This window comes from Haliaeetus leucocephalus, unplaced genomic scaffold (genome assembly GCF_000737465.1).
Source record: "Haliaeetus leucocephalus isolate CR32 unplaced genomic scaffold, Haliaeetus_leucocephalus-4.0 Scaffold439, whole genome shotgun sequence".
Classification (NCBI taxonomy): Eukaryota; Metazoa; Chordata; class Aves; order Accipitriformes; family Accipitridae; genus Haliaeetus; species Haliaeetus leucocephalus.
The window spans coordinates 2,069,966-2,214,144 of NW_010972875.1; positions in this window are offsets into that span (position 1 = coordinate 2,069,966).

Genomic DNA, 144,179 nt, shown 5'->3' on the forward strand with positions numbered 1-144,179 from the left:
TTATATAAAATTTAAATATTAATCTAAACCTAAAAGTTATTAACCTAAACTTCATTAGTATTTAGACTATCCCTGTATGTCTTGCTGACAAATCTTAATCATGATACATATTGCTAGTCTGGATTTTTATTTCGGAGGTCATGCAACGTTTCCAAATCACTGCCATAAATGAGAAAATTGCATTGCAAAAGAAAAGATAAAGAGGAATAGTATTCATTAGTTTGATTCATCTAGTCGGTAACATCTCATCCTGTAGGATTATCAGTTTTTAATTGTAAAACAGAATATATGAGGAATTTAACCCTTTCACTGTGACATAACCATCTTTTCTTTCTTAACTTTTTCTACAAAGGTGTTTTCTAAATGTAAACTGGCTTCTTTATCACACTTTTCTCAGTGCCCTAACACATTTTGGCATCAGATCTTTTGCCATCAGTGCCTTCTCTTTAGGAATTAAAAATCTGCAGCAGAATCAGCAGATATTGTCAGAATATACGTATATTATGATTATGCTTCAATGTCTGATGGTACTACAAATAATACTGGAAATATTGCAATAAATTGGACTTCATTTTTCCATCTATTAATAGAGGTATTTTAATACAACTACCAACATTCTGCCACAAGATGGCCTCTGTGTCTAACAAAACCATAACACGAGTATTTCACATGCTGAAAAATATGTGAATAAAACACTGCTAAAAACTAAAAGCCATCCATAAAGACCTGGATACTCCACTGTACAGTATCATTAACATTAGTGCAAAGCAGCAAGAACTGTGGGCATTTCAGTAGCATCTATACAATGGGAGCAACTGCATTCAGCCTCCTTTTCATAGGAATTTGAGATTATTTTTTACATTAATTGAATGGTCAAATTATATTAAAATTGCTCATGTTAAAAACTCATTTTTTATTAGTAGCAAACACTAATCAAGTGACTAAATAAACCATATATTTTATTAAAGATTGCAAAAAGACTAATAAGGTAGATTAAAAAATTAACAACAATTTTTAATATAACAATTCATGTTCTTCTTTGAGGAGGTAACATTTAGGCCTGCTAGTTACTTTACTCTTCTTACGGTAACTCTCACTTAGAGTGTGAAACTTGTAACCAGTCTTGCTGTGGCCCAGGAAAGCTGAGCTGGCTGGTGATATGCGGCGACTGAATTAAGCGCTCAAGCTCTCTGTGCAAGATTCCCTTCATTTCACAAAAGAATCCAACTCATATATGTTTCAACAAAGATCTAGAAAGAACTAACGGCATACAGCCAATACTACTGACACAGGAGGGCATATCTGGCTCAGCTGGGATGTTTGCCAGTCCTCAGAACAGTTAAAGACAAAAACATTCCATACACATACTCATGACTGTCTTCAGCCACATCTTCCCAGGCCTACACAAGGCCATCCTCCAACCTGACCTTGTAAAACTAGTTCTTCAAGGCTTGGCAAACATGCAGCACAACAAATTCTAATGGTCACTCTTGAAAACAAATGCCAGGTGTTCCGAGCTGCTCCCACTGTGATGTGCTTTTCCTCTGTTCCTCCTCATCTCTCCCACCAGTTCTGCCTTGCGCTGGGGCTTTCCCTGCTAGCTGCTCCAGGTAACCATCACAGCTTTTGTTCCCGCTTTTTTGTTATTTCATCTCATGGAAGAGCATGGGTAGCATTGAGCACACACTTTCTCAGCTCACAAAATTATTTTAACAGAAAAGCATATTTAAAATGCACACTTTAACAAAAAAATATATAAACAACATATGCAAAACAAACATGCTTATGCCTGCCCACTTTGTTTCTTTGCTTCACCAGAGCTTCTGTCCACAGAAGAACCCTCCTTGTCTAGATCTCCCTGAACACACGGACTCCTGGCAGGAGGAGGGAATATGGGGGGTTTCACTTCATGTTAGGTCTCAACCAATGGGTTTATATACAGATACAATTTTTATTCCAATTTTTTTGTCAGAGAAGAGATTCTCCCCCTCTAAAGTTTGTAGGCTGTAAACAAAACCTCCAAACAAAACAGGTTTCAGACCAAAATGTGGCCTTCTGTGCAACAGAACAATGACATCAGCAGCAATGAGACCCCAAAAGTAGCTCTTTATGGCTAAAGTAAATTAAAATCAAACTGTAGCAGAATCCAAAGAGACCTTGTCAAAAAGGGAGGAGCAGTAGGACGTCAACTGAGGTGGCTGTAAGCCTTATGGAAAGAAGAATATCTGACTACTCTGCTTCTTTCCAAATAGCAAATGCCAGTCAGAGGCCGATATGACTGAACTATTGCTGTGGAAAATCCAATTTATTATCTAGCATCAAACCTGTCATTTGCTTTCCATTCAATCAGATATTGTCTCCTAAGTTAAAGGGTTGCCTCAGTGAGATTTAGACTTATTGAACTGCAATCAGGATGTAGGAAAGAATGCAGTCTACATGGGACAAATCTGCTTCTGTGCTATGTGTTTTTACTGGCTGTAAAAAACATGCAAGACTGAGCAAAATCTCGCCTTTTTTGCTTAGAATGGGTATGTTTTCTACCCGTAAATAAAAGGTGATGCTGCATGCTTCTGCTAAACAGTGAAGGCAACTGAACAGAAAAGGAGCTAAAATAGGAAGCCAGTTGCTCATAAAGAAATCACCTAGACAACTATAATTTGGCTGACTGAATACAGAAGTTAATTAGGTAAATACTGAACAGTTAAGCAGAAAAGAAAGCAAGAAACGTGTATTCCTTTTGCAGCATTGTTACAGGATGGATTACCAACTGTATCTGAGACTGATGAAGTGCAAAGGTATAAAGCAGACTTTGCGTATTCACATGTAAAATACAAATTCTCTTTACTTAGCGAAACATGCTTAATAAGCAGGATCAGTAAGCTGTTGAGTACAACAGATGGGTTTAATTTTAAAAAGTTAAGATGGCATATAATCAATATCCCATCCAAGCCCCTTGCAAAAATGATTTACTTTATCCTTTCAATAGTCCTGGGAGAAGTACAGTTTCATAGAAATAACTACTTGCGGAAAAGTCATCTTCAAGCATGAGAGTCTTAGCTTAAAACCTGCTCCAAGTGAAGTGGGAGGGAGCTCACATGCAGAGCTCTTTGGCAGGGGAGCCTCAGTAGAGGCTCCTTCCATCTCCCCTCAATAACTCATTTCAGTGAGCTGGTCTTAAGTGCAGTGAGATAAAGCCCTGAAAGGGCAGGGGCACTCAGGAACCTGGCACAAAATAGCCCAGTTGAAACCACTCCTTTATTTCCATGTAATCTTTACTCTAAGACACAACAAAAAGTCCTTGAGCATCTCTGATGCATCTCAGAAATATTGTCAACCAAAGAAACGCATTATCTGCAATTCCTCTGATTCTAAGCAGTAGAGGAGCTTGAACATATGTCTGAATAGTGAATACCAGGTACCAGCCTGTTCCGAGACTCCTTCAAAGTCTCCTTTTTCATGAGTATTCTAGAATATTTTCTCTAATGACTCTGCCTATCCATTAATTATGCAATCATTATTAATATATCAGTAAAAACAAGGTCTTTGCATGATGCTCTGAAAATATACTTAGGAGGTCTCCTAATAATTCTAGATAGAATAGACATTTGGAAAAGCACAAACACACCTATTTCAGCTGATCTGAAATTGAGTTGAATCATATTGTACACAATGAATGTTGTGGAGCTGAAAGAATTTAATGGTAAATTTTCTTGTGAATAGACATACTTTTTTCTTCAGAAAAGAAGAATCATTAATATGAATTACTAGATAAATTCTAAACAGAAAATGCAACTTTAAGGTTGATTCCTCATATTGTATTTCACAATCAACAGTCTTTCTCGGTCGTCACAACACATAATGCACAGAAAAAAAAAAAAATCCCACACCCCCTCCAATACCCAACTCAGTTTTTGCAACAGCCTGCATCATTACAAGATCCTGATAAACTGAAAAACATTGCCTTAGTACTTCTATTACTTTATTAATGTCTTATTTTAATAAAAATTCACTTATAATCTTGCAATTTGAAGAGCTCCCATTGTTAATACAGACTTATATGAAAACAATTTTCTCATTTACTATTAGAGGTTAACAAAAGGCTTGTTATGAATTAGTAATCTACTATAATATTGTAATAAATCATACTAAAGCTCTCAAGAATAGAAAAGCAGACTCCATGTTTCATCCTTTTGCCCTGAACAATGAAAGTATCATAAATATAAGAAAAAATATTCTATAATACAATATGCAAGAGTAAGACTTTGTCCTTCTCTAAGTGAAAGACAACCCTTTGTCATTACTATTGTAACCCTATTCTTAGTCTTTAAAAAAAAAAATTATATGCTTTTGAACTCACCATTACATATATAAATTCTTTATGTCACAGGGGGTATGTATCCTTGACAGAAGATTTTCCCGAGCCACATATGGGGTTTTACATGGCTAGATCTCACTGACCTTTTTTGTCCATTGAGCACCTACCACATCAGTGTTCCCATTAAGACCTTTTGTGCTGTAGCTTCCCAAATGAAAAAAATAGTGGCTTCTCAACTTGTTATGATACTCTATACATAATCTTTATCATCATTGCACTCTATTTAGGAGTCCAATTTTGATAGTATGACTTCCAGAAATGTTATCACCCGTTTTAATTTTGGCCTTTGGTCAGATTATGGCCAAAGCAGACTAATTACATATCAGAAGCTGAAAGAGTTTAGTAGAACTGGAAGGATTCCAGCCAGGATTATGACGATTACATGCCAGTTTAAAACTGCAATTGCCAATGTAACCAGCAGATGTCGGAGAAGAGCTTCTACAAAGTCACTATTGCTACTATTTTCGAACCTGAGATCAACACGTTAAAAGTCACTTCAATAAGATAATGGAAGAGAAATTCCTGAAAGACTGTGCATTATTCACTTGTCTCTCAGTGAGTTACCCCCTTTTAGAGTCTTTTGAAGTGAAGGGATGCAAATCATTTCAGATGCAGGTATTATGCAAACAGAAAGAGGAATGCTTTCTTTCTAAGTGTTAACAGTAATATTTCGCTAAGATCCATGTCCATGCCTGAGGCATTAAGGAAAGCAATAAGAAAAGATTTAAGTGGTATAGAATCCAATGTGTAAAAATATTTTGGAGCCTTTTATTCCTAAGAACAAGGAGGAAATTATTCTGTACTGAAGAAACTCAGTATCAGAAGAGTTTATTGTTTCATATACTTCCAAACATTTTAAAAACCTAGCAAACTTTTGGGGGTAAATGAGTAATTACTAAGGGAGATAGCCAATTTATGCCCTCTGGGTTTTTTTATTATGAAGTTTTGATGCAATGTCATTCCTTAGAGAAAACAAGATGCTACACAAATCTGTAAGTTTTTCTGAGAACATCTGTCAAGCATTAAATTAAGCTGATACAATAACAGATTTTACGGTACTTATAAAAGTAAATCCAAATGGTTTCAAGAATATTTTAGCTCATCTCTCTGTTTACGCACACAGAAACTCCTAAAAGTCTTAAGATTTTTGTTAGTCTGCAAGTAAAACAGTGACAGCCTTACGCTATTTTTTTTAACTATGTGGACATTTTCTGAAATCTTCCAGAAATAAATGCTACCAAGAGCTGTGCATAGGGCTGAATGGTTTAGAACAAAACAAGGAGAGACACAAGGAAAAACTACATTGACTCAGCATGCAAAGTCAGCAAAGCTACTGTGGGTTTACTGAACCATTTCTGCTCAATTTATTCTGCCCTTAGGCTTTCCTTGGGAGTCTTTTTGATTCATTCATTACATACTGTATAAGTACTGTGAGTTTTACTCAAGAGCTTCACATTTTTCTCATCATTACCATGCCACATGTAAATATAATCCCAGTATATACTGCGAAAATCTTTCTAAGAGGGGCAGCAATCTGTCAATGCCAGTTTAGAAGAGGTTGAGGAAACCTCCTCTGCAGCATGATGCATAGTTCTGCTCACATATGTTCAAAAGGAATGAACTTAAAGTGCTGAATCTCTTTGCTGAGCCCTTCTGAAAAAAAGGAATAGTTAAAAGGTGATGGAAAAGGAGAAGGTATCTTGAAAGGAAACTAAAAAAATGCTTGTCTAGCCAGAAAAAAGGAAAATTTGAAAAATTATTTTCAGTTAGATAAACACAGTACTGGTTCCTGAATATAAACATAAATATAGATTGGGAATTAGAAGTACTTTCCTAACCGTCACAACCTTCCAGCAGGATTAATAGGAGAAAATACCCAAAGTATTTTAAAATGCAGTTTATAAATTTCATGAAAGGTTTTATAACAACAGTCTTCAACAGTGGAGAACTGAAGTCACAAAGAGCAGAATTCTCTGTCCTTTTTGTGTTCCTAGATTATACAGATAGATACAGACTGGACAAGAATTATCAACATATCCTTTATAGTAGTTGCTCAATCCACCTCATGTTGCAAGCAGGCTTCTGCCACTTCTTGTTACATTACACACTGTGTACACACACAGATACACATACACACCTAAACTTGACAGGAAACTAATAGCCTCAGTTCATGTCTAAAAAGGTATAAAATTAATCTGATTTATGGTTTCCTGGCTGACAATAACCTGCTGTCAAGCCTTTGTCTCCTTTTTTTTTTTCAGTGACTGGTAACCATGGCTACAAAATGTAATAAAGTTAGGTGATCCACAGTGCACACCATAGATACAGGGTGTGTTTATTGTAACTGATTTTGTTATGAAATCCCAAGAAGATAAAACTAGTAATTCAGGGTGAAATGGAAATTAGCTGCTAGTTAAAATTTTGCTTGTATTTTAATAAAAAATGCATGCTTTGTTGAATGGCATGATTTCTTTTCCTGAATAATTTATAACAGCAGGTCTGTCCCGTTGAAATATTCATATTAATTTTAATGAGCTTGTCAAAGCTATTCTAGCCATTTTATGTTTAATAGATTTAGCTGGGGTAATACTTTAACCCCTTGCTGCTTTTAACCGACATAAAAATCTGTTTTATACAAAATTGCTTCTTCATTTTTTAATTTATAGATTAGCATCTGTACTTCATTCAAATAGTAGTAACATCACGATTCTCTATACTACAGTTTGTATTTCCATATAATTTTAAAGTTTACCTCTGCAGGAAAAATGAATAAAAAATTGGAAAAAAGGTAGACTTTTAGTTAATTGCGTAGGGTGGGGCGGGGGGGGGCACTGAGAGGGGAAGTCAAGTTTTTGGAGAAAGCATTTGCATTTACATTAATGTTTTTTCCCATAGTTTAAATTCAAGGTAGATAAACATTTTCACTTTGTTCTGAACAACCTGGGACACATGTGATGTGCATATTTTTGTTCTGTAGCTGTTCATGCTTCCATCCAATAATTCTCTACTTTCAATTGCTTTTCATCACTAAAATTAATTTGATCAACAAGCAATATAGAAACTGATGGTATAGATACCAATTTCACCTTTTCCTTGAATGCCTTCTTCACTGCATTCATGCTGGGCCTCTTGGAACATCAGTATTTACCTGCAAACCTTTTGTTATCTCTACTTACCTGGGTCAGGGCCAGGACCAAACTCTGGTGTAAAAGATATGAAAACTCTGATTAAGAACTAACCATACCAGCTTTGTGTAGAAATGTAAGGAGCAGAAAAGAAAAATATTATCACTTGTACATCCAAAGGAACAGGAACATGCATCCTCTGGCTGAAACTTGATCCAGTTTGGATTAGATGAGTCAGGTTTTTTCCCTGAGAATTGATCCATTTCTGTCAACTATTTCTGAACTACAGAAATAGTCAGGGAGAGTAGAGATTACATGTAACAGATGGAAATGCCTTAAGAACATGCTTTCATGAGATGCTTCAAATATGCATATGTTGTTATAATGATTTTAAAATAAAAAAAGAATGATAGCATATAAGTAAGTGGATGGGAAGTATTTATTTTCTTCCTCTTTGCCATGATACTATTACACTGCAATAAGGAGTTTAAAAATCTTGTGCCTCCACAGGCCTCTAAATCCATCCCTGAGCTACAGGAGGGTTTCTTATTATAAAATGTAGCACAAGAGGAAAAAACATAGATGTACAATAAGTTGCCACAGAAGTCTGTATTATATGAAAGAAAGTGAGTTTATCTTCCACAAGAACTTTAAACTTTGAATCAAGAAAAAAATAAATCAATTAAAGCATGCAGTTCTCCCCTTTTCTCTGAAAAATTCAATTTACATCTAAGAATGTAACCTCTAAGACAAAAAAGTTCAAGTGAAGTCTTTCAAATGAGCTTGTAAATCAAAGCAGAAGGCTTATTCTGGCAATTTTTAGACTTGCAATATTTTTTGTAGTCTGCCAAATTATAATCCTGACTTATTTTTTGTGCTCATAATTGATGCTGTTGGGACTTCAAAATCTATTGCAGTCTTCCTTCTTTTACTATACTCAAAACTGTGATGGAATTGCAGCCAACTTTATTTTCTGCAGTGGGTTTCTCTTTGTCAGCTGCATTTGCAACTTAACCGCCAGCATTTGATGGATCTCAAATACTACAAAACCTCTGGGCCCCTCACTACTAGAAAGACACTGAGGTGCTGGAGCGTGTCCAGAGAAGGGCAACCGAGTTGGTGAGGGGCCTGGAGCACAAGTCTTATGAGGAGCAGCTGAGGGAGCTGGGGCTGTTTAGTCTGGAGAAGAGGAGGCTGAGGGGAGACCTTATCGCTCTCTACAACTACCTGAAAGGGGGTTGTAGTGAGGTGGGTGCTGGTCTCTTCTGTCAGCTGGCTGGAGATAGGACGAGAGGAAACGGCCTCAAGTTGAGGCAAGGGAGATTTAGGTTAGATATTAGGAAAAATTTCTTTACTGAGAGGGTTGTCAGACATTGGAATAGGCTGCCCAGGGAAGTGGTTGAGTCACCATCCCTGGAGGTATTCAAAAAGCGAGTAGATAGGGTACTTCAGGACATGGTTTAGTGGGCATGGTTGATGGTTGGACTTGATGATCTTGAAGGTCTTTTCCAACCTGAATGATTCTATGATTCTATGATTCTCTTTAAGTTTTACTAGAAAGCCAGAATTACAGCAACTCTGAAGCTGTAAAACAAGAGAGTGGTTTTGTGACTTGCCTTAAAAACAAAACAAAACAAAACCCCAAATACACTATCATCTGAGAAAACTGAGATTTAGAGATTCTGGAATTTGATTTTCCAATGCACTGAAGACACTTGGTACTTGGAGACCAAGTGCTCATTTCTGGTCACTGTCCATCCAAGCCTAATGTTCACAGAAGAGTGGTAATACTGTGGAGCATGTATACAGATCTCAATCTGTAACAGTAACTGGGACCCTGGGCAAACTGCATGTGCCTGTGCAAGTTGGAATCATATTTGTTTGCACTCCCATGATGTTGCTTAGAAGCTTGAAAAATTTAGTGTCTGCAAGAAGTAAACCAGCATTTTTATTTCTTTTAAGTACTCATGACACTAGAGATAGTAAGAAGGGAGCATATTAGGACAGACTTTTTTTGTTAAGGGGAAGATGGGAAAAAAAACCAAAACCAAACCCTAAACTATAATTGCCATACTAAGACTCTGCTAGAGACAACTGTGAAGCTCTACAGGCCTAAGATGTCCACATGAATAAGAACATCATCCAGAGTTACTTTAGGGTAAAATCAAATAGCCTACAACATAGCTAGGCCATGCTTCAGAGCACAAACTGTACCACTAACAGCTTTGCATTAGGAAAATATGTCATCACAGCATGCCATAGCAATTCTTTCCCAGAGCAACAGATTATGGCCATTGTCAAATTAGACCAGAGGGACATTGGTCCTATGTTGCATGTCTGACATTCCTGAGTTCCAAAAAAATCTTAGCAAACGTGTAGGTTCAAACACTCTAAAAACAAAGCTGAACTACACTGTATTTTGTACATCCTCTTACGCAGCCAGGCAAATACTATCATTCAATTCAATATTTCCCTCAGGAAAGTGGGATACTACTCATGGAATAAACTGATGCATAATATCTGCCATGCCATCAGATCTGTCCTTTAGCACTTGGTCCATAACATCTGCACTGAACTTTTTTTTTCCTGAACATTTTGCCTGCATTGCACTTCAAAGAACCAGTATAAAAACAAGAGTATGGTTTTGCACATCAGGATTGCATAATACTGGATATGTTTTAAAACAACAGAGTAAAGGCTGACAGTAAAACCTTAGCTTTGTCATCTTCTGGCTTGAATGCTTGTCACGAAATGCTAAATATACCATATAAAAAAATAACTGTAATTAAAGAAAGTGGAGCAAGAAGCATCCACTGTAAGGTGTTAATGTAAAGCTATCCAGTTAGTAAATGTTTAGGAGGGCTCAGAAAAAGAGGAGAGTCCCCAGGAGAAAAGGAACTGTCTAAGGGGTACTAATCGACATGGAAAAAATCCCTAAGGCAAGAAGGAAACTAAAGGAGCATAAATACCAATGAAGATGACAAAACAAATGGATTGTGACAGGGAGCAAGAAGAGAAAACACTCAAGGATCAATTTCTACTAAACGCTTTCATTAATGCTGTAAAATACATAATAAAGTATACACTCTAAAAATAGTATGACACCAAGACAGGAAAGGTTATAAGCACAGCATCAGAATAAAAAAAATTACCTTAGAAAAAGTATGATGGAATTCAATGCACAAGTGTTAGATTTGGGAAAAAGAAATAAAATGCAAAACTTTAAGAATGGGGTAATAGCTGCTTAGGCGTAAGAAATTTTTTTTTTTATTGCTATTTTAATTTTTGAATGTTGAAAGGAAGCCTTTCAAATTTCAAATCTTATCTAGAGCAAGCAATTCTATTGCATTTTTATCCGGAACAACTTAAAAAAGTCTTCTCTTTTGAGAGAAATGAACAAAGCACTTAGGGTAATAAGTTTCCTTGTTCATGCAGAAGAGAACCTGCTTTATGGAAAATTCCATGAGCAAGGCTAATTCTGCCTCTTTCTGATGGTAACAATGAATTCAGTCTTATTTTACATATGTTCAAATTGTCTTGTTCAAGCCAGACCTGGGAACTAGCTGAAAGCTTCATTTAAACATACATGTTTACATGGTGGACAATTGTAAGCACGTCATCATATGACACTGCTGTAGATTACAAATGTTGTGCATCTGAAACAAATTCCTTCTTCCTGGAATGTTCCCTCTGAAAACTCAGCATCTTTGCTGAAAATTGCAGTGAAAAAGGCTTCTCCAGATGGCAGTCCCATCCATGTACAATGTCTCTTCCTACAGTGTTGCTTTTAACTTCCTACTGCTGATATTTGAGGGTATCAACTAAACCTTGTGTCTAGAGAACTGATTACCCACTGTTCTGCAGTATAAACACAGAATATTTCCATTTTGAACACTCCTAATCTCCCAGCACTGTCCCAATTATCCTGAATGCCAAGATTCACATTGGAAAATATCCACTGAGCAGCTCATCCTTCTGCTACTTCCTAAGAGTAAGTGATATGCCTTAGAAGCACCTACTTCTATACATAGGAAAGTTTAACATCATCGTTGACATACAGGTATTTTTCCTTGGCATGAGGCTGTCACTTGGCCAGTCCAACTCACTTTTTGCTCTGGTTGAATTTAGTAAGATGCATGAACAACTATGACTCAGCAGCAGTTGCCTTGCATCTTTATACAGTGTTCAAACACTTGGTGAGGGAATGAATCCTCCCTGTACACCAAATTCTGCCACCCTACTAAAGAGATGTTTAAGGTACATATGAAAGATGATTCAAGATGCTTCATGGGTTATTCAATGACATACAGTTCAGCTTGAACTGAAGTTTGGGATTTTAACAGCCATTTCAAAAGTTCAGTAAATATTTTCTTTCTTTCTACTAGTCATTTTCCCTTCAGATGTTTTGCAGGGAAAAAATAAGAAAAATAATGTGTTAACTACTACATAGCAATTTTTCTATACAAAACACTCTAGCAGGCATAGACTTTTTTATTTTCCCTTTTGGAAACATCCCAGATAGATGTGCTACTCTGGATTTGGAATTTAGAAAGATTAACACTCCTCCCCACCATCTTCGGAAAACAATTACATGAAAAATAAAAACTTTCCAAATAATAATTAAGAGAATATAAAACCACTCAGTTATCAGATTTATAAATAGGGTTTTTTATCTAGGACCATGTCCCTACCTGTTATTAATCACTGTGCTCCACTAGTAGCTAAGGATCTAACTCACAGCTCTTTTTCTTTTTATTATGGTCTACATTTTGCTTCCTACATATAATTGTAGCTCTTTTGCATCTACAACCAGACAGGAGTTCTGCCTTTGCATGTGAGAAACTTAGCTACCAACTTAATTTCTTATGACACCAAACCACTAAAGATCAAGAAAGATTAACCATTAAAACATGAATACATGTCATTCTCAGTTCAAAATCATTAACCACCATTATCTTAGAGCACTCACATATTTGGCACCCCAAGCTCCTGTTCACATGTATCTCTCAAAGATTTCACTGAAATACAGAATGCTAAAAAATGTTCTTTCTCGGTGAATACAAAGGTGATATAAAATATTACATTTATTTCTTACAGATAAAAATCCAGCAAATCATGCCTCAGATAGCAGTATCAAAACCCCACTTATTTTCTTCATTTGAGAAAATCATTATCATTAAAAGAGTAGCAGCTTGGCCAAGTGAAAACCATAAGACAGAAGTATGGATGTCCTTCATTTCTTTAATCACATACTTAAGACCTACCTCAGAAAAAACATCAGTTTTCAAGAGAATCTTCCAAAGGAAAGAAACTACTTAGAAAAGGATATTAAATATTCACTGAACTTTAAACAAAAGACTTGAAACGAAGTTTTTGTTCAGAAAAAGAAACAAGTATTCCAGAAACAGCAGCAAAGTTCCTGATAAACTGATATACATTCAAGTAAATTCAGATACTCTTTTCAAAAACTCAGGGGAGATCAATCTATAGTCTCAGTGTAAAGTGTTTTACATTTATTTTGGCCTTTCAGATCTTATAAATCATGTATAAAATCCAGTATCACTTCAGGAAAGAGATGTATTCTATTCAATCTTCTAATTAGAGCCTCTGAACTTTGCAAAGACTTTCATTTATCCTATAGACGCTGATTTTCCACTGTGTTCAAAGGCTTCTTACTATTAAAGATGCTATGACTTCATTAATTAAAATTAATGAAGCAATGTGATAAACAAAGCAAAATTGTTCATATTGTATTATTAAAATAAAATCATAGCAAAACCAAATCAGAAGGAGAAGTATAAATTCACCTGAATATCAGTTCTTCAGTCATCTGAGGACCTAGGCTATTGCAAACTGTTTTACTAATTGGAAACAAAACAATACAATTGTTGGACCAAATTAATCCCAGTAAGCACATGAAGGATAAAAAATGTCCAGTTGACTTTGTTCTTTAATTTATGAATTCTTTCTTCGTTGTGTTATTTACACAGGTGTGCCTTTGGTATTCTGAATGCCAGAAATTAATGTCTCCTTACAAAAAGATACAGAAAAATATTTTCTGTTTACTGTAGGTGTGAAAATATAGATAATTCTTGATTTTAAATGTATAGTTGATGCAGCTATGTTCACTGAACTGTATTTTGTAGGCAAAACACACCTGGGACCTGACACATTTTAGACAAATAAAATGAAATTTTCAAAGTATGTTCTAGCTACTGAATGCATGAAGATATTAAACTATGTATGAAGTCCAATAGTGAAAGTATAATAAACCTTAAATTCTTAGGAAAAAAGATAGAAGGAGATGATAGGTAACTAAGATTCCCTCTATCCCCCATCCTTCCCTTACCACCCTGCTTTAAGGCCAATTGCTTTTTCTGGGAGGTGCATCTGAAAAACATTCATGATGGGTCAGTTTGAATTGTAGTCCTTGCAGTAAGTAGGGCTCTTTTGTTTTTTATGTAATATATGCTTGCATAAAAGCTACGTAAAATCTAGTCATCGACTTCTTCAAATTGTAACTTCAGATACAACAATGCAAGAATCCTCAGGAATAAAGAATAAGGCCTGGAATGTATTCCTTTGTTAGGAAAAAAATGTTAATGTACTGAAATCTTGTAAAAAGATTTTTGACTATGAAAAGCCCCAAGTTTCCAGGGAAGCGACAACTCAGACTGAAGCAATCCTGAATGTTCTGGTCAAATCTTTCACCAAATAAAACATGAAACAGGGTGTTATTCGTTATTATGTTCGCACTGTCGCACTATCATAACATTTTAGTGAATGGGATAAATAGATATTTAAGCATCTATCTGGAATATTTAGAGGAAAAAAACCACCTTGCATTATCATGGGGAAGATAACCTAAGCGTCATCAGTGAAAGGTCTCATGCTGGCAGTATTAAGAGATTGTTGTAATTATGTAAAGCCTGATATGGGATTCAAGTAATAAGCAACTAAAGGAGGATAATGTAATTACTGCTAATCAACACTGGTACATGGAAAATAGATCTTGTCAAATTAAGTTGGTATAATTTTTTTGAAATTATAAATTCAGTTGATAAAAATCTTCAAGGCATATACTAATGGGATTAACAGCTGAGTAACAAATAGATCTCAACATGCAATGTAAACAGGGAATATCACCAAGTGGCTATTTTTCTTTCATCATACTTTTCTGGTACTGATTTTATATTTATTTATGTTTTTACAGAGCTGAGGACAAAAATAATTCAGCCAATGCTGATAAATTTAGTTGTTGACTCAATGAGTGATCAAGGAAGGCAGGTTCAATCAATGAAGGAAAAATTCAATATGGTAATATGTGCATTCAGGAGCAGAGGATGGGGGCCATTCTTACAGTATGAAAGACAGAATTTGAGGTTCCCCAGGCAGGACTCAGGCAAAGGAGGCACAACTCAGTCTCTTCTTTGCTATCTGCCTGAACATCTGAATATTTCCCCAGAGATCTCGACACATCGGGCATGAGAGCAGTTCACCGAAACACCTGGACCCTAGTCCCAATGATCATAACAGAAGGGGGTGCAAAGGTGACTGCCAAGGAAAAGAGGTGACCCACCAGTGCTGTGGGGTAGTTCGATGGGGCTGAGAGGCTGGAAACATGCAATTGTAATGCTCCCATATCCCGTGGGAGAAGCTGCTATAGTACTAAGCTGAGCTCAAAGCCCTGATTCTAAGGAAATTACAGTGATAAGGACGACGGATGAATGAAGCACTAAAAGAATTACTCATAGCAGTAGGAGACATAAAATTTGTTATAGAAAAAACCCTCAAGAATCTCTGTCAGTTTATCTTAAAGGATGGAGACAAGTTGAGCAGCTAGAAGAGTGCTTATACAGCTCTTCAGTTTAATTCACTACAGATGAACACAGAGAAATTCAGAGCAAAAAACCAAATGTCTTTGCAAGTGAGGATGGTTAACCACTGGAACAACTACTGGGAGAACACTGCAGGAGAGTATCATGGTGGGTTCTGAATGTTGCATATACACAGAAAACTCTGATTTAACTTCAAGTTAACTACTTTACCTGAAGGAATATGTTCTGGAATCCTTATTCCAACATTACATAGAAAGTCACGAAGCCACAGTCTCTTCTGACTAGAAGCCCTTTTGAGCCAAAAGAGCCTTTTTGTCAGCCGAAGAAATACCTTGCTCTGTATGCATTTTTAGGTATATTTGTCATATTCTAGATCAGAAAATATCCTATCCTCTCCATTCTATCCCAGCTCATTTATGTGAGGTGATCCCCATCCTAAATTGTCAGAACCTACTTTAACCTTCAGGCATGAGAATTAATAGAATAATACTTATGTCCACAAAAACAACCATTTCATTACAAGTCACTGCAACACAATCTGAACGTATTGTGTTAGACTACATAAAATGTGTTTGCTTCAGCGTATAATATAGCCTCAATATGATTCCAGACTTTCCAAGTTCTTGGGAATAGTCAGCTATAAAAACATTTTTTGTCTTATTTTTCTATGTATATTGTAGAGCTACTTGTGACAGAAATAACAAACAACTCGGAGAAACTTACAGGTAGAGTATTTCCAGATTACAAAGTAATGCCAGATCCTAGGAGGCAAATGCCTCACTATTAATTAAAAATGGAGTTTTAAAAGAACTTTTTCAATATTACATTTTCAGTTTTATATAGTTACCTTCCCTTGACTTTAAAAGGGAGTAAAATTTCCTGAAGACAATAGGACTGGAAGGGACCTTCTGAAGGTGTGACGTGCATCCTGTTGCTTGCAAGCACTCCTAAAGGGCTGAAACATCTCAGTAGAAAAGAGGTAGTTTGCAGTTCTACATCCGCATCCATATTTTTGAGGAATTGGAGATGGAAACATATGGTAGAACTTCACTTCTTCAAGAAAGGTAATATTAATTTTCTTTTGTAGAAGAGGCAGTTTTAAAATTCTGTGCGAAACTACTGTTCCCTTTTTAAAAAGGAAACAATAGTTTCATAGATAATTTTCTCTGTATGACTGAATTTTACTTCCCCTTTCTGTTTCACCACATCTCAGTCCCTAGAACAGAGCAGAGCTAACAGTTTATTTTTCTCTGTAATGGCACTTCCCAGACATTCTTCCTCCTGTGGGAGATGTCCTTGAGGATGTCCACAAGCTGTACCCACGAATACAATCTGGATCTATTTTTAAGGGGAAGTAGGAAAATACACTCTTTTATACAAACACTTTGGCTTTTCTTAAACCGTTAGAATTATTATTTGTGAATTAGGAGATATAATCACAGTACAAGGCAACATGCAGAGTGGAAGACAACAACACTGAAAGATGAATGTACTAGCATAAGATCTGTGGAATTTTCCAGCCATATGAATACTACAGAAACAACTTTATCAAAAGCATGGAAATGTGCTAGGAAGTGAACCTATCAGCAGGCTGAGGTTGAGCCATGAGCTGATAAAACTGAAGCTGTACAGCTTTGGGAGAGGTTCGGCAATATATCCCAACAATAATTTTGCAGCAGTGAGTTAATCTGTTATTATTATTGAAATTGATGTAATAGAAATACCTAAAGGAATTGGAGCAAAAACTTATTTTTCGAGGGTGCTTGGAAAGCACAGCTTGCTTAGTATGAAATACCATAATGTGATTTCAGAACTGTGAAGAAAAATAGGAACTGCAAAGGGTTTTATAATCACTGAGATTTTGGGTGTCCACAGTATTAAAGGCTTTTCTGGAAAATGACAAACACCCCTCTCACCCCACACTTTCCCCCAAAGATGCACGCGCATACATGGAGCAGCACTGACAGGGCAGGGTCTTGCCAGCCAGGGCCTGTCCCACCGCCCCCCCCACCGTGAGGGAGCAGGGCTGGGGCAGGCAGCCCACAGCCCCTGTCATCAGGGATGCTTGTGGTGACAGAGCAGGGCCAAGCTCCAGCTGGGACATCAAGTCAGTGGGTCAGGATCTGGATCAACAGGGCACAGGCGCAACATGGCTGGAGCATAGCTCAGGCAGGGATCAACCACAAGAACCTCAGCAGCCCCAAGCGAAGGAAAAGGGAGCCCCAGATCAGTCGTCCTAGCAGAGCTGCTTGGAGCAAGCCTCCAAGGACGCATCTGCTTGCTCTTTCTTTCAAGGCCTTCAGCTGTACTATTTCTAAATTGGGCCTGAGCTCAGGCAGCGGAACCCCCAGGAAGGTCAGGGGAAAAATCACTCACGGCCCTGACACTGATCTCCTAAAGTGACTCATGACCCAGCACAAATGTTGTCTTAGGCTTTACAAAGGGGTGAGCAGCTATACTGCCATTTTACAAGCTTTACCTTAGGCATCTTGCCCGAGTAAGGATTCTGTGGGAATTGCAGCATGCAGCTGTACCTGTCTCCTGTGAAGGATTTTCATTAATTTTCTTAACTCCTACCTTTTTATCTTATTTTCTGGGCAATAGTATTTTTCTGAGGTCATGAGACTGATGACAGCCATAAGATAATGAAAGTTTAGGGCCACACACAGGGGGCTCAGTTCATTTATCAGCTGTCATTTGCTTGTCATCAAAGGGCTTAGTTTAGAAAGTGTTTCCATTAGCAGGTGAGATCTAAATACTAGAGGTAACATTGAATAGTTACAGTTTGGACCGATAACACTGTTTGTCATTAAGATTCTCCTAGGTCTCTTCATTGTAAGAGCTCATCTTCTCAGCTGCCAAGTTTCAAATATCAGTGTGAGCTGACATTTTGCTTGTTAGATTTCTGCTACTGACTAGTACTATTTGAACGTATTCTATTTTGTCTGGCCAAGTTACTCGAGAGGATTTTTTGTTATTGCAAAAATAACTGTAATTTTGAAGAATTTAGATAATAAAACAAATTGTGATGACCTTTTCTTTGAAGTCTGGAATCACTATGCTTTGGAGAAGAGAAATCAAATGTTTGGTGTTCTGTCTTGGACACAAAAAAAGTAAATTTCTGTTCCAACAAAAATGGTAATGTGGTATGAAATTGCATGTGATATAAAATGTGTGAGAAATGAAATCACAAAGGGAAACGCATGTAGTTAACTGGCAGCTAGAATCAATGTTTAAAGCTGTGGGGAACCCAAGAGCAGGTCCAAATTACCCAGTTTAGCTGAGTGTGCTTCGCTGTGAGGAAGACACTGTCTACTGTTGCTTAGTGGTTCTTAGCTGATATAGTAATGTCACATTAAAACTTAGAGTGGAATTGTGAACAGCAACCCAGTGAGAGAAGTTGTCAAAGTTGTTTGGGAGCAGGAATAGGCTGCAGCCTAGACTAGAGTTTTTCTGGCAATGAAGTAAATTTTTTTTTTTTTTCAGTATTAGGTATAGGGGAACCCCTATGAGGTGGGAGTTTGCTGGAAAAGAACAATAAACCCATTGGTTAAAATGTTTTACTGGCAGTTTTGGAATCTGTTTGCATCTGAGAGTGGTTCTTACATGATACCAGGCAGTTTATTTACACTAGACTGTTCTAGGTTGTGTTCATTCTATGTTGCCTGAATAACACCCATAGTTCAGTTTGCAGGATTGCTCAAAAGCCAGAAATCCACCTGAAGCCAAAGAGATTTCCATTTCAGACTCACAGAATACACATACTCTGTAAAAAAAAAGTTACATCCTAGACATCTCAAGTTAATTATTCCTTCACCAAGTAAATTTGACAATAATACCTTTGTGTCTTTGATCCAGAGCCATAAAATACCTTCTTCCTTTACCACTGTATGTGATCATTCAAGAAATGAACATTTTCTAGTGAAGTCATTCATAGAAAAGGAAGCTAACAATAGCCATGTTAGAGGCAGATGTTGAATAATGTATGATAAATAACACATGGGCTCATGGGCTGTAGAATGAATAAGCTGAACTATAGAATAGTTGCTTGTTAAGAGACAACTGAACTATGAACAAGTACAGTGCAAAAATAGCAAGCATTATTTTAAAACAATATTGTAATGTACACTTTCAATGTTGGCTTGTGCTAAGGCCTTGATGCTGGAACTTGCCAATTTTGGCAGGGCTTTATTTTGCAACCTCCTCTTCTAACAGCTATTTGAACAAGATGCAGCACACTTACAGCTTTATTCTAGCTGTTTTGATTATTTTAATTAAGTTAATACACTTGGGGAGGAGGAAATGAAGCAATCAGTGGATTTTGATCACGTTTCTGTTTGTTTTGACAGACAGCTCAGCTGCTGACAGCTCTGTTGACTCGGGCTCAATAGTCCAATGTTACTTAAGGCAGCAGATCTCACTATTGAGCCAGGTTAATGCCAAACAGGATATGCTCAAGTACAATAATTAGGAAATTACAAGGAACTTAGAGATTAAGATACAGAGAAGTTACTACCAAGCACCATACAAATTCCTTCTCTGTTTAGCTGGATATTACCAGTGATTTATAGCTGGATTTTGAGTTTCACAGTACTCTTTCCTCCTCCCTACCCCATTTTACAGGGATTAAAATTAAACTACCCACACGTGCGCATTTACCAAGATTATTTTTTTTTTAAAAGGTCTTTATGATACTCTTGTCTAAAAATCAGATTTGAAAAAGAATTGTTTATAAATGCTCTGAACAGCACCCTGGGGAAGAACTTTTACAGCAGTGTGCATGCTGTTTTATATAGCAGCCAAAACCTCCAAGAGCAAAAGCACAAAGTAGAAAGTGCCTTGCAACAAAAGAAGTTGAATACATTTAATCGAAACTTTCCAATGTTCTTTTCTCTCAAGTGACTGACCATGTTCTTTTGAAGTTGCTGGAAATCATGCAGAAGATGAACCCCAGACTGATCTACTGGTATCTTGAGCTTCAAACCTACATGTATACCAGCTGCATGAACCACATACAGAGATAGAGAATTTTTCCCAGGAGCAAGTACAAAAGTGATATTTAAAGACTATTTTTAACGCTAATCTTATAGCGGAACAACATATAACAGCACACCTCTAAGGGTCTAAACAAGCATCTGCTATGCTCTATGAACAAACAGTACACAAAATGCTGGAAATCACCTGGGAGGCATGATTCACAGTTGATAAACTAAAATAGAAATCAGCCCATAGAGAAAAATAGAAAAGTGTGCTTTTTTCCAGAGAAACCTCTTAGAAACTACAGTGAAAACAGTTTTTCTTCTGAGCCCCAAAGAGCACTGATGCCTAACTCAAGATTATCAGTTTCTTTAAGATGGAATATCTAGTTACTTCTGTTCAAGAAGAGAAAATACAGTTTCTCTGACAAACTGTTGAAGGACTTCCAAAGCCACATTTGTTACCTGGACTAGAAAATAACCAAGAGATACTTGATTCAGTTGTCTAGTAAACCTGTTAGCCTAACACAAAAAGTAGCTAGATTGCCATAACTTGTACCTGAAAAGTAACATGGATCTGTTACCTATAAAATTCTTAAAGCTTATAAATTTTGGCTATTTTGTTGTTTTTGAACAGCTAGAATCCAAACACGATCCCTCTTTCTTCTATCCAACTACAACCACACTCACTTTTAAAGAGGACATGACTTCTCCAGGCTTTGATACGTTTCCCAACCTGCAAAGATTCTCATGGATATCCTCTAACTGCATTAAGAGCACTTCATCTATTCTCTAAGCATCCTGCAGTAAATTTTATCAGGCCTAGACTATTTAAAATTGTCTGACTTTAATTAGATTTTTCCTGGCACTGCTAAATACTTCACCTGTTTGAAATGTCTAAGCTTTCTTTTTTGCAGCTGCATCTCAGCAGTAGTCACTCCATGACTAATTAGTGCACAGAGATGCTTCCGGCTGCTGTGCTTAGCTGGGAGGTTTTGATGGCAAGGCTGCTCCTCACTGATCTGCCAGTACACCACCTTGTACTTTGAAACTCTATACTAATTTCCGCAATTGTATCATTTCTGTCCTCTCCAGTTCTTGACAGTGTTATTAGCGGTATTAGGCCACTTCTAATTTTTCTGTTCTATTCTGGAGCCATCAGTAGAAATGTTAAGATCATTATTCAGAAGAGATACTGGTGACTGCTCTTGTGATGGTGACAGAATAGTGTAAGCAGTGCCTGCGTTCTCAGGAATTTACATTTGTTTGATTTGTGTGTGTGTGTGTGTGTGTATGTATGTATGTGTCTCTATGTTAGCCTTTGCTATTATCCACAGCACAACCAGTCTATTCAGTTTCCTGCCTGCCAGCTGCCCAGCTGGCCAGGCTTGATGTGAGATAGTCACTGAATCAGTCAAATGCTTAAAGTCAATACAAGATATGCCCTAAGACCTACCTTATGACAGTGCTATGTCACTATTTACTTACTGACCTTCAAAGAGGTCCAGTTTGCTGCTGCTTTGCTGCTTTGCTCTCATGGCAGCATCCACTACAGGTTCTTGTAAATTATGCCATTTACTCGATTTCTTTGTTTTCCTGAAGGTCAGAGAAGTCTTTCTGAAATGGACTGGGAGTTCAGATAAGCAAAGGTCAGTAGCAGGTGTGCAGACTATTTCTTTTGTGGATGTGCTGGCTCTCCTATAAATGTGTAGCTGGATTTTTTTCTTTGAAAAATTGATTTGAGGCACTAAGTCTCTTCACTGGAGAAAGAGAAGATGGTAACAGCCTTGAACCCTATCCTATATGCCAGATTTTACAACTTCACAATGAGGTTGATGGTCTACTATCCCCAGCTGTTAGGAAGTTGACTTGACTTATTTGGTTTTGTCCTACACAACACCTGCCAGTTTTGACACTCCTTGGGTAGCAAGAATAGGACTCTTGGCACTGGCTGTGAACAGCTTATATTTATTTTAATATAAAATAGAAAAGCCTTTTTTACTTTATGTTAGTATCTTGGCAGGATGTAATTCTCCTTGAATCTTGGCAATTTTCATATTACCCATACATATGACCTCTGAGAGTTAATATTTTTTCTCTGTTCACACGATTTTTCTGTTCCATGTAGGTTATCAGCTTGTTTGGCACTTCACAGAAGATAATTCATCAGGTTAGACCGCAATTGTATGTGTTCTCTCCGCAACACTTTTGCTTGAGGTGCTGACTATTCATAGTTTTATCAATTTTTATAATCTACTACAGCTTCTTTAACTAGTTGATTCTACTAATTAGTTCCCTCTATGAATGAAAGGTTGCCTTTTGAAATTGAAACCTCATGTAGTGGATATACAAATAAGTATAAATTATGCACTGAAATCTAGCATGTCAGCTGCTCCACAGTAACCACCTGTACTAACCTCATGATTGCCTAATCCCTCACTGAAAGAAGAGCTGATCTGACTTGACAGTGTGACCATACATACAATTGACTACTTTGCAAGTTTTCACTTCATTGCACCATAATTCGTATGTCACATTTAAAGATCTTTTCATTTACTGTTTCACTGTAATTTGTATCAACTCATAATCATATTCATATCACCCTGTGACATCTGCTTATTGAATTAAGTGATATTTAATGTTGAATTTTGCTAGAACAGTCATCAGTATGTATACCTCCTGTCATGGTTTAACCCCAGCCAGTAACTAAGCACCAAGCAGCCGCTCGCTCACTCCCCCCCTGCCAATGGGACAGGGGAGAGAATCGGGGAAAAAAAGGTAAAACTCATGGGTTGAGATAAGAACAGTTTAATGGAACAGAAACGAAGAAATTAATGATGATAATAACAAAAATAAAATGACAATACTAATAAAAGGATTGGAATACACAAAACAAGTGATGCACAGTGCAATTGCTCACCACTTGCCGACTGATGCCCAGTTTGTTCCTGAGCAGCAATCCACTCCCCAGGCCAACTCCCCCCAGTTTATATACTGGGCATGATGTCACACGGTATGGAATACCCCTTTGGCCAGTTTGGGTCAGCTGCCCTGGCTGTCTCCCCTCCCAACTTCTTGTGCCCCTCCAGCCTTCTTGCTGGCTGGGCATGAGAAGCTGAAAAATCCTTGTCTTTAGACTAAACACTACTTAGCAACAACTGAAAATATCAGCGTGTTATCAACATTATTCTAACACTGAACGTAAAACATAACACTACAGCAGCTACTAGAAAGAAAATGAGAAACCAGGACACCTACTATAGTGTTACTAATTCTACTATCTATGCAATGCTGCAACATAAAAATGCCTGATAATATTTCTCAAATAGAACTACAGAATCCTTTTTTATAACCAAATGTGGCACTGGAATACCACAAGAAATCCTCAGGTTTAAGTAAAATTTTTGTCTATCCTTTCCTAAAATTATATTAAGCTTAGAAGATCTTTCTTTACCCCTTTCTGTCTTGTTTCTGCAGGAGGTTGTTACAGTGTTCTTAACTCAACATCACCTTTATTTTTCATCTTTCCTACCAGTGGAACAAAGGCTTTAAAAGTAAGCATGACAATTATCATTCCATCACATTTTAGTTACTCCCTTCATAAATTTCTTGATGTCATGCAATATTTTAAATTCTTCCATGTTGTTTCCCAGGTGAGCCATTTCATTAAGATGGAATCCATTCAACTACTGCTGTCACTAATATTCATATGTTTTTGGCTGATATCTGGCCACCTACTGCAGGAAATTAATCCATTTGTTAAATTTTTTTTACCAACTTTTTTTCTCATACTAGCCTTCAACTTCTTTAATCTCTGAGCCTAATGAGGAGAAGGCAGCTGGAATATGCTGCTTCATTCATACCTCTCATAATTTATACAGTGAATATACATCCAATGGTAAATATTATCTCAACATATCATTTAAGCACACTGCTAAGATTGAAGGGAATAAGAAAAACTTTACTTCAAACTTACATGGTCACTCCTGCCAACATGCAATGTTAATGGAATAGCTGGGACTTGGCAGAGGCTATTCTAATTGCAGGGCCCTGCAGGACCAAGAGGGGTAGGCTGTGAGCTGCTGCCAAGTGAGGGGATGATGGTTTATATATAGGTTTATCTGTAGTAAGCATCAGTATTGCTAAAGCTGGACTGAAAGCTAGGATGAGAAGAAGGCTGAAGAATTAGATTTCTTACTAAATAAGGTTACTAAATAAGTTATGACCATGTTTTGTAGGAGAAGAAGGAGATGACTCATATCAGGATTAAAGATCTCATCAGTTCAGGCTCAGCACTGTTGCAGCTGTAATGATCAAGCTGTGATCCCTTGCTAGGAGAGCATCTTTAAACATGCAATAGTTTGGCTACCCGGCTACGCCTTTTCCCAACATCATTTAAGACCACTGAACTATCCTTTTAGCCGCTGCAATGACTGTGCATAGACAAAAAAGGGAAGGTGGCACACACATAGATATCATTGTATAGCCCCTGGGTGTATGGCAGATGTAGTTACATGATCTGTGCTCTGTATTGCCTTTCAGGGGCATATTTGTGCACATGGTATCTATATAGGGAAGATGCAATTAATCTGATTCCCAGGTTTTCTGTGCTTTCTGTGTTCATCTAAATCAGGAGCAGGTGTAACATTCAGCTGAACCTGAGGAGCAGTGTTTAAGTCCACTTAGTACTGTAAAGATGTAAAATTATTACAAAAGCACCAGAGCAAGGTTAAAAAAAGGAAAAAAAAAAAAAAGTCAAAGTGAAGACTGTTTAATTTTTTTAAATTAAGGCACTTTGAATCCAAAATAGTATTAATATGATGCCTAATGAGTATCTTCCAGAGTGAAAGATTACTGGCCAAATCCGCGATTCAATTATAACATTATTCTATTTGTATACATAGAAAAGGCAGTTTAAAACCCTTTCGGCCGTTAACGAATACTGGAGCAATATTCTTTATTACCACAAGGTGTCACCTTTATAACTCTTGGATGAACAGCAAATGTAACAGTAAGTTTAAAAGGAAACTATTAGCTAGCATCATTCCCTACTTTTTCCTGAACTTTCTACGTTAATTTCTCTAGTTAATTTATTTACTTTGGTATGAAAATTGAATTAGCTACATATTAGATCTGAGCAGACATCTCATAAAGAATAACCTATTTAGTTTAGCTGCTGTTTCCGCTTTTGAAATTTTAGGAGCAAACTACAACTTCCTTCAATTTGCTAGTTATTTACATTTATACAACATATCTCATATAAACATTGTGAATAATTACAATTAGTCCAAATTTAAATATTGCACACTGGATACTGGCTAGGTAATACTGCTAATATTTCTGCTCTTTGGCTAAGCAGTTGTGCATTTATAGAAACATAACTCAGAATGTTTTCAGACATAGCTTTGAATATTGTTCTTTTTAATAAAAATTTCAGCAGTAATCTTTTTTTCAATACACTTACTATACAAATTCATAGACCCACATGCTCAGACTCACTGTGAGCTGGACCAGGGAACACAGAGCTACAGCAGGCTCACCCCTGTAAGGCTACCAACTTCGGCAACCCCTAACAATTACAATACCACAAAAACTTTGCTAACTGAAGTCCTAAGCCAGTGCAGGTCAGTAGAAACATTCCTATGAGCTTCAGTAGATTTCAACTAAATGTATCTGAAGGACTAAATAATTTAATTTTATTTAAGATCATGGAAGAGCCTAAGTAATTTCTTAAGAAAACCTACCTAAATAGATGCATACTTTGAAAGTTGAAATTTTAGTCTAAACCATAAAGATAAGTATAAGTAATCACTATTGTTGGTTTTGTTACAAAATTGTTAAAGGAAATGTGAAATATGCAGAATCATTTTCAGGGAAGGCCTTGATCTTAAGTGGTCCTGTTACTACAACTTTAGTGAAAAAAAACAGTTTAATTGTAAGTTCTTCCCTGTGATTTCTCACTCAAAAAAATGCCAGCAAGAAATGTTATGAAGAATTTAATGTTTCTGGTTTTACTATAAGCATAACTTGTTAATTTTCTCACTGCATACTTTGTAAAATTATCAGCTACAGTGATACTTTTAACAGATTGCGTATAGGTATAACATTTCTCATCAATTTTAATAAGCTGGTGTGATTTTATAATTGCCTTGTAATCACTGATGTGGTAAATATCACTGCTGCAGTGCATTTCTACCTGGTAAATGAAGTTCAATTACTTATGAAAACATTTACTGAGACTTCCTCTTTTCTAAACCAGAAAGGATTATCCTTTCACATATATAGAAGTAAAACCAGTTCATTACAATAGAATGTTTAGCTTTACAAAATCCCATCATCATTTGTCTCAGAAGGTGCCACTTCATAAAAATTTGCCCCCAAATTTGACTGAAGTCTCTGGGGGAAAATGCAGACTAAACAGTACCTATCATAAAATAGTTACGCATTAATAGTTCATATTGTTAAGTAAAACAAGTCAAGGAACAACTCTCAAACAAAAAGAGGCAACAGGGACTGTGAAAGAGGAAACTAGTCAAGTTTGTTTTGTTAATCATGTCTTCAATACATTTTAGCATATTTTTAAACAACTACTTCAAAATACTCAATTACAAGCTCTTCTTAATTATTCGTGTACCTTGGGTAACACTCCAGGGTGACTGAGATTCTTAAAGGCACTGACAAAGACTTTGGGGAAATTAAATGAAACTGACAGTTTTCCTTAAGTGATAATCTAAATTTAACCACAAAGGTCATTTAGCAATATGCATATTTGCATAGTGATACATAGCCTCAGACAACAGGCAGCTAATTCATAGATTAGTACCCAGGTTCAAAATTTGGCTGACAAAGTAACTATTTCTAATTGATAAAGCTATGCCTTCTAGAAGAAAAATAACTGCTCTTATTCCGATATTGTTATTTCTCTGCTGTTTAATAGAAGAGTTAAAAACTCAGTGCACAGGAAGACCCTTTTTTTAAAGCATGATGGTTTGTGTGGTGGTGCTGCTGGTGAGAAACTGCTAGTAAGTCTTAGACTACACTGTGTGAAACTCTGTCTTTGAAAGGACACAACCTTTTAATTTTTCCCCAATACATATGCACTGTGTTCCTATAGGCTTCAGTGTACACGGCTAATATGTTATATGTTACCAATCAATGCAAAAGAGCAAATAGGTGGATTAGAACAGCATGTGCTGAAGTTCCTCACATTTGTATTTTACATATTTCCCAGGGTTATTTTGAAATAGATACAGTCTGGTTCTTGGACCAAATGTCTCTACCACAGTCATGGTTTGAAAATTTCAGAAGCCACAGACCTTGATTTTGTGACTGCAGGCCACTGGAGCTGGACATTCCCTGTCCTTTTCTCCATCTCACACATTATTGTCCACATCTGTGCATCCCCCATGACTCATATGAAGCCTCACAGATGAAGACTGTCATACAGTGATTTCGGTTCCAATAGCTGATACATTTTAACCATAGGTCAACACATCACACTGATGTCTCTTTGGGGCTTAAAATCTCAATTATCCTCCATTCCCTGTCCTCACAACTGAGCATGGGACTCAGTTGCAAACCAGAGATTAAGATCTTTTATGGATTAACTAAGGGAAGATGTAAATAAAAGTTTTCTATTTAGCAAAATTTCTTTGAATTAATAGAAAATGTTATTTTTTTTCACATCACACATTGACTGAAAAGGTAGAAAAGTTTTGTTGGGCTTTTTCATTACATTGTGAATGATTAACATGGATTTAGACTACAAGTAACGGCAGTAGCAACTGATGAACTCACATTTTTAGTCAGACAAAATATTTCTGCCACCATATACAGTACTTGTTGGGGTAGGCGAGTTGTTTTTTTTAATCCTAAGCTTTGTATTAGAGAGCTAACAGATAGAGCAGTCAGAGGAATGACTCTGTCACTGAGATATTCATTTGGGAATCTTTTATCTTTTCCAATCCTCTGTGACATGCATCTGCATTCAGCAAAGTGCTTACATACATGTGTAAGTGTATTCTCAAATCCCACTATAGTCGATGAGACTTCAGTGTGCAATTGCAAATGCCTACTTGATAAGGGCTACCAGGTTCATTGTCCCCTTGAAAGACATAGAAGTCTCTGTACTGATGTCAATTAGACTTTGTCAACATCTGCTCCTGCTAGCAACTTTATTTATATTTCACAGAGATATTATGAGCATAAACTTGTTGCTGTTTGTGAGGAATTCATATAGAATGGTGATAAACACATCAGAAGAGCCTCTGGAAAAAGAATTCCTATTTAAAGAGAAAAAATATGGTCACCTTATGGTAGTTATATCTAATCTACCATGAGATAGTAATAGATAAAAATGGATTTTTGAATGCTATGCTCTCATGAGTCTACTATGCATGTGGATAGGAAAACAAATATGATGGGCAACTAGAACACCAAATTGTGTCTGTATGTACTCAACTCTAGTAGTGTGTGCTTTCTGTTGCCTGTGCGTTATTAACCGCAATGAGCACCTTTGCTCTGAAAATGTGTGTGCGTGTTTGCATTTATTTTGTTCTACTCCATCAGGCTTTCCTTCTGCAAAAAAAGATTTTCTTCTCCATGGGGGTAGGGAAGGGAGAGGGATGGGAGGAGAGACAGAAGGACTGAGTTAAACGGTTGTGGTCACACCATATCTGTCAACATTTTTTTTTATTTTGTAAATTGTTTCATTGTATAATTTCTTCTAATCTCAGTGATACTGTTAAAATAGATTTTTGTACCAATTTGGTCATCTGACTGCAGGAGATTCCACTTATTAGGCTGAGGATGAGATTAATCTCTCAGAATTAAACTCTGGATATTCTAAAATTGATGGAAAGAGCCAGGCACACTCAGGAGATTTACGACAATTATGCTGGCCATTGGAAGATGGTTAGTTGTTCTTTGGGACCACTGAGTTCTGTCCACTGACTACAGAAGGAGCTTCATCCAGATATCTAATATACCTATTTAAAAGATAGGTGAAATTAAACTGATTGGATAAAACCTTCTGCATTTTCCCTTAATTATCTGATCTTTGAAAAAATATTATGGAAATAATACAGACAAAATAGGTAGATTTTCCATGCAGTATATGTTCACTGTTAAGTAAGGTATATTTTTCTTTTCACTTGCTGGCAAAATCAGGTCCTCTTACCTTCAAAGATGACACATAATGTCATAATTCTAGAACTATGAAGCCACTAGGCATTAAGGTACCAAGCACTGATGAAATTATCACAAATTGTCTTAGCTTATTAAAATTTGGAAAATTTGCTGGTTGTATCTTAGCTTTGATGAAGCTTAGTAGAGAAATATAGGATGTATGCATTAAAATTCAAGGATGCCTGCCAACTTATCACAGGCTGAAACTGTTCAGATCCTTGGTTGTAATTCAGACCCATTTACATAATCAATAACAGACAGTTGTCAGGCAAGGAAGAGATAACTGAACGCTCTCATGTAAAATATTTGTGTATTAAATTTTCCAAATGAAATTTTTATTATTGTGTTCCACATTTGTGAATAGAACTGTCCAATTAAGCTTTTTTTTCTTTTAAATGAAAGAAAAAAAAAAAGCAACAACCTTCTCTCAATGGGTAGCAGTGGAAATTGCTATTGTATAAAAAAAATTTCACAGAAGACTTTGGATTCATTTGTTTCTGTATGGTTTACTAAGTGTCAACATGAATAGGACTATATAATTCAGATTGTCATTTTTAAATTTTGATAGCAAACAAAATAAAATCAGAACATCTTGGAAGGATATTGGATCACAAAATACATACCAACTTCTTTCCAATGTGAAGAAAGGAGAGCCTATATTTGAATACTGAAGTTTTCCATAGCTTTACATCAAATGTGTATATGTGGGGAAAAAGGGGGCAGGGCATCTCACTAACTCTAAATTGTGGAGGGATTTCAGGAAAAAGAGGAAAACCATTAAAGGGCTGGAAGCTTTGATTTGGATATTTAAGAACAAACAATAAGCATGTGTGTCTTTGCTTAACAATTACAGGGGATGAGGTAGGAAGGACTGCGTTTAATATCTTCAAAGCTCAGGACCTAAAGAAGTTTTATTATTACTTTCAGTATATCACCAGGTTTAGATATAATAGCTCAAAACTTCACAGCTAAGTTTTGATTTACTAGATATGTAAAAATAATCTGTCAATAAAATATCCAATAAATCACTTTTTAGGCCCAAGTATCCACTGGCAGCTAAGACTTGCTTATATTTCCCAGTGAACACCATATCCATTATCCAAGACATATTTAAACCATTATTTGCTCCTGACACTGGGAGCTATACCTTAGGGCAGTCTTTTGCCCTTCAAAGGATGAACTCAAGCCAGTCCTCTTTAGCACTTACTTTTAATATTTGTTAAGCCTATCCTTTTTCCTTTCTTAGGATAAGTTCTATCCATGCTATTGCCAGCAAAGATTAAAAGGAGTCCATAGTGGTCTGTTACATTCTCAAGCAAATGTGTCCATCCATTAAAGCTCTCTGCATCTGTACTCCTGTTGACCAGTGGAATTAGATAGAAGCCAAGTACAGGCTGATGGTTCACACCTACTCCTCTACTACTTTGTCTAAATAGCAACCCAATACTACCGTCCACTGCTTCTCTTCCTTCCTTCATGCACAGAAACCACTCAGGCTTTGCTGTCCTTCAGGGACAAAGGACAGAGTAAATTTTTTTTTTCACTGTAATACCTATAAATTAAAATAGTCTCCTTAAAATCCATCCATGAATTTAGCTGCATTTCTTCTTAAATAATTCTTGAAACTGGGGTTACAACTCCAATGAATCCATGTTAGCAGTCAAAGCATGCCAGGGTTTCTAACGTACAGAACAGTCACTCATGTACAGCTCCCCACTGTAAGGGTAAGGTTCTTTTACATTCAGACACACAAGCTATACAGACCCTATGCAGGGAAGCATACAGAAGGAGGCACAATGTTTAAATCTGTATCAAGATGATTTACCCGCTATGGCTTCAGGTTACCTTTTTCCCTTCAAATGTAAACTTAGATCTTCACCCTCTCCCATAATTTGTTTCTTGCAACAAGCATCAAATAGGTTTTACAAGTGTTGCAAATACAAAATATTATCCACTAAACCACAATGATTGCTCATCTGTAGGACATAAACACTTCCAGCTAAATGATGAATTCAGCCTCAAGATCTTTCCTTGCTCATCCAACAAATGATTTACACAGGGTTTTACACACTAGTCTGGGGCTTTATGGGCACTGCTGAAATAACGCGCTTCTAAAAGTTGTTATACTGGCATGTAAACACTGCAAACAGGGATCTGCTGATTGAAAAATGCATAAATTAGAAAGACCTGAGAGCATTTTTTCATGAGTCTTTTATTTTCTCAGTAATTATTATTTTAGAATAGGTTCGAATAAGATGAACACTTTTCTTGAAATTAGGATGGTAGCAGGTGCTTTCCTTTCAGGCTTGTTGAGTCTCACAGCACAGAGACAGATTCCTGCTTATGAGCAAACTGGGACATCTGAACTTGAGCAAGAGAAACACTTTTATGTAACAAATCTCTTGATTCCATCAAATGTAGAAATAATTTTAGTGTACACTAAAAATAAAATGACAAAATCTAAATGTTGATTTTACTCCATTAAATTCTAGAAAGCTAGACCTATATGCATTTAATCTTATGTAGGCAGAATGAAAAAATAAACATGAGCTTTAAAAGGAAAGATAAGGCTTTCACAGTTAGTTAATCTCTTAAAGCATTTTAAAGGCATCCAGGTATTTGTATTGCAAAAAGCCTTTAATATCACAAGATAAGAAAATGCTCTTTTGAAATACAATAAAAAGCTATTATAAGAATGTAGTATATGAATATGCAGGCAGGAAACTCTACCTTGAAAAATATAGGTCAAAATATATATTATGGGCTAAATTATATCTGTTTAATCCTAAAAAGCAAGCAAGAGATTTTTCCAGCCTCCTACCTAATTTTTTAAAAACAATTTAGGCAAAACTATTTTATATCATCCCAAAATTCTTTTGTATGTTTGAATACAGAAAACATTTCATGGTAGTATTATGAGACTAAATTCACTGATGATGTATTCATAATGTAAAATATGCACTTATATTGTGTAATGTGGCATTCAGTGATAAGTGAATGCAATAGCAGCAATGAGAAGAATGCAGAGGAGTATAATGCCACTTGTTCCATTTCAAATGCCATTAAGTGTGCATTGCACTCACTGAAGTCAACAGCAATGCTCCGATATTTATTTGTAACTCATAGTATCTCTGAATTTGACTGTTATCTTGCTTCCTTGTGTTGTGATTCTGCCATCAGCTAAATTAAACTTGTGAAGTTTTCATGTTTTCATGATAAATATTTCTGTTAATCTTCTGCTTCACTCTTGAAGGTAACATTTCCATCTGCCTCTTTCTAGAGGCAACAGAAAAAAAACATCTTTTTTCCACAGATGGTCAAGAAGAAAAGCAATTTGTATCTTAAATCCTGCAATTCTGCATCTTCATAACTTCATATTGTCTTTAAATCCCTCATTAGCTTAGAAAGCTGCGGTTTCCTCCCCCATTATTTAATTTCCAGCCGAGCGTCCTATCACCAGTGGTGCTGCTACTTCAAGGCTCCTGTCCAGCTTAGAACATGGCTTTGGTCCCCCAGTCTTGTTGAGACCGTGGATATTTTTGAGCTTTGATCCATCTGATAAACTAATTGCACTCAATAATTTGTCATCTAGTACCCTTTTTGGCCAGCTGATCATCTGAATCATCTTGTTCACAGGTATTCAAACCACGTTATTGAACTCAGAGGAGCTTTTAGATTCCCAATAGCAAGACCGAATTAACTCTTTTCTTATAGCTTTGGCATCTGTTTCAATCTAAAGTAACCATGGCTGATTTATAATAGCTGAAGATTTGTCCTGTAGCATCTATTAAAAGCTGTGCAGAAATTCAGACTCCTTACAGTCTGCTGTTTTTATGACTATTGAATTCATAAACTTTGATGTCTTCCATTTCACATTCAAGTCTCAGATACCAACTGATTACTGGAATTACGTCCCCCAGCATTCACACCCAAACCCCCTGTCCTGGGTTCAGCTGGGATAGAGTTAATTTTTTTTTTACAGGAACCTGGGAGGTGGGGGGCATAGCCGGGGCAGCTGACCTGAACTGGCCAAGGAGCTATTCCATACCATGTGACATCATGCTCAGTATATAAAGGGGGAGCGGGCCGGGGGGTGGGCTCTTCTTTTCGGTGGGGGAAGTGGCAGAGCGTCGGGTCCCGGGTGGTGAGCAGTTGCACTGTGCATCACTCTTTTTGTATACTTTTTCATTAGTACCGTTGTTGTTGTTGCAATTTCTTTGTGTTGTTCCAGTAAACTGCCTTTATCTCAACCCTCGAGGTTCCAGGTTTGTTTTTTTCCCTCTCCTCCGTCTTCCCCCCATCCCACCGGAGGGGGGCGGGAGGAGTGAGCGAGCGGCCGCGTGGTCCTTTGTTACCGGCTGGGCTGAAACCACGACACCCCCAAAATCCCAGACTCACAGAAATTATTTCACTTTGGTATTTGGTCTTTTAGGTCTTAGATTTTCTGGTCTCTTTGCAAAGAAGAAAATCTTTACAAACTGATGACCAATTATTTCAAGTGAATAATATGAGTAACTGCAAGATAGGTAACAGAGATATTTATGCTATTTACAATAAGCAATATTTAGATAAGATGTAGAAACAGTCCTTGGAAGACTGATTTCAGATCATACACTTGAAGTTAGGAGTGACCTATCCATTAGGCTACCAGCTGGAGCTCTCATTTGGGCCCCATTTCTTTGCTGCACCATGTTATATTGACTGCCACAGGCCTGTCACCACTGTACTTCAAGCAAGAAACAAGTCCACTATTTGCAATTCCAACACAGACGGAATATTTAACAAAAGAAAGTGTAAAAGTATACCTTGTCCTCCATCTCCAGCTGGAGCCTCCACCATCCTTTTTTCATACTAATGTTTCCCTAAGTTTTAGACATTTCGGGGCGGGGGGGGGGGGGGTAGTTTAAGAAAACAGTAAAACCACATCTGTTTCCCATAGACAGACTGTTCCCACTTTCAAAGGATGAATGAATAGTAAAATGAACAAAGTAAATTAAAAAAAACATAAGCCAGAGCTCCTACAAATAGTTTTGCATTTCTCTTTTACAGTAACTTCAGTTACATGTCTTTCATGTTTAACAGTGCAGACATTTTTGTTTTAATCCTCTACAGATAGAATTCTTACTGCATATTTAGAACGTATCACTTTGCATTTAAGCCAATGTTCTCTTCTGTCTCTGATTCTACAAAAGACTTAGAATTTGTCATTTTTTTTTAAATCTCTTCCATCACTCTATCTGTTATCACTGTCTCTTCAATTTATTTTCTTCCTGCTCGTTTAGCTGTATTTTACAGCAGGGAACTTATGTTAGTTATTTTAAATTGAAATTATTTACTGTGGCTGGTGTAGGATATCAACCACTTCCACACTTTGTGGCTGTGATTCTGCATCCATTGAACTTCCAACCCTCTGTAAGTGCAACAGGAATGAACATGTCTGAAGTCAAATTACAGGACCTATAACTCTTTCATTTTTTGCTCAGATATAGAAACTGAAACATTCTGGATGAAAAGTAGACAATGTGTAGTGAATACTTGGGAGCTGAGGCAGGAGAGAGAGAGGAACTTGAAATTGTGTGCGAAAAAGCAGCAAAATGACAAGGAGAAGAGAAATCAAGAAAAAGTCTTCCGGAAAGAAGGAAAATTTAAATGTTTCCTACATACCAATCAGTGTAGATGTTTCTGATCCCTCACTGAAAGACTGCCGGCAAACAGTTCAAAGAAGCCAGAACATCTTTTTCTGTGTGGAGTCCTCAATAAGTATTGAAAAGAAGACTCCAAACCGCAGCTATGAAGCAAAACCAAAATTGCTCACAACACTGAGAACCATGTAGATGCAGAGAAAAAGCCTGAGAAAAAGGGACAGTAGATTATCCTGGTTTACATTGCTTTCACAAATAACTTAAGTTCACATAATCAAAAATGAAAGTTGTATTCAAAGATGTTGTTTGTTGATTAAAAGCCATTTTTTCTGTAAGTATATTGAGATTATTTGTGACAAGATTGATTAAGAGAACAGTTCAACATAGTGACTTATGGAAGATTAGATGGGACCATTATGATAATCTAATCTCATTTTATGTAAAATAAACCAAAGAATGTCTACCTATTAGTGAGTATATTAATGATTAGTCAGATAGCTTTTGACCAAGAAGAATTAATTACTGTTATCGTTGGAGAACTTTTTCCATTGACCAGTTTATTAAGTAACTTCCACTTTTCATCTGTTCAAATTACTAAAAGGGAAACTCACTTCTGAAGTTGATATCTTGCAATCAGCCTTGGAAACCTAGTTTACCATTATTTCAGACTACGTTAATGCTTGTTTATGAACTGTAACACCAACTTTAACAAATTCTGTGCTAATACCCTCTGCAGGTAGAACTGGACATGAACACAGCAATTCCTCCAGCCTGAGACTCGGAAAGATTCCAAAAGCAGGAGGAAGGGGAAAGTACTGCCTAAATGTGCAAGAAACTTTGAAATGCATTATACATTTCATATCACAATCTGCTTCTATCAGTGTAAATTTATTAATGACAATAGATTTATGCTGTATTGAAACAGAACTGGAGTTTCAGCAATATCTCTCATTTGAAGAGATAACATACTTGGAACTAAACTGTGTCATCTATTCTACTGAAAACACTGAAGCAGTACCAGTATTAGTGATTAAATACAATCTCACATATGAGATGCTTAAAACCTCCAATAGAGACCAGAAACTGTGTGTTTCAGATGTGTGGGGAATCTGAAAATTATTCCAATGCTGCATTTCCTGAGACCTGACTAAAACCCAATTGAAGTCAATGGCAAAATGTGACATTTCTGGATATTCCCAGAGCTACTTTTAGAAGTTTTTCAGTACTTTTTTCTTGCAGAAAACATGAGCACCTAACAGAAGAAACACTTTCCCAGACCTTACTACATGGCTGTATCAGCCCTCATACCTGATTGTCTAAAGCACTGTTAGTTAGAAGACCAGCATTTTAATCTCTAAGGCACAGCTTCCATGGGGTGCCTGAGCTGGATTCATCTATGGAGAAACCTTCAAGTGACCAATTCAAGATCTACCTTTCCCTCAGCTACAGCTAAGATTAGCAGCTGTCCATAGAAAAGATATATTTAGTGGCATTCAAAGGCTAGCATTCAGGCTAAGCACTGTTTTTCTGCTAAGTTTTCCAAATAGAAAAACACAATATGATTTAACTCAAGTAGAGCCTTTCACTGGAGACCTGTCCCAGAAATCAGCATCAGGGATTCAGCATTTCAGGACAGATAGAGACCTCAGCTATGCTGCAAATTCTGAATCTGGTATTTTTTCCCAAGGCACATGTCAGCTTTCAGATCCCATGACCTAATTTCTGTGGATCAGTTCTGCCATACCCACTACCTGTTCCTAAGTGACTTTCATCTCTTCCCAATCCTGCTTCTTTGTCTTCAGTGCTGGGACCACCATGCACATGTCCTTGATGTCTTTGTCTGCATCTAGGTGTTATTCATGCTTAAAGGTGTTTCACATCTAATTAGTGGTGGGTAGTCAAACATCTTTGATGGGTGCCACTGATGGACACACCTTGTATTCTTACTCATTTTTCTTTGTTGGGCCTGCTTGTCATCAAAGCAAATGAACCCAATATAAAGCTCTTAAATACCACAAATGTATTCTATTAAACTTATAATTCCTATTGTGTTACTGGGTCTCTAGAGATACTACACACAGGCTGTATTGCTCATAAAGATACGAAGCTCTGAAATTTTCTATGCCTACATCTGAAATAAGATGCTGAACCAATCTAATAGCTTGCTGCTAGCCAAAAGGACATTGTACTCCTTCCTCTTTGCCAGGTCACCTGCTGGTGCTCATCCAGCCCCAAGCTGATGTGATGCTGTTACCTACTGTTTTATCTAGGTGTCTGAAAACTGCCCCCAACACAAAGAAATAGGTCCAGGCAGTTGACAGAGGGACAGGAGGAGATTAGTGTGAGCTTGCTCTTTTGGTGTCAGTGGACTCTTAGATCAGCTTGGCCAATCTTAACTACTGACAAGAAAATAAGTTCCTTTTTCAGCCTCTTCCTGGCTCTTGTATTTCAATCTGTGCCCATTGCCTCTTGTCCTGTCACTGGGCACCACTGAGATTTACATCTTCCCATTAGGCATTTATACACATTATAGGATCCAGTCTGTTGATTACAAGGTCTGTCTTGCTCACATCAGCCTGCACACTTTTCTTGCCAACCCAGTCCACCTCTGTTTCTTTTTACTCTTAAATTTTAATTCTCAAAAGTCTTACCCCTAAAAATCACTATTTCATTTTAATCTGAAAAAAATTATAATGGCTTTGTATTCTTGCTTCTTAAATGCTTGTTCATAATGGGTATCAGTAAAAGGCTTGTGCGTTTGGGGACTAAATAACACTGTTGTCAAAGGTATAGGCCATTTGAGTTTGATAGAAATACCTTACAGGTTTGAATAAAACAAATTCTCTTTTGCATACTTGATTTGACACCTTCTTTACAGGTTATTCTCCCATGTGTTCCCATTATAGACAGCTGTTTATCAAAACTTTCTATAACTTTGTTTTGTCCTATGACTGCTTTTCTAGTATGAAGTATTTTATTTTCATAATAATTGAATTTGATCAGAAGATGGTTTTGGTTATACCACATTTTGTCTGAACTATGTATGTGACTGCATCTGTACTTCATGAGATGTTCGCTCTGTACAAGAGGCCATATGCTTATTTTCCTACTATACATTGAAGATAGACTGAACATAGACAGACAGACAAATACACAATTTGACAACTGTATGAATGCTGCTCATATACTATAACATTCTGTAACAGAACAGAAAATGAAAAGGTCTTCAGAATAACTGTGAAAACCTGTTGAAGGGGCAGTTTTAGGCTGAGAAGAATTGGGGCAGATGCCAGACATGAAAATATTGCTATAAATTACACAGAGGCATGGGGTTTTCAGCTGCCTGGATCTCACACTCAAAAGAGATCAGTCCCCTACACAAATTCAGCTTCTCCTATGTGTATTTACAATGGAAAATTGAAGTTTTTGCACTGATGCATCTGCATCAGCAAAAAAAAAAAAAAAAAAACCTGTAATAACAGCACTTGGTCAGCTTAACCACATAGACACTGAGCAATTTGTTTTGTTTACTGTGTATCTTTGATCATTGCTCTTCACTGGCACAGCTCCCTAGCAAAATGTTTGATCTTCAGATGACACTCTGAAGTCCAAAGCCATGAACTGACAGAACCTGTAGCAGTAACAGAAGGCAGTGATAACATAGCAAAGGGTTAGATAATAATGGAAAATAATCTAAGGTACCATCTAATTGTAATTCCTTCTCCTTGGAGTTACAGAAGCAATGTATTAGCCAGAAAGGCAGTATCAAGTATTTGCATACAAAAGGATAAGAGCAAAATAATTTATAAATTAATGGAATCCCTGAACCTAACCCCTAAAAGGATTACTGGTCATATATGATCTTAGATTCTTGCGATTTTAATTACCCATATAAGTGATGATCTCATTTTGGCCGAGTAGAGGGAGATTCAAGTTCAATCACTCTTCTTTCCTCTTTCTTCTTAACGTACACTTTGGTTTACAGTTCTGAACTATCACCTTTCTTCTCCTCTTACAATAACACAGCTGCCACCCAAGACAAAGGGTATTTGTATGGAATACATAAAAGAAACACTGTCTCAACCTGTTGGTTGAGATAATGAATATGAATGCACAACTAGCAATGATTATATTAATTAAAAAAATCTAATACAACCCACACCTTGCACTTTGCATATTACCCCAGCGATATCAGGAATTAAAATATTTTGTACTTATCAACAAAGATATTAAGAACAAATTGAAGCATATTCTTTTATCCAGTGACATTTATATCCCAAAGATATCCTAGTTTTAGATTTTAATTAGCAGAATTTCTTCTCATAGCTGTAGTTTTCCCAAGCTCAACCTAAAATATGATTTTCATTTTACCCATTCTATGCAAGTGTAGCCAAAATTTTTCCTGCTAGGAGGGAAAACAAGGTGTGGAAGCCAGCTTCTTTGAAAAGCGGTGTAAATACCAATGTTTGAACCCAAAGATCTGTTTTCTAGGCTTTTCCCAGACAATGCAGTGGCACTAATATATAATGTATCAAGAATACCTTATATTTTTAGCTGTGTGCAAAGTTGTGCTCTTCGTGCAAACATACATACACAACTCTTGCAAAGCAATAATAAACCTCTTCAGCTAGAATGCTCAAACATCTGAACAACTTTACATTTCAGGATCTTTACTGAATTAATGAAATCAATTAATGTGTCATATACACACTATCAACTGTTCAGTTTCTAATAAATCTTACTGTGGCTTGTAGAACTGGTTAGAAAGCCACCCACAGATGTGACAAACACATATGCGCCACCCAATATGCTAAAGTAAAGAGATGATATCAAATAACCTCGGGACTCCCAGTGCATAACAACGCAAGTACAATTTAAGACAGGCCAGACAGAAGCTTTGTTAGCTGTGATCATAGTGAGAAACCATTCGGGCAGGGTTCCCCCTTCTGCTGCCTTGTTCTCTGCCAAGTGGTTGCAGAGACCCCACTTATATACTGGTTCAAAGAAAGGAAAGAGGTGAGGAATGTCATTCTAATGTTCACAAAGCCAGATGTGCATTCATGGGAAGAATGGACTCAATTGACAATTGTATGTTAATAAGGCCAAGTACCCATGCCTGGGAGGTGTGGACTCCTTAGAGAGCTTGTTAACCACCACAATTGACAGGATGGAGAGATGGCTCTTGGTGGAGCCTGTGGGAGTGGCACATCCAGCACTATCTTAGCTCAGAAGTGCGGGTTGGAAACCACCACAGACTGCTAGCTTTCAGACGAAAGGAATTTTCCTTTTGTTAGGATAAACTTAGCCAGATCTCTCAAAAAAATACTAATAGTTTTTCACCGCACGTGTAAAGTTACTTTTTATTGGAAGATTCCTGACAAAATGCGAGAATGATTTTACCATGAAAAAGAGATAGATGTAATGAGAAAGATATCTTATTGCATTTAAAAAGGTTTACAAAGTTTGAATCCACTGGTCTTATTAGCTCTTCCTGAACAGCATATCAAGTGAAAATTAATTTTTAAAAATCTTGTGTATTTTATCTTGTTTGAAAAAAAGTATTTAAATGTGAAATGAATTTGGTTGTAAGTATTGAAGCTTGGAAATTTTTGTATTTGGTTTTTGTATTATGCTGACTGTGGAATAAATCTTGATACTGCAATAACTAATATTCATATCAACTGATCCTGAGAGATCAACTGCAGCTTCCATTTCATGAATGATGCCAATCTTCATTAGCAGATTGTTTCATTTTTAAACACAGTTCCTTGCTCTCTCTACAGTTGTTTTAGGTAATTAGAATGAAGAGATGAAAAAGTGAAGCATTTAAAACAATCCCCTAGGATAATTCTGTCATTGAATGCGCATACAAGGAGGCAGAATTAAGTCTCTTTTAACTTTACTTCTAAACAATCCATGCAGTTGTGCTAACAATTTTACATATGTTTGCTCTAGCGGGAATATATATGAAGAGTTCATTGGCATATTTGTGCACTAAGCTTTATAGGACTGCATCTGAGAAGTAAGCATGGCATGATGGTGATTTTTTTTTTTTTTTTTTTTCATTAGTGACAGAATAACTGCTTCTAACTGTGTTTTGTAAAACCAGGCTCAGGGCTATTAGTAGAATATATATGTGTATACAAACATCTGCCCTTCAAGCCTTTTATTATTGTTATTTGGTCTATTGGAACATGTATTAATAATACTTTCAAAAATTTATTTATTGAGACAGATATCAACCTGTATGAACAATCTGGTGGCTTTTTGCTTAAAAATGAACAGATTTAGTTTGTTCTGCATTATGGTACTAGAATAGATCCCATTTGAAAACCAGTGTGGCAGTCTGCCCAGGCTGAGGTAGAATTAGTTGGAGTTTAGAGATTACTCAGTCAGAACATTTTATTTAAAGTTTAGCTATAAATTTACTAATGTAATTTTCTGCGTAGTTTCACATACACATTTTGACTGTTTCAAACACAAGATTTGGACTACTTTGAAACCCCAAGTGCAAGCTGATGAATGCTTAGTTACTGTTATACTCCAGTCAATATTCCAAGACATACAGACTGAAATATATGAATATACTTTTCAGTTCCTTTCTGTGAGTGTGACAAGAACTCTTTCATAAATTCCTATGAAATACAATATTCCTACCTCATTATCCTCATGAAAGTGTTCACAAAATGTTCTCACAGTTGAGGGGGAATCATCGTCTGCAAATGACATATTTTGGATTTTGGAGGTCTTCTTCCCTGCCTCACTTTCAGCCTTTATTATGATTGTAGGAGTTATGAGGCTTTTCATTTTTTTTTCACCTGTAGGTTGGAGCCTACAGATCTATTGATATTCCTGTGTTCAAAACAAGCAGCTGCAGTGATTTTTATTTGTTATTCATTATAGTCTTCTCCAAAGAAGTTTCACCTGTGACACAGAGCTATAAAGCAACTACAACTTCTGTCCTGCACAAGATTTTTACTTATATCATAATGACTTAATTAAGGGGGTGAAGAGAGAGAAAAGCAGTGTCTGGGAAAATAGAAAAATTCCTTAGAATTTCCTTAGAAAAATTCCTTTCAAAATTGACATTAAAAAGATTTGGAAAAGGAATCTGTTGCCAGAACAAGGTTGGGAATTTGATCAAGAGGGACTGTTGGGAGCTATCACAGATGACTGGTCTGACTGGTCCGAGAGAACCAAATACCCTGAATCAGATCTTCTTATTAGAGGGTGGAATTTATACTATCTGATTTCTGTGAGAACACAGAAAAAACCTCCTGTATTCAAATATGATTGTCCTGCAAGAGGCTAAGGCTGCAATTGCATTAGTGTTTTAGTTTGCATCAGCAGTGGACTTCTGAACGTACTAACCACCCCCACTTACTATGTTTCAAGGTTACATTGTGGAGCAGTCTTGGAGCAAATAAATGCTTCTCTTTCAGTTCAAACTGGAGAAGATATGATCCAGGAGCTTACTTACTGCAGTCCAGAATAAACCATTTTAATCTGAATGTGAGGCCCTCAGCACCAACTATTTCACTCTGCAAATCTTCTCTTGTAGGCAGAATTATTGTTAATATAGACATAACTAAGGTGCAAAAGGTCAGCTCAACTTTGCAACAAATTCTCCAAAAAGCTTTGTCAGTCCCATGTACTTTTGGAAAAAAGCAATTCCAAATCTAATGGCCTTTTAAAATTGTTATTGAATCTGAGATGAGCAGTTAATAATATTCTATTTTACATGTTTGGAAACTGGAGCTCAGTAAGTTAACTGGCTCATCAACATCGTATAGGCATTTCTGTGGCTGAGCTGAGAATTAACCTACTTCTTCCAATCCCACTTCTATAGTCAAGGAAAAAGTTGTAGGTGGCTTTACCAAAACATTAGAGAATTGAATCTCTGGTATGCAAAACATACTCTTTTGGATTAGTAAGGCAAACACATTTCTGCTCCACATACAAAAGGCAGAAAGATATAATAGATGTTCTGCCTCAATACACATAGAGACCTCAAAAAATTAGAAAAAAGACCACTAGGTATCATGACATAGTCATATTTTAATACTGCAGGAAGGGAGCAAGACACAAGTGGAGCTCTTACTTTTGCAGCCCCAGAGACATTTGGCTTCTGCTAAGGAGTCTGATTCAGATTAGTTTAATATAGATCCAAAATATTAGCTTCTGTCCCAAGTAGTGAAGAAGTATGGAAGGGAGAAGGAATGAGAAAAGCATTATAGCCTTAAAAGATCCACAAAGCCAGTCAAATTAGTCCACCTGGACAGATTTTAACCTGTTAGAAATCATCTTTTTACAGACTGAATATTTAAATGTACTGTATTCTATGCAATAGAATTGTCAGCAGCTTTCAGTTCCTGAAAATAAGCATAAATGAGAGCAGCAACTGCTATGCTACAATTAAAAAATCTTTGATTCACCTGTAACACCAAAGTTGATGCTATTATAACTTTAGCTAGGAGGGTATCAAGTGAAGAAGGATTTGCTCTGAGAAAGACTGCAGTGATCATACATACCTGAATATATCTTTCAGTCAGTGAACAGGTATTTTAACATTTCAACTAATGTTGAAAATTCCTACTCAGAACACAGGCTAATAGTTTACCTAGAAATAATGACCCATTATAAAAAGGCCCATGATAAATGTTCTTAAAGAATAAGTCATTTCCCCCCCCCTAAAAATGCAAAGAATGCCCATTTCATAAATTGTACCATAAAGTACTGACTAAATATAGGAGGGCAGCATGAAAGGTCAGCAATACTCAAAGCAAGATAAGCTACAATATTTGTGTTTGTAACCTAGAGATATATAATAGACAATCATATCTGGAAATAATTAGATCTACTGACACTGTGCACAGTGACAGAAAGAGTCATTTGTTAAGGAAGATGATTTTTCAGGGAGCATCTGTCCTAGAGACCATGTGATGCACAGTTGTAGAACATTCACACCTTGGACATTTCCTTGCTTTTGTGCTGTTAACCCCCCAAAAAATGTAATTAATGCTGTGCACATCTTCCCTGTATTCTGTCTGTAGCATATTTGCAATAGGTCCAACATGTCTGATAAGAAAGGGCTGCCACAACCTGAAAAATACCAAGGACACAGAGAAATTCCTCAGTCTACACATATAAGATTTGAGAAAAAACGCAAGCACACAAATTGCTCAAGTTCTACCCAAGTAAGACTGTCTACCCAAGATTTGAGACTGAATAAAGGTGATATACAAGGAGAAAAACAAGTGACACTACAGGAATTACTAGATAGGAAAGTCCCATACGAGGTTCTTTAAGCAATCTTCAGAGTTCCCTTTGGCTCAGCTGGTTGTCTGAAAAATTCAGAGTGGCAAAAATAGCAAACAGAAAGTCAGTAGCTACATATGAAAATAATTTCACAGCAGAGACGAAGACAGACTCCAGTTCTGTGGGCAACTCATAGCCTTCTTCATTCTGACGTGCTTCTTCCTCTTTGTCTCTACCTTTCCAAGTTTTCTAAATATCTTTCAGGATCTATAGTTAGTAAAGCAATAGGAAGAACCTCCCCCATTACCACTCCCCAAGACCATTTCTTCCTGCATTTAAACCTGCTTTGAGCAGCAGACAGTAAGTGAGGATTAGGGACTTAGGCTAACAGCGTAGTAAATCAGAAGGCTGAAAAGCATCTCAGTGAGAGAGCACCATCTGTCCCATACATTGAAAAAGGGATCCTGTCAAAGAAAAGTTACGATATCATATAACAAAGGATCCATATATCCGTATGATGGGAGCTCAGACCACACAAGAGAGGAAAGAACTGTTGCATCCCCTCCTCACTGAGGGTATTAAGGAACAGGTAAGTGCACAGAGAGCACTCAGAAGGGAGTAGCAATCTAGAAGATGAGGGAAAACTGCTTGAAAATAGTCTGTAAGAAAGGAAAGGAGAAGCGTCAGGAATCTGGGAGAGTGAACGTGATTTTGTCACTATCAGAGGTTGTAGGAGCAAGCCTAGTATCTGGGGTAAATGTAATCGAGGCTCAGCACACCTGAAGGAGTACTTGGATCATTTCCATCCACATTCATAAAGCTGCTTCTCCTTCTACACCAGCTTACTGGCTAAAAGCAAGAGTCAGGTATTCCCTTGTAATTTACTTCATTGCAGAACAACTGATACTTGATCACAAAGGATTAAATGAAGGTCATATCATCTTTATGATATGACTTTGAAATCATACTAACATTCTTTTCAAAAAGAGGAAAAAAATTCATTCATTTTCTTTTTCAAGCATTCTGTATTTAAGTATGTGGAACTTGATTTTAGCTATTCATTCCATGGCATTCAAATAGTTTATAGTTATTTCAGTGCATTGCAGAAGTTCCTGATTTTTCCTGTTCAGGTCTCCCATTCAAAGAAACAGAGGAATCTATCTGGTAGGCATCCACTCCATTTCCATACTCCCAGACACTTTTGTATTTGTATTAATGTTATAAAGAAAACAAAATTGAATTCCTGAGATTGCATTTGAAACTACTTTCTAATAACTCTTTTTTACATACACTTAACCAAATACTGTGATGTTCAGCCTTGAGTCCAACCCTAAAATCAATTTCACAAGTACCTGATGAAGACCTTCAATGTACTACTAACCCTCCTCTCTGCTCTTCAATTTAATGCCAGGTCAACAGACTGCTTAATGAGTACAAGGGGTCTGCACAATTAGTTATGGCTGAGTCAACTATGTGGAGGAGGGAGAGATAAGTGACTTGTGAGTTTTTCAACCAGCTCTTGTTTGTTAAAAAGAAAGGTGATTTTCCTTGTCTTTTGTTACATAGCCAGCACTTTACTATCAATTTTATATAAAGGTCATTTCAAGTTTAAGGAGATTACTTTTTTAGTGCTTTTATAGACATTTGAAAGTGTGTGAGAAGATGGACAAGTACTGGAAGATTGGAAACTCTTTGTTACCCTGTAAATGAGTTTGGTAGGAAATAGGAGACAATTCACAGCAAAAATAGCTAGAAACTATCTGAGAACAAAAGCACCTAGATTAAATAGCCCTTGGACTAGCTTGTTCATTATCATTTGTGTTGCTGCAGGACCCGTCTGAATTTGGATGGGTTGGCGGTTTTCAGGGCTTATATTGAGAGATGCTCAAACTTAGGCTTCAGTTGTAAGTTGTGAAAAGCAATAGCTTAAAGCTTGAACACAGGTTCAGTCTGAGGTTTGACATGCAAATATAAACCCTAAGTCTTTTTACAGTGTTTAGTCAATTCAGCACCTCCTGTTTAAATTGTTGATTTTACTTGCTTCATTTAGTATCCTGGTCTCTGCTGCTAGCTCTTATATTCTAGAACATCTTTTATCTCTGATGTTTTCCAGAAGTGTTACGTATTTCTTGCTAGTTATAACTTCAACAGCCAAATACCACCGAAATATATTTTAGCACACAGATCGAGTTCCAATATATACTGCTTTTAGTTAACATTCAACAGTTATCAGAGAGGAGAAATACAAGAATGCAGGAAATATCTTTTCTTCTTCTAAATCCTGACCTTTCATTTTTTCTTCTCCCTCAGCACCTAACAAGTAAGTACAATGTAAAAAGCAGCTGCAGTCACTAACTTTCCAGAAAATTAAAGCACTACCTTGTAGTGCCTAAATTCTAGCCAAGCCTTTCCTTCAGGATTTTCAGGAATCAGACCAGTTGCATTTTCAGCTCTACTTTATGTGTTGAAATGATGACAAAAGGAATTGAAATAGCAATTACCCACTGGGAATTTACTCTCTTTTGTTATAATACAGAAAAACTGACATCATGGCTTCACATGTAAACAAGAAACTTGTTTCACTTACAATTGATGTCAGAGATGAAATAAAAATTACCCAAGGCAATGAGGTACTACAATTTACTGACTTATTATCTCCACTAGCATTCAGAAGCCATGACAGTCTTCACAAAATATAGCATTTTTCTTCTGTACTAAAAGATTATTTATATAAATGTCTATTCACTAGTTTACAGACTTATTTGAATGTGCTGCATTATAAGATCTGCTAGTATGATGTTGGGGTATCAATATTTCATTCGAGTCACTTCTTCACATTTCTTTAAGAAATTATTAGAAAGGAAAACCTGGTTGTTAAAATTCCCTAGTATTTCCAAAGAGTCACAGAATATAAGATCTTCAACAGCACAAAATGAAGTTCAGAAGTAGAGAAAAGAGTCTTCAATTTCTGTGAATCTCTGAATATGATTTTCATCATTATAATTAAGGTAAACTAGATATATATTTTCTAGCTTAGCACACTGACATTGGTATAATGAGGCCAGACAAGATGACATTAGAAAAGAAAGTGATCTTTTTCATATTGGAACAAAGAGGAATAAAATCTCAACAGCAGCTCTAGGTACAGTATAGCACAGACGTTAGAGACACGTATTTTATACAGCAGAGGAACCTCACTTCACAGTTTTTGAACTTAATTAATTTACGAATTTGGTTTAGAACTTGCTTTTTAGATAGTGTCAAACAGATGTAATGAATGAAATGACCTCTCTGAAGTACATCTGGTTTGCACTAAGATCAGGTCTACTCGATTCTATTTTATCTTTTAAAATTTCCTTTAAAGTTACAACTTAGGTCATTAACTGTTTAAAATAAAGAATATAACATAAGTCTACTCCACTTACATCATCTACTGTGCCAAAACACCAGTGCTCTGCACTCCTCATCTTCATACTATAATATCTAACATATGAAAATACTCCATTAAAAATATATACATGTTAAAAAACCCCAAAATTAAATCTTATTTACAATGTCAAATTATATATAAAATCAGTCACAAACAGCTTAAGTGTAAATTTGTAGCTACCTGAAAACATTAATTTGTGTATTCCTACTGTGCCATATAGTTGTGTACACTTATGTGTCTATAGTCATACTTATTACATGCAGTACCAGGGCAATTCAGACATAATTGAGTGCTATTATCCACAGATTTTTCTACTTGTCAGATACTATCTAAATAAGCACATACAAATCTTCCTTATTTTTTAAGAACATATTTTGAATAGCATTTAACTATAGAATTATAGAGGATAGGGCTAGAAAGGACCTTAGGCAATCGTAAAGTGTGCTCCAAAGAGAAATAACTACACACAGACTCTTAAAAATCACCAGTGATATTCTCTAATTCATCTCATTCCCTGTAATTATTGTAGCAGCTATCAACTTGATTTTGAATTTTAATGTATGTATATGAGAAGAGTGTAAACATGCATATGTGCCAGTGCACAGCTGGTGGGGAAAGATTCTTAGGGAAATGCTCTTGATTTAATAAAGAGTTCCCAGTTCCTCTATCTATTGGAGAAAGAATCCTCTTTCCCAGTCCACGGGATGATGGTTTGAGTTCCCTGTGAGGATTCTGTCAGGATTCATTCATATGAAATTTATTGCACAAATACAGATGCATCCTATCATACCTCACTTGTCCTATTTGCTTCTTTCAGGTGTTGCTCAGTTATATCAGTTAAATCTGGAAACAAGTGACCAGGATTTAAAAATTAAGGAAACCTCTTCTTGTATGTGTGTGCTTTAATATCTTTCTCCAAACAAAATCAAAAGGATGAAAACTAGCTACATTGATCAGCTATATAAGCTGTTATGTAATTTTTGCATAGCTCACTTGAGAGTCATAAGCAGGTAATTACTTGTCAGCAGGACTGAAGACAATTCAGGTTGTTTTGGTATTTAACACTTTGTCATTTCATAAAAGAATTCCAACACCCTAAGAGGTACTTGGTACCCTTCAGGATTGAAATCCAGCATTTCTGTATTCAGTGACCTAGACAGAATATCCAAGCAAAAGAACTGTTTTGTTTTATTTTATTTTATTTTATTTTATTTTATTTTTTAACATTAAAGTTCCCCAGGAGTCCAAAGTTATATTTCTGTATCTCCCCAGGTCTACCTCAGTCATCACAGGCATTTACAGAATCATAGAACATTTAGATGCACAAGGCTCTCTTAGGCCAATCTAACACGTTCTCTGAACATGAACCCTACAAAAATAGCACCAGGTTGCTTTTTTTTAATTAAGTGGTGATAGTGCAGCTCCCTTTATGTGATAGTCACTAACAAGATTTTAATAAGCTAAATACTATTTCCTTCCTGCCCAGAGGTATACCAACCCACAACTCTCACATCTCAAAAAAATGCAAGGGTAATGTTCTGGTACTTTTCTGTACTTGACAGAAAAGACATTGAAAAATCTGACCATTTATTTTTGGTGCCTAAATAACAGACCTGTTTTAATAGCTTGACTGAGCTTATTTTAACCTGCTTTTATAAATTTGGTTTTAGATCCACAAGCCTAGAGAAAGAATTGTGCATTTAAGTTTCAGGGTTTAGTCAGTATAGGCATTTCATTCCCCAGAAGAAATTCCACGTTCCCTGGAAGAAACCTTCCTGAGTGAATGTACATTATTTCAGCACTACATAATACTTCATGGCAGGATTTCGTGGACTTGTCTCTAAAAGTTATGTTTCATCCTCAAAACTCATTGTTTACACAGAAATCTTATGAAAAATATTTCATTCATAGTAGGTCAGCTAATGATTTTTAAAGCATGAGGAAGTTCAAAACAACTACATCCTGAAGGAATTTCTTATCATTGTTAAATTTTGCTTAACAACAACAGCAAAAAATAATTTTGCCTATTAAAAAAAATAGAATTATTGAGTAGTTTGTATAGGATTTTCTACAAAGAGACAGGCTTCTAGTCTCAAACGCCTAAAACGTATCTGAGTTAAAAGCATAATCATTAACGTCTTCCAGTGTGTTAATGGAAAGAGAGAAGCGTTTCTGGGTCACCTTCATTTGGTGATACAGAATTTATGGAACCTAAAGTGTTTGTGCTCTTAACTCTGAATCCTAATTTAGTGAAGTGAGTTTGGCCTCTGGCTCCTCAAGTGCACTCCATAACCCTAAGTGCCCTGTGCATATACCTTAAAATACATCATATATCAGCTGAGGCAGCCAATATCGATGCTGAGGACACATGTCTTAAATCTTGCCGTTTTCTGGGCATGTCTTCATTACGTCTCTCTCTGTGTAGGTCTTAAAGCCATTCTTCCCAGCTAAATAAAAAGCAAAAGCCAGATTTTTCAGAATAGAGTCTCACAGAAATCAACATCAGTGTGGCTAGAGCATTCACCTAAGATGAAGATCATCCAACTTCAACTCCTTACAAGAAATGGTTTCAGAGAATGAAACATATTTCCAGCCTTCCTGCAAGGTTTTCTAAGTATCTTGGTTCAACCTCAATAGGAAACTGCAGATTTGGGGGGTGAAGCAGGAGAAGGTTTAAACACAGTCTGCATAAACAGCAGCCGACACGAAAAGTAAAATCCAGCCTCTCAGCCCAAGATCCAGGGCAGCTCTTACCGTGGGGCCAACACAACAGAACTGTTCAAACCTCTCTGATATTTTTGTCATTTTGTGCTATTAGTGTCATGAACAACACAGCAGAGGTAACTTGTAATATGACTGTAAGAAGTAGAAGTGGGAGCAAAGTGCTATATGTAGTGACTTACTGCATGTAACAGGTTTCCATACCTTTCTTTCCATTAATGCTCACATTAATACAGCTTTCACTAATGCATTACAGAGCTCCTGTGTAGTGTAAATCTTAGTGGGAATTTCCCTGGCAATACAGGCTAAACAACAAAAGGCAAGAGGACATTTTGGAAAAAATTTACAAGGACTTTCAGTTTTCCAAAGTATAGCAAGATTTTTTTGATTACTTAGTACTGTCTTGATAGCAAATACCCTAAACTGTTCATAATTTCTATTATATTGTTCTCCTAAATCTCCAGTGTATTATACACAGACATGCATAAACACCAGCTTACTGCAAAGTCCTTCATGGAGAAGCTCAGAAACTAAGCAGCATTAGAGCTGCTACTGATTTAGTCGCTGGATGGAGCAGGGAATTTGACTAATGGCTCAGCCTGCAGTTAGATGGTGAAAGAAAGAAAAAATCCCCAGCTACAGATGTAAAATACCCAGAGAGGGGCTGTGAGACGAAAATGAAGTACACAAGAACGACTCTTCTCTATGAGGAAGTGAGGAAGACAAAGGGTGTCTTGTCTAAGTCTCATCTTAGGGTTGAGAGAAAGGGAAAGCCCAGAGCTACAAAGGAAATAATGAGAGAGAGGAGCTGTCAAAGGAAATTGGGGATTTTTAAATAACTAGCGTTTTGTTTCTGGATCAATCAAAGGGCCCTGGCTCCCTATGGCTCAGCCTAGGGTGAGAATAAGATTAAAGAGAGAGAATGCTTGGAGCTACATATATGGCTGGGGACTGGGAAGAATTATGTACAAACAGCCATGGGCTGATGCTAAAACTCTCCAGTGCAGCATATTCGGTTCCTGGAGAGAGAAGGATTCCCTGAGGTATGATAAACTACATATGGTTAGAGATGGGGTTCAGAGCAAGAGCGAGCACACAGCTACAGCTAAAGGGACTCTGGAAAGGGACTGCCAGAGGAGACAGAAAGCTGCCAGAAGAAATATCCCTGAGGAATTTTTAGCCTTAGGAAGGGCAAAGGTACCTTGCTGAAGGCTCAGCATACCATTTGGGTTGAGGGAAAGAGTAAGCCCAGAGCTACATTTGCAGGGGGGTGGTAGAGTGCCTTTCAATGTAAACTAAGGGTTGATTCTCATATTCTTTTGTGACTATATCTTCTCTAGACAACATATCAAGGACATATTGATGCTGTGTTACTGGGGCAAGGGAGCTGCCACGAATGTCTGAGAACTTTCATAATAGCAGATGATGTACATCCTACTGAGATCAGAGATGAAATTGAGGAGGCAGATTTTGCATTTAATAACTTTAGGAGAATGCTATTCCAGTTGAAAGTAGAGTTAACATTAACAGAAAAAAAAATCACATATATAATTGCTGCTTCTTTTCTCCTGGTTAAACTGTTGGACTGTCAAGTCTCCAGCAGATGTTTCAGGTCCTTCAAATTCTGCTTCTATAGAAATACAGTAAGATTGGGAAGGAAGAAAACAAAGCAACAAAATAATGTCAGTAACTGAAGAACTCCTTGTTAATATAGTGGCCTGAAAGAAAGAGCCATTTTATAGTCACATCATGGCAGGATCTTACATGCTTATTCTGCTACCCCTGGCAGTAAGATAGTTGCAGACATATTTAAAGGAAGGAGAAATGAAACAGGCTTCGTCCATGGTAGAATGGGAGTGGTGAAAATAGCACAGTGGATTTGACTGTTACCTGATTAATCTACAACCATTCCTGAGAAATGAGAAACTGTTTAGGTAACCATACGTTTTGTCAATGAAGAGACTATTTTACCTTAACTAAATAGTACACTGTGTCTGGGGTTGATCCAATTTAAGTTTCTTCTTGAACCATAGTATTATTAGTAATACTACAGATGGATCAACATTTTCAATCTTTTCTCCGTAGTGATTTTAGATAAAACACATGAAAATTGCAAGTGTTTTCCCCACTATTAATATAACTTCTTCCTATATATTGCATTACTTCAAAGAGCTTTGCTATTGTCATCTGAACATCACTGGATTTCTAATTAATATTCTTCTGTCTTTTAAAAGTGTTTTGCTACCTAAAGACAGTGATAAATTTTAGACCATGATTGCTAGGATTTTAGGAAATTACTTTATTGGTAGCAACTTGGCAGCCCCAATCCCTGAATCAATAGTGAAGTGACTCATGCGTCTCAACTTCCTCTTTGAAAAGGCAGTGCAGACTATAAATTCATTGGTGCTGCAAGTTGTGGGCACTCATGCATATGGAAAGGACACTCAGGCACACATGAGCAGATTATAGTCCTTCTGAAAGCATAACACTTTAGCTTTATTCAGAGCATAGAAATGATCTGAATTAAATTTAGCACATAAAAACATCTATATATTCTTTTAATAGTAAATAAGCCAATAAATGAGTAGGAAGGACTAGTCTTTCCATACCTGAATTAAAAAAGCTACAAAATGCATTAAGTTTGTGCATTGTTTTGACTTCCAGTTCAACTGAAAAATGGAAATTTATGAGAAAAAATTTTAAGCATTTTTCTGTTTCTTACCAGAAGTACCAGCTGAGTATTAGTATTCAGAAATGGGCGGAGGAAAAATGTAATCCTTTGTAGTCTCAAAATGGCTACAGCTTAACTTTTCCTACAATTTAAGAAGTAATTACCATTATCTTTTGGATTTTACTTCAGTGGTTTGGGGTTAAAAATACAATGTTTTATTATATGCATTTTTGATACACTTTGACTACTAAAAGCAGTTGCGTATCTCCAATTCTGGAAGGCAACAACACATGTAGGTAAATAAAATTACATAAATCAAATACATGAATCTTAGCATCTATTATACTCATTGACTTATAAATTATCTACACTTTCAACAATTTTAATGAAAATGGGGCAGTTTCTGAAATTTTACCATTGAAGTCAAAGCAGATTCAAGCAGATACAGGAAATTCTGCTTCAGGATCAAGCTATGTACTAGAAAAATACTAAATTAGACTATAGATTCTTAGGTGAATTAGATCATTCACCTCTGTGGAATCTATTTTTTCAATTTTGATAATATCGTAGACCTACAATTGATATTTTCTAAAAGGATGAAGATCTGTCTGTAATTCAATGAAAGAACTCTCTTCAGACTGAAGAGTGAGAAGAGAGAAACAAACTAATCTGCTCTCATTCATTACATTTTTACTTTTCTCCTAGAAGAATATTTCTAAAAGCTTTTAAATCTGCATCTTTTGGTTTCAAACTGAATTTTCTTTGGGTCATGAATGTGAAGGTTGGTAGAATTTTGTTATGTACTTGCACACCTTCCAATTTGATGAAAGTGCAGAAAAACTTTGGTTAGAATAATCTACAGATAGCAAGTATTTTTCAAACACAATCAAAGTGACAGTGGAAGACCAAGTAGGGAAAAATTGATCTAAGTAAAAAAAAAGTACCTGATAACTTTAGTTGGATGATTAATCGGGCATCACAGAACTTGAACAACAGACATTTATTAATGATGAGAGAAATGGAATGCCAAAGAGAAAAGTGAAAGGAATACTAACTCTTGAAAGTAGAGCTGTGCCAGGAGACAGGGGGGACATAAGGGAGCTCTGCCAGGAGAGAGGAAGGACATATGGAGGCTGCTGAAGTAGTGGCACATCTGTCATAGAGGACATTTGGAGTTATGGGTAAGGAGAGATTAATGTTCAGAACAGAAAAAGTTGTTGGACTAATGTAAGACAGGGCAATCTGGGAGCTGTGTATTCAGAGGAGTTTGGCCCATGGAACTATAACAAAAACACATTCAAAGACAGAAATGCCCTTGGGCTGGATCCTGCATTTCATTTCTCAATCAGTAAGGTCTAAGGTAATCCACTTAGAGACGCTCTAAGTAGGGCCAAACTTAAGTTAGGCAAAGGCTGAGAGAAAGAACAGTCTTCCCTCATTTTTTGGACTTGAAGAGCTGTTCTCTCCATAGTGTTTTCCTCTCTTGTTGCAACTCATCTTAATCACTGACTGGAAGGAATAAATAAGGTTCACTAAAAGATACAAACCTATAAAAGTGCAAGATTCACTCAGGTTACACCCTGGTTCCTGGCAGTACAGGGCAGAACTGCAGGATTCCAAGAGGAAAGCTGTGTCCAAAAGGCTCATCCACACAGCTCCAAAATTCACCTTGGGTGGCTGAAAGCTGGGATTGACACAGGACTTACTACCATAGCTTTCCAGGCATAGCATGTATCCAGCGCAGCACTGAGGCTGAACAGACACATCACCCAAGGCCACTAAACACCGACCCCCTACAATTTCTAAATCTTCTGTCAGTGTTCAGTATCCTCAACTTTGATGGCAGAAGTATTATAAAAAGTTCTGCTAGGCAGGAAGTAACACTCATTGTATGTATAGCTTTCATAAAATTTTAGGGACTTTTTGCATGTTGTGTCCTTCATGTTTGGGACATCCAGTCTGAAGTCAGTGGGTTGACTTTGTTGGTTAGTAATTGGTTTGTGCAGACCATTGCCCTTTCTTCATGGTTCATAAGGAAAGTACTGCAGTCCCATCCCTGGAGACAACTTGAACTATTACTACCAATTGAAAACAGGCCAATGTCTACACAACCAAGACTAACAGAGTCTGCTGGCTCACCATACACTAAGTCCCATATTAAATTTTGGCCTTCATGTCACTGTTTCTTTGTTTTTGTGAAAGACTTCTTTTCCCCCCTTACAATTTTGTGATTTGTTTAAACCTGAAATTACACAGGAGATCAGCAAGCACCTATGCCTCTCCAGTTCCAGTTATCTACTAATGTATTAATAGCTTAGGTAATGTAGTCATCTAACAGACTGCCTCGGCACACCTGCATGCAGAAATGAGATAAATCTGTATTCACCTGCTTATCAAAGTACAAGGCAGAAGCCTTGGTCAACTTATTCACCAGAGACACTTAAGTCAATCCACTTCAGACCTCAGTCACCCTAGCTGCAATTGTCATTCATTTCAGGCAGTCTCTTCTGTGATGGAAAAAAACCCAGAATGCCATTATTTAGAGTGCTGGAATTCATATAAAAGTACCTTTTGTGTACACAACAATTTTAGACTTCAGATGGTTTGAACCCTCTCGATATTTGTAAGAATAAAGCAATCATGTAATTCTTGATAATTCTTAGCATTCTTTTACCAAAATTGGAATGGATAATTTATGATTATATATTAAATATAAAAAAGTTATTGATGACTTAAACTGCTTCAAAAAAAGGAGCAACAGACTAATATTCTTTAGCATTGCTTCACAGAGTTTTAATCTAAGCAGGTAAAATATACACAGGTGAGGGATGACGACACAAGAATTTTTCAGATATAATGGAGGCATATGCAATGTTAGTTTCACAGGGCAAAAAGAAAAGAAAATACAGTATAACTATGCCAAAAAAGATCAAAAAAATGAGTATGTGAACTGAAAAACCATAACAAAAGATATTGGAATAACTTATGAGATGTAGCTGAAATTCTGCTTATAGATGACAACATTTGGGTTCATAACCCAACACTTGTGTAAGAGCTTGATTTGGAACAGACAGAACTGAAAAGTCTCCTTCTAAGAAGGGTCGTTTATAGAATTTTGTCCAATAATCTGATGAACAATCTGATATCAATTTCTGACTTTTAAGATTAAAGTTCAAGGTGATTTGCTTTGTATTAGAACATAAATGATCTGTTCTTGCTCCCTCAACAGTTCTTTCTTCAGGTCTCTCATCCTGATTACCCTGAGGAAAGGTTTGTGTCTTTTTTATGTGTCTGACTCCTAGAATAATTTTGATTGATTAACAAACACACAAATAATCAAAAGAAAAGGGAAACTACTATTTGGACTAGTAATTATGATGCAAAGGATGTGTCAAATGACTCTCAGTACAGAATAGAAAATTTAAGAGAAAGGAATAAATAAACTACTGATGTGAGCTGGAAGGTGAGACCTTTGTCTGCAGGATGTTTTGGTTACTAGAGCTAAATAATCCTACATCTAAAGAACAGGCCCAGATGGGAACAATGGCACCTGGAAGCATGCTGTGATGGCCAGAGGCAGACACTAACCAGCTTCTTCTTAGATCCAACTGCCTTAGAAGCACCTTGGGTCCAGGATTCAGGTTTCATTCCAAAAATCATGTGGGCAATAACATAAAGAACAGGTCTGGAAGAGCTCTTCTACAAAAGCTGACGTACCAAAATGCTGTGCAGTACCGTTGGGTCATTAGAGTGGTTCAAATCCACCTATTAGAACTATGAAATCCCATATGATTGAACATCAAGGTTTCTCTGCCTTTTTTCCCCCTTCTTAAGAGTAAAAGTTATTAAAATGTTTTTATTTACTGAGCATCCCAACAGATGAGTTTATTTAAGTAATAGCACATAATAAGACCTTGAGCTGAAGGTTTCTGTTTGACCTCTCGCATTACGGAATTTATAACTTGTTTTCTAGCACGGATGTTGCTGTAGTCTTCACTGATACATATAATTGAAATGAGCTTTGGGGAGCTTTTTAATCCTGACAGAAGCTAGAGCTGGGTATACTAAAGCTCACTGCAGCTGTAAATATCAAAGAGGATAAAAAGATCCTTAAAAATTACTAAAATGTTAGAATTTTCTTAGTGTCACCATCAATATGTAAGTCCATAGTAAATTCTCTAAGAGCTAAATCGTATCAGCTAAGATCTACTAGTGTTTTTATAATACATTGCCAATTTAACATTTACATTTCCAGCAATCTGTGTGTACAGTATTTTATGCACTAATGTTAGATCAATCCTGCAGTCCTTCTATCAGAGGTGCTGTGTGAATCCTTGGTGTAGGAGATGGTTCTTTGCTGATATTATTTTGTGGAAATGCTAACAGCAAGAAAGTGCTCTTAATAGATACACACCTGAAGCCTTCAGGGATAGCAATTCTGTTGTAATCACAATTCAAATACTATACTATTCAATTAGAAAATAGTAAGAAAAATTGTCCCAGTGTAATTGTTTTTCCTTCAGGAGAGAACTACTGATGACATTTTTTTTTTTTTCTTGGTGACTCTTTAGTACAAATACTGACATTTCAGTGTTCTTGGCATTTCAAACTACAGCTCATACCACTTGCACTGATTAAAGATCCCATTACCCTTTCATAACAGAACATTTTTTTGCCTAAGAGACTGCTTGCCAATGATAGAGTCTTTCCAGGTCTCATATATAAGCTTGGGTATGATCCAAGGCCAGCTGAAGCTGACCAAATATTTTCTTTTCTCAATGGATTTTAATTTGGATCCTACGTTTCTCAGTGTCTCAGTTCTGCTTTTGCATAATAAAGTTAATCATACTACCATATCTCAATGGTACTGTGAAGTTAAATCCATTAATGTCCAGTGAAGCACTCAGATGTTACAAAGCAGGAGAAACAAATGATGCATATGACTGAATGGCCCTAGCTAAAACTTAAAGTGGATAATTGCACTTTATCTACCTGAAAAAATCACACTGGAATTTGCATTTGATGCAATACACTACAGTATCTACCTCAAACATATTGACAGAGTTACTCCAGGTGGATAAGCATCCTATTTCACTATAAAGAAGCTACATATCAATGGAGTGAAAGTATATGATTTGTAAAGTAGTTTGCAAATTTTCTAGATGGAGAGAACTAGAGTCATGACAAATTCTGCTCTTTTTCTTTCTGATTAATGTTTTAATTGTGGACACAAATAAAACAAGTATATATAACAAGAAAAGGATAGTCAATTGTTTTACATTGTTATTACCCAATTTTTCAAAGTAAAGGCCAGTATCCTTACAAAGAGTTTGTAGGGGGAGTTTTGTTGGCTTCCTATCACTCCATTTTCTATATTATTTCTATGGATTGTATGTCATAATCACAACTAATGATACTAATGCCTATTAGGCTGTAAATAAAGTAAGAGAATAATGTAAATTCAGTGATTTTTTTTGGTGTGAATGTGAGAATATATAATACTGAATATTTTATCAAGTTTCTTTCTCAAGGATACACCATGCCATTATGTAGTGCCAGTCATTTTTATAGAGATAGCCTCCCAGACCCTTTGACTTACTTTTTCTTTGACTAGGAAACAGTCTTACTATGCAGTATGAAGAAAAGTAGCAGTATGACACCAGAAATACCTTGTTAATGAGAAATGCACTACCTGTCAGGTTCACAGTTGCAGAAATAAAGAGTTCGAACAATTAATTCAGAAGACCATGATGGCCAGAAGAAAAAGAAAGGAAATCTCCTGCTTCATTCAGGAGACTAGGCAGGTTTGAATATGAGGTTTGACAGGCTCATGCAAATGTGGTGATTTTATGCAGGCTAATATAATACCATACTGAAACAGAGTTTGCCTTTAATTAGAGCTGGCAAGCTGGAAGGAAAGCCCATTAAGCCTGCAAGCTTGTAAGGTTCATGGTGTATTAGACCACCCCAGAGAGAATTAAATTTTCAAAGACTTTCTACTCTTCTAGGAGGATTCCCACATCAAGAACAAAATTGCTCAATTATCAACTATTTAGAATCTAATTGAAAAAAAATTCACTTTGTATCATAATTGATTAATCCTCCGGAAAAGAGCATAATCTTTCATTGTCATTCATTGTCCCTGGCTATCCACAGCAAAAAAGTGTGCCCCACAGAGCTCTGCTTAAGTTACCCATCAGTAGCCTTCAGGTCTGCGGGAATGAATATCAAATCAGACCACAAAGGTAATCAGCAACAATTTAGAAAGGAATAGCACAAACTTATAGACAGGCTGCTCCTTCACAGCAGAACTACACAAATGCAAGTGAATCTCATCTGAAAGTCATTCCTGGGAAGACTGAGAATTTGAAGGCAAATCTTAGAAATCTGTGCTTAACTCCTTTATACTAAGTATTGAAAATGGAAAAACTGTGAAAAATAAATGGAACAGATGGTTAAAGAGCAGATAGCATATCTCTCCAAAGATAAGGGGGTAGATAGTGTTTCCATTAAGCTTAGCAGTTTTCAATTCAGAAACTGGAAAAGGAAGGAGGAATATAGACGCTCTCTGTAGCCTAGCTAGACTATTTTGCTGTTCAGCAAACAGAAGGAAGACTATTTTAACACTCAAACCTCAGCTGTCCAGCAAAGCACAGCCCTCCAGCAATGCTAGAAACTGTATGCAATTTATGTGTTTGAGAAGAACTTAGATATCCCCAAGCATCCATAGGTGACTCATGTAAATAGCCACAGATTTTCTGTCATGGCATCACTTTAAAAATGACCTTGGTTTGCTCCACATGGAAAACAAACTGAAATGTGGTAAGTCATTTTTCTGGCAAGACTGCTGCTTTATGTGGCTTTGTGTCCATAACAAATTGCTTACGGATGTGGTTTACTGAGAGACTTCTCTGATTCTCCTTCCCCCCATGCCTGCCTGAAGTCACAGGCTCTGGACATCACACAGACCCCCTCCCCTACACCCCAAGGTTATACTGCAGCCATTGTTCAAGCACTGGTACACCTCTCAGTCCATAGACAGGGATGGGACTGGTAGAGTGAATAAAGAGCTGGAAGTTCAGCAAGGGAAATGATAGCTTCAACTTACCGCAAGCAGAGAGGAACAAGACAAGGACTGGTGAGTAGGCACAGGGCAGGCTCCATAGGGATGGTTAGCAGATCAGCCATGGTCGGATGTCAGGGATCCCATTACCAGCATCTCCCACAGCTGCTTAGTACTTCAAGCTCCTACTATTACACTGCCAAGCAGAAGCAAAGCCATTCCAGTTGGGAGCTGTAAGCAAATGTCATTGTTTTGGCTTGTGTGGTAGGGTTTTTTGGTAGCAGGGGAGGGGCTGCGGGGACGGCTCCTATGAGAAGCTGCTAGAAGCTTCTCCGCTCCAAGTCAGACCCACCTCTGGCCCAGGCCTAGCCCATCAGCGATGGTGGTAGCACCTCTGGGAGAACAGATTTAAGAAGGGGAACCTGCAGCGGGGGAGGAGATTGGGATGTGAGAGGAACCCCTCTGCAGACACCGAGGTCAGTGAGGAAGGCAGGGGAGGAGGTGCGCCGGAGGAGGGGATGCCCCTGCAGCCCTGGTGAGGCGGCAGGCTGTCCCCCCCATGAGCTTTTTTTATTGTATTTTCTCCTCCCCCTCCCACCAGGACTGTGGGGGGAGGAGTGAGCAAGTGGCTTCGTGGTGCTTTGTTACTGGCTGGGCTGAAACCATGACAGTCCTGTACAAAATGCACTCTGGGCAGTCCTGGAGATGTCAAACCGACAGTCTCTATTCACCATTATACACCTACAGTCCATGATGTAAATCTACTCTTGGGCCTGACCAGCCAAGAGCATGGCCTAAGGTAGTTGTACTGCAAAATTAGCTAGCATAGACTCAATGATTATTCCCCTTTTCCTGAAACACCCAGAGTCTCTAAATCCACTTGCAACTTACAGGACACTGATAGAAAGACCAGGCCAGCTCCACTGTACATCCTTCTGTAGTCTGATGTACAAAATTCAGAAGTGCACAAACCACTACAGCCTAACTCAGAGCCTTCATATGATTCCCTAAACTTCTGAAGAGTTCCCATTACCAGCCAGTCAACTTTCCTCAGGCAATGCTTCCGAGATACTGTCTATTAAAGAATTACCCTGGCCTCGTTATCTATACTCAAGGTTACTGTTTAGGACTCAGGAGTCTCAGTATGATCAAAGAAGAAAAGACTAGAAGAGGTATGTGACTAGAAGCTCCACTGGTTCTTGGGGGACTCATGTTAGCAACAGATAAAGTGAAGAACTGAGTCTCACTGTTTTACTTAATATCTTGTTTCTGTCCTTCATATCCTCATGACAATTTTATTCCTCTCCTCATGTTCACTTTCTACTGACACTATTTGGCATAGCCAGGTTTCATAAGATGATGGCTGTTTCTTGCCTTGGGGATGTGATTCCTTGAAGGAGGTGTGTTGCCCTATACACTTGAGTCCAACCCATCCTACATGTATATAACCCATTTTGCTATGAGGATGTGGAGAGAGCAGGAACAAGCAGCCTTGCTCACCAGAAAGTATGTGCTTTTCCCTCGGGGCAGATCAGGCAACAATACGTTTTGTTTAGCTACCAGTAGTTGAAAATGGCCTGTAGCAGGCCTCCTGGTCACAGATCTCATCTGAATCATTGGCAACAGCAACAGCAGCAACAGGCAGCACAAATGGTGCGCACACTCAGAATGGAGATTGTGAGTGAAGGGTGCCCCTTTTATAGAAGGCAGTGGGTGCATAAGGCACTCTTCCCCTTTTCATAAAAAAAGGCTTGATTTGCTGAGGTGAAAGCGTACCTGATATAGTATAAGGCACCAAATACATTCTGGATATAACTATTGCACTTGCTTCATGGAGAATCTGAACCTGAGCACACCACCTGGGTAGGAGTTCAGCCAGCACGGGGACCTGGCACCACAGACATTCCCTACTGGTACATCCTCAGATCAGCCAATCCCTCTGTTATCTCTTGAACAAGTAAATGCATATTCACATATGCAAATGTCAACCAGTTATTAATCAATTCTAATGAATCACAAAGCATTCAAAACCAATATCATAGCATCAATCAACTACAGAATTTACATTTAAATATACCTGTTTGGGGAGATAATTTTCCATGCACCTTGAGAAATTAAACCAGTGTATTGGCTTTGTGTGGCAAGGTTATGGTAGCGGGGGGGGGCGGTTACAGGGGTGGCTTCTGTAAGAAGCTGGTGGAAGATTCCCCTGTGTTTGAGAGAGAGCCCATACCAGCAGGCTCTAAGACAGACCCGCCGCCGGCCAAGGCCGAGCCAATCAGCGATAGTGGTAACGCCTCTGGGATAACATTTTTTAGAAGGAAAAAAAAAGTTAGGACAGATGGAAACGTCAGCCGGAGGAGTGAGAACATGTAAGAGAAACAACCCTGCGAACACCAAGGTCAGTGAAGAAGGAGGGGGAGGAGATGCTTCAGGCGCCAGAGCGGAGTTTCCCCTGCAGCCTGTGGTGAAGAGCATGGTGAGGCAGGCTGTCCCCCTGCAGCTCATGGAGGTCCCGAGTGGAGCAGATATCCACCTGCAGCCCGTGGAGGACCCCACGCCAGAGCAGGTGGGTTCCTGAAGGAGGCTGGGACCCCGTGGGAAGCCTGCGCTGGAGCAGGCTCCTGGCAGGACCTGCGGATCTGTGGAGAGAGGAGCCCACGGAGCAGGTTTTCTGGCAGGACTTGTGACCCCATGGGGGACCCACGCTGGAGCAGTGTGCTCCTGAAGGACTGCACACCATGGAAGGGACCGACGCTGGAGCAGTTCATGAAGAACTGCAGCCCGTGGGAAGGACCCACGTTGGAGAAGTTTGTGGAGGACTGTCTCCCGTGGGTGGGACCCCACGCTGGAGCAGGGGAAGAGTGTGATGAGTCCTCCCCCTGAGGAGGATGAAGCGGCAGAAAATAACGTGTGACGAAATGACCGTAAACCCCATCCCCATCCCCATCCCCCTGTGCCACTGGGGGGGTTGGTAGAGAATCCGGGAGTGAAGTTGTGCCCGGGAAGAAACGAGCGGTGGAGGGAAGGTGTTCTGAGATTTGGTTTTATTTCTCATTACCCTACTCTGGTTGATTGGTAATAAATTAAGTTAATTTTCCCCAAGTCGAGTCTGTTTTGACCCTGATGGTAATTGGTGAGTGATCTCCCCTGTCCTTATCTCGACCCACAAGCTCTTTGTTATATTTTGTCTCCCCTATCCAGTTGAGGAGGGGGAGTGATAGCACTGCTTTGGTGGGCACCTGGCATCCAGCTAGGGTTAACCCATCACAACCAGCAACCAAACATTTTCCTATTCAAAGAAAGGCAATATCAAATAACATAGTTGCACTGTAAAAAGTAACTGTTTTCTTCAATGACACACACATCAATATCACTGTGTCATTATTTTCATCCAACATTAATTAACACTTTCAATTTTATGTCTTGCACCACCGTACACAGTTTCAGGGCATCATAGGAGATGCAGAGAAGATATCTATGACACTATACATTTATATTATATATATATTTATACAGATATATGTGTATTTATGCACAACACAGTATATTATACATATACTCCAACTACCAAAAGAAATAAAATAAAATCACTTATATGAAATATTAGAGGAACAATTGTGAAACTGTGAAAATAGAATCTAGTGTCAGATTATTTATTCGGTGGGAAAAAATTCAAAGTAAAACTTTAATGAAAACTAGCATGAAAATATAAATGTAGAAACATTTGCAAGGAATATCATGTGTCCAAAGTCCTTGCAAGGCTTATTACCTGGTTCATGGCAGAGTGTGTTCATCAATGCGCGAAAAAAACCTAAATCCCTGGGAATTTATGCTCTTATGTGAACATCAAGAAATTCACTATTTGAAAATTATGGCAATTAAATGCGGGCGGGGGGGGGGAATCAGCTGTGATTTTTGCTTGAGAAAAAAAGCAAATTTAATCCCTCTCCATCATATGGCTGGCTAAATGTTTAGATTTAAAGAATGTAACCCCTCATCTAGTTAATATAAGGCCCCACAAAAGTTTTGGTTAATAGGAGAAAATATTCAAAAACTGAATTTACAGAAAATTAAAATTTGTAAACAGCTTTCTTATCTGAGTGAGTTACCTTGTAAGTCCCAGAATGCATAATTTCAGAGAGAGCTTTCTGTATTCATCTCAGACTACAAAATGCTAATTTGTTAGGAAGGGAAAACATAAAGAATTTATTTAAGTCAAGAAATGCTTAAAATATTTTAAATGGATTCTGGTTTAGACAGAATTATTTTTTAATCCATCTGGCTGGCCTTCCTCATGTTAAGGTCTTACTAAATGGAAATTGTTACTAATTTTGTATGTGAAAATTTGCAGGCATATGGCCCTCTGCCAACAATAATTTTGGTTAAATAGACTGGGTCATATAACAGAGAGATGGCTAGTATTCCTTATGTTTTCATTTATGAAAAGGGTACAAAATGTTTATTAAAACATAAAAAAATTCTCATTTGGGCCTGAAGAAACTTAGTAATTCACATCATGTTCATGGAGAATATGATTATTTTATAGCTAAGGTACTAAGTAATTAATATGCTCCAGAACATTTACCTAAATTAGATTAACCAGAGTCAATTACACAAAGTAACTAATGGACAATTTACATGTGAGAAACCAGTAGCTGCCAAAACAGAAGCTGGGAAGGTTGGGACTCAGAAGTTCTACAGACATTTAGAAGAGAACAAATCTGGGCTTTCACCTTCTCTTTCAAAAACTAGCTTAACCTGTCTGTTTGGGTTCAATTCTTCTGTGGCTGGGATCCCTAGAAAACTAATATCCCTAAGTCACTTTGAAAATATTCCTTAAGAACACTGTGGTGGCTGGATTACATTTGCTTGTTTTCAGTGTATCATAAGCTGCATGCTTTGTTTAAAAAGGCGTAGATGAGGTCCTTTGTCCTGCCTGTTTTGCCCTGGGTCAGGTGAGACTCTCTAGAAGAAGAGTTTCTCCTCCTGGAAGAAAGCATGCATGCTTGTTGGGAGCAGCTTCAATAATACAATAAATTGGGACAGGACAGAGAAAAGTTGAGTAGGGAGAAAAATATAGTCTGATTAGACAGGGGAAAAAGTAATAATAATAAGCAGTAACTTAGAGGAGAGCAGGTTGCAACGGTGGGAAGCTCATTCACGGCAAGGTGCAGATCCAAAACCAGGCCTCAGAAGTGATGGAAAAGATGACTTTCAAATGGATCCCAGTAAGACCATGTGGAGTTTGTGCAGCTAGGAAAGCCTTTTGAAATTTGACTTGAAAGAAACAGATGAAGAAGATGCTGCCCTAGAAAAGACAGAGGTGGCAAGTGGAAAGATAAGTTTTCAGGCCTTTTTTTACTGTTTGCCTTTCTCACCTTTTTGTCGCATTCGAATGAGTACAACGTTAGGCCCTGAGCCACCTGATCTAATTTTGTAGTTGGTCCTGCCTTGGAGCAAGGACTAGAGGATCCCTAAAGGTCCATTCCAGCCTAACTTATTCTACAGTCCTATGACCTTTGAGGGAAGGTTTTGTATTTTTGTTGATAGCATGAATGTAGCACAACAAATTGTAGTGGAAATAAACAAATAAGCACTATGAATTTGATATGTGGAAGCTTTTTAATGGATACGAAGAACACAGGACTCTGCTTATCGGCCCACGGCTGATGCCTACCATCTCCTACCACTTGCCTCTATCAGCATGGATCTTGTAACACCTACAAATGTAAGTTACATTCTCTATCACTGAATGGACAAACAGACTCAATCTTCTTCACAGAATAATGTTGGAAAAAATCCCACTCAAACCTTTGAAAAATGTATTATATTGGTATACTACAACCTTTTGTGCAAATACTTTGTGTCCGCAGATGAAATCTTTCTTTTAAAGTCATTGGAACAAAAAAAAGGAAAGCAAGAATCTGTCAGACAGATTTCCCCAATTAATTTCATTAAAAATGCCTGTGAAATTTTGCATACTGAATATATGCTTATATTATCAGAAATATAATTGAGACATTCAAGGCTCTCTATTTTTAATCTGCAAAACAGTCATGCCCTGAAATCTATTACAGAAAAGTTTCTCAGAAAACCATTAGGTCAACAGGAAGAACAGACAAATTAATGAAAATTGTTACACAAACTATCAATGCAGTGACGGAATGTTTTGCCTAGAATCATTTTAAGTGACTGAAGATACAGAGATTTTTTTGCTTTCCATTAAAAGACTATTCTAACCTGCTTGATCTGACTGTAGGGACTTTTTTCCTGGTGCCAAGTTAAATTCAGGTTGTTTCTTCCCATGTCAGAAGTTACATCATTGAAGTAATCAGGTAGAAGTATTGGAATAGCAAGCAGTGAAACATTTACTTCTCAAGGAAGCATAGGTGTTTTGACAAAAATTAGAAAGGAAAGCTTGTGAAGCTTTAATAATATGCATGTGAAATAAGCATAGCTTTGTTCGAGGTTTACTTCTCTATATTTTTCCTCAGAGAAGAACAATCTTACTAGCTAGCTCTCAGGAACATACTCGAAGGGTAGGTTGAAGTCCATTTCGGGGACCAATTATTTCCAGAGTCAGTCTATGGTCTTGGTAAACGCTCACCTGTAGGGAGCTGAGAAGTCCCGCTGAAATGTCTACACATAGAAGCAATATCTTACATGGAAAGTAAAGCATTTAAAACAAGCCACCAACTGTGGACTGTGAGTTGTATTCATAAAACTCAGTGACACTGACAGTGTTGAGTACATATTGCCTGAGCTCCTAGATGCCTGGCCTCCACAGTAAATTCCAGATCTCAGGGCCAAGTACATTGGCTCCCTACTTTGTTTATGTAGCTAAGAGTCTCAGAGAGGGAAACATAACAAGTATGTTCAGTGACGACTTGCCAAGATTCAGACATAGAACAGAAAAACAATCTGAGCAGGAGTATTATATCTTAAGTCTGCCTTATTGTAAAGCTTTCTGACTTACTGATTCAGAACAAAAATAAGCATAAGTTTATTGTATTGAGCAACACTTGTAGCACTGGGCCAGGCAATTCTGCAGAGTAACAAGTGTTTAAAACCTCTTTCTGTCTTCAGTTTTTCACCGATCAATGTATCCTGTCCTTGAAACACAAACAGGAACATAGAATTCCCCCAAACACTCAATAAAGTCAGGATTTTTTTCATTTCCCATGCTGCTGAAGTTGAAGTACTTCAAAAGGGAGGCATTGAAAGTAAGTACTGTTCAAGAGTAGTGTATGATCTGGAAGTTACAGCATCATCTAAGGAGGTAGAGATGTGGGTTTGAAGCTTTTCAGGGGCAAATGGTATTCTACCCAGGTCTCCTGCAAGCTAAGGGGCTATTTGGAGTAAAAGGATAATAGTCTGCAATCTCCGTTTTTTAAGAAGGGAAATGCCTATGTAGACTTACTGAGTTTGCTTGCTTTTCTTAGTTAGCTTTTGCAGATATCTGAAGGGTGTATAAATAGGCAAGAGGCACTTTGTCTACCTGGACTTGAAGTCAGATGCCTGCAGTGTATCATGAGCCCAGGTCAGAGATTGTAGAATAGCTATTTTCAGACCATCTTTGCTTGTGTGAGTCTTTCAAGAAAGAGAGATCGAGAACTACTCAGTTTTTAGATTCAGATTTGTCTTCAAGGAGGCAAAACGATATTCAGTCATGTGGAGTCTGACAAAGTTGTCACAGCATTTATGTTCCTCACATAGTTGTGCACTGTCTGAGAAGCAAGGTAAACTGCCTGCACAAAATCCCTTATTCTGCAACTACTTTGCCAGTGGTGATTTAGACGAGCTTTAACTCACAGCTTGCTCATGTATCTCTCTACCACCCTGCAGTTACTTGTATGCCTGTGCTGTTGATGCCTGTACAGCTGCGTAGCTTTGCAGCACATGCAGATGAGGATCTTACAGTTCTTCAGAAACTCTCCTGTGTGATCCTCAAGAGCCCTATGGTGTTTACACGTCTGCAGGATTTGGCAGCTATTAATCAGGATTTTCAGGCTCTTCACTTGGGATTGAGAGATCTCGATTCTGTTATTTAACCTTTAACAAGGTCCTTTTTGGGGATCTGGCTCTGTGTAATACTGAAGCTGCATAAATGTCAGATATTCTCAGTGACTCATAGAATAATAGAAATTTTTAATAATAGAGTTGAAAGGGAGTGGGAAAGATCATACAGTCCATCCCATTCTTTCAAACCAGGACCAAGTCTAAATACATCATTCCAAACATCTGTCATGTGTGAGTTTAAAGTACATCTGTTGCTGAAATTCCACAACATTTCTATGCAGTCCTAATTCAGTGCTTGGCTGTTCTCACCATAAGAAAATGTTCATTATGCTAAATGAAAATCCTTAATGCCACTAAAGACCACACCAGATAAATTATATAATTCATATACTTTTTCATGCAGATAACTGTTTTTTTCAGAATAAGTTTTGTTTCTTTAAAAAATCTTCAATTACTTTAATTTTTGTGTGTTTCCGTCATAAAGGCTTTTTTGATGTGATCCAGATTATTTCTTCCAGAAAGTTGCTTTAAAGATTTATTTGCTACTACATCATTTTGTCACTGAAAAGTTCTCAATAAAAATTACTATTTTATGCCAGTCTATTCTCATAATGCCCAGTGTGAGTTTGCATGAGAAAAATAACAATCCTTGTCCTAAAATAGATAGACAAATGCTTAGCAGGGGTCTCAGGAATGTTCTGGTGTATTTCTGAAAGCCTGATTTAAAATTTCCATTTCTTTTAGGATTAGCTGTTATCTAATAGCTGTCACAGGGGATCAAAACTCTTTGTGCCATTGTGCCATCTTTTACAGTAGCAGGTGAAAAACATATTTTTCCTATATCATCGATGGCATTACACATGTGTACGACTTTCACTCCCATCATCTCACTTTCAAGTTGACGGAACCTAGACCTGTAATCTCTCTGTATGAAAACTGCTTAAGTTTGGACAGACACTTCTAGTTTCTTATTTCCCAGGTAGTCCAACAACTGTAATGATAGGTCCAAACATTCCCATGTCTTGTGTATGAAGGAAGACAGTAGTGAATATTTGCGAGTATGTGAAATAGGAAAAAGACAGAAAGATTTTTTCACCTCTGTGTCCTTCCAGGTTCCAGAAAGAAGACTATGGCTGTGCCTGGCCTGCCCTAATTAATTAATTTGCTTAATCCCTCTCCTATTCCTATTTATTCTTTTAACCACTACAGCTTTACAAACAAATTCCACCATATAAGTATACATTTTGCAAAAACAGTTTCTATTGTTTACTTAAAATCTTCTGCCTGGCACTATCCTTGATCACAACTACCTCTTCCATTTTAAGAAGCAATAAATAAATATTCTGTGTAAACCCTTCTCTAGAACATGTTTTTATTTCAGAGTCCTTTATTATATCTCCTCTTAATCATCTCTTTCCAAGCTGAAGTGCCTTAGTCCTTGTATTACAACAATTACTAATTAGAAGACCTAATTAGCAGAATGCCTGGATGGATGATTTCACTTTGGGCATGTATCTTACTTATCATCTTGTTATTGTAGTGTCCTTTTCGTAGTGTCACAGTTTGTCAAAGTGAATTCATACTTGCTTCTTCTAATTTTGTTATGATGGGGGGTTCTTTTAGGTCTTTTTTTTTTTTTTTTTTAATTTGGAATCAAAATAAGTAAAGGGATAAATAATTTCTGCCTTTGCTGTGCTAATGAAAATTTTGTAAATGAAAGTATTTGGCAATGTTTCTAGTTTTTTGCCATTTTAAAAAAATGCTATTGCAATAACCGATTGAAAACTGTAAATGTGAAAACTGATCCTGTAGCAAAAGGATAATACGCATACTGTGGCTGGTATTTGCATTAGCTGAACTACAAAGTTATTTCCTTGAAAAAAGAATTGCACGGCTTGGCAAAATAACAAGTTTCAACAAAGACATCAGGTTTTAGTCATTTGAAAAACACCTATTTTCCTATTATCTATAACTTTTTTATAGTTATAACTGTAACTATAACTTACCTATTAGCTATAACTACATTTAAAATGTTACCCACATTGAATAAACTCAATTTCCTACAGAGTCAAGAAAATTTGAAAATGCCCGTCTCCTGTACTGAATCCTAAGGAGAATGGATTTGGTATTCTCATGAGTTTGTTTTAAAAGTGTATGCTTAACTTCCTTTGAAAAAGCCTGTAGCAGTGCATGGTTAAGCCATTGGACCTACGTCCAATCAAGTGTATATTGGTTTGTGTGTGTGAATATATGCAAGTGAGATACACTTTCAGGCAGAAGCTCCAATGAATTCATAAATCATTCTAATTCTGACCATATGAGGACACTTTAACTGGGCACCAGAGAAAACCTCACACCAGAGAGAGTACCAATGCCTTTGACTCCAGCAGCGTGCACTTTTCACAGTTTTGGAGAAGGGCAAGAAACACTGAACCATAGAGGGCACTTCTTTTTTCAGGAAAGGTTATTCCTGAGTTAACAAAAATCACTTTTACAGTATTTGTTATTACACAATATGTCCTTCCCAGCTACTTTCTTTCATATGAGAGTGTGGTACAGGCCTTCAGAGGACTTTCTAAGCTCTTGCAGTAATTTAGATAACCAGATTAGATGCCTACATTTAAATGGCTAAACTTAGCAGAAACAAATCTGGGCCATTTGGATGCAATATAGCAACAAGAAAAATAAGTCAGTCGCTGATCATTTCATACAGAATAAAATCTAGTTGATGGTTAGGAAGCTCCTGCGAGAGAAACCGAGATGTTCAGTCCATTTTACCTAAAATACTGATGGTTTGTTGCCTAATGTAAAGCTGAAACTTGGCTTCAGAAATCCTCCAACAGCCTCCAGATTCTGTTTCTCCCATTCCTCTCATTTCACTCTTCACTTGGCTTCAATCCAGACATACAGGAAATCTTGTACAATCAGAGTTTATAGTATCTGTGTCTTAAATGGCACAAGAAACTAATTCAGAACAGTGTATCTCTTCCAAAGAAACGTTTCTCACTACTTATATATCAAAAAGACAAGTGTCTGTCTCAGTGGGGGTGTAGTTTGTCTAGTCAGGTCTTGCAGCAAATTTGGAAGACTGAGTATAAATTAACTCCACAGAATTATTTTTGTAAGTGCCAGGATATGTATTTGATGTTAGGAAATCTGCTACTGTATAATAAATTCAGATACTGGTCCATTTTAATCTTGATTTATAATGGAATGTTTATGTATAGGGATCTATTTTTAAAAAATAATGCTTCAGAGGATATGATAATCTGTTGAAGGCTTAATTTTAACAATCTCAAAAAGGAAAAGGTTTTTTTCTAAGACTACACAAGCAGAAAAATGTGAATTCTGCATTTTTTATCTCAATAAATCTTTTTCCTAAATCTAACTCAAAATACAGGATGCATTAGACATGTTCAAAGAAAACAGCTCTCTAAAGGCAGCAGGTAATGAGGGGATTCCATCTACATTTTCTACTGTTCACAGTTTGTTGAATATGCTGAAAAAATTCTCTCATCAAATTTGGGGAGGTGTATTAGATTTTAGTGGCTTCTTTTTAGAACAGTCATGAAATAATAGAAACTTTTCTTACTAAATATTTGCACAATGGACTAAATTACCAGAGTTCCTCCGGTCAATTATTTTGCATTCTGCTATCCACAAAACAGTAAGTAATTTTAAGAAATAGAGTATATATTAAAGTTTTCATGGGAAATTGATAAAAAGTATTTTTAGAATTTTTTTCTAGGCTAATTAATCTGGTTTCAGCAATCTACTTACATAAGTAGGAGGCAGCTAATCATCTTTCTAAAGCAGAAAGCGAAAGTCTGGTTATAGACATCCACTTGTCAAAAGCAACCACTTACCTTTGAAACAGGGCCTTATTTTTAAAGCTGACTAGGTGGAGAGCCCTGAGCCCTCTAAGTGAAATACATGAAACTGAAAATAAATCCAAACATAGTTCACCTAAATAAAGTGTCCAAATCTCTGGAACCACACTCCCATCACTTTCTACATCTCTACTACTCTGAAAACTTCCAATTTAAGGAGAGCAAACCAGAAATATTTGCTGTGTTAGTAAGGAATCGAAATGTTTGTAGCTTATTGCCTAATTTATCATGTAACAGGATTAATGTATCTTTTTGTACTGCATAATGTTGACATAGACAAAAAATAGTACATAGATGTGTTTACTAGGATTTGATGGAATTCTCTGAAAATACCAATGGCATCTGCCTTCAAGGGGTGGGTGGATTATATTCCCAAAAATTACATATGTTCAAATAAATAAATAAAAATCAGGTTTCACATAAGCTTCTGACTTAAAAGTTTTGCTTTTTTAGCTTTCCTGCATTTCTGTACAAAATCCTATTATCGCTATGAAAAGAAACACTGACACTATCTTTATTCAGAAGGTTTCATGTCTCCTATGTAAGGATGGTGAACACATACATGCCTCCAACAAGGCAAGCATTTAAGATAATGTGCAATTGGCCAAACAGATATAAAAAGTAGTATGAATTTTAGAATCTGAAAAGCAGAAAGAAATTATCAGCTACCATACACTTTTAAATGCAATCTCCTATATTACAGATATGATTTATTGTTTATCAAATAATTTATCCATAACTACGGCTGAAATGTAAGAAAGATTAGGGTATTGAAGTTTTGAGAAGGAATATTAAAACATGAACCCATGTATCTGACCTCTCAGCTACCTACAACTTACACTGCAGTACCTCTTGGAAACTTAAAATAATAGAAAAGAGTAATAACTCAAAACCCAAGTGTGGGGGTAAAGACAGTGTCTGCCATTTTACACAGATTAAATGACAGAGAAGAAAGAAGATTGAAAATAGTGACTAGAACAGCTAATTCACAATCCTATTAGAGTTTTGCAAATACTGAATAATGAAGATTATTTCTGTAGTGACAACATGGCACATTTCCTATCCATTTTTAGAACAATTTCAGGGGTACTGTATACCACAATCCCTGCAGCCACACAGTGCTAAACAATAGCAAGAGAGATTTTTATCTAAACAGATGGCTTACGCTGTTTTCCTTAGTGGCCATATCTGATGACTCCACTGGTATATGTCTTAAACTACTTAATTTCAGTCATCTTAACACCATAGAATTGTTCAGGCACTAAAGAGTGATATTCAAAACATGAGGCAAGCTTAGTCATACAATTACTAATAAACTCCAGGCACTGCCTGGAAAATTTCCTAAAGAAGCCTACAAATTATTTGTCCTTGATTTTATTGGTTTTATTCTTCTTTGGTTTTGACATGGTTTGTGTATAAATCATTTTTACACTCTCACAAAACACCTCATTTTCTTTAGACTGAATTTGTTTCTGTGAATTTGAACAAGTTATGCATACCAATCTTAAACTTCAATCTTCTTTGTTATGATGATTGCAGATTAAATTTTGAGGTTTTGGGGATAAGTAGCAACTAATTAACTAGTATAAGTATTGTATTTGGGTGCACTGCAAAGTAATATCTGCAATGACAGGCTTCGATTTGTTGGTCCCGTGATAGCATATTTTGCATTAATAAAACTTTCAGCAAAATAAAGTCCCAACGTGTTCCAGAAATACAATTTAGTGAGAATATATATTTTCAAAATGAATCAATCATAAATTCATTTCTTCAACAAATGTTGAATGTCTAAAATTTCTCTTCCCAGTGAAATCACTGTATGACGTTTATGCCTTTGTTGCTATTTTTAATTTAGTAATGCCGGAGGCCTCTTTATTATAAAAATAATAAATTATTGAACTTTGAGAACTAGCAAAATCTGATATCAATATTGCAGTGTAGAAAGGCAATCATGCTGACACAAATGCAGGTGGGATATAGTGAAATGATATTATGGAAAAAGGGGCAAGAGAGCTCAAACATCAGAAGAATATTTCAGACAACTCTACTCTGAGTCTCATATAATGAGGGTTTTTTTAGTTAAATAATACAGGATTAAATAACAATCTGTGTAAAGATTTCTGTTCCTAAGTTATGGGAAAAAAATCACCTAAAACAAAATCTAAAAATTTCTTCCCTCTTTCTTTTAAACATGAGTAAAGACACTTTCCTAAAACTATAAAGAAATATATAGTTGAATGAAGAACAATGAAATTCTGATAGGTTCCCCACTTGAGTCATAGCTGTCTGTGACTAAAATATCAGTAAGAATTTTTCCCAAAGGGGACATATGGGTTAATTTTATGAAATTTGCATTTGTCCCCAAAAAAACCCAGAATATCTATCAGGAGAAAAAAATAAAATCCTTTTGGAAGAATTAAAGGCAATCTGATATGACTTGTTAATGCAAACCAAAGAACTCTTTCATGCAATACAACTTTTACCTCTGTGTTCTGCCAGAGTGAGTTTCATTCCCATGTGCTGCACCACAGCCTGAAACCCTATTACCATATATCCTGTACTGGATGCTTAATGCTGGAGCAGGTACAACACCCAGAGATACCATGTACAACACCCAGTGACATAATTTTCTTCTGCCCCTTTCCCAGCAGAAAGGATAGTGCTCACTTATCTTGTAGCTGCTTTTATTTATCAGAAATGGCTGCTTATGCAATTACATTTTCCCAGTGTATTTTTCCTAGAAGCAGCACGAGATATGATCTATGTAAGCAAACAGCCATTATATTAACTAATCATAGTAGCTAGGACATTTTTCCTTACTGCAACGTAAACCATCCAGACTGAAGTTTCATTAACCTCCAAATGCCACCAAGCTAAGCTACAATGTTTTTGTGTGCTGTTTCCATAAGGCAAGTTCTATCCCACTGTCTTCTAAATAAGCAGGGATGCATGGCCCACAGAGATTTTCAATTTATTATTGCCTATTTCTAGTGTCTTGATTCTAGCACACTGTTGACCAATGGTCATGTCATTTCCCCACCATATATGGCAAATGTTTTCAGTTTTTCCACTGAAAGAAATTGTTAGGTAGTTCATTTTATAGACTGATAGGAAAGATATTTGATTACTTAGGCTTAGTTGTGAACAAAAATATTTCACTGATATCATGAAACGGGATCATAATCGGAATAAACCACAGTAGAATTTTAGGGGAGAAATGTCTACACAGGCAGAGAAGTAAGCATGATTAATCTTTTTTCAATTTATGAGATCAGTGCATGACATGATATTGAAAGAAGAATAAATAGTTATTCCTTATTACAGACAATCAAACCGCAGATTAGAGACTAACTGCAGACTCTCACAATTGCCTTCTTCAACAGCTAATAGTAATGGCTAAAGTAAAAATTTAAAAGAACCTGATAGAAATCAGTCTTCTTTATGTTTTACTTTCAAACAAGAAGTTTAATCAATACAACCTATGTATCAAGGTTGGACTATGGTTTTACTAACATAAGGAAGACTGAAACAGTTGTTCTTCTGTCTCAATCAATGGACAGCAGTAGTGTCAAAACCAAGTTATTTAAGCATCAGAAAGTACTAATAAACTAAATTCAACGTATAGCAAAGAGATCAAATGTATGTTAATGTCCAGCTGTCCCTTTTTCTCTCCTTGTCTAGTTAACCGAAGAAAGAGAAAACTTTCTATTGCATCTATCTACACTAATGAAATAGGGATACTAGCAAGGAAGGTGGATGGTCATAGTCCAAAGAAAAGGTCTTTTCTTTTCAGCAGACTAAAAAGTAAGCATCTATGATGCTTTGCAACTTACAAAGGCAAACTTACCTAAGAAATAAATCTTGTGTTTTCATGCAAAAGCTCCATGACCTTCCCTACACAGAAAGGTACTAAACTAGAAAGTCTCACCTGTCTATTGAAGCTAATTCCAGACCATTGACTTAATTTTTTCATTCCCAAGAGCTGTTCTTCAAACACTGCTGTAAAGCAAAACAAGGTATATAAAAGATTATTAGATAACCAAGTGGTCTAACTTTAAAAAATAGTATTTTCTGAAGTAAAGGCACATTGACCAATTATGCAGTTTAATGAATCTGCCACCTTGCATCAGCAGTATTTTCTAAATGAAGTCATATTCAGTATAAAAGCTTTATTATTATTCAGAACACTTCTCAGCTACAGCTGTAAGATTTGATTAAATCAGTATGTGCCTACTAGGAACAGACTGTTGAAGGAAAGCAGTGTGAAAATACATGCAATGTTCACAGTGCAAGAGGAACAAAATGCCAGGCTAAATACCACTGATAAAGTCAGAGTGTGTATTAAACTCTACCTTTCTAAGACTTTGCCTCTATTACAGCAAAGTTTTTCATGACTATAAACTGCTAAAGCTAGAAAAATTAATCTAAATATTTGACATTACTGTGCATATAGTCCTGCAATAGTCTCTATGGCTGTTTTTGCTTCTTGCATACCAAAGCATGTAAGGTGATACAAAATTAAAACAACATGATACGCAACAAATCAGAGGTCATAGAATCACAGAATGGTTGAGGTTGGAAGATAGCTCTGGAGGTCATCTTGCCCATAACCTCTGCTCAGGCAGGGCCGTTTGGAACAGGTTGCCCAGGACCACATCCAGACAGCTCTTGAATACCTCCATGGATGGGAGACTCCACAACCTGGCTGGGCAACCTCTGCCAGTGCTCAGTCACCCTCACAGTGAAAAAGCATTTCCTGATGTTCAGAGGGAACCTCCTGTGTTTCAGTTTGTGCCCATTGCCTCTGGTCCTGTCACTGGGCACCCCTGAAAAGTGCCTGACTCTGTCCTCTTTACACCCTCCCTTCAGATACTTGTACATATTGATGAGACTCCCCCCAGGCCTTCTCTAGGCTAAACAGTCCCAGCTCTCTCAGCCTTTCCTCCTAAGAGAGATGCTCCAGGCCATTCATTATCTTAGTGGCCCTTTGCTGGATTCTCTCCAGTACGTCCATGTCTCTTTTGTACTGGAGAGCCCAGAACTGGACACAGCACTGCAGGTGTGGCCTCCCCAGTGCTGAGGAGAGAGGAAGGATCACCTCCTCGACCTGCTGGCAACATTCCTCCTAATGCAGCCCTGAATACCATTAGCCTTCCCTGTCACAAAGGCAGATTGGTGTCTCAGATTCAACGTGGCATCCACCAGGACACCCAGGTCCTTTTCTGCAAAGCTACTTCCCAGCTGGTGGGCCCCCAGTGTGCGGGGGTGCCTGGGGTTGTTCCTCCCCAGGTGTAGAACTTTGCACTTCCCCTTGTTGAACTTCATGAGGTCCCTGACAGCTGATTTCTCCAGCCTGTCAAGGTCCTTCTGGATGGCAGCACGTCCCTCTGGTGTATCAGACACTCCACCCTATTTTGTGTCATCTGCAAAAGGTCAGTGCTCATTCATGGCAGTAAAAGGACACAAAATGAGCATGAATTTAGTATGAAGAGGCAACAGTTTCAATAAGCACTGTTAGAATTTTATTCTGATCTGCAGAATTTTTCTTAGCATTTATGTCACTCATGTTGGGAAGGCACAGTTTTTGACATTTACTGTACAAAATAGACCTTCAGGAACAGCCACTAGGAATGAAAAATACCTACTACTAGGTGCAGGTCAACAGGAACTACAACATGTATTCCTAAAAGATCAGCATCTACAAAATGGAAGAGTTATGATTTTGCTAAGAATGGTTTATCGAAGCACTACTCTAATATGCCTTAGAATCTCTTCCAAAATGTGTATGTATTTTTCCAATCATTATGCAGGTGTTGTTATGAAACTGAAGTATATTCTTTTCATTTTCAGTATGCAGGATCCAAAGTTTTGTACACCACTTTGTTGACTCCCCTATTTTACTGCTAAGTTGCCTTACCCACTAGAAATTAGTCAAACACAAAAGAAATGTGGGATGGACATTACAAATGTCAGATGATAAAGGGCCATCAGATTAGCTATAACGTTGAAAGAAAGGCCATATATGTAGATAAGTATGTATCTGGAAAAATATTTTTGTGCAGATTGAAAGATTAAAAAAAAAGAAATATAAAGGAAACTGGCATGATTAGTATTTCCAAAGACCCCGTGAAATCCAAGAGGGATCACAACAAATGGTTTATAGCGTTTCTAATGAGCAGAGGTTGCTGAGTTCTAGGAAGTTACCCACATTAACAGTACAAGTATTAATGAGACAGATGCTTATCGCTTTCCTGCCCCAGCACTAGAGCAAGAGGGTTCTGCCTCAGGAAAAGGAGGTCTTTGGAAATCTGTTCATGACGCAGAATGACACTTTGGCATGGCCTGCTGATACAATGGGAGGAGCAGAGCTGCTCAGATGCACTACACATACTGTTTTACGTCATGGTTCTATAAAAGCTTCAACTTGTTCCTCGGGACATATTATCTGGAGCATTATAAATTCCATAAAGTCAATTAATGTGAACTATTTCTAGGTAGACTGCTCTTAAAAATCATGGATTTAAGCCTCACATGAACTAATGTCTACTTTTCCAGATCATGATCTCTTTTGCATCAGAGATAAATAACAGAATCTGACGCAAACCAGGGAGTTAGTATTCTATTTTTAAATTCAAGTCTAATTTAAAAAATATAACCTCCAGCAACTCTACTGTCACTACAACCAATGAAAGTGATAGCCTTGGAACTGCAAACCATCTCCTCAGTCACATCTGCTACTGCTATATTTATGAATTGCTTTCCTGATCATAATAATTCAACTGCTACTGTTATTACAGAGACAATAGGGCAAGAGCATGTCTAATACCAGTTATCATAACTAATACACAAATTGTTAATCAAATCCACTGTACACATATGAAAACTATAGTGATCATAAGTAATCAGTCTCAAAAAAACCCAGCTATTATCAAAACATTTTAATTGCTCTTGAATTATAAAACATATGGGCTATTTTTAAAGTATAGTACCACAGTAGATTAAACACACACACATACATGCACGTATACAATGCTAACACACATATATATATTTCTTCTATCAGCTAAAGGTCCATGCCATTTTCAAGCTAAAAACCCTCCACAGTCCTCTAATTATGGAGGATATGTGCAATGTTGTCTCCCCATTTTACATGTTAGAACAGATGAGAAGGAAAGCAATGCTCTGTGACACAAACACATTTGTATTAACTCCACAACACCATCCAGCAGTTAGGGCTGCCTTCCAGGAAGGACTCAATTGCCTCCAAGCCCAGGGATGCAAATCCTAAATGCTTCATGTCTGGTCCTTGGAGGGTGTTTCAAAGCCTGAACAAAGCCTCCCTCTAAAATGCACAAACAGGCCACAAGGACTGGGACCCACCTACATCTGGCCAGCAGGAAACACACAGGGCTGCTCCCAGGCTTTGTGCTTGCATACATGCCTGACAAGCTGTAAACTAAAGATATGACCAGAAGACATTCTGAGCTCAGAATCCACTTCTGGGATAAGCACTTGAAAGCTCAGATGTTTTGCAGCATAGTTTTGAGCCTAGTCATGTAAGTTCTATCTAGGTTTAATCTTAGATATATCCCTTTTTATGTCTTGAATCTGTCCACCATTTATTTGCAGGTCCCAGAAGAAAACTGGCAGAAATCCCACACTGATCTCAGAGCCATTCATAATTTCCAGTGAGTATAATTTGCATTATTTATAAGCCATTTGTGGAAGTATTTACATGCAGTCAGCTGAATAAGAAATTCACCAGAGCTGCCTCCTGCATCTGCTTGTTGGATGTTATTATTTAAACTTACATAAGCAAAACAAAGACTAATCTATAGCTTAGGCTTCAATGGAGTAGTAAATCATGATTAATTCTCAGTGTCATTGCAGTTGTTGGATATCCAGAAAAAACAGACAAAGAATGGGGATTGCAGCTCTCCTGTGATTGATTTCACCTTTGTCAGACTTTTGTAAAATGTTACATCGGGATCCTATACCTGGATTGGACGTGGTTATAAGTTCTCTCAAGATAGTACAGGCTTCAGGCATCATTTTTTTCCTTTTTTAATGTACTCTAATTTCTTTGGAATTGCTTATAGCTACACAGACAGCTTGACTAAAATCCAAAAGGGTCAGTCAAATGGCTTGGATCCATACATAAATGTTTATGGCTCTCTAAAAGTTTGATTCCAGTGCTTTAGCACTAGCCTAACACAAGCAATAGTGTTGTGTGAATTCAAACAACAGCCGGGATGTGACTCCAAAACTGGAGTGCCATCCGAATTATGCTCTGTTCACATGAAAATCATACAGGCAGAGAAACAAGGCTCCCTGTCAGATTGGCTGCTGCACCTGAAGTTTAAACTTGAAAGCCTACATTTAAGTAGGCTGCAACAGTTCCACTCTTCCTTCTGGGGCTAAGCATATTTAGACACTGATGACTGTCCCTTTGAGAGCAGCCCCTGAAGTACCAGTCTTTTTTCATTTGCCGTAAGTAATATGATATGTAGTATGATACATAAATACCACCCTGGTATAATCATTTAGTTATTAAAGTTGATTTTATTATCTGCCTGTACATAAGCAAGACCCCTCTGCCCCAACTCCATATGCTCTTGCTTATTTCCAATAGATGTTGAAAAGATGGCAGCTTTAGAATCTTATTAGTGCACTGTTGATGGAGCCTGAAGGAAGCTGTCTGACAGATTGACCAGATCATTTCCCTCCCAAGACCTTGTTGAACACAGGAGAAAAGCAGTCCAGTTTTTGAAACTATACAATTTACAGTTCAACCAACACGGTAGCTCCTACTTTGCTTTTATAAACTAGAGAATATTATCTAGCCTAGTCTTGCTTCATAAAAAATCATAGGCAGTCATAAGCAGTAAATTATCTCCTTGCTTTCTTGAAGTAGGGAATACCAGCTTACAGTTATTACAAAAATTAAGTTATGAAATCAGAATGATCTATTTTATCAACAACATCAAGTGCACAAGGAATTATCTCATATAATTATACCTTTAACATGGACTTGTAAGTTATTTTGTCTAGTCTTTGGCAACAACAAAAGGAAGTTGGTATGTTTTAAAATTTGCTTCTGGAAAATTATTTACTGCTTTTTGAAAGAAATAGAAAAGCATTAAATGTTATTGCTGGAGAACAACTACTTCTTTATGTAACGTAGCATTCAAGACAGGCTGGGATTTTTAAAAAAAGCTAGGGGAGTTAACTGCACAAATTCCCTTGGAGCTTGTATTGCCATGAATTTTCTACAGCTTAAATGCTTAACACATTTCATATTAGTCAGTGTTTCCCATGTGAGACATTTAGATCTTTATCGGAAAATACATTTTTCCCTACATTTTATTTGTTATTGACTTTAAAGGTAATAACAGAAAGGTCCTCTGACTGATCTGTGTTCTTTCCAGAATCCTATGATCAGAGAGTATGTGGTTTAAAGTCAAAGTTATATAAATAAGCCTGGACATGATTCAAATCCTGCTGTAGTTTAAAGACCTCTCTCGATTTCTTTATGCCAGCTGCAACAATCTGATCTCTACCTGATATTCTACTTGCTGGTTTGGAATGGCAGGATTCTGTGAAATTTTCTACAATATTTCAATTTCACATTTTCTTACGTTCCTCTATTTCAAGAACATTTGTATGGTACCTGCACAAAATGATCAAAATTGATCATTAAACTTCTGGAAGAAAAGTATACATTTTAAGTGCTCAGTGCTGTAAAGCCAACATTGACTTTTCACTACCAAGTACTTACCTATACTAGTCATTATAGTGATGGCAGTATTTATGAGAAGATATAATTTTCTAATTTGTAAAGAGAGGTAAGCTTCCTGGAAAGCTTTGGAAATCTGCTCTTCCTATACTGTGTAGTCATACCACATTGCAGAGAGAACAAAGAAAAAGAACCCTTTTCTCCTCACTTCTGCTCCAGTGCTCCACAAGTCTATTTGCTGTAAACTCATAACAACAACCTTTTGTTCAACTCATTTGACAGAACATTTGTTATCGCTGTTGTTAAGTTTCAGCCCTTGAAGAAAGTGGTGCCCTAAGTCTATTTTGAAAAAATCCCAAAGGAACGTTAAGTATAATTTGGGGGAAGAAAACTAACAATTGTTATAAACAGAAACATCATTGACAGTATCACTTATGTATCCAACCTTTAAACACTTTTATTATCAGAATTTCCAGTGAAGTAACTAGCTGTTCTGCCCAAGACTGAACTAGTTATTTGTTCCTTTGATATTTCATGATTATGTTAATCAATTGTGCTTAAGGAAAAGGAGTATTGTTTACATACCTGCCATTTTGCATGTGCTCAGTTTGATTATGATTTGGCAAAGCACTTCAGCACTTGCTTGTGAACATATCCTTATAGTTCAAGATGATCTTTGGCATTGCATCAAATATCTCTTATTTTTAATCATATTCTGGAAAACAGTTATGAAGTGACACTTGACGGAGTGGCTATTCTAACTAATTGTAAATTTTTTTGGTAGTAATAGTAAGCTAAAATTAATTTCCTACATACTTTCAAAAAGGTTAAATTCAGAATTCTTGTATTTCTAGCTCTCAGCTGTTTTGTCCATCTTGAAGTATAAATGTTTCGGAAGCCCCAAAACCATAAGTGACCATGCTGGATTTACTAATGGATTTCCCATACTGCTAAATATGGTATAACAAAGCCAGTAAAATGCAATGGGTCATCTAAAATTCATGCTGAACCTAGAAAATAAATCACCAATGCAAAGACCTCAAGATTTTACTTTCTGTCATGAATGCCTCAAGGGGGGGCAGGGGGAGGATTGTTTTACAAAAGAAAGCAGTTATTTGTGTTACACAAAGATAGAAAAATACCTGAAACAACCAGTGTGGGACTCAAGGAAAAAAATAAAATTTAGTTCCATTTCTATTTTCTGTTTCATCACATTTACAGTTCTTACATTCAATTGTTTTTCCTCAGTGTGCAGGTATCTAACACCACTGCTGTCTTGGAGGACACTTTGACATGCTGTTCTGAGTGTTGTCTTCTCAGTATCGCAGCCCACTGAAAGAAGCAATTCTAGCTTCAGAAAAAGAAATATAATTTTTTGTATGCATAGGTAAAAGCAGAAAGGTTTTGTACTTCATTCTTACTCTTTACTGTTTGTTATGTACAAATAAATAGACACTTGCAAGGAAACAAAACAGAAATATGGAAGAATGAAATATATGCCTTCTTGCTTTTATTGTGCAGCTTCTCTCTCTTTGCAGTGTGGAATATCATATACATGTGCACATACACACATGTAAAAGAAGGAACAAAGAATTACAGTGAAATCAGGAAGTTTCAGTTCTGCCAAGGAGAGACAAGATATTCTGTGGCACTAGAGGATTTCTGAACCTACATCCTTCAAGTCTTTTTTATCAGTATTCCCAGAAAATTTACTGCTAGAAAAGGTAACACAATACAGACTTAGAGTTGAATCCAAAGATACTTTTCCTTCTTTCAATGTTTATAGGGCACCTAACAAAACACAGATACGTTCGGGTCCACCAGATGCTGCCATAATATTAAACAGAAACAACTGTTTGTACTGTACAATGCAACACCTACTAACAGACAATCTGTGAAACAATTTAGAAAATTATGCAGTGCTATTCCCACCTGACATTTATTTTTTTTAAAGGAAACTTAAGAAAACACTGACATTTTCTAATAATCTTTATCTAGCCATAATTTTGAGTTCCCTTTGTATAGCAACTCTTAAAATGGGAATGCTAAATTTTCAGCTTTAGGCTATTCCATCTGACTTCAAATACAGATATATACATGCCTGAAAAAAAACTGAGTCATTGTGCTAAATTTGTCTATGTGACTTCCCCCTGGGTTCAGAGTTCCCAAAACTTGAGAGCGCTCCCTCTCAGCAATAACTAAATTTAAATTAATTTAATTCTAAGAGAGATGAAAATTATGAAACATGGAGGTTATTCTTAGGTTTTCAGCCTTTTAAAATTTTTCCTTACTGTGAAAGACTAGTTTGAATGTCCATTATAGAATTTACAGTGATAAAAGATGATCTCAGTCTTGGAAAAGCTGTGGTCATTTTGCCTTCCTCATTGTCCCACTTTCTGCCAAAACTTGTTGGCAGTAACATGTGGGACACTTTCTGGATCTTCCAGAATTAACCTATAGAGTCAGTACACTGAACCTGCATCATACGTCCTTCAATTGTGAGATGCCTTTTCCACCAATGTAAAAGCTTGCATATACCATCAGCAAATTAAGACTTGTTTACCTACCAAGCATAAGACAATTTTCAGTCCCACTTCATGTACCAGTACTTACATATTCAGTACTACCTGTCATAACAAGACACAGATATATGAATGGGATACCTGTGAGTTACAGCTTTTTGCACAAATAAATATATCTTTTTCTGCTTTCAATGTCAGACTGCTTAAAGAAGTATCAAAATTTATTCCTGGTAAATAAATGAGTGAAGTTAATAGACAATAGTAATAAAATGTAATCGAACACAGGAAAAGACACCTTCTTTAGCATAAGGACATTTAATTGGAAATCACACATATTGGAAAATAAAGGTGTCAAGTCAATTATAATTGTAATAATTTGAAAATTATTATTAACTATCAATTCTTGACTGACAATAAGTACAGAATAGAAAAATCAGTATCTAGTATATTATTTAAAACATATATCACACATTATTGTGTGGATTCTTAATGAAATTTAATAAAAATTTTCATGACTTTTCATGAAAATTTGTGATTCTTCAGTGCAATTAATACTAAAAATGAAATCACTTATATTTATTTACTTTTTGTACTCTAATTAAAAAACATAAACGTGAAAATATTTCCTTCCTGAATTATGGCATACAAAACATGTATTAGCCTGGTAAGAACCCTATTTGGACAGTTCACTAACTGCATTTGAAATAAAACCAGGTTGTGTTGGTTACCAAAGAAGTTAGACTTTAAATTGTGGTTTGGCTATTCAAATGCCAAAATTACATTACTTTTTGAAAGGTATAGGGGAAAAATTAATCAGTCATGGTAGGTAGACAATTAATCTCAGCAGCAGATTCTTCTTCAGTTACTAAATTCTGTCATAAATCACTGGAAAGAATTTCCCTTTCTTCCCAGAAAACTGAGAAACTATGACTACATCTAAGACTTAGGGTATGCTTGTCTTTTCAGAAAACTATCAAACTGCTTTATTTGCCTTACAATCTGAAGTGAAGCAGGAGGGATTTGTATCTTCTCCTAGCTATAAAACGTTTCTACGTACTACTGTGCCACAGGCTTTGCCCCAGGGGAAATAAACAAAAACGTCAAAGAAATCCCGGTGATGAAACACCTGCTTAACCAAATAAATCACTGAATGCTTTTTTAACCTTTAACAGCATTACTAACTTTTACAGAGACTACTCCTGAGTAGCCCAGATCCATCATTTGGCCTCCAGTGGGTGATAGGAACAGAAATGCTAGAGTTTAGCTAAACAAATGTGGAGTTGATTGGTAATCGAGATGGGTGGTTAGATTGATTTATGAGAAGATGGAATGTTTGAGGCACCACAAAGAAATTTTTTCTGCAAGAAATCTCCAAGAGGCTTACAGAACTGTGAATACTGGGAGGTTTATTCCTACTGTATCATACAATGGACTTTACAGGCATTTTACTTGAAATAGGGAATGTATGGAGCTGGAGCAGAATCCAGTAAAGAAGGATGCTTTGGAAATGGCCCATATGAGGGTTTTTAAAGCTCTTTTCCTTGTTTTCATATCTACACCATTAAAAATTATCTGTTCAAAACTATACTTTCAGGAAAACTATACAACCACTTCCCCTATCTCAACAGTTCCTTTATCTATTGCCATCTATTCTTTATTCAGCTCCTTAATCATTTAATCATCTTTCAGCTAGTTCCCACTTTCTCCAGCTTCAGAGTAATTTCCTCCTATGTCATTACGGTATATATTTTACTACTCAGACATAGTACTACATACCACATAAACTCTGCCTAGCTGTCCTTATCAAAGAAAAACATTATATATTCTATCATATCCCATTTTCCAGTTCCCCATTTCTTTAAGTATTTTTCTTCCAAAGTTAGTTATACCATCTGTCAAGCTGGCCTTTCAACCTCTCGAACAAATACTTGGGAATAGCTCCTTCCAACACAACAAGATCAATGAACTACAGAAAGAAGTGATTTGTTTTAAAACCCACCCTTGTGTTTTCTTCATTTTCCTGCATTCCCAGTTAATGGCTACAGCAACTGTAGAGCGGGGACACTGCTAAGTAAGTAGAATTATGCTGTGGTTCTTGACTGTCCTAACAGAGCAGACGGTCCTCTGTACCTCTACCTTTGGCCACCGTACAATTCCTATGTCTGATCTAGCCTTGAAGGATTTCACTGGAAACAAGTGGAGAGGGAAGATAATAAAAACTAAGCAAAGGTAGTATAAAGGCAAAAATAAAAATCTAACACAAATTTTTTCTTGCATATCACGTTCTTATTTTACCTAGCCTAGCTGAAATACAATTTCACATATAAATTTGAGGTGTGAAAATATGTTCTTATAACCCTTGCCTGTAGTTATGCAGTTAGTTTTTTGGAAGGGTTTTTTTCTCCTTATTTTATGTCTAAGGGTTTGATGTATCTCCTTTTACCTGTTTGACATTATTTTAGTTGGCTGTGTGAAGTTAAATGAGAGCGAGCTGCTAGCCATAAAAAGCAGAAAACAAAGTAATGTCATCATTAGGATCTCTTCAGTCAGAATACTAGAGTTCCTCAGGAGGAAATAATTGGTGAACCAGTCAGTAAGAAATATCTTTCACCAGCCCATTTCTCAAGGTTAGAAAGACCACTGAACTGTTAAGGACCTTGGCCTGGAGGAAAATAGAGGGGAATGTGCAGCTGAAAGAGTCACAGTATTTGGGAGGAGGAAAGTCTGTCTCTGCCAAGTTAGACAGAAGCTGTTGCAATGCTGTGGTACGGAGCTAAGGTCATTTCCCAAGACTTCAAATCTCAACTAAGTGTTGCAATAGGTGAGCCCCAGGCTGTATGCATCCTATATACTTTTGCATGAATAAACAGTACATCAATTTAAAACACATTATTCTGTGTCTCTGTAATTAGTCACATGCCCAGGGCTCTTGAAGAACAGTGTCTTCTTACATTAACTGCATTGCATTCTCTTGCAGTCAGAGCATTTCAAACACATGAAAGAGCTCCATATTGAGACTGAGAGATTTGTGAGGATCCACAGAAAGATTTGAATATAGTATGGACTGATACCTATAGATTGCTACTTCTCTTAACAAACCACGAAGAAGGAGTACAAAGCCCTTTTCACCCCTAATCAGTCTGTGAGGACAAGCAGTGTTATCACCAAATCATCTACCTGGGTTAGAAAGCTAACCCTAATAAGAGAACCCACAGGACGGAGTCTAGGAGGGAGGTCACAGGTACAATTTACCCATAAGCAGTCAAAAGGAAAAAGAGTGAAAAATGAATGATTTGACATGACAACACTGAAATGAAATAAAAAGGTAAAACAATTTATTTTGACACATTCCTGTCAAGAACGGTGTTAGAAATGATGCAGTCCCACAAGATGGTTCAGCTTTCTTTAGAAAAATGCAGTTTTGTCAAAATTGTTCAGTGTGATACTTTTCAACCAGATTTACAGCTGTGGCAGTAACTCCCTCTTGTTATTAATATCATTCTTCCATAGCATCTATCAATCTCAAGATGCTTCACTACAATAGTGAATATTATCACTAAATATCATCATTGCCCTTGTTTTACAGATGGAAAAGAGATACATAAGTGGGGACACAGGAAATCTTACACCAGGGTGCTTCGTCAGTGGAAACAGGTACAGAAACAAAAGGTATGTATCATACCTGGAGGACTAGACCATGGAGGACTGCCACAGCTGCGCCATGGGCAAGCCACCTGCACCACAGAGGCTGTTTACTTTGCATGCACCTGTGCATGCATACCTCTGCACACTACTGTGGCTTCCATACTCACCAGGAACTTAAGGACCTTTGGGTGCAAACCTTGTTGCACCAGCCAGCTATGCCCTCGCTCCTTAGGTGAGGGTGCAAATGTAAACTATTAGTAAGTTTTGTTTTACAAAATAAACAACTGTTTTCACAAGGAGGAAAAGGAGGGAAACATCCTTACCAATAACAGCAATGGTGATCTGGAGCCATATATCATTCCCCTTGGTCCTGTAAATTAAACACAGCGAGGAAGTATTGTTGGGATACATAAAACACAGCATCTTCTACTAGCCATCTTCCCATCCCTCCAACCCTACAATACCTCAAAGGTCAAAGCTCCCAGTTACACTTGAGGAGTCCATGCAAGTGCTGGTGGTCAGAGGCTGGGACCACGCTAAGGCCAGGACCACGTTAAATTTTTAACAATTTAACTCTGTGGAAAGCCATATAGCAGACCCAGGTGACATCTCCTGGCACTATTTGCTAGTGCAGAGTACAAGCAGCATGAGTTTATTTCCATACTTATTTTCTGCAACAGAAACTCTCCAAAGTCCTTACTTTTCTAAAACAGTTTATTTGTGGACTTGCCTCAGCTTTCCATGCTGAAATCCAAAGATGGGCATAACATATCTCTGCTTTTATTTCACATTTTTCTGTTTAGACTGAGCCACGATATGCACTTATATGATGCATTGAGCCATGCAACCCCACCTTCAGCAAAGCCAACAGACTTACTTATAATACTATTAGCTATTACTTTGATGATATTGTGTCTTAACTGACTATATTAAATGAGAGATTTCATTTTTTCTATAAAAAAATTATTTTTGTGAGCTTTCTCCCAAGGCCCAAGAGATACCTTTATCTATTCCACAAAATTTTATGTGTACCGGCCAAACTAGATCAAGATAATGCCTTTAGCAACTCCAAATTTGTTTTCCTCATAATACCATTGTTTGGTTGACCTGTAAATAAATGTTCTAGCACAGCTCTTCTCTTTGGAAGAAAACAAGCTAAAGTTTAAACCATATCAGAAGTTTAAAAATTTAAAATTAAGAGTATCACATTACAGTACCTGAGAGTTCTGTTAAAATCAAGAACATGTTACAAATTGTTCTAGAATATACAATTTTACAATTTCACTTCTCACTGAGAAAAGGCTGATATGCCATTACTGGAGACAGCGGGAAGTACCAGATACTGCATAGTAAAAAATGTGAAATAGCAAGCCTTCAAATAGCACAGGGCAAACATGTATAGAAGTGTCAAATGAAACCCCAGGGAACACTATATTGAATTCTGAGTTCTTTAATAGCATACTACCTATAAGACAACATAAATAAAATGGGAAACTTAGACAACCTAAAACCTTCTGGGAGTAAGGGAATAAGAAAGATCAGCCACTAAGATATGTTTGACTACTCTTTTCATCTTCTTGATAATATTCATATCTGACAGCCTTGTAATTCTTTTTGGTTTATGCAGTTGTAAATAAAATCTGTTGCAGTAATCATCTTCAGTGAGGACTCTGAATCGTTGTCTTTTTGGATGGTGCCATTAGTGTTGGTCTCACTTGTGTCTAGAAATGTTTAGGTTGCTAAGGAATACAATGCATTAATTAGAAATTCCACTCCAATTACAATTGGAAAAGATCTGGTCTCTACTACAATAATTCACGAAAGAACTTGGCAAAAAAAAAAAAAAACACAAAAAAACCAGAAAGCAATTAAAAATGAAGAACAATCCTGCATTTCTCCAATTGCAGTTCCTTAGGATCTGCTTTACTAAGTTGACTGATTTATTTTGAAAGGCCTTTCTAGAAGGGCTCAATGACACATACAGAAGGGAGGTGGTGCCAGTTCAGTCAGCATGCCATCGTCAGCTTCTTCCTTGCCTGGGTATGCTACAGGCAGGGCAGAAAATGCACAAAAGCCAACCTTTGCATCAGGGGTACTGGAAGGTCACCCATCACATCTAGGTATCTAAAAAGAGGTTTAGCTTCTTGAAGCATAGTTTCAGCAGAAGGCTCTTAAACAGAAGCTGTGATCTGAAAGCCCCCGTTCATGAATGTCACCAATGCTTAGCATGCTGTCATAGCAGAGATCAGACACTGTTTCCCTCGTGTGACCTCAGTCAGAGAAGGCACTGAATATTCATCTTCCACACCTTGTGGCAATTATGGGGCTAAAAGCAAAAAGTGAGCTCTGGTCAGTTATTTGAGAAATTAGTGAAGGCCTCAATCTGCAACCCTGAGTCATGTATCTGAGAACAAAAGCAAGATCTGGGACCCATCAAAATAGGCAGCCTGTCTCACTGGCTACTCATGTCTACTTGCTACTCACCTGTCCTGGTTTTGGCTGGGATAGAATTAACTTTCTTCTTAGCTGGTACAGTGCTGTGTTTTGGATTTAGTGTGAGGATAATGTTGAAAACACACTGATGTTTTAGTTGTTGCTAAGTAGTGCTTATCCTAGGTTAAGGACTTTTCAGCTTCCCGTGTTCTGCCAGCAAGCAGATGTACAAGAAGCTGGGAAGGACCATGGCCAGGACAGCTGACCCAAACTAGGCAAAGGGATATTCCATACCATAGAATGTCATGCTCAGTGTATAAACTGGGGGGAGTTGGCCAGGAGGGGCAGATCGCTGCTCGGGCATCAGTCAGCAGGTGGTGAGCAATTGCATTGTGCATCACTTTTTTTATTTATTTTATTTTATTATATTCATTTTCATTACAATTATTGTTATTGTTGTTATTATTATTATTATATTGTATCATTATTACCATTAGGATTACATTTATTTTACTTCAGTTATTAAATCATTCTTATCTCAACCCACAAGTTTTACTTTTTCTCTGATTCTCCTCCCCATCCCACTGCGGGGAGGGGGAGTGAGCGAGTGGCTGCACGGCGCCTAGTTGCTGCCTGGGCTTAAACCACACCACCATCCTAGTACTAACTCCACCAGGTCCTCTTCTGAGAAGCCTCAGAATCTGCCTACATGGGTGGATGAAAGGGAGCTTTTGCTGCACCCTGGGGTCCACAGACATTGCTCAATTCATTAAAGCTGCATTATTCCAGTGCTGTGGTGTGTTTACATTACTAAGGCTGAACCAGGACACAGATCAATCACTGAAAGGTTTCAGCAGAGCTGGACTCAAAGCTAGTGTGTCCTTTCTTCAGCTCTTACCATTGTGTGTAAACTCAAGGCACAATCAGACCATCTAGTGGTAGGCACATTAGAGGAAGTTACCTTTCCATTTAATTAAAGAAATGGAGGGATATATTGCAGTCAGGCTTACTAATCAGTCACTGTAAAAATATCCTGGCCAAAGTCCCATTCCTTAACAATGGTAATTGCCTTGCTTTCTACATAGCTTCTAGGTTAATTAACAAAGCAAATCTAATAATTTTATTAAAGAAAAAGAATAATACTTTGTTGAAAATAGTAACTAAAAAGTTATCATGGCTGCCATTTCACAGATAACGGAAATATTTTTTTTTCACCATCTTCTTAAGGAAGCAAGGTTTCTATTTCATCCCTGTGCATATGCACAAGCAAGTGGGAATATTTATCTGTTTGTTGTTCCCCTCATGAACTCTTTCTAACCTGTTGGAAATCTTAACCGAACTTAGCAGACTGAACAGGCATTGGAATTTTTCAATCAGCAACACAGTGGAAGAGAGTGAGCCTTGGGGGGATAAGCACAGCATGAAATCACCTTCTCTTACATCACATAACATCTGTACAGGGGGAGACATTCTGAGCTTCCTAAACACAAGGAGAGCTTTGATCAACTGTAACAGACTGCTAGAAGTCTGGCTGCAAGACACACATCTGCCAAACTACACCTTTTTTGTTCCATTGCTCATGAAGGCACAGGCAGACATGAAGACGTACACTGCCTTCTCACGGAATACAACTGCTCAAAATGGACTATGAAACAACCCCAGTCTTAACTGAGAAATAATTGCCATTTCAAAGTTAACCACCGATGTTGTAACCAGCAACTGTAGAACATAAACAAAAAAAGCAGTGTTTCAAAGACCATTTATGGTCAAGTATAAGATCATCCTTACTTAAAGAAAAATCCTAAAAGATGAAAGTGACTTCACGCTCACATCTGCATTGTATAGCTTGAGGATATCTGATCAATTTTTCCAGCAGGGCAACTACTTCTGTCATCTCATCTATTAGACCTGAATGTCCTCTGTGTTCTTAATGGAACTCTTTGTCTTCAGTAGGTAGGTATTCAATGTCATCCCATTTGCACAAATCTTTCTCTGAAATTTGTGGGGATTTGGCTACAGTTTCACCAAAATAATAACTAGGCAAAACAAAGTTTAACCATTCCATTATTCCCTTCCTCCTCTCACTTGATGTTTTCTCCCAGTCTAACCTATTTCTCTGCACATTCTGCATCATTGATTCCTGTGCAAATTTTTTAATAAACTTGCTCTGGGTCACATCCAACTCTGCCTGCATCTTAATAATATCCTGGACATCTCCCTCTTTGGCTGCTGTTCAAAACCAAATGTCATTAACGATTCTAGCTCTATTAGGTACAGGCCTAGGCTGCGTAGTCTATAGCAGGAAGTTCTGCACGGTTTGGTCCAGGAAGGTAGTAGCTCTCTGTATTTGAGGATTAGTTAATTTTTATTATCTTACACTCCAGGAAGACTCTCTAAATTAATAAGTCCCTCTCAGCAGCAATGAAATACTCCTCCAAGGCATCTTCTAAACATGTTTCTTTCATTTCCTATGTCCTAAGAGGTAGCTGGGCTTATTAGAGATGACATGAGACATTTCAGTTTAGCTGAGGTAACAGCCTGCTGCCTCTGAAAGAGGAGGTTCTGCTGCTCTCCCTTCAGCCTCCTCACATACTCTTGCTTCCAGATCAGTTTCAGGAAAATGGTAGAAAACTGACAAACTAACCTGATAGTTAAAAACAGAAATGGAATAGCTTAGCTGATTTACCATGCAATCAGCACAAGAGAAGCAGGGGAATTTGTTCCTGGAAGTGGGAGGGGAAGAGGAGACAGGAAGGGAAAGAAGACTGACAAGTCTCTTGAGCTGTTAACTCAGCCTATGCCATGAAGTTACATTGTGCAACTTTGTCCTAAACCAGCAAATGTTATTTTACTTGGACCATATTGAATGAGGTACAGTGGGCAGTTGCTGCTCTTTTTCCTGAAAGTCTGAATTAATCTGTCCTAGCTTTCATAACATTCCATTTAGAAAGGCAGTAGAGAAGACCATAGAATGGCATGAACTCACAATCTGATCAACTTACAGGTCCCTTGTATCAGAAAAAGAACTCTAGCAAAAGCCACAAAAACTTCATAAACATGTAACTTCTTCCCTCCATTTCACTTTAAATTTTCAAAAATTTATATTTGCAGTGATCAAGGCAATGTATATTGCAAAATATAGCTGCATTTTCACAATTCTAAATCAAAGTGAGTGAACCTTGAAATAGCAGAATCCTTTTATGATCTCTCAAAGAATCAGATAAAACCCAAATTCACCAGTGACACTGTTACTGTTCTCTGATATCTCCTGAGATTGATTTTCAGAATGATAAATGTTTATCTGGAATTTATTTCTGCTTGTAAACAATGCTCTGTCAGAAAGCCTGCACAGTAAAAAATGCATAAGCAGCAAAGACTCATGAATTAAACAACACATTTTAATTTCTAAAGTCTGAGAAAAGAGTGTTATATTGCACACTTTCTCACTCTGAAAACTCTACGTCATTTTCCTGTAACCTGGATGTTAAGTATATCAGCATATATATGAAAGAAAAGCATAGATTGATGGTACCATGGCTAAAAAGCAGAATAATGCATGACAGAAAAAAGACTTGGAAACTCCTATGCACCAAATCACATCCACTGAATGCAGTAAAATATGGATATCGAGCTTTAGCAAAACACTGCCGTGCATTTGGAATAACTGGTCTCCTTTAATTAACACCTGTGTTTACCTTTGTTGCTTTCACAAGCAACGTACACCTTAGTAGTTTCCATGGGCTGCTTAGATGCAAGAACAGAACACCCCGGTTTTGAAGACAAAACTTGACTAAAAAGGACGGTAGAGCCAGTTAAAATTTCAGCAATGTATTGTTTCACTCCACGTCCAATTATACTTCAGCTGAATTTCAGCAAAGATGCCACTTGTTGCCGTGACAACAGCTGAGGCAAGATGTATCGACAAAGGAGAATTCTGCATTCCACATAAAGAACAAGTTATGTGTTAGCACAGACAAAAGAGTAGTAAACGGCCTCTGTCTTCTGAGCTTCCTGAATACAAACACCTCAGAACCAGACTAGAAAGGATAGTTCTTCTGTTCAGAAAAGAGAACAATATAACAAGTCTTTGACATTGCAGATCTCCTGTTCTTGAATAGCTCACCCCTCACATTGGATCTATAAACACCATCTGCGTACACTGAAGAAACATTTCCAGAAATAAATGAGTCATATCATATACCAGATCTCTTGTCAGTAACACAGCAGACAGATTTGTAGCAAATGATAAATAAACCAACAATAACCTAATATGCTAGAATTTATCGCAAGACTTATAAAGTAATTGCTTACATAAAATGGATAAGACACATTACAAGTTTATTTCCATGCTGACAAACAGTACATCTAGGTCTTTAATATGCCCTTCTTGTTTCTTACTTTACTACTGACCACAGTTAAATTGACAATTTTCAACATACGCCGTTCTTGGATTTCACTCTAAGTCTCATCATTTGAATATATATTAGAAGACTTGAAAGTTACTTATTAATAAATGATCTGGCATGGCTTTCAAACTGAACAGAGGAAGGAGAAGCAGGACAGGGAACACCCACTAAACCACAGAGATTAGAGATTTTTCTAGTTTGCATAGGTGTCGTAGTTTCAGCGCAGACGGTAACAATACACCATGCTCGCTCACTCCTCCCCACGGCCACGGTGGGATGAGGAGAAAATATAAAGGCAGGCTCGTGTGTCGAGACAAGGACAGGGAGGGATCACTCACCACTTATGGTCACAGGCAAAAGACAGGCTCAACTTGGGGAAGAAACAAAATCAATTTGATTTACTACAAATCAAATCAGAACAGGGATACTGAGAAGTAAACCCAAACCTCAGAACACCTTCCCCCACCCCTCCCTCCTTCCCGGCTCAGCTCCACTCCGGGTTCTCTCTCCCTCCTGCCCCGGACGGCGCAGGGGAACAGGGGATGGGGGTTGGGGTCAGCTGCACACACCTTGTCTCTGCCGCTCCTTCCTCCTCAGGGGGAGGAGGACTCCTCACCCCTCCCCTGCTACACCGTGGGGTCCCTCCCACAGGAGACAGTCCTTCACGAACTTCTCTGGCGTGGGTCCTTTCCACGGGCTCATCTTCAGCCACACGCTGCTCCAGCGTGGGCTTTCCCATGGAGTCACGGCCATCCTGGGGGGCTCCAGCGTGGGCTCCTCTCTCCCCGGGCTGCAGGTGGGCATCTGCTCCCCCGCTCCCCTCCATGGGCTGGGGACACACAGCCTGCCGTCCCACCAGGGCTGCAGGGGCATCCCCTCCTCCGGCGCACCTCCTCCCCTCCTTCCTCACTGACCTCGGTGTCTGCAGAGGGGTTCCTCTCGCATTCCAATCCCCCTACTCACTGCAGGTTCCCCCTCTTAAATCTCTTCTCCCAGAGGCGCTACCACCATCACTGATGGGCTCGGCCTGGGCCAGAGGTGGGTCTGACTTGGAGCCGGGGAAGCTTCTAGCAGCTTCTCACAGGAGCCGTCCCTGCAGCCCCCTCCCCCGCTACCAAAAAAACCACACCACACAAACCTATAAGAATAGGTCAAGAGGTTTCAGGATCTAGCAAACATGACTGACTTCCATGAGTACATATAGTTCTTACAGCTCATGGTATCTCCTATGACAAAATCAGCTAAGATAGAAACAGCATTGGCAAAGCCCTGCACACGCACATACTACAGGACAAACGCTGTCCAAAAGACCTTACGAAGGCATAAACGAGACAGATAAAAGGTGGCATGACAAAGAGACCCAGAGGAGTAATTTGCCTGACTGAACCCATCATTCCTTAAACAGGTCAATCACTTCCTAGCCCCTAAGTAAATGATCGAATGCTCAAAGGACCTTTCTGCAAGGAAGCAGTTAGGAGCCCTGTGTCCTGGCTAAATCTCAGGTGACGCATTCTTTCACACCCTGAATTTGCTGAGCTGAGGTCAGTTGAAATCTGAGCTTAATATATTTATATTGTTTTGCTCATTTCCTTTAATTGTTTTGTTTGCATAAGATTTTTTTTTCCTAAAATATTTCCATGAATAACTGACATGCAAGGAATTACATATCATGAATAGAATGCTGCTTGCCATGGGACAGAGTGTAATGGCTACTGAAGACTATGCTACACGTTTAGAGTGTACTTTCCAAATATTAAAGTAAGGTCAGCTTCTGTCTCTAAACAGCATGTATCCTGAATAAGAGAGCTGGAGAAAAGAGTGCAAGTTGATCAAAGAGTACGAGAGTTGATCTCTATTTCTGAGAGTTATAGATGTGTTGTAAAATTCCTGAATAGGGAGTGGCCTTATGAATCAACTCAGAAAAAGGTTTTGAAACATGGAGAGAGAAGAATGCATGGAGATGACAGTATCAGGAATGAAGCATGAATTGATGAGGAAGACATCTTTTGCAAATGATGTACAGTAACAATATGAAGAAAAAGAGCTAAGTAGAAAATTAAAGGTGCAAAGTTATGCAATACTGTTGGGAGGAAAGATTAACAAAGGATAGCATTTTCTGCAGTATGAGAAAGGGGAAGGGAAGGTACAGGGGAAAAATATATATATATAGTCAATCAGGTGACATGGGGAGATGATCCATGAATATTTGTGTGAATAAATGCCAATCAACATGAATACAATCTGCAAAAACAACTGTCCTTCACATGAAGGATTCAACCCACCTTTCACTCCCAAGGACAATGTCCTACTTTCCAGCTTAAAGGCTACTGTAAGATGAGTAAAACTGGGGAGAGAACTGAGATTCTGTTTGCTTTATTAGCAGAATTGACCTGGAATCAGAAAGTTTTGACTTTGGGATGTGAAGGGAAGTGAAGTCAGAGAGAGAGAACTGAATTCAGGGAGAAAAAAGTATTGGCAATAATCACGATGGCAAGAGCAAAGTGATCAGCAGAAGCAAGTAAAACAAATTTAGATGTGGTTTGAACAGCACAGAAGTAGAGAAGATAGACATCTGGAATGTAAGTCACAGTCTCAAGTGAATGAGAAAGGCTTCTTATGTTGCCTATTCTGAAATAAGTCACGATAAAGGGTTCAAGACGGAAATAGGGAATTCCATTTTATAAAGATAAGATTTTATAAATCATTTTATAAAGGTTTATAGGGTGTGAGGTAAGAATATTACCTGACAAACCATGAGCAGAACTAAATAAATGACCCAAGAGTGAAAATATGTTCCTCCACAAGGTACAAAAACACCCTTGGCAATCACAAGCTACTTTTAAAGACCAGACTTCAGTATCCAAGTCAAACACTGCCCTCGTCAAATTCAAAAGCTTATCTTCATCAAACAGAAAGTACTATATTCAGAAAGTACAACATCAGAGTGAGAAACAGTATTCTGTAACTTTACAATATAAGGTTTCATTAATGCAATCTCTTTCACTCTGTTCATAATTACATCTTTCATTAGCTTGTATGATGTTGAGCTTTCAGACCCTGCTTTTACTATTTTTAGCTTTGATCTAGAAATATTATTTTCTGTGTTTCAATTTTATTTTTGTCATTTTTATTACCAGCCTATTGAAATGGAGTGTTCACATTGTTCTGACTGAGCACTTAAAAGGAAACCCATTAGCAAGATGTTGAATTTGTATTTATTCTTCCTGTGGAAAACAGAGATCCAAAATATTACCCTTGTCTTCCAGTTTTATCCTTTAGCAACAACAACCCTTCTACTTTTGAAAGTTCAACAACCAAAAATGGGAAAAATGGGAAAAAACTAAGTTTTCAAATTATAATACACAATTTGCTTGATATGGAAGACTCTTTAATTCTAGTATTTTCTCTCTCAAATGATCACTTAACACTTTAATTTCTTACTCGGTCCTTTCCTAGTATCCTTCATCCTTTTTTATCTCCATTTATTTTTGTATCACTGGAAAGCTTAATTTGACTTCTGCAAGACTGTGAAATATATAGCACCATTAGAAGCTGTTATAGAGACCACATGTGAATGAATGTTTTGTGGTGCCTATAACATTTGTGGAAATAATCATAATTATCTTCCCGCTTTCTGGATTCAAACATGTCTCATTTTGATAGGACTGCTCTAATCAACAAGCCCGAGGCTAGTCTAAGGGGGCTTGTCAAACTGTTTTATTAAAAAATGGAAAAAAAAATATTAATGAGTCACAACTGTTAGTCCCTCTTCATATAATTGTTTATATTTTAATTAATGGCTTGCTAATATCAATTACAAAAAATACATAAATTATGAAAATATCTTGCAAGGTCTGAAGCCTAAGCTTTGTTTAATCAGGTGGATATTCTCAGCACTTTGCCTTACTCTTTCTCCTTGGCATGAAAAGTGTTTCAGCATTTGATAGTAAATGTCACCCTGAAGGTGAAAGATATGGGTCTGAGTCCCCCTCAGGGAAAGGGATTCAGTCTTCTATACCTCCCTCTGAAATTCTTGATAAGAAATAAGATACCCTCCCTCCTGTAGCTGTGTTTTGTGGGACTCTGATCTACTGGGCCCTATGCAGAAAATATTTTGGTTTGGATCCCAAGATAGGTTAGATGTGAAGCAGGTGTTTAACCCTGTCAAAATGGAGTTGTTTCTTGACACGTCCAGAAAAACAATCCACTTCATTTACTAAGGAACTCTACACTGAAACTGAGCACCTGCAGACTAGGTAGTAACTAACTGGTAAGGGTGATCCTGAGGGTCACAGTTTTGGATACAGACACGAGAATGATCATTGATGGAGGAGCCCTTGAAACCACTTACCACACCAGAAACATAATCTGTTCTTTAAAACAGCTGTAAAGTATATATGTATTGCAATGAAAGGTATATATGTACTGCATTTAAAAGTATATATATTTATGGCTATGAAAACTATGACTTACAAGTCTGCATTTTCTCATTTGTTTCTTAATTCAGCATATGTAGAATAGACAAAAACAATCCTGAGTGACTCTATGGCATTGCTACTCTTTGTCTAGCCAAAAGGAAACTGTTTTGGCTCACCTCATAGAAATGCTGCCGAGGAGTCATAGGGATCCTCATTCAATTCCTGATTGGTAATGTTCAGCCTGTGCACACACACCAAAGTTAAATCTCCAGATGGGAAGGCTTTACTAATTAGTTAAGTCTGCTCTCATATCAGTCCATCACTTGGCAGATGTACAGTGCTCTGCTCTAAGCTATTCTGTAGTTTCACAGCTCCTGCAGAATTTACTGATTCTGCAGTTGGCTATTTCCCAGACATGCTTCATTATCTTTACCTGGTGGATCCAGGGACATTTTCAGGCTCTATCCTCTGAGGCAATCATCACACAGATTAATTACTTTGATCAGTCACAGATCTGGAGAATTTAAGCTGACCTTAAATCAAAAAAGTATCTTGTAATTCATGTAACAAATATCAATTACATAAACCTCATTATTGCATATATCAAAGTAATTTAATCCCCTGCTATTGCAGCCAATCAGTTCACCTTCAGATCAAGACACTTATATTATCACTATCCTTTGACTTCACCTAGACAAAAAAATTGCAGCTTTATTTTGTCAAAATGAAGCAATCATTTCTTTCTTTAGTTCAACAGAAGCATTTTGTTTGTTTGGTAGTAGTGCTGTTAAGTAAAGTCAGGGTTTAAGTCTCATATATGCAGCTATCTGTAATTAAGTTTAGATTTTTCCAGTTGTTTTTTAATATCTGTAGTAAACATTTACTCAACCAGCAAGTGAGATTGCCATCACAGCACTTGAGTCTTTTCATGGTCAAAAGAGGAACAAACTGTCAGTCTTTATGCTATCCTGTCCTTATACATTTTAAGAAGGTTCAAAGTGCTTATCTGAAAAAGAAGTAAAACAATAAAGATAAAAATGCTATTTTATGTTTTCCTCTTTGGATTTGTCCATTGATAAAAAAAGCCTTTTAGAATCTGAACCTCTAGCATCACATAAACAGTTACGCTAACCTTATCAGACACTATTCCGTAGAGTATGAATTTCTATATTGCATAATCCTATTGTTCACATGATAAAATACATTGTTTAAGCTTAGAAAACAGTAGTGCCTGGAAACACTAAGACTTGTGCTGTAATTAGAGCGTGACTGGATGCAGCAATAGCCCTTACAGCTAGTATCAGCACTTGCCATAAATTATAGCACACAACAGTATATGAGATACTGCAGCTTCCCCTGTATAAACCAAAAAGTGTGAGACGTTGAGTGCCACTCTTAGCAGGCCTTGGAAAATGTCTGCTTTCATTGCTCTGAGTGCACTATTAAATACAAACACACTCTGGCTCTGAATCTTCTGCTAAAATATTCTCAGACACTGGATTCTAAAGGATACCATCCTGATTACACAAATCCCCATCCATTTAAAATAGAATTGTTTACCTCCATTATGTCTTCCTCAGTTTTTTATAAAAGCAGAAATGAATGTTGATTAAGAAGAATTTCAGCAGTTAAGTTCAATCCTCAATAAACAACCATAATTTCTACGAAATTAATCTATTCGAGCGTTCTACAGAACTGTATATATTTTTTTATTTCACTGTTATTTCATTACTTTGTTTTACTTCCAATTTTTTTTTTCAGTCTTGTCTACTCTTCAGTTACAATAAGGTTCATAGCTACAACACAGGGTAAAGCACCACTGGTGACAGATGGTTGATTAAAATCATGGACACAGATTAAGTAAGAAAAAAGTTGGAGGGCTGAAAGAGACCATTAAAATGGCAGCTTGCTCAAGAAAGCAAAAGAGAGGTCATTTTTGCCCTTAAGAAATGTATTAAGCTACGCTACAGTAATCAAGATTACCAACTGCTCAATGGTTAGTGACAGAAAATCCACTCTGTATGTGAATATTTTTCACCAAAAGCAGTTCTCAAATTTGATTCCAGATATGCACTGTTCTTTTTTTCAAACTTAGAGTAGATCAGTCAGCTCTTCCAGAAATACCATACAAGTCCTAGAGTGCTTGTTGCAGCTTTGGTGATCCATTTTAAGTACAGGGAGCATCACCAAACTTTGCCATCTTAAGCATTCACAGGACACTGTGGTGATCCTGTTTTCTATTTTATATAGAGCAAAACAGCAACTTGACGAACATCTTCAGAAGCAGCCTTGGATGGCTTCTAATGACCACATGTTGGGAATATACCAACAAAATGTCTTTGAATGTAACTTTATTTTGCCTTCTAGAAACATGAGCAATTTGAAGTCTCCACCAGAAACCAAATCATAATATATTTGGCTTGCTTACAGAAATTAGGAAAAAAAATTAGCAAGAGAAGTGCTAGGGCCAACCTAGGTACATTGCTGCTGATAGATATTCTGTCTCATTTCTTTTACTATGACATTAATTTTTACAATTATTTTCACAGAATCACAGAATTGCAGAATGGTTGAGGGTTGGAAGGCACCCCTGGAGGTCATCTGGTCCAATGCTCCTACTCAAGCAGGGCCACCTAGAGCTGGTTGCCCAGGACCATGCCCAGACGTCTCTTGAATGTCTCCAAGGATGGACACTCCACAACCTCCCTGGGCAACCTGTCCAGTGATCAGTCACCATCACAGTGAGAAAGTGTTTCCTGATGTTCAGAGGGAACCTCCTGTGTTTCACTTTGTCCCTGGTCTCATCACTGGGCACCACCAAAAAGAGCCTGGCTCTGTCCTCTTTGCACCTTCCCTTCAGATATTTGTAGATATTGATGAGATCTCCCAGAGCCTTCTCTTTTCTAGGCTCTCTTCTCTCAGCCTTTCCTCTTATGAGAGATGCTCCAGTCTCTTCAACATTTTAGTGGCCCATTGCTGGACACTCTCTCCAGTATGTCCATGTCTTTCTTGTACTGGGGAGCCCAGAACTGGATGCAGTACTCCAGGTGTGGCCTCACCAGTGCTAAGCAGAGGAGAAGGGTCATCTCCCTTGATCTGCTGGCAACTCCCCTCCTAACGCAGCCCAAGGTGCCTTCCTTGCTATAAGGGCACATTGATGGCTCATGTTCAACTTCTAGGACCTCCATGTCTTTTTTTGCAAAGCTGCTTTCCAGCCACTTGACCCCCTCGCATGTTCTGGTGCATGGGAGTTGTTCCTCCACAGGTGCAGGACTTCACACTTCCCTTAAATAAGAATCCCTTAAATAAAATACACTTCCCTTAACGTTTAAATAATTATTTTTTGTTCAGTTATAAACATAGTGTTTCTTTATTGTTCATATAGTAGGTGGCAGAGGAGTTTGTGAAACTATATAGTTTTAACTGGAAAGGTAAAGACATATACGGATTTAACTATCCACTTAAGTTGGATTCCACCATGAGCATGTTTTTCCTGAACTTAGGTGATTTGCTTACACCTTTTCTTGGCTTATCACTTCCTAAGTTTGACAGTGCAAGAGGAAAACCAACAGCTCATTTACACTTGAAGATGCAAAGTAGGATAATGGTGGGTAGAGCTGAAATCTGAATTTTACTTTTACCGTTTTACTTAATACACTGTAAAGTCCCACATATGAAAAAAAAAACCAACCAAACAAAAACAAAACAAAACAAACAAACAAACCCACCAAAAAAAAACCCAACAACACAACAAAAAAACAACCAAAAAGCATTGAAACCTGCATGGTGCTGCCAGATTGATTCAGTTAGAGTGAAGCAAAATGATAATGAGTCATTTGAGGTTAAGTATTTTTGTGGTTTAACCCCAGCCAGCAACTAAGCACCACGCGGCTGCTTGCTTACTCCTCCCTGCTCCCTGTGGGATGGGGAAGAGAACCAGGAAAAAAAAGTAAAACTCATGGGTTGAGATAAGAACAGTTTAATAACTAAACCAAAATAAAATATAATAATAACAATAATAAAATATAATAATAAAAATTGTAATGAAAAGGAATATAACAAAAAGAGAGAGAAATTAGACCCAAGAAAAGACAAGTGGTGCACACTGCAATTGCTCACCACCCGCTGACTGATGCACGAGCAGTGACCTGCCCCTCCTGACCAACTCCCCCCAGTTTATACAACGAGCATGACATTCTATGGTATGGAATATCCCTTTGCCTAGTTTGGGTCAGCTGTCCTGGCCATGGTCCTTCCCAGCTTCTTGTAGACCTGCTTGCTGGAATAGCATGGGAAACTGAAAAATCCTAAACTTGGGATAAGCGCTACTTAGCAACAACTAAAAACATCAGTGTGTTATCAACATTATTCTCACACTAAATCCAAAACACAGCACTGTACCAGTTACTAAGAAGAAAATTAACTCTATCCCAGCTGAAACCAGGACAACTATCTTCCAGAAATCTCATTCAAAAAAGTGATTTTAATTTGCATTTGGGCTAATTCAAGAAACCAGTCACTCACTTAGACCCGGTCCAGTAAACTCTTCTCATCCCACACACCTGGTTATTTCAGTATTCAATGTCCCTTGTCATTCATGTAAGTATGAAATTCTTTCCTTTCCCAGATTCTACCTCAGGACTTAAATTTAAGTCCGTATTGGATCTTCCCGAGTCCAATAAATATTCTAGCAGTACTCACATCTACAGAAAAGACGTTTTATAAACTGTGAAAAGAAACAACAAACCTGCTTTCAGGGACCAACTTCCATGCCACCAAAATCATTATTTTCAGTTTTAAGATGGGGTGTCCTTTATTTCATGGGTCTTTTTAACTTAAATATTTCACCTTTTTAACTACGTTTGTTGCACTGTGCCTGGGCTCAGGTGGAGCAAATTGACATGACCCAGTTCAAATGTGTTTCTAGTTAGAGTACAAAAATGAAACTGCTCTCCAGTGTGCATTTCCATCAACCTTTATCCCAAATATTGATTGGATAAAAGATTGCTGAAAGGCATGTGAGAACACACAGAGAAGTTCAGATGTGGTAGAAAAAAGAGTCTTCTCTACCACAAAAAAATAAGGAATAGGGAGGATAGGAAGGCTGTGAAAAACATATCAAATTCAGCCTCCTAAGCAGAAAGCTGAGATAGTATTAATCACCAATTTATTTGACAAAATTCAACAAACATTTAAACAAGCATAACACCTCACCTACAATTCATCAGTGTAAAGTGCCTTTCCCTAACAACACTCTGTGCTACACTACAGTAGCATAGCAATAGGCACTTCAGTGCAAAATGCTTTCACTCACACTTTTAACACCAGAAAAAAATCAAGACACATATGGTGGAGTTCAAATAGGATGGACCTACCCATACTCTTATCATTTGTTGCTGAGGGTTTATGTAAAGCTCTGTTTTAGGATGAATTCCAGATAAAATCGGGGCACTCCTCAAAACAGATTAAGGACAATAGAAGCTGATTATATCTGAAGTCAAGCACGTAAAGCTAGTGTGCATTCTCAGAGCTAATACAGATAGGGATCAAACTAACAGATTTGGAGACAAAACCAGCACCAACTCAAGTAACGTCATTTATTGGCATTTATTGGCAGGATCTGTTGCTATTCTTACAACACCTCATTATTAATATGCTGCCATTTGAAATTAAGTATGGGAAAAAAGCAGCCCTGTACTTCAGAAGTGAAAGCATACAGCCTTTGTGAAACACCAGCTAGATGTTATAATTAGAGATGCTGCCAAGTGTCACCTAGCAATCTGTGCACAACGTAGGCTAGCTGTCAAGATAAACACACACAACACCAGGGTTTGAATTGATCCCCGGTATCAACAGAAGACTGAATCCCCAGACATATGAAAATTTTAAGTTAGAATTTTTTTGTAGCCTGAAACAGAATAATTGTAGAGAGTGCATGAAAAAGCAGGTTCAACACTACTTGCTTAGGATCCCCCTGCCCAAAATTGATGCTGATAAAAGATATCACCCCAAAGCAGCACATGTGGGAAGGCAGGTGAAAGGCAGTGGACCCCCTCTCTTTTTAGACATGAGGGGCAGTGCTGTGTGTGTGCCCTCTGGACCTTTCATACAGCAGGAGAAACATCACAGTTTGAAACATTTCTGAAGTCTTCAACCTTCCTCTATTGCCTCTTGCTCCCTGGAATAAACCAAAGAGCGAGCAGATGCCACTACATCATGTCTGTATCTTTCACCTCTTTGCATCTTTACTGTATGTTTTAGAGCACTTCCAATAAAATCCAATGAATTTTAGAGCACTTAAAATTATTGCCTTTTAAGCAATAAGCAATATTCAATCACCATGGCAACACAGCTGCTGATGTGCTGTAAGATAGGGATGGAGAGCCTATCCGAAGTGTCCATAAGAGTGACTTTGAGGAAGGCACGCACTGTGTCTTTAACTCAGGTCTAAGAAAGGCCTTTTTAAATAATATGTTCATGAAAAAAAAAATTCCTTTAAAACTTTTGGGTTTACTTGCACACCCCTCCTCAGGTGTTACAGAAAAACCAAATTACTCAATTATTTTGCTTCATGTAAACAGCGAGGTATTTACTTGGTGATGACCAAAAAATAAACAGTCCGGTCACATGAATAACAAACTACATTCTGGAGTATGTTTTACACTTACGTGTATCTATTTGTGCACATATTTGTATTAAAAACAATATTTTTAAGTAGAAATGCATAGAAATTATTTCGCTCTGACCAACTGAAGACTGATGAAGGGAACAAGCGATAACTGAAAACAGAGAGAATTGGCTCATACAAAAACCGCAAAAGCTAGGAAAGCAAATAGAATGATACAGTTACAAAGGGTGACAAAAAAAAAATTCTTCAAAAATCTAATATCCATTAAGTTGATTTTGATCTAAGTTCAAAATTCCTCTTTGGAAACATTCATGTTATCAGAAATAAGATAGTATTAAAAAGATGACATTTTAGAGACCCTCAACTTTAGTTTCTATCTTTTGCAAATCTTGCTTTTCTGAGGCAGGATACAGCACAGAAATTATCTCGTAAGGATTTTCAGCAGAGAATTGCTGAATTTAAATTATCCAATGTAATGGCTTCCTTATTTGTTTCAAGTTAAATGTTGATATGACATTTCTTAACTTTTCAGCATCTTTATCACACATGGATTGCTCTCTGTCAATGATTCATTCATTTGCAACTGCTGTGCTGCACCACCCATTTGTATTTCATGCTAGCACTTTTTTTCTCTGTCTTTTTTCTGTGGTTAAGTTTAATGGATAATTTGTTTAGAATGGCTAAGATTTTTTCTTCAATATCTATGAAGAGGACTTGTAATTAATAACTTTTAAGATATCTGCTTTGAAGGTCTTTTTTCTCTGTGCCAATTTTTGAAAAGGTATGAATGTGCTATGTGTACATTTTTGTGTTTAAATTAACTAGCTTTTTTTTCATTAGTTTTGGTATTTTTTACTACTAAAGTTTATTAGTCTTCTTTCTCTCTCTAGCCATATGACAGTTCTAAATTCTGCAAATTGCTGAGCAATTTCTGGGAAATAAATTATGTTTAATTTCTTTTTTATTTATGGAGTATGGAATATCCATTAGGTCATTCAATGTTTTGTTCAAATTAAGTTAAAGTAAGTAGAGATCAAGTTTTTAAAGCAATGTCCAAGCTTCTGACTTCCATTACAGTTATTACTTTGGCAAACACATTGAAGGCTGCGTTCATATAAAATATGTGCTCTATCTTGCAATTAATTTTCAGTAGTGCCCCAAATGCATGAATTGGTATCCTGTAGACAGCTCCAAAGTGTGATTGATTAAACAGTATGATAGATGGTTTTAATGCATTTTGCTTTAATACTTGGTTTTAAATGATTGCAAAGGCATCAGAGTGATCAGTTTAGGTGTGCCAGCTTCTAATAAATACACTCAGAATAATGGATTGTCTGCATGACTCAGCTAATTCAGGAATTGATTATAAGATGCTAAAACAGAAATGCAAGGGTTTTTAAAAGGAATTACTTATTCTGTTTCCTTTGTGATGTTTAACAGATTTTTCTTAATGTACTGTGTCCCCTGCTTGGCTGGGACCTGTAATGTAGATCAGCTCAGTGACTGGAAGGCAGAAACTGATTCTGCCATTTTGCCCATACTAGGATCATACCACCTCCCAAGCAATCACTCTGCCGTCAGCTGTGAAGACTAGCATCAGACAACACATTTGGGTTACTCACCAAACAACAAAAGAATGATACTGTACTTTGTTTAGAAACACAAGGTGAGAAAAAATTTTCAGTGCCTTTCCTGCACTCCCCTGCAAAAAGCCAGCTATAGAACAGACTATAAAATCCCTGAAGCAGAAGCCCTGTTTCACAGACTAGCAGCTGTGAAGCAGCTAGCACATTTTGTCAGTATATCAAGAATAGATAAGAATTGTGGCCTAAATCATGGTCAAAGTTACTGTAAGTTGTGCCATGTGCTGGGGATAGGTTTGGGAAAATGAGGAAATGGCTGACCCCGGAATAAACTGTGTGGTCAGAACAGAAGCATGGTACAAGAAACCCGTTTTCCATCCGATAAGAAATGCTTCAGACATCTCACTCAGCACCACCCATATATATCTCTTGCTACACACCTGACATACTTTATTGGCAAGTCTTTCCCAACGAGACCTAATTAACCAAGGTCACCACTGAAAAATAAATTCATCCCATTTTCAGGTTGTCTGGTGTCTCTGGCAAATACCTTTGTGCTTGAAATTCCGTCCCTTTTCTATACTGTACTCACCAATGATACTGAAATACATTACAGCGTGCTTAGAAATTATTGAGCGTGCCCAAGGTGGCCCCAGGGTTGCTGTCTAGGCTATGCAAACATAACAAGCTTAAAGGACTGGTTAGGGGTTCTCACCTCATTACATCACAAGGATTATGTCCATCTCCATTTTATTCACAGTTAGAAAATGAAAGGGGAAACCAGACACTGGAATAGTTAATTTACCAATGTTTGGTTCTAGAAGTGTGGAAGTGTTGGAAAAGAATGTTGCTAGGCAGTGAGGTAAACTAAAATCTTAAGGCCAGGGCAAGGTCCAACCTAGGTGCCTCCACAGGAAACTTCCCTTAATTACAGACATTACTCTTTGTAAACATCTGCTACTTAGTCTGTGATTCCTCAAGGAAAAGAAAGACCAAGATTTGTCCACAGAAAAAAAAAGAAGAATATTTCACAAAAGCTTGAAATAACACAATAGCCCAATCAGCTTTTCTCTTTTTTTTATGGGCATAAGAATATCATACATACTCAATTGATTCCAAATTGAAAATAAGTAACAGCAATCATGTCAGATATTTTGCGGGTAAAATTGAAATAGCTGTATTTTAGTGATGAGCCATAAGCTAAAACTTGTGGCATTCTGGCTACTCAGTGATGGCATTCAACATTAGATCCTAACACATTGCAATGGACAGAACATTAAATGAGACCAAACAAATTGAGACAAAGTTTGAGCTGGAACAGTTAATACAATTCAAAGTGCAAAGTACAGTATTGAAATGGTATTGAAAATCAGTGAAGAGTTTAAAATTATATAAGGTATGAATCTAGTTTAAGTCAGACTTTCAGAAAATCCTACTTATATCTGACTTGAGTCTATTTACATCAGATCTGAATTTTTAAAATCCCTTTGTTTGCCACACAAGCAGAAGCAGCTCTATGACAAAGACAGGAAAGGATCTTAACTGTGTGAAAGTAGCCACTAGGACTTTCAGACAGTGTAATTATTGAACTCTTATAACACCAATTTAAAGTGTTTCACTGTTTATTTTGGTATGAAAAGTACCTGCCCATGTTTTCACTACCTAAACTTCCTTGCCCAAAACAAAAGCATGGAGGAGTGTTCTTACGTTAGGTCAGGAGAGCAGCCCTGAAATTGTGGGCTGTCTTGCCACAGCATTGAAACATGGTGGGACCACCTGCAAATGGTTAATATGATTGTTAGCATCCACCAGTGCAGACATGTCGATGTGCACAGCACTGTGGTACAGGAAAGGATGGGATTCCATACAATGCCAATGTATGAACAGACTTAAATAAACAGAGAATTTCAGCAATGGGGATGCAAAAGAAAATGTTAGATTCAGAAAGTAGATTTTAAAGCTTTTTTTAAAAGCTTTATATTGAATGCTCTCTCTTTGTAAACGTTTTGCTGCCTTTCAAGAGGAAGTATAGAAGAGAACCAAGAAAGGAGATCCATGCCTAAGGAAAACAATGCATGTGAGTTCTGAGATGGATATAGGGAAAAGAAATCCCCTTGGATGCATGTAAAGAAGGATTTGGGAGGAAAGATAATGGCAGAGCTGAGAAACAGGTGATGGGTGCTTGCTAAAGCAAGCAAGAAAAAAAAATATTTATTTAGGAGTCCATTTAAGATGGAGCTTTATACAACACTAGCATTTTTCCAACAGAATTTGGCACGGGACCAAAGAAAGAACAGGGAACTACCACAGCAAAAGTGATAGTACAAGCCACACAACTAAGCTAGAAACCAGTTTTCGAGAAAAAAATAATAAACTTGAATATATTATATATTATTTTATATTACATATAAGATATTCTAGAATAATAATTATTATTCTAACTATTGTTAATATTACTCTAATTATAATATTCTAATTCTAATATAGAATATTATATTCTATTTGATTCTAATAGGATCTTAACTCATATCCTTTTCTGAATAATCATTTATCCCTTTAAATTAATTTTAAAGCATTTAGAATAATTATTAGGTTGAATGAAAATTCTTTCTGATGTTTTCTTTGTTCAGACTTAGACCACTTTTCACTTACGACGCACCTGTTTCTTTTCGGTCCTCAAAGTCTGTATGGCATCTTTGGATTTCAGTGAAGAGATTTAAATTTACTTCAGTAAAGAATTAGTGAATAGAAAGATTTATAAAAGAATGAAAGTGGGTTTCCTTCTTCCTACAATTCTGAATCTCCTGAGAAAGAGCACTGTGCTATAAAAATGAATAAATAAGGACACCTAATATTTCCTAACTATTTTCAGTACTTGACAATAAAAGATAAAATTGTCTATAGAGAAATTTGTAAAAACTCTGTCGAGCTTCAGACTTGTAAATGTGTTTACCTGGTAAACTTCAGTTTGTTATTTTATTACTGGGAGTAGAAAGTGTTCCTGGTTTATAGCTCTATTGAAGGTTCAGAAATTTAAACAAATTGTATTTTTTTCCCTTCTACAACCATATAATTTATCAAGCCAGGGCTTTGCTCCGTTTATTACATTATTTTTCCATGCATGAAAATCCATTTGCTGCTCTGCTTCTTATTGAAAATGGTAATTTCCTGGGTGAATGCACATCTGTTATCATTTTGGAGTCCAGTGTGATGAGCCTGAGAGCAAAAGAGTAACACACCCACCTCCTTTCAATGACACCAGAGCAACGGTAATACTCTCATTATTTATTTCTAGTTTAATGAAACAAAACCAAGAAAATAAAAAAAATAATAAAACCTTTCAACACTAGATGACATTGAGAATAATTTCCACTCTTTTCATGTCCTTAATTTTCTTTTCTAGGTCATAGAATCATGGAATCATTTAGGTTGGAAAGGACCTTTAAGATAGAGTCCAATCATAAATAAACCCAACACTGCCAAGTCCACCACTAAGTCATGTCCCTAAGTGCCACATCTACACTTCCACTACTCAATCACTTCCCTAGGCAGCCCATTGCAATGCTTGACAACCCTTTTGGTGAAGAAACTCCTCCTAATCCCCAATCTACACCTCCCCTGGCACAACCTGAGGCTATTTCCTCTCATCCTATCACTAGTTACTTGATAGAAGAGACCAGTACCCACCTCACTACAACCTCCTTTCAGGTAGTTGTAGGGAGCGATAATGTCTCCCCTGAGCCTATAGTCCTATAGATTTCAAAAGTTATTCCTACCACTATATAGGAAAATACCTGATTGTTAACATAATATATAACATAGTTAACATAACTATGTTGTTAACAGAGTAGAAACACTGTGGGGAATAGATTCTGCTTGGCTAATAGAATCACAGAGTAATTTATGTTGGAAAGGACCTCTGGAGATCATCCTGTCCAACCTCCTGCTCAAAGAGAACCAACTCCAGCATGCTGCCCAGGGCCTTCTCCTGTCGAGTTTTGAACATCTCCAAGAACAGAGATTTCACAATCTCTTCTGGCAACCTTTTGCCATGTCTAGCAAAATCATTAAAGAAGACCCATAGTGCACTTAAGAAGAAAGTCCTAAATATCTAAAGAAAATAAAAATGGCAACACTTAGAGAAAGTTTCATTTCTCCTAAGTGAGAACCAACCATCTAAAAGAAACCGAGTGTACTCTGATAGTTGTCTAGACTATCTTAATAATAAAGGAAGGGAAAGGAGAGTGGTATTGAGTAGATATTTCATCCTGCCTACATTTTAACTGGATTCAAGGACAGTATGGCATAAAGAGTGTTTGTGTCCATATTCCTTACAATGATTCCTATCACCTCGCTTATCAGGTAAAAGAAGAAAACTGCCCTTCTTTCTCTCTGCCATCATAACACACTGTCACAATACTGTTTCAGATTCATCACAGATCCTTTAACAGGGAGGGCTCTATGAACAGGAATCTAGTATCTCAAACATGGAAAAAAGAAATTAATGAGTCAGATATATACACGCTACATAGCAGGATAATACACCAACAGAATAACAGAAGCTCAATCATAATTTTGCTGTTGACTTCACAGGCAGAAATTCCCTAGCACCAAGGAGAACATGAAAAATAAAATGGAGCTCTTTTTATATTAAAAATTTGTGTCTGCACATATGTCTTGGGTGGACAAGGTCAAAAAGAAATTTTTTAAAAAAATTTGCTTTTAATGAAACATTTGTGTGGGCACCTTTAAGAACAGAAATATAATAAAAAAATGTTTATTCTTTCTGAAGTCAAGAGAGCTTCCAGATTATTGAAAATAAATGCATTTGTAGCTGTAGCACCACATGAAGTGTTAATCCAATTTAAAGTTTACTCACACAAACTTTATTATTTATTAAGAAACAATACACTCAAAAGCAAAGTCACCTTCAGTAACTTCCAGGGGATTTTTTAAAGGAGAACATTGACACCAAAAAGCATTTTCCTTCTGTTGCATTTCCTTCCATTCCTTCAGAAAGTCAGAATGACAGGAGAGCCACTTCAAGATGTTTCTGTACAAAGCCATATTTTGTACAGAACATGGAGCTCACAAGTATGTAAGAAGTCAGGGGAATGTATGAAAATGTCTAGAAAACAGAAGGTTAAATATGTCAGCTCACAATTTTGAAGCCCTGCAGTTGCTTTCAGCAACCTACCAATTAGTCTTAATAAGACAGAAAGCATCCCATGGGGAAATACAGACAAGAATAATTGACAGCATGCACCTGCTTCCATAGGGAAGAGCACAAGGAGAACATTAGAAAGCGTGCAAGCTGAAATACTATGTCCCCAGAGCCCATATGTGGGCTTTTGCAGTTTTTGTACTGTTCTTCTGTACTACCTTTAATGGATCTTTTCTGCAAATGAACATCTTTCATTTTCTGTTTGATACTGGGTAGCAGTAATTTCCTGTGTGAATGTAGAATACATTTTTTAATTACTGCAAACATTGTTCACACAAGGCTACAAAACATTAGCTTGCTAACAAGTACATTTTTGTCAATAGTTTTGAACCTAGCATATATTCTAATCCTAATCTCTTAAAACACTCAGTTTTATTCAGAATAAGATAAATTCATTCTATGTGATAATACTGTTTTTCTTCCTACAGCAGAAGTGTAGGGAATCCATAAAGACCTTGGAAAAGTTTATTTTAGACTATATTAGGAAACTATGTATAACCTTTTCCAAAGCATTCCAAGTGAATTTGCAAACCAAGTGCTTCATAGGAAACCAAGAAACATCAAGTTGTTCTGGGGATTGTAATGCTAACAAGATGCAGAACATCCTCTGTGAAGTATACTGCTTCTGGTTTGATCAAGGTTAGTATCTGAAAAGTTACTTCCAATACATATTCTGTGTCCTTTATGTGAGGTGGTCTCATGTTCTTGGACCAGATTCTTCATAAGAAATAACCCTACCAAGAGAACCACAGGACCTCTTACATCCTGTGACAATGATGTCAGTTATGCTAGAAAATTAAATTCTTCAACACAGTGTTTCCAAGTAAAGACAGAATATCATCTACTATTCAACACTTGGAAACACACAGCTTTGTTCTTTCTTTATTCTGACAGACTGAGGGGTCTTTAGCATTAGGCTGAAGAAGTGTAAAGTAAATCTCACAGCAAAAAAGTATTTTGACAGTATGCTTGAAAAGGTTTTAAACTGTGTAAGTAGCCAGGGCAATACTCTTTCTTCTTTTATTGGTGTGTATTTTCTCAATACCCTTGCAATTCACTTTCGTTTCACTACCTCTAAATATACTCCAGCAAATCCTTAGACCTTTCTATTAAAACACATGAATTCAGGTAATTTTTATGATATTTTTATTGGTATAATTGTAGCTAGAGAAGTACAGAACTTAGCACAGCTTCTTTCATCCTGTTTTTCAACACTTTGTCCTCTTCGTCAAGCAAAGTGCAGATGACAGTAGTATCTGAAGACTTTATTGAAAGATTAATGGGCCCATCTGTCAGTACATTTGTCCCTAGTCACATGTTAGCTTAAGTATTGGTATCTTCAAAGCATCTCAATACATTGAAGTTTATCTCCACTGTACATCAAAAACTGCCAGAGAAAATGAGGCAGGCTGGGGCTCCTAAAATTGCATAGGTGTAAGGAAGGGGATTCTGCCATCATTCAACCAATACATATATTAAAAAAAGTTAATTGCCAGCATTGTTTATTAAATCCAGAAGAAAATAGTAGAAGAAATCTCAGTAAATTAAAACACTGTTAAGACCTTCTCCTTCAGGAGTGTTTGGATTGCAGAAATGGAGTTTCAGGAAGAGAGAGAAGAAACTAGAAAAGCTGATGTGGTGACCTCTCTGATGCATAGGTACAGCTGAGGTCGTATGACTGCACAGCCCCTCACACCCTGCCCCATGTACAGAGGAGGTCGGCTGAGACCTGCTCCATCCCGCTCATCAGGGGCCAGAGGCAGCAGGAAGACAGCATTTTAGAAATCGGCATCTTCAAACAAACCTGAGGCTACAAACAATGAAGTATTTTCTCTGCTGCCACGTGACTGTTCTTCAGTGGTTTCCCTGCAGATCCTCTGAAAGTCAGTGGGAACTGGGAACTTAATTCCCTCTTTTGCCCTCCAAAAGCTCCCTGTCTTGGGCCATACTGTGTGATTATTACACAAAAAAATCCATTTCAGGTCTTTTGCTACAAAGAGGACAGACTAAAAAATTAGAGAAAAGTTTGGTCTCTTTTTTGCTACTAGAAATAGAAAAGAATTTTATTATGCTCTATTATACCATATTTCGGTGACTTCCTACCACACCTAATAATGAAGCCAGACAGTTTTGCACATGTTACTTGAATTTTCTTTATGGTAGGAAATATTCTAAGAAGAACCCCTTAAACAGGATTAGTCAAAAACAGTTATAATTAAAAAATAAATATCTGTACAGAGAAAACAGAAAGCTTTTAGCACAGGAAAAAACAAACTAAAAAACTGCATTAGCCGTGGTTAATACTGCTTTAGAATTTGCTGAAAAGTAAATTTTTGAGGGTCTGACCTTTCACTCTGAAAAAGCAACAGCTATAATCCCCAGTTACATATGGCCTTCCATTGCTCTTAAACCAAGCTTTTCAGATGTGACTGGATTTAGATATCTATTTTGATTTCCTTTGTTAAATCCAATATTAAGTGTCCATGATCTAAAATGCATATGCTTTAATACCTGATGCTGGATATTTAAATATCTAGCTGCATTTCTTAAAATCATAGGGCTAAAGAAAATACCAAGAGGTCAAAGTCCATTCCTCACTAGGTGGCAGGATCACAACACTCACATGAACCTACCTTAACCAATGCTTTTTAAATTTTATCTTAAAGACTATCAGCTCCCAAAATTCCTGTCTTTTGAGTCAGTCTTCTCCAGTTTTTCATAACTGGAAAAGGTGGCAGGGTGAGAAAACCTTGGAGATTTGCAAAATCTGTCTGGACAGCAACTTGAACAATTGTAATTAAACTAATCAAAGATATCCCTGTAGCTATGTAAATCATTTCAGGATAAAAGGCTATATATTTTTGTAATTATCTTCAGGCATGTATATCATGCTAATCATCTGAATGCTTCATGAGATTCAAGATGATTTTTAAATTTTTTTTATTTAGAAGATAAACACTTTTTTTCTTATGAAAAATTCTTTTAGTGATATCTCTGTGCAGGAAAGGAAGAAATTTTTAGGAAGTCCATATGAGCAGAAGACAAGAGAAATCAAGGAATTTTAGCTTCTTTAAGTGGTGCAGCATCCTGAAAAGGTAATTAACAACACTCCAATACTTAAATTCCACATAATTTCAAGACAAAAATAGTGAGAAAATAATATAGAATTATTATCAACAAGTTGTTTCTACCATTGGAGATCTCTGAATACTGATTCTGCCTTTCCAAAGTCTGATTCCATCTCATTTCTAATAGAAATATCCAGAAATTTTTATCTTTCAACATAAGATTATGATATATTAAATATTGAGTTAAAGCTGGGTGAGCATGGATACCACAATTATGTCAAAGCAAGTTTCATAAGTCAAGGAAATATTGAACTCTTTCAGTGCACTATCACAATGATAATAATAAATGTGAAGGTGCAAAGAACTTTAGTGTGTAAACACTGTAGTCTAATCCTGTGTGGTTGTTTTAGGGTTGTTTCGAGGATTCCCGAGAAGGCGAACACACACACACTGACTATAAGGGAAAAAACAAGCATTTATTAACTACAGAGATGTGTTATGCTAAGGGTATCTTGTAAAGCAGATTAACATACCAGCCCAAGGACCGTGAGGAAGATGGACCATCCGTACATTCTTGTGCCATCTTGTGCCGCAAGCTCAGCCCAGCAATCGGTAGGTGCCAGCTTTACGTGGGTGTCCCCATGGAGGCAACGGTGGTCTTGCCGTACACCAGCCCGATGCTTTTTGGGAAATCCCAGTATTTATACATTTGCGGAGGAACGGGTTTCACCACACGTGGCTAGTGGGTGCCAAAACACGCCTTGATTGTAACATAGGGAGCCTATGATGCATGCACTCGTTAGCCAGGCGCGCTGCACGAGCCATAGCCATCCTGTCTATTGGTTCATGGGCTTTGTACACGCGACTTATGGTCATAATCCAGCAGTCACACGCCGACCGTGCTCACAGCTGTGCTGTGCAACAGCCTGCTGCCCGTCCTCCCCCAGTATTGCTCAGCTCTCTTATCTCTGTGGTCAGCATTCCAAGCAACGGGCAACAAACCATCCAGTTTCTGTGCTGACTGCGTTTTTCTCAGCTATCTATTTCTCCCCCAGTGTTCATCCACAGACCAAAATTCCTTCTATTAACCCCTCCGTATGCAGTGATATTGGTGTTACAAATGCGTATACTTATATGTATACGTAATTTACAAGGTATGCATTTTATCATGCAAGCTTTGATTAGAAGAAATTATTCTTAAAAGCATTTCAGTAAGGGAAAACAAAGAGTTATTTTACATTTTCTTTAATAATACACATGCTACCCCTTGAATGTAATACCTTTAATCTCTAGTCCCTCTTCAGGCCAAGTCATTTATGATTAAAAAGACCAGACAGAGTTCTTGCTGAATCAGCAAGTCCATTGCCCAACTCCTGACACACCAGTCTGGTCAGTTCCTCTTGATCAAACAATTGCATGCAAACTGGCTACTGAGAAAGGTCAATGGCTGACTGAATTACCTGTTATGGCACAAAAAGTCTCCAGTAAATAGTATACAACACAGCTGAGACAAGGAGAAAGGTATCTATCATCCCAGTGTTCGATTTGGGCTATTAATTTAGATACTCTGTTTCCATAACTCTTCATTTATTGTCAGTGGAAAGTGGCAGGGTTCCCCAGAGACATATTCAGGGCTTGTAAGTCTGGCTGCTGCTCCAATGTGCTGCCTCGAGAAGCCTCTCTCTCTTCATTGACAGCAGAGGGAAATGAGGCAACCTAACCTCCAAGCTTGGGTACCTACAGTAGATACTGAAAAAACCTCCTCAAACCCATAAAAATGAACAATTAAGCTACTTTGGTCTCTCCCATCTGTAGATATATTTCACTCCTACTACCAGTGAACTCTCTCCCCCTTTGAACTGACTTTCTTCCAAAGTTCTACTGTCATAATTTTTTAATTTCTTTTTCCATAAAATGTCCTGCCCAGAGGAAGTTGTTTACAGGAACGTTGCCAGCAGAAGTACCTTTGCAATTTGGCTAGTAGCAGAGTATCTACTGGAAAACTATGCAGGAAAATTCCTTCATATCCACAGACATATATACAAAAAATTATCTGGGTGTAATATCTAAAGTTCTGAAATGTAGGCAGACTGATTACTTTTGTTTAGGCAGCTACAAACTGTTTAACATCTTTGCATATTCTGAGTTATAGTTCTTAGCTAATTCCAGATACCTGGATAAAAACTATGTTAACAAGAAACAACAGGCCCCCATACATTAGTTTAATTACGACCATACTTCCTTGATACAACCTATGCATGAGAAATAAATAAGGTTTTATTCACTTTTCAGATTTACGACAAATAACTGCCTGGCAGCTTATCATCAAATGAAATCCAGAAGCCTTGAGCTAGCCACTTAGCTCCCCAGAGATCATGAGAGCAACAGCAGCTAAACAGATGCTCACACGCTGATCACTTCACATGAGAAAGAGATGAAATATCAAAGAGAGACTGAGAAAGGATTGGAGCTTAAGCACCTAATCCTGGTGTGCCTGTCTGACAAGGCAGCTACACACTTCTCACTGTTCAAGACCCTCTCCTTGAGCAATATTTATTTCTTATTTAGGAATCTTAATTTGGGAGTCCCATTGGCTGGGGTCTCACGGACTCCAAAATAAGTAGTGGGAACTGAAACCAGGGTTTTCTGAGTTTCTGCAAGGCAGCTTAACAGAAGCACCTAAAAGACTTAGCTCAAAGTTTTTGGCAACAGAGGAACACCGGGTTTAGACTATTAATAGTGTTTAACTGATTCGGACACCAGAATGCTTCTGAGCAGTGGTCTCCACAATAGAGCTTGTTCCACTCTGAGATAAGGATATTCCCTTGGAATGGGGATATGGAAACTTCTCTTTTCAGTGTCTGAATAAGTAATTCAATATATCTGGTAAGTCACATACCAACATTAGCCTTGTCATACAGTAACAAAATGAAAAGAAGCAACACAGCTGTGGACCCTGTGACAGCAGCTGTATCCAGAACCCAGATTTTAAGTAAGATTTATGTTTTTCTAACAGTAGTTCCAGAATCTAAGTACAGTTGATGTCTGTCATTGAAAGAAAATGGCAGTCATGAGCAGATCTGTTGTGGCTCTTGGCTCAACCAAGATGGTACAGAAAGAACAAAAATAACCCTCATGAAGTATATCTGTAAAATCTCTGAAAAGTCATTCTAGAATCAAAAAGTAAGTTCATTGTATCATTCACATGTAACTATTGTGGTGAATTATTTTTCTTGAGGGCAAAACTCAGCATTACTATGGAATGATAAATGCCACTTAATGTACTTTAGAAAATGTTAATTAAGGGTATTCTATCAGAGAAGTAAATTTATAAAATAGCCAATTTTGAAAGAAAAGCATGTTCACGGTGTGTCTCTAAGATGACATTGTTAATCCCCAAACAGTTCAAGTTATAAACCAAAAATAACTAATTAACATAGTTCTTGTCAGGGGAAGTTACATTAAGCTATTGGACAGCTTGCAAACACCAGACCACACTAATCATGTCTTCAGCTAAAGAAGAGAAAAAGAGAAGCAGCACATATAGAGCTGCTGGAAGAGCTGCTGCACATATATACAAGAGATGTTAATAATATCACTAGTAATTAGTTCATACAGAAAAAGTCCAAGTGGTATTTATGTGAGGGTCACTTATCTTGTTACTCCGATAAGTGCGTCAGATAAAACATAACATGCCTCCATTTACCACTACGACAGTTGTGATATCTATGCAGCTAGTTTTCAACTTACAAATTTATGAACTGTAAAAAACCCAAGGCTCCAAAAAGCTTATTTTTTCATCATCATGCTTATTATACAAGCTTAAATTTCAAGGGCATATCATCACAAGCATTTAATTTTGATCATGTACTCTTGAGTGTGGTTTTCTCTTTCACTAAATTGTTTAGCAACAAAAACACAGTGGCTTTGCTAGCTGAGAATCTAATGCCAGTGAGATTTATGTAAAGCATATGTATAGAAATTAGTCCTATCAAACGATTTGCAGTTTAGACAATGAACAATTTTCAGTGAAGTACTTTGTCTTTAATGAAATTGAATTGCTTGAAATACAACTGATGTTATGCATTACTCTCCAGATTCTCAACTTTTTCTGGAATGTTTCAGTAGATTCAAGAAAGTTCATCATTTAAAAGATTTGTCATTGCTACTTTGGACCTTTTAATTTAATTTTGGGACTATGTGCTCTGGGATCCTGCATGGCATAATGCCTTTGGGTATTTATTAAGGCTGTGTTCAAGACTGTCCACGAGACTGAAGGAATTCACAGGAGTGTTATTTTCATACTGCCAGCACTTATCATTTGTCACAGAACTAGTGCAGTAGTCCACCTCTGAAAGTAGCACTCTCCTAAGTTTCACAGAAATCAAACATTTTTTCAGTATCTTACATTAAAATTTCATCAAGGATACCATTAAACCAGTTTGGAGTTTTCCAGTCAAAATCTTATGAAACCCCAGAACAGAAAGTTTGCTAATTATGTGGTATATTACTATGAAAGAAGTGAGAATTGTTGAGAATAAATTGGATCACATTTTGTTTCTCTGCTCTGTTGGAATTCTCTTGGGATTCATTAGTAGATAGTTACAGAAAGCAGACATCCCAGAGAATGTACTGGAGAACATAATTTTCCTTAATTATTCCCTTACTAGCCTGCACAGGTTGATCTTGAGGTGAAAGCAATAGACTTCCACAGACTGATATTTAAGAAGTTATTTTACTTGCTTGCATTTGTACTTATGTCCTGCTGGAACTAATAAATAAAGTGTATTACTTATAAAATGCATTTACATTTTGTAATAGCAGGCAACAGGCCCTTTCAGGCCATTCTGACATGGTCTGGAATTTAAAAATATTCCCTTTAAGCTCTGTTCATTTGCATTTCCAGGAAGGACCAAGTAATAACTTGAGAAAATTACAAAAGAAATAAGGGAGGACCTCAAACCTGCCTATCTGTTCTTCTGAGAAAGATTTTGGTCCAGCCATTATGAAAGAGCCTGAGTGTTCACATATCAAATCAACAGCAATAACAACTTTCCTAGGGGAGTACAAGGAATCCATGATACCTCTTCAAACTAGTAAAATATGTCAGTATAAGCTTTTAAGCTTACAGTTCAGCACTTGAAAAAAAAATGTAAAAAGAAAACAAAACAAGATCAAAATAATTTTTATGACTGAACTTTTTTTTTTTTTAATGAGGCAATTTTATCACATAGGAAGTGTTCTGAATATCAAAATCTGTTGAGCAAGGAAGGACCTTAGCGGTCAACAGTTGGCTCCTATGAAACGGAAAAGTTATTTAAGACTTATAAATTAAATATGGAACTGCTTTTGTTTTCACTGATGATGCTGTTCTTTTCAGTGATTATGAATGAAGCTGAAACAAGAGACCATTCTTTTGCTGCAACAACAACATCTAATTCCATAATGTCCATTATGCCAAACCAAGGGCAGCAGTATCCACTTATGCATTCAACATATGTCAAGGAACATTTTGCAAACAGTTTTTATACAGGCAACAGATGGAGAACACTTTTATTTCCTCATGGATCATCTGCCTCCTCTTTTTGACTATGAACTTACAGTTTTGAATCCGTTAGCTGGTAGTATAGCCCTTTAAAATTCAACTATTTGGCACTGTTGGTAAAAGTCTGAGAAAATTTTCATTTGGATGCAGTTCAGTATCTACCATAGGAAAATAATTTTACTTACCCTGGTGTTACCATGAAGGTAATTTTCTTAGTGTTTAGATCTTACATGGCAGCATTTTAATAGTGTGACCATAGAATTACAATTTAATAGCAAGTTCCAGTAGAAGATGGAGCTCTGTGATAGGCAGTTGCAATTCAACATGTACTATACAAGCCCTCTCCATCAGCTCTGGGTGCTGTATCCAGGTGGGGATATGTACCATGCTGCTGACTCATGGCCAGTTGGTTCCATGGGAAGCCATTCTGCATCTCAAAGTGAAGTAATGCATGTCAGGTATAATCCTGCACTAATTCAAAGTGGCTAAGGCAAAGTCACCTCCAGAGCCCCTGCGCTACTACCCTGAACTCCAGGGAACACAGTGACCAGCACAGGGCCAATTCAGTGTGGCTGGCACACAGTTAGACATACCAAACCCAGCCAAAACTAAATTCACTTCTAATGAAAAGCACTCAGTGGCCTGAGGAACAGAAAGAGCTACTAAAGAAAATTATTCTTGAGCATCCTGAATCAAATCCTCTCTTTTTCAAAGCTCCTCTGATAGGTTCAACTCCATACAAGTTACCTCAATCTTAAAGAAAGGCATTTCCAAAGTACACTTAGTCAAAATCACATGTGAAATAGAAAGGATCAATTCAGAGAACAGCTGCATAATTGACTCATCTGGATGTTTACAAAACATTGGCACAAGCGTTTAAAGCACAGCCTGTAAAGCAGGCTCTTGCTGGAAGAGGGAGGGCTGCTGTGGTGGAATGTGAAATTGCAATCCAGACTACACGCACCTGGTTTTTGCATGTCCTGCAGCACAAGAAATAGCACTAGTACTCTTCCTTCAGCAGACCTTGTGCAAGGGTGGGCTATGCTGAGTATCCTGTAGCAGCAGAAAAATTAAATGTATTGCAAAAGGATTGCCCAGAGTACCCTGGCTATTACACAGCTGCCATAGGACCAGCACAGGAGCCTGTCCTCATACAGGTCAACAGTGGAGAGTCCAACATTTACCATTTAATCTGGCAATTTCACAGACAAAAACTATTGAGCTTACATGAGTGTCCTGGAGCTGCAAAGCTTCACATTGTGGTGCAGAGGCTAATCTGCCCCTGCTCAGAGCATTCAAAATGATGCAAAATTTATTCCAAACTACAGGGAAAGTAAGTGGCTGGGAACATCTGAAAAGTTAAGAGACACAGAGTAACTCTGCAAGGGAAGGGATGCCTGTAGCCTCCTCAGCATTGCCTCCCTGCTCTTCCTCACCAGTCTCAGGTCTCCTATCCAAAACACATAGGTGGAAGAGCAGCACTGAAAAAGGCTTACACAGATGAAACTATAAACAAGAACTAAAATAGTTTTATGCTTTGTGCATAACTATTAAACAAATTGCTTTTCATAATTTTGTTCAAAAGATCAGAAGGCTATGTGCCAAAATACCAGCGCTGTTATATTATGTTTAAAGCTCAACATTTTAGCTTTCACACATTTGTATACACAATAGATGAAGACAAAGATGAAAGACCATATTATGTGCCTGACAATTATATTGCCTTACTCATGTCAAGTTACAATGATCTATTTAAATTAACATTTAGTTAAAAAAGCCCATCTATGACAGAAAAATCAGTTTCTTGCACACAGGTTTTCAGAGCTTCCTCCTCTCTGAAACCTCCCATTCAGGATCAGTCAGCCAACTTCCTCGTTTCTCTGGGCCTTCATGGCAGCACCCTCTCCTGCCATTATGCATGAGAAAGACACTAATTAGGACATGTCCATTTTGGTGTGCAGAGATTACTTTGTTTTCTGATCTGTCTCTGTAAATGGTGACATACCTGGGTGGTTACATGGATACCGGAAATAACTGATTCATCTATTGATAAGTGTTTACTTTAAAAGCAGGCAAAGAACATCTGAAGCATTAGCTGTGAAATCTTTTATTGTGAGTTAACAAAACATCTAATCATTCTGAGAACAGTAATTTTGGCATGAAGTATGATCTAACGGGCAAAACGAAACTAATAACAAATAATGACGCTCACTTCTAATGATTTAATCAATTATCCAAATGCCCTCAGAAGACGACCACAAACAAAACATCTGGAAGAGAAAAGATAAAATGGTTTTGGTAGCAAGTAAGTGTATACCCTTATTAAACAAACAAACAAACAAACAACCCCCCAAAAAAACAGAGCTGTTTTTATTTATTTAAAGAAAAAGTATGCCGGCAGAACAGAAACTGGAGAACTTCTGATATTTAGAAAAGGATCAACAGCATTTCTCAGGAGCTATGCTGTTCAGATATTACCATACCTCTTTCCACAATGTACAATGTGGACACTCCTAGTGCTGACTGTGTCCATCCTAAATAGTCCCTTCCCAGATCTCAGACAAGAATGCCATGGATGTTGCTCTCCTTAGAGGTGCCAGTACTTTTTCATTTCCTCTTCCACTGCCTTGCTACGCCCCCTGCCCCGGCCAGTCATTCCTGCATCACTCCCTCAGTAAATGCAGAGCTGCTTTATTACCACCAACAAGCAAGACACAACAGATCCAGAATTAAAATAACCACACAAAACCAGACTGAACAAACAAATTCAAAACTGCCACCAAAAAGAATATCCAGAAAACCCCAAATTTAGGTCTCTAGCAGCCCACTCTCTCTTTATCCCTTTCTGTTGTCTTTCAGTCTAGCTGTCCTCCATCAACAGGCCTTGTCTGGAAGATCATAATACAAATAAAACGAGAAGACGTTCTAATGTTGAGAGCCATCTCACTGTGTACATGAAGTCTGCAAGGTTTTCTTCCTGTGCCCACTGTGAGGTAAAACATATCACAATCTGCAGAGGAGTCTTGTCTCTAACACAAGCAGACAAGGTCTTCAGGGCAGGAGTGTTCTCTTACTCATTTTGCCACCTCTACCCTCCGGAATCAGATAGCACCAGGTTTGAAAACCCCACAAGCTGAGCATCTACCTGGCAGACCGGGCACGATAGCAAAGAACAGCATGGACATAATGCTGTGATTTTCTTTATTCTCTGAGCAACCCAAACAAAGCACCTGCCTGCTTCACAGAGCAGTTCATGGGTGAGCCTTACTCCTTTTAGGATAGTCATCAGCTCTATTTGCATTTTTTTTTCTGTAAGGATATTGAAATATTATTAAGGAGCTTATTACCACTTACTACTATTCTAAAGTGGGCTCCATTTGAGGCAATATTCTATCTTTCATGAGGACTACTTGTCGTATGGAAAGTATGCTTGAATATGCTCATTAGGATTAAAGTTACCACATTCATCAACTGGAAACAATACCCAAAGTCCCAGTGTTGGTATTACTAAGCCATGATTTGGGGTAGATAAGGATATACAAAATGTGCTCCTTGATTAATTCATAAATGAAGATGGATAACAGAAGAGAAGTTGACATTAAACAAAGCAATCTTCAAGGAACATCCTGAGCTCTTGTCTGCTCCACTGGGAAATACTCTGCAGGACTCAAAAAAGCTTGTTTATCAAGGTAAATATGTCAAGAAGGAGTTATTCAGACATAGCCTGAAAACAATACGGCTTTTAAAAACAACCCATTTAAGTTATTGTGAGGACCCTTCCCCAGAGAAAACTATTCAGGATGGGATACAAACAACAAATAGAAGTAATCAAGTTGTAAAATGATAGAAGAACAAACCAAGAAGAAAAAAAAAAGAAAGAAAAAAAAGAAAAAGACAAGGACAGATACACGACTGTGTTTAGAAACAAAAACGTCAGTAAAGACTGGGTCCAGCTGGCCTACCCTTGGACTTTCCTACCTCCTTTCTGCCTTGGCAATTCCATCCCTACCCCTACCACCATGTTGCAGCTCCAGCCTCTCCCTCTTCCCCTCCCCACACATGATGGGTCTTTCTTTTCCTTGCACTAGTCTTACACCTCCTCCTATACTGTAGCTGCCGTCATCCGAGGGAGGAGGGAGAGGAGGAACAACCTGAGAATAAAAATAGTCTAGAAAGCCAGGGAGGGATCTGGAAGGCTTTGGAAAGTGATGTTTAATTCTGCCAGGCTAGAGGCTGGTGGGGGTGAGAGAGCTGATGCTGGCAGCAATCACAGCCCCACCTATTCCTCCATGGCAGGAGCACTTAACCTTGCCTACCCATATGCCTACTATCTGATAGGTAGCAAGGGCTCTCAGACACTGACTCAGCCAGCCTAAAACAGAGGCAACAGTCAACCATTTCCAGCAACATCTCTTAGACTCTAAGCAGTGGCCTACTTCACCTAATAGCTAAAGCTACGTGCTGTATCTGGATGTTGTAAATTCCTGGATGAAGTTCAGCACCCACAGCCTCACATTTGTTACCTTACAAGGAAACCACAACATAAAAGATACTATTTCTTTTTTAGTTAGAAGATACCACTTTAAATTTTATGTCAACAGCTGTACAAAGTTGACAACACAATGAACTGTCAAGACTGAATAGGCACAATGTACAAGCACATGCAGAGATCCTTGCATCTGATTTGATATGCAGCAAGTCTAGAAAATGAAAACACTAGCATTTGATTCAGTATTGAGAGTAAAAAAAAATGCTTTCAGTTCAATATTAATTTCCCCAGTTTTGATATAACACAAACTGAAACAAACATAGGTCATGCCAGAACCTTAAATTGAAACTAACAGGCTTTTACTCAAACTTATGTTAATTGTCACATTACTTTCCTTAGTCAAACCAGCAGCTACAGTTTTCCCAAAGCAGATTTTTGGCAAGTCAGAGCTGAGTGTTTTTTAAATGCCTGCTTCTTAATACTCTCATCTTCTTCACTTTAGATAGTCCTATTAGGCCAGCTTAGAAGTTTTAGATATGTAATGCAGGGTAATAAGACACGATGTATATAAAGCAAACACTTATTTCTATCAGTGATTGCCTTCATCAGTCAAATGGTGATAGAAGTTTTGAACCCAGCCCCTCAGAAATCATCACTTCCAATTCCAACAATCAGAGAGAGAGCATGCCATGCACATCCCTAAATTTAGTACTATGATAGGATTATCCTCCAGGAAAATCTTTGCACAAAAATTATTGGCATAGAAAACACTCTATAGAAAGCTTGAGAACTAATTGATTGTAACCAGGATAATGCTATATGCCCCACTACTTTCTCAGAGAATGGACAGGAATAGGGACAACTTGGAGTAGAATCTGGATCAGAATGGCTGTGAATTTCAAAGCTACCCAGAGGACATGCATCTGTGGTTCATTACACCTTTTTACAGTGATAAGAAAAAGGCTTTGGATTTGGCTAGAAGGGAATGTGGGAGCCTTTTTAATAAAAGGCTCTTCCAACTCATCCTCTCAAAGGATCATTAGGGCTACACAAAGACAAATCTGATTTTTAAGCTGCAGAATAATTCTTACTTCTACTACCTGAGCTATAATATGGGTATGAAGATGGCTTCCTTTCTTCATCACTTCTGTAGTTCAGATTTAGACTTGTAAGAGCGATCTTCAGGGCTGTTTCTTTGCCTTTGAGTTCTTCCCTTTTTCCTCTCAGACATCACATTTTAGAAGCAGTCTCATCTTCTCAAATCCAATCTGTCCAAACGTGACCTTTTCTAGCTTAACAATTCTTCTCTTCTGTTTACCTTTTCTAAAGCATTTAACAAGTCCACTGCCCTTTCTGTCCCTCAAGATCTCCCATAAAAATAAGCAAGTAAAAACTATACTAAAAATTCTGAAGAAAACTGCTTGGAAACATGACAAAACAGAATTCTTTTGTTTTTCCACCATTATCAGAATAACATCAGAAAATATGTCACACTCTACTGCAGCCCCTTATGTCCCTCAGAGTGACATATTCTGGAATTCTGAAAGGTTTGCACCAAGAAACTAATATTAAAGCATCCTCATTAGCACTTACCCTAATTTAGCAAGCCAAACAGATCAGGTCATTCTCCTGAAAAAAAAAAAAAAAAAAAAGCAAAACTAATTTTCCTACTTTAAAAGTATCTAGCTGTTGTTTCTCATTCACAATATTTTCAACAGAGAAGAAATTGTTTCTCCTTCGTCAGGACTTAAGGGAGTATCTAGCCCCCACCCACGAATATAGAACAGTAATAGCTACTGAAAAAAAATCTGTATTTTACTGTTACTATGGAGATTTCCACAACTTGCAGCTACCAGTGGAATCAAATGGATAGATATGATTGCTATTACACTTTAGAAAGTAAGATATCAGCTTTGCTTCATTGGTCACTTAGTTTTTTGCGGTTTGTTTCAGTTATTTTTCCTCCAATTCCTAGCTTCTAAATAAAATTGGCAGTTTATGATAATACTGGTTTCTATCAAGTTACCTTCTCTTCCACCTCATCTTCTTCCTTGTCTCTGGGATTTGTTTTATAAATAAGGTTTATTCCCCATATAAGCTAGTTTCTTTTTTAAACAGCATGGTTTTCCCTTTCGATTATCAAATTGGGACTTTGGGGGCATCTAATTAAATGTTCTTAAACTGCTCCCAATTAATATCACCCTATTTTAGTTTAAATTGTCTTCCACCTGAATGGGCTTATAATTGCTTTATAATTGCTAAGTTAGTCCTTTCAAAATACAGAGTAGATATCCATTAATGATCTGAACTATATTGTATGTAACTCAAGTTAAAACATTGCCTTCATAACTTCAGTTTTGTATGTTTCATACATTATATAGAGCTGATTAATTAATTTTTTAGTTTGCCTCTGTTTTGCTGCAGAATTCAGCTTGCACTGCATTCATTGTACTATAGTTTTTATAATTCTGATCAATGAACATTAATGTAAATAAACACAGCGAGTGTTATTTTCCTACTTATTTTAAATGCTCATGAAACTGTGGGTTGAATAGCAATATAGTCTGTGTTAATAAGAAAGGAGAAATTATAGTTGTTACCAGTTTGTTTTCCAGCAGCTTTAGAAGGAGAAAGGGAATTTAATAGCATATTGTGACACAGGAAGAGCACTATTTTAGGACCATTCAATCTCTGTTTTAATATTTTCATTTCAGAATAGGTGCTGCCTCTTCAAATCCTGACTTTCTTAATATTCTTTATGTAAGTGACTTTGAAATTGAATGATGTACAAAACAACATCATGTATTTTTATCTATGTGCAGGTGAGTGACATAACTAGAATGCTTACTGCCCAGAATGATTTCGGTTACTTTTTTTCTGCAGAAGAGGACTGCATTTGAAGCTCTCTTTAGAATCAACAGCAAGAAGTCATCCTGTACTTTCCACAGTTTTCACTGATGATGTAGAGACATGATCTAATTTCTTTCTGTGTTCTGTGAACAAACTTTAATGGAGAGGTATGAAGAATTAGTGCAGAAGGATTCTTCAGCCCTTCTCCAGGTTAAGAAGCTTAGTAAGAGTTCAAATTATTTAATACACTCTTACTAGTAATTCTTGACACTGAAATCTTTCATAATTTGGACTAATATTAGAAATGGCACACTTCAAAGGAATAGAAGATCAGTTCAGATAAGCACACAAAATCTGAAAGCTCAAGTAGCCATCTTAGTGCTGGAAAACCCTCAAATATGCTGCCTGACACTAAAAAACAGGTGTTACAGTGATATTGAAAAGCTTTAGCCGGACAAGGCATCTCTGTTGAAGAGACCACAGCCTGTGGCAAAGGACAGTCCTGGTCCCCAGATGCTTAAGATCTAAAATAGATGGGAAATCTCAAGAAAAAAAAAATCAAAGAAGGAGTTAAAGGAAGAAAAAGCAAAAGCTAAAATGCAAGTTAACAACCCAAGCTGAGCTCAGTATTGCTATGGCTAGCTTCCTTTCAATACTACAGGTAACTCAGGTATTTCATTGTACAACATACATATATCCACTGATTTATTTGTATTATAGTCTTAGCAGGCCAGTAGCAATAAACTGTCAACAGCTGAGCTTTCACCTAGTAGCATCATGGGCCCAATTTGATCATGAAGGAGGGTACCTGTATGCGTACAGTGAAAAACATACAAGTTCAAGATATGGAGCTACTGGAGAGTGTCCAGCAAAGGGCCGCTGCAATGATGAAGGCACTGGAGTATCTGTTATATGAAGAATGACTGAGAGAGCTGGGACTGTTTAGCATGGAGAAAAGAAGAGTTGGCAGAATCTTAGCAGTGTATATAAATACCTGAAGGGAGGGTGCAAAGAGGACAGAGCTAGGCTTTTTCCAGTGGTGCCCAGTGACAGGGCAAGAGGCAATGGGCATGAAATTAAACACGGGAGTTTCCTTCTGAACATCAGGAAACACTTTCTCACTGTGATGGTGACTAAGCACTGGCAAAATTTGCCAAGGAAGGTCATGGAGTCTCCCTCCTTGGAGATTTTCAAGAGCTGTCTGGGCATGATCCTGGGCAACCGGCTCTCGGTGGCTCTGCTTGAGCAGAGGGGGGTTGGACCAGGTGACCTCCAGAGGTCCTTCCAACCCTCAACCATTCTGTGGTTCTGTAATATCATCTAAATCCACAGCAGGGAGTAAGAAAGCTAGGTGGGAGGGAAGGTTAGAGGTAAGTGGTGGTACACAAGTAAATTTCAAATCCAAAGCATAGCTTCTGCCATTTCAATATTGGGCTGTTTGAAAAACTGAGAGCGCTCTTATGACTGCATGGTTACTTCAAGTTTTCTAAAATGCATCCTTTATACTCCATTCATGTACACTTCATAATATGAAAAGATAAGTCTATAATTCAAGAGAATATTAAACTTCTTGTTCATTACATAAGCTATTAGCAGTTCCTAATTTAACATAGTAATGCTCTCAGTGGAGGAGATACATTTACAAAAAGTGTTAAAAGCTCATTATTTTCTTTTTAAAAAAAAACCACCAAACAAAAAACGCTCTCAAAATTAAGTTTCTTAGTCCAGACTTGTAATCCAAAGAGGTAATTTTGTTTTCAGCAATAAGATCTGCATGTCTAACACTAAGCATGTGCATATGTGCTTTGCAGAACTACATGGTTTCTGTATTAGCACAAAGACTTCCATTACCTGTGATATGGAATTTCAGTTTGCAACTCTTTTCTGATAACTGTGCTAATTTCCTGAAGCACCAAGAAATTCTTGATGCTCTCAGCATTTGAAAATGCATCTGTCAGCACTGAAGTTAGCTGCAGAATTGATATTAAAGGTGTACATTGGATGCTGTTGAGCAAGACCACATAAATCTAACCTGGCATTTCACAATTTCTTTAACCTTCTCTCTGACAAGACAGACATAAAAAGAATGATTATCATAGCTAAGAGGTGAAAGCAGAATTGCACTCCCAAAGTTTAGCAGAAATTTAGGTGGTTGTTCACTTCTGTGGAAAGTGTTATCGCAAGACTGATCTACTGAGGAATGTTTCTTTAGTCACATTCACTTCACATAGTACAGCAGCCCATTTTACTCCTTACTCAAGAAATCTTTCTCCCATTAAGCACAAGAACATAAGTCCTGTTTAAATTGAACTGTGTCCTAAGGCCTTTCTTTTGGATTTACTTGTATTTCAGCATATTACTAATATTTCTTCTGTTTGTTTGGGGGTTTTTAGGTTTTCCAGTCACAAGCTTTCCTTCACCCAAATGCTATTAGCTTGTCAGCTATGTCCTTCTAACAATGTTTCAGATAAATTATTGCATGAGGAAACAAAAATGGTTAAGTCCTAATAAACAATGCTTACATATTCAAGTTTATTTCCAATTTTATTTAAGAAAGGTGTGTATATCTGAACACAAAGAGGATTTTCCAGTAACTAACTGGCACTTCTAGAAGCTTTGGCACTTATCAACAAATTCTTCTTACTATAGAAATACTTCAGACTAATTCCTACAGAATGATTTCTTTTACATTTCTATTTTAGTCTTCATCTTTCCAAACACTGTACACTGCTATACCTGTGTGTCTGCTACAGTTCAGAAAGACATTCAGCCTTTCTAGCTATGCAGCATTCACTAAAAATATTATTTGGGATTCTCTTAACTTGTACACTCTGATATTTAATTGTCATTTCTACCTGAAAATTGGATGAAGTCACAGACACATTTGCAGTCAACAGTTCAAAAAATCTAATTCAGTTAGAGGTAGTGAAACATAACTATAAGCTAATACAGGTAAATTTTACTTGCTAATTAGTTCATTCATTTTTCCATATGGGAACAATTTTAGAGAACTCTTGGAATTAGAAATAACTAATAACATTTTTATTCATAATGGTATTCCTCTGGAGACTTGACAGAAAGACATGTCCTTTAAATACAATAGAAAAAAAATATATATCTGTGTGTTAGAAAAGCTCTAAATCTGTTCATTTGAAATCTAAATTCTGACCTGGATTCAAGAAATGTAAATTTTCTCTGTTATGCACTGGTTTCAACAAAATTCTGATAGGAAAAAATTGCAACTTTTGAGTGTATCTTAATCAGCTTTATTTCCAGTCTGTTTAATGATAATATGCACTTTTTCATGCTGGTTCATTTTCATTATTCACTATTTTTAATAAGAAATTTTAAATACAAAAAACCCCAAACCAAACAAACAGAACCCTCTCTCAAGCCTTAAAACATCACACTCACATGTGATGGAACAAAGTAAACGTATTCCAACTATTTTTCTCTCTTTATCTTTAGAATCTGACTTTCTTCAAATATTGAAACTATGTAATTTTTACATGTGCACAAACACACCTACATGATGGAGTGTATCACCTAGCTAGCCAGTTAGCTACACCAAGCCTTCACTGAGGAAACTCTTGTAAAACATTTGTAAAACAATTGAGAATATGAATAACAATTCACTGGTGTGATTTGGGGCTGTACACTAAAGCAGCAGTAAGGACCTTCTCTTGATTCAGAGAATATGTGGTTCCATGAATAGAATTGAATCGAATAGAATAGGTAAGCCATCTCTATTATTTCTAGCATTCTCTCTCAGAGATCAACATTATTCCTCAGGGATCAAGAGGCAGGCAAAAAAGGGATAGCTGGAGATTTCTTTTCCATCCTCCTTTGTTACGGATTTGTTTGCAGTTCTTTTGTATCACTAGACGGTAGAAGGCAGCAGAGGTTTCTGTTGGCCACACGCAGCAGGTTGCAGGTGGAGTCTGGGAGAGGAAGGTGCAGGCAGGAACGCCTTGGGGTTCCCACCTCCATCTCCTTGCTCTCCACTGCCATCCTGAAGACTGACACTCTCCCCCAAGAGTAAGCAGGAAAGGTAAGTCCTTGCTCTGCTGCACTGACATTATTCCCAAAAGCAAAATATGCCAGTCAGGCTAACTGGACTCATATATACCTGATTTCTGAGGAGGAAAGGAGAAGGACACAAGTGCTATATTGCTGACTCAGGATGGCAAGGAATAGCTCCTTCCAGTAAAGGAAGATATTTGAGTCAAGAAGATTGCAATGGTGGACTCAAAAGCAGGATTTCTCGAGCACGTTTGCATTCTTGTTACTCACAAAACCCAAATTGACAGTCACCCACTTCACATTCAATTGCAGTGAATATTCAACAAATAGGCTTTGAATGTTAAGAAACTTTGGTGTAAAAAATTCCCCCAGGAGGAAGAAAGAAACCCATGCACTGACTGGTGAGTCCATCCCAACAGCTAAGTTTTCACATAGCGGATATGAACAACAAGTTTTTTACATATAATTTGTATCCTGAAATGGTTGACAGGATGATTCAGGGAACAACTTGAGATAGCCAATCTATTTGAAAACAAAACAAAACAAAATAGTCACCTCACAAACAAATAAAATAACAAGATAAATAAGGAAGAATTTTATGTTCAGATCCTTCAAGGACATGCCTAGGCCATTAACTGGTTCACTTTCAGTGCTAATAAATGCTACTTTTACTTTGAAAGTAAGTACTCATTTTTCACAGGCAGAAATTAAGCGTATACTTAAATATAAACATTACATTTCCAGCTACAGAGCAAAGCTTGAATTACCTTAACCTTCATCTGTCAAAATCCGTGATGCCAAAATATAATGCTAGAATTGAATGTAAGAATTGATCAGAAAAAGATTTAAAGCCTTGCAGATCAGTACAGAATATACTCTACAGTAACATGCAAACATTTCTTAATGTTATAAGTGGTAAAAGATTTTAAAAGTTACATTCAATTTGAATGTATTTTTCAATGAAACTTCAAATTTGAAATTTTGGAGTTTCATTGAAAACCCTAAACCAAAGTTTTCCAATGGAAATCTGAAGTTCCCAAACTAAAAATACAGGTGTGCAGAATCACCTTAATAATTCTAGCTTTACGAATTGTAGTTACTACATGAACTATGCTTTTCCTCACTAAAATTTTGCAATCTCCTCTTCAGGAAGAACAAAGCCAAAATGTTGTGTGGGAACAAAAACTACATTTCTAGTCAAAATATTTTTGGTTTACAGATAAAATATTTGAGTCAAACAACCTGTTGAAAGAAACAAACAACAAAAAAAAAAAAACAGTTCACACACCTTTACAACAACATCCCCACCTCACTGAAGATGGAAAAACCAGTTTCAACAGAAAATCTATGCCACTCCTGAATGATATACATTGTATGTAATTATTTTACACAACTTGCGCTCTTGATGGGTAGCTGAAGGGACATTTGAGCATTCCAAAAAATTACAGTTAAGGAGAACTGGTCCATAAATTACTCCATATCACATTCTGCCAGCTCATGTTGATAGCACAGAAGGCAACACTAGTCATTGCAATAGGGTGCGTTATGGAAGCTAAAATGGGAAGTAACTTCACTCAATTTTCATGAAATTTATCTTTCATACATTTTTACATAATGACATTGTCTTTGAAAAAAGCATGCAACTGGTTTTATTGTGGGATTCTGCAAAATTTTATCATTTCCTATAAACTATATGAGAAGAATTACTGCATAGGTTCGCATCTTATTACATATTGGCTCATATCTTCCAAGGAACAATATTCATATACACTTGATATATAAACATATGAAGTACATTTAATATCAGAAGGAACAATTGTGCCTTTAAAGAAGGATCCATTAGAAAACCTAACGACTATTTAATTAGACATACTGTTATGTATTAACTATGACACAGCCACAATAACACAAAATTACAGGAAGGCAAATTAATCACGTGCTCAGGGCACTTGATAATTAAACATTTAATAACAACTTGCAAAGATTCCAACAGCAGCACACCAAATTTGTCAACTCTAGCTATTAATTATAAATTGCACCTTAACCTGCAAGATGCTAAAAGCCATCTGTGTGGGATTGTTTAAGTCATACTTGTGAGATCCCAAGCGTGATAGCCTCAGATTTGAGCCTCAGTATGAAGCTGGAGCTCTGGGATGGAAGTGGTCTGGTTTTATTGAGGGCCTCCTCTAACTATTTGAGGATATTGACACACCTTGCATTTTGATGAAAATCTATTCTTTGTGATATACAGAATATTCATCCCCACTGTTTTAAAATGCATTGAAGTTAAGCAGATTTACTTAGGGGGAAAACTCATTAACATGTTTCATGTCCACTTCACCAAAGCAATATATTAACATATTTTAAAGATATCAAACATTTTTATTCAGGTCTATGCAATAATTTCAAAAACAGATGAAAAACATTCCAAAGAGACTTCTAGCAACCACTTTTATCTGTGGATGGTGAACAATGAGAGAAAATAAACACTAAAACAGAACTTCAACATTTTCTGTATACAGAGAATTATGACCTTTATCTACTCTAAAGTAGACAGTTATGAAGTAGACCAAATTTATGTTAATATCAAGGTTTCAACATCTCTCTGGCATTTCTGACAAGCGTATGTGCAGGATCATGAATGCTGGGGTCTTTTTTTCCAAAGAATTAACAATTTTCCATTGCACATATTTGTTTCAAGTATGTATACACACACACTCACAAAATGAAAGAACTCTAAGAATCATAAGGTTAGTTTTAGTGCATTTGTCCCTATTGAAGGATAAATAGAAAACCTCAAACAATGCCACAAACTAGGAGATGAGTAACTGCAATATTTGCAAATGGTGAGACTGGTATTTGTTCCTTACTTTTTGTCAACAGCCTAGACTGACAAGTAAATTAATTCCACAGTAAACTCCAATCCTTGCTGGTGACCACCTGAGATAATATTAAAAAAAATTTTAGAAGTAGGGTGGATCTCAAAGCCTGCCTGCTGGCTCTTCAGATAAACACTTTGGATAAACGTTGTGTCTTCGAATCCACAGCATGATAAGAAATTTCATTGCATGGACACATTTCAAAATTTCCTATGCTGTCTGCAGCAGATGAAACTGTATTTTTAACTGATGCATGGAACACAATAGACATGAATGTAGCATGATACATCCTGCTAAGGCACACTTCAATAATCAAAATATATTTGGTATGGATGAATGGAGGCAATAATCCTTGCCTCCTGACAAAGCGCATTGTGTAAAACCTTGAACCTCCATATTCCATCTACAACCAGTGATGCTTAGTGGGTGTTTCTGAGGGCCTTCACATGGAGACCCAAGCAAGAGGTACTTCCCTCCCTCTCTTTTGGCCTCTAACAGCACTAAATTATCCATCATATTCCTCTTTCTTTGAGGAGATAAAGTAGGTATTTTCACCACATGGAAAATATTGATCTTTTGCCTGATCATCTAAGGACAAAAAACTTCCACTCCAGTAATGAAAACACAAGGTCCAGTGTGAAACCTGCCAGAAGAATGACTGAAGTCACAAGTGCCACATATCAGGTAAGGCCAACAGGTGGAACACTTTTCCTGAAATCAGACTGGAATGCTGCCAGATAGAGTCTTGAGGTCAAATGGAAAGTTAGCAAGAACAAACCCATTATACTGGCTAGAGCACACAGGAAGCATAACTGATTTCAGAGCTAGCTTCGAGCATGCTTAGTCACATTACAGGAGACTTTACTAGCACTGAAAGGCAAAAAAGGTATTGTCTAAAAATTTTCATTGGAAGACATTTGAATTTTTGCTATCCCTGTGTTAGATGCTGGGTTTCAGAATCTTACTAAGCTGCAGAATAGTCTTACTTTCATTCATTTTTCTGAGGAATTGATTTCTCCTGATTGTTTTTTTTTGAGACACTATAAATAACCTTGGTTATTTGAGAGACTATAGAGTTTGGGCTTTCGTGATCTAATATTTCTGCTGTCATTTCTCAAGCTATCGAGGCTAAAAGTGTGTGCTACTTGTACGCTCATGTCAGGTGAGCTTTTCACACAGATCTGATTTATATCAGACACGTAACTATTTGTGGTCTTTGTCACAACACATTCTGAGCTCAAGTTAAACATTTCTATTTAACTGAGTGCTCCTCAATGTTATATGAATGTTATTTTTTGTTTGTTTCGCTCTCCCTCGCCACAATCACTTTGCATAATGAGATGTGGCACTATTACAAGTTCAAACCCCAGCTTATGGACTGCATGAAAGAAATGATCACTTGTAATCATTATCAGTAAGGGGGTGCTTTTTCTGTGTTATGTGTAGTGATAGCATTTTATTTGCCTGCTTCTATAATTCGCAGAGCTGGTAACTTAAGGTTGTGATAGTGCAATTCATGATAATGCCTGGAGACATTTAGAGAATTCCATTCAAGGAAAACTCCATGATTATTTATTTGTCACTAATTCAGTCGCATACAGAGGCAAAGAGCATGCTCAAGGAGAAAAAAAATAATTGCCCTTTCCCCTTTTTTTTTTTCAAAGAGTTGTAATAAGTCTTTTAAAACAAATAATATCCTCATAACCATCTAACTTAGTCTTTATATTGCTAACTAAATTATAACTTGAGATCATTAGAATATTGAGGGTATAATAAACAGAGAAATATACAGCTTTCAGCTCATCATGAAGTTTCTTAATATCCTGGCATTGTTTAGGACAATTGCTTGAATATGCATTTAGGACTAGCAGTAAGCAAACTATTTGTCCCTTAAGCTGAATAGGCACTTTGGCAAACTCTGCCCCTCAGAGCAAATGAGTTTTCATAAATAGTTGTTCTCCTCTGAGCAGACTAACTGGAACGGTGGTAAACTTGATACATCCTGAAAAAGGCTGAGAGAGAGAGAGAGGAAAAAAGTGCAGAGAGGAGAAAACCAGCAAGAAAGCTATACAAAAAAGGAAGCAAGCATTAAAAAAAAAAAAATCTTCACAGAAAGACAGAAGATAATATGCCAGATAAAGGAGACAGCAAGACAGAAGAATAATGTAGTGTAGTGTAGCATAAAAAATGCTGAGTTTTTGTGTTGTCTATCAGGTAGAGTGCCTGCTCCACAATGCCTACTACTTCCACTCTGAGACTGGGTTTGCAGTTTCCTATACCTCTGGCAACTTTTTACTCTTTGGACTGAAATACTCCACTTTGAACTCTTCTTTTTTGAGTCTGTATCCACACTTCCACTAGGCCTCTTTCTTCTATCCTGTTGACTATCAGAAAAATAGTAGGAAGACAATATAACAGTATGAGTCTTATTACATTCAGAAACTGGGTTAAAATTAGGCTCCAAATAAAATAAGCTTCTAACTTTTTTGCTATGAAGATTTTAGCCTTCTACAAAGTGGACAAAAAGCCAGACATTTTGCAAGTAGGGAAAGGAGATGTATTTGTGCATTTATCCCTCCTAATAAGACATCAGCAGCTTACAAGCAACCTATAAGAAGGTTTACACTCACACGTGCACAGCACACACTTTTTAAAATTAAGAGACCTCTGATTTTATTCCTACAGAGTATGCTGAACTCCTCTGCGTGTTACTAGAATATGCCCACTCCATCCTATGAAAGTTCCGGCCCAAGCTTGTGGAGACAAAAGAGGCCCTTGTCAAAGGCCTGCCTTGGCTTCATGGAGACCCTTGTCAATGTTCTCTCTTTGCTGATGCCAACTGCTGAGCTCTAACACTGGACATCAGAAAAAGGATGCACCTTCCATAGTTCCCTTCATGATGCTCAGGCTGCAGAACAAGAGGAGTCTGTCTATAAAGGGTGAGATGGAAGAACATAGAAGGATTAAGAGTTGCAGGAGTTAAAGAGCAAGGGCTATAGAGAGAGCAACTAGTGAACTCAGAAGGAAAAGAGAGAAAATGAGGCGAGTACAAAAGAGTGGAAGGAAGATGAGAGAAAGGGTGCGCAATAGTAAAACTGTCTCTAGCTACATACTCAGTCCCAACTTCTAACAGTTTGCATTCAAAATTCCTGAGAAAGTCTGTTTGTCAACTGATAGTAAACAGCTGAAGAATATGCTACATATCCTCTAGGGGCTTGGTCCATTTCTTTTTTTTTTTTTCTTATCTAAATGAAAGTAACACCTATGTGCCATGGACCTAAATATCTGAATTTGTTATGCATTATATCATTCCATGGAAATATTTCTCCTTTTAACTGTCCCTACTCTTTTCTACCACCTCATGCATTATTTTTAAAGCAGCCTAAAGGTGAAATCCTAAAACCTATTTCTAGCCAGAAAAATACTGCATCATTTAGTAGCTGTTGCAATGATGTTGCAATGAATCTTATCTGGCCCATCTTAGCAACTAGACCAAAAGAAGTTTGCATAAACAAATTTTCTCCCGTCATTTTCCAAAGTTTGGCTGCTTATGTTTTTGATCTTAATAATTTGCCTATGTCATTTCTTAGACTATGAAGGTGAACTGAGTGATTTGGCTACAGATTCCTGTTCAACTTTCTGTTTAGTGTCCACAAAGCACAATGTCTTTGGCTCACAGTCAAACAGGCAGTCTGGAAATTGCATTAAATTGTCAGCTTTCTAAAATCTGGGTTCATCCAAATTCAATTTCTGCAAACTAATATGGCCTTGTCTCCCAGTTTCTTTAAAAAAAAACCTAATGAAACCTTACATAGAAGCAGTAGAGTGCTGCAGAATGAAGTCATTGCAATATTCAGAGTAAAATGCAGATTAAAAAGATTCATTTAGAATGCAGATTAAATCCCCACCTCATTTTTACACTACACTTAGAGATTATTACACAAAAAATATAATATATTAACTGCTGTTTTTTCTTAATTTTTTTTCTCTGAGAGCATAGAGGAAGTGGAGCTGTACTTGGTGCCCAATCCTGTATATTTTTGCTGTTCAGTGGATCATTATTCCTACTCTGCTTTCATGCCCTCCTTTCTTCCTTCACTAGCAAAACAGACCTTAAAAAGTTGACCGATATGTATGCAAATTATTTAGTGTAGAAGGAAGGAAGCATGAAAAAACTACCTACTAATTCACATTGCTGGAATAATGAAGCAGCGTTACCAATCTCAGAAGGAAGGTGGTAGCAGAAAGGAAGTAGGGTGGTCTTGATCACTGCTGGTCCATGGTGGGGTAGACACTAGGTACACTCCACTGTGCTGCAACAAAATCAGACCCAGCCCTGGGAGACATCTGTTGCAGAATGAGGAATGAAAATGCACATTTCCCAAGTGAAAGAGAGAATGGAGGGTGAAGCTGATGGCCATGTCCTTTCCTTTTCACAGGTCTATACTGACACCTCAGCATTTTCCCTCTGATAAAACACAAAATCCCCAGAGAACTATGGTGGGTATTACACACATGATCAAAGGTCTTATGGATGGCCCTCTAAATTAGTGAAAGGTAGGGAAGAATCCCTGTGGATGACTGAAACAGATAATTATTTAAGTTAAGCACAGCACTGAGGCTAATCAGGAAGAAACTTCAAAGTGATAGAAGGTCAGTGAAGCTTGATAGACCGATGGGGTTTTTTATTGGTTTACATCTCTCAACCACAATCTTATGGTTTCTAGGCAGCAAAATATGGTCACATGTAATAGCCATTTCCCTAGCATCTAGTCAGCCAGAAAAGATAGGTAACAGGTATAGGCAGAGATTTGCTTATGAAAGATAACTTCAGCTGCAGTGCAGAGCTGGTATACTTTATAGTTTTAAATCTATGTCTGATCAGGCTGGCGATCTCTTTGCTAGTTTTCATACAGTGTCCCTTATTTTGTTCCATTACTGCTATAACGTTCTTCAAAATGCTTTAAACAATAATTTAACAACAAGTTATATTTAGTGGCCTACCAGCTTACCTGCAGAGCATCCCCCAAAGCTATTTGCAGATGAATTTCTTGTTACTGAATTGTCTGAATAACTGGTAATAACATGCCAAGCTACAACATATCCAGAAAGAAACCACTAGAATTACATGTTCTAAATATACTCTCTAATAAAAAAAGTGGAAAGTCAGACAGCTAAAGACATAAAAACAGACTAAGATGTGACTGGCAGCTCAGTTCAAATATTAGAGGATATGCTGCAAAATAAAACAAAATTAAAAGAAAAAATACTGTAATAGCAAAAAAAAGAAATAATTATCATAATAAAATTGGCACTTATATAGAATTCACATTCAAACTGAACATAAGAATATTAAATTCCTTGTAGAATATCACACAATAGGTGCACTTCAGGCTCCTGCTCTTTCTCATACCATGGGGCAAAGATCTCCATAGTTAGTAGCTGTAATCAGAGGCAAATCAGGAGAACAAAGCTGTTTTGCTTTCAGGTAGTAACAAGGTTTACTAAACGTGCCTGGCTAATTCTAATCTAAAACATGCCATTCCTCAGAGTTCCAGAGTAAAGTACAGGATTTAACAATGATGACTCCAAGACAGAGACAGTAGTGGTGCTTGTTCAGGTATAGGGATTGCAGAGAGCCCTGCTAGTGCCAGTGGACGTGCTCCACCTTTAGAAAACAACAACAAATACATCAGCAACAACTGAGGCACTCGGCAAGCAATGAAACCATTTAAGAGACTAACTCTGCTGCGAAGTGTTGTGCATAAAGTCTGAATTCAGTGGTCAATATCTTTTGCCCTGCAGAAAGCCAAATGCAGAAGCAGTGAGAGGGCTTAAGCTGCAACTTCATTTTTCATTAAGATCAACATTTGGTGGTTGCTATTCCTGCTGTTTTGTCATTTGTGTTCATGTATTCAGAGTTCTTTCCCCAGAAAAAGGAAACAAGTTTCTTCATCTACTGAAGAAAGCCCTGGCTGTTAGTAATGTTCCAGAGCAGAATGAAGTGCAGCTCAGGACTAATGCTACTCCTGAACAGAGTAACAGAGCAGCATCCAGTCTATGGCTTCACCTTCAGTGTAAACTGAATTTAGCTATGCTCTTTGCGTAGTGACAGGTCTCCATCATACCTCAAAACCATCAAAATATTTCTTAAATTCAGCCCATAAATAGAACAGCTAATGCAGATTCAGATTTTAATTCTGTAGTTCCCTAATAAAGGCCAGTATCTTGTTTAGAACTATCCAGCATACCAAGCACTGTAGCCCAAAAACTAAACTAGATTGGCACAATATGATAGGGTATAATCCACAAAACATCATACTGCTGAAGTGAACTCACCTCCCAGTGCTCTTCGCAACACATGCCATACACAACTGTCACTACTGGAGTACAGCCAGCTCACCTCAGAGAACCAACCTTCTACTAGCCATCAAAGCACACAAATATATAAACACCATCCACAATTAAAAATTCCAGTATGACTGCTAATCATTCAAAATGACATTAAAAAGATGCAGAATAAGCATTGGCCAAAGCTTCTATTATAAACTGCTGAATGAAATACAGATGGAGGGATTAATACCTTGGCAGCTTGCTTCTAAATACCAACAGTGTTTTGGGAGAAGAAACTGCAGGAATATATTTCTTAATCTGAATTTCAGAGATACTAACTATACTAACTGTATGTCCAGTGACCTAACTGACCGAAGTTATTTTACAATGGCTATAATACATTGAGTATTGGGTTTAATTTCTCTTCCCTTCTGTACTTAGAACTGCTACAGATCTGCACCATTGGCGCCCATGATTTGCTCTGTCTAGCGCGGAGATCGAGTGTGGTGCTCTGCTATCTGAGCATTTATACAGTAAATGGAAATAAGGTCTTAATGTTGATAAGAAAGAGTCATCACTGAAGTTTTGTAATAATAAGTAAGCATAATGTAGCAATGTGCATAAATAGCCTTAAAATATATTTAAAATATAAGAATATTTTTCCTTAAATAGTCACAAGAACAGAAATTTTAGGCAACAGACTGCATGTTTTTGTTGATGTGTCAAGAATCATCAAAGACTTTCAGAAAAACAACTTTCTTCAGAACCTATCATTCAAAATCAGTAAATAAAGATGTTGACAGATATAAAAGGTCAAAATGTTTTTTCTGAGAACAGTTAGAAAGAAAAGATACAACTGACGAAGACACAAGATTAAATCGCAGAGACACACTAGTGCAAGCAGAGATCAATCCACCCTGTCAGAATATATTGCCACATTTCTGCTTTTCATGTTTGAAAGCCAAAAACCTAGCATATTTTCATTAAATTGCATTTAGCCTCAGAAAGAGAGTAAAATAAATGTAATAACAGTTCCAAAGGATCAGCTTTACAGATGTGAAAATTTTCACAAGCAAGTAGACTGGCATGGGCAAGAAGTTGGAGGGGGGCACAGCCAGGACAGCTCACCTGATTTGGTGAAAAGGATATTCCATACCAGGTAACATCATGCTCAACAAAAAAAAATGGTGTAGAGGAAGAAGCGGGGGGTGGGAGGGGCAGTTTCCAAGGTGGCCATTGCTCAGAGACTGGCAGGGCACTGCTCAGTTTATGGAGGTAGCGAGCGATTGCCTTTGTATCACTTGGGTTTTTTCCACCTTTTCCTTCACTTTATTAAACTGCCTTTATCTCAACCCACAGGTTTTCTCACTTTTGCCATTCCTATTCTCTCTGCTGTCCTGCTGGGGAGGTGCAATAGGGAGGAACGAATGGCTCTGTGGGTGCTTAGCTGCTGGCTGGGGTCAACCCACAACATAGGTGAACATAGATACACCTTGTGTCCCTACATATTTTAGTAAAGGTCATTGAAATAACTTTTTTACTATGTAGTCATGCAGGAAACACAAACATCCCAAACATCTTTTAGCATTAGCCTATGTTTTCTTCTTTTATTTGGGGGTGGAGGGTGGGTTGGTGTTGTTTTGTTTGAAGAATTCTTGCACAATCTTGTAAGGTCATTATTAAGTATACACGTGATACATTTAGGTTAAAAAAAAAAACAAACTATGATGAAACTGCAAATGAAAAAAAAAAGTTTCACCAGAAATTGCTGTTTCATTGCACCAGATGTACTTCTTTTCAGCCATTACAGGTGAATTTTCTGTTGCATTCCCCAAGGTAGGGTCTCAGGGGAGTTCTGAATCTAGACATATTCTGCACCATACCCCAGCCATTAGAGTTTCCAAACTAGGGACTCACAGGCAGCTAAATCAGTTTAATTTATTTGTTTTGGTTTAATTTGTTGAAATTCAGATAAGCAACGGTGGGATTATAGGGCATTTTATTTTTGAAACAGTAAATGCTCACATTCCCCCAGCAAGACTGTCAGGGTTTTCAGTTCATGTGAGTGGGTAGGTAGAAATCACCTATGGACGAGTTTGGATTGAAACCAAGATTTCATTTAAAAACAAAACAGAAAAAAATCCCATGAACTAGAAAAATATTTCTATTCACTCATCTTTATAATTAAAATGACAAAATT